Source organism: Amblyraja radiata, chromosome 25 (genome assembly GCF_010909765.2).
Source record: "Amblyraja radiata isolate CabotCenter1 chromosome 25, sAmbRad1.1.pri, whole genome shotgun sequence".
NCBI lineage: Eukaryota > Metazoa > Chordata > Chondrichthyes > Rajiformes > Rajidae > Amblyraja > Amblyraja radiata.
Genome location: NC_045980.1, coordinates 28,432,248 through 28,559,231, shown reverse-complemented (window position 1 = coordinate 28,559,231; position 126,984 = coordinate 28,432,248). Strand labels below are relative to the sequence as shown.

Here is a 126,984-nt window from a genome sequence, read left to right as displayed (position 1 = left end):
GTTGAGATTAGTTTAGTTTAGGTTAGACTCTAAACTTTAGAGATACAACGGGGAAACAGGCCCTTTAACCAACCAAGTCCATGCTGACCAGCGATCACCGCACACTATCCCACACCCAAGGGGCAATTTACGGAAGCCAATTAACCTAAAGTCTAAATTAAGTCTAAACCAGCATCTGCAGTTTCTTCCTTCAATGTACAATGGCAAATTTCTATCCTACACTCATTAGGACAATATTACAGAAACCAATTGACCTAAAGAATCTGCACATCAACTGGAGCACCAGGAGAAGTTCCACACAGTCACAGGGAGAACGTACAAACTCCTTACAGACAGCGCCCATGGTCAGGATCAAACATGGGTCACTGGCAAGATTGATAGACCACTGGAATCTCTTCTGAGGTAGGGGTGACCTGTACGAAAGGGACGGGTTACACCTTAACTGGAGAGGGACCAACGTTCTGGCAGGCAGGTTTGTTAGTGCTACACGTGCGGGTTGAAACTAAATAGTTGGAGGGGGGGGGGGAATTGACAAATTGGGAGTATAAAGATGGAGTTGAAGGGGAAGTGAGTACAGAAACAGTTACAAAAGATTCCAGAATTAATGGGAAGGTAAGTTGGAGAAGGGATAAGAGCAGGGTATCAGTGGGGAAGCGGAAAATCAAAATGTGACAGGAGGATCCAGAATGTGTGAAGATAAAGCTCTAGATGTAAAAGGGGCAAAAACGGAAAGGAAGGGTAGTAAAAATCATCTGAAAGTGCTTTATCTAAATGCACGGAGTATTCGAAATAAGATAAATGAATTAACGGTGCAATTAAGTATATATAGATATGATATCGTGGCCATTACGGAGACATGGCTGCAAGGGGATCAGGACTGGGAGTTAAATATAGAGGGGTACTCGACAATTAGAAAAGATAGACAGGAAAGAAAGGGAGGAGGGGTGGCCCTTTTAATAAGGGAGGGAATAACGGCAATAGAGAGGAAGGATATTGCGTTGAAGGATCAGGATAGTGAAACAGCTTGGGTACAGATAGAGAATAACAAGGGGAAAAAAACACTAGTGGGTGTAATTTATAGACCTCCAAATAGCTGTGACGCTGTTAGTCAGAACATAAATCTGCAAATAGTTGACGCATGTAAAAAGGGAACTGCTGTAATCATGGGGGACTTTAATTTTCATATTAATTGGGCAAACCAAACTGGGCAGGGTAGACTAGAGGAAGAGTTTATAGAATGTATTAGAGACGGGTTCCTAGAACAGTATGTCGCAGAACCGACAAGGGGGGAGGCAATCTTGGATCTGGTCCTGTGTAATGAAGCAGGATTAATTAAAAATGTCATAGTTAGGGACTCGTTGGGAACAAGTGACCACAATATGGTCGAATTCCATATTCAAATGGAAGGGGAGCAGGTTGAAACTCAGGCTAGGGTGCTTAGTCTAAATAAGGGGGATTATGAAGGTATGAGGACTGAGCTGATCAAAGTTGACTGGGATAGCAGACTCAAGAATAAGACGGTACATGAGCAGTGGTGTACGTTTAAGGATCTACTGTATAACCTTCAAGAAAAATTTATTCCTATGAAGAAAAAAAGGGGTAAGGGTAAGAACAGTCAGCCATGGCTCAGTAAAACTATAAAGGATAGTATTCGGCTGAAGGCAAGGGCATATAAGGTAGCCAGAGATAGTGGGAAGGCAGAGGATTGGGAAGCATTTAAAGGTCAGCAAAAAATAACTAAGAGATTAATTAAGACGGGGAAAATAGACTATGAAAGGAATTTAGCGAACAACATAAAAACTAATAGTAAGAGTTTTTATAGCTATATAAAAAGAAAAAGGGTGGCTAAGGTGAACGTTGGTCCATTGGAGGGTGAGACTGGAGAGTTGTTGGTGGGGAACATGGAAATGGCAAAGGCATTAAACGAGTATTTTGTATCAGTCTTCACCATAGAAGACACAAAAAATATTCCAACGCTGGATAAACAGGGGGCGGTAGGAATGGAGGAGCTAAATACTATTAAGATCACCAAGGAGGTGGTATTAGGGAAATTAATGAGACTGAAGGAGGATAAATCCCCTGGGCCTGATGGATTACATCCAAGGGTCTTGAGGGAGATAGCGGTGGGGATTGTGGATGCATTGGTGATAATTTTCCAAAACTCCCTGGAGGCAGGAACGGTCCCAGTGGATTGAAAATGGCCAATGTAACACCTATATTTAAAAAAGGAAGTAAACAGAAGGCGGGTAACTATAGACCGGTTAGTCTAACATCGGTGGTGGGTAAAATGTTAGAGACAATTATTAAAGAAACACTAACGGGGCACTTGGATAAACATGACTTCATCGGACAGAACCAGCATGGTTTTGTGAAGGGGAAGTCCTGTTTAACGAATCTGCTCGAATTCTTTGAGGAAGTAACAACCCGGGTGGATAAAGGGGAACCGGTGGATGTGGTATACTTGGACTTCCAAAAGGCTTTTGACAAGGTGCCACATAAGAGACTATTGCTAAAAAAAATAAATTATGGGATTGGGGGTAATATATTAGCATGGGTAGAGGATTGGCTAACAAATAGGAAGCAGAGAGTGGGGATAAATGGTTCATACTCGGGATGGCAACCGGTAACTAGTGGGGTTCCGCAAGGGTCGGTGCTGGGACCCCAGTTGTTCACAATTTATATAAATGATTTGGAGGAGGGAACCAAGTGTAATATATCAAAATTTGCGGACGATACAAAAATGGGAGGAAAAGTAGGGGATGAGGAGGATAGGAAGAGTCTGCAAAAGGATATAGATAAGCTAGGTGAGTGGGCAACAACTTGGCAGATGAAATTTAATACTAATAAATGTGAAGTCATTCACTTTGGGAAAAAAAATGATAGGGCAAGTTATTTTCTAAATGAGGAGGAGCTGCGTTGTAATGCAACGCAAAGGGATCTAGGGGTATTAGTACATGAATCACTAAAAGTTAGTATGCAGGTGCAGCAAGCAATCAGGAAGGCCAATGGAGTTTTGGCCTTTATTGCTAGGGGGATTGAGTATAAAAACACGGAGGTCTTGCTGCAGCTGTACACAGTATTAGTGAGACCACATTTAGAATACTGTGTACAGTTCTGGGGTCCATACTTAAGAAAGGATGTACTAGCCCTGGAGGCAGTGCAGCGAAGGTTTACAAGATTAATTCCTGCAATGAGGGGATTGACATATGAGGAAAGGTTAAGTAGGCTGGAACTCTACTCTTTGGAGTTTAGAAGAATGAGAGGCGATCTCATTGAAACATATAAGATCGTGAGGGGCCTTGATCGGGTGGATGCACCGAGGATGTTCCCAATGATCGGGGAAACTAGAACTAGGGGACATAGTCGCAGAATAAGGGGGGGCTCTTTTAAAACTGAGATGAGGAAGAACTTCTTCACCCAGAGGGTGGTTAATTTATGGAATTCACTGCCCCAGGGAGCAGTGGAAGCAGAAACGTTAAATATATTTAAGTCTAAAATAGATGGTTTTTTAGCTGCCAAGGGGATAAGGGGCTACGGGGAGAGGGCAGGGATATGGACCTAGGTATGGTTAGTATAGTAAGACCTGAGTGATCTCCTGGACAAGTGTCGATCGCCTGGATTGGGGTCGGAGAGGAATTTCCCGGATTTATTTTCCCGAATTGGACCTGGGTTTTTATCCGTTTTTTTGCCTCCCCCAGGAGATCACGCGGTTCTTGGGGTGGAGAGAGGTGATAGCGGTATAAAGGGGAGGGTAGTGTCTTGTGTTCTGTGTCTTGTGTCTACTGTTTGTGGGTAAGTGTGTCTGTTTAGTGTTCAGCCATGAGCGAATGGCGGTGCGGGCTCGACGGACCTGGTGGTCTACTCTCGCACCTACTTTCTATGTTTCTATGTTTCTAAGAGAGTAAGGTCAGGGCCAATTGCGAGCGGTGTGAGAGGGGAGGTGAATACCGAGGTCAAATTGTTGTATATGAATGCGCGAAGTATAAGAAATAAAGTGGACGAGCTTGAGGCTCAGTTAGAAATTGGAAGTATGATGTTGTGGGAATTACAGAGACATGGCTGCAAAAGGGTCAAGGCTGGGAACTGAATATTCAAGGGTATACCTCCTATCGAAAAGACAGACAGGTGGGCAGAGGGGTTGGGGTAGCTCTGTTGGTGAGGAATGAAATGCAAGGGGTGAGCGTCGGGCGACAACAGCGAAAATCGCTAGCGAAATTTGAAAAATGTCGGCATTTTTGGAGGAGAGCCGGGCGGCAGCAGCCGTTATGGTGGCTGGCCAGCAGAAGGCGACAAAATGAGTGAGTGGGGGGGGGGGGGGGGGGGGGAAGGATTTTATTAAAAATGTGTAGAATAAAACAAAAAAATTTAATGAGGATTGGATTTGCGAATGTAAAAATGAAATGTCTAGTGAAATGGAAAAAATCTCTGAGCTTTTTGCGTGTAGGTTTGGCGGACCAAGGAATCAAAGGCCAAATCTGACACCCACAAACAAATAAAGACACAAACAAATAAAGACACAAACAAATAAAGACAGACACACAGAGTTTTAAAAATATATAGAAGATAGATAGATAGATGATTAATTTGCAGGAGTGGTCACTGGTGGAAGAGCAATATATTTTGCTGCACAGAAATTCAATGTGGGCTTATTTTCACTCAATAGCCACTAAAATGGATGTTAATTTTTAAGAAAGAACTACAGATGCTGGAAAAATAAAAGGTAGACAAAAATGCTGGCGAAACTCAGTGGGTCAGGCAGTATCTTTGGAGTGAAGGAATGTTTCGGGTCGAGGCCCTTCTTCGGATGGATGTTAATGTTCACTCATCAATTCTAATTCACTGGGTGCTTGGGTTTAAACTCTTTATTTGTATTTCAGTACAGATTTGTCGCTTAATCAGCTAGGCATAATTGTAAATTGTCCCTAGTGTGTGTAGGATAGTGTTAGTGTGAGGGGATTGCTGGTCGGCACAGACTCAGTGGGCCGAAGAGCCTGTTTCCCTGCTGTATCTCTCAACCGAACTAAACTAAGTAGTGTAAGAATTTGGTGAGGCCGCATTTAGAATTTTGTGTTCAGTTTTCGGTTTACATGTTAAACGAAAAATGTTGTCAAGCTGGAAAAGGTGCAGAGAAGATCAGGTGCTGTTCCTCCAAATCACTTGTGGCCCCACTCTGCCAATGGAGGAGGCCCAGGACAGAAAGGTCAGGAAGGTCCCTGTAATCTGCCTATCAAACATCCCCTTACATGTATCCACCTATCACTCGCCAGGCTTTGCCCTCCACCTCTCCAGCTTTCTCCCTCCCAACCACAATCAGTCTGAAGAAAGGTCCCAACCAGAATCTTCACCTATCCATGTTTTCCAGAGATGCTGCCTGATCCGCTGAGTTACTCCAGGCACTTTTAGTCTTCTTTTTTTGTAACCAGCACCGGCTGCAGTTTCTTGTTTCTCCCTTTGAACCCACTAGGTTTCTTCATCTGTAAATGTGGCTCCACAATCACTGTCGTTCCCATTCTGTTCTGTAGGTCTTGGGGATGACCAAACACACACTGTTTCCTACTATGCTCCCTGTGTCTCCAGACCCCCCCCCCTTTGTACGTATGTCCGACCCCCACAGGCTGCCAGAGGAGGTCGTTGAGGCTGGGACTGTCCAATCGTTTAAGTGACAGTTAGACAGGTACATGGATAGGACAGGTTTGGAGGGATATGGACCAAGCGCAGGCAAGTGGGACTAGTGCAGCTGGGACATTGTTGGCTGGTTTGGGCAAGTTGGGCCGAAGGGCCTGTTTCCACACTGTATCACTCTATGACTTTATGTGGGTGAGAGGCGAGGTTTCTACTTTGGAGTAAGGGTTAAACAGTCAGCTACGATGTAAGGAAATCTAACAACTCCGCCACATCCGCTGCATTCATCTTCGTTCATCCATTATAATCCAACTTCTGCTGATAAGACAACCAAAAGACTGATTATTGCTATTTACCAAACCCAACAATTCAAATGACACCATGTTTCTGGAAGTGTTCCCATGGCCATTGGCGATACCACTTCTTTACATTCCATGAGTCGAGTGATTCGTAACCAAATGTGTGCGTTTGTATTTCATGAGACAAAGGCTGCTCTTAACTGTAACCACATTAAAATAATTTTTAATATTTTCAAGAGATGTCCCAATCAAGAAGAGCAGTTTGAACAGCAAAGTGGAAGTTTTACATATGGTTCAGCTGTCGGAAGAAGAGGATAAATTCTGTGGTTATGAACGATTGCAGCAGGATCTGGATCGATTGGCCAGCGGGCGGTGGAATGGTTGATGGAATTTAATACAGAGAAGTGTGAGGTGTTGCATTTTGGGACGTTGAACAAGGGCAGGACCTACACAGTAAAGGGTAGGCCTCTGGGTAGTGTTGTAGTTTTAAACTAAGTGCCTTTGTCAGGCCAATTCAAGAAACCATTGCTGCTAAAATCAATTCTTTAATCTGACAGCAATCACACATATTGGTGTGTCAATACATACACACAAAACATATATTTTCACTTTTGGAAAAGAAAGTTATTTCTAAAACTTCAGATTTAAACAAAGTCTAATACTCACAATCCTAATTAAACACAATACACTTCACAAATAATTTCCCTATTTCATAGTTCCAATACAGTTACTTATGGATTAAATATGAGTTTTGCCCCATTCTTACAAAGTGGTAAGAACTTAAGTTATTTCTACAACCCCCAACCACACAAAGGCCACACATTGTCACACTTGATTAATAGTAAGATTAAATGAGAACTTACTAGTTTGAGGTTTGATCTTTATTTTATGAGGAGTTACGATGAGGGATTACGTGAATAGCCCGCTCGTCCGCATGCGCTTCAATCTTCAAAGCAGCGTTGTGAAATCACAGATAACAGTAATTGAAGTGACATATTAAGATTAGAGAAGACTAGAACTACCAGATTACCTTAATGAGGGTTGGGAGCGTAGGGCACGTAATCTCTCATCGTAACTCCTCATAAAATAAAGATCAAGCTTCAAACTGGTAAGCTCTCGTTTATTCTTATTATTTTACTTCGGAGTCACGTGAGCGACTACGTGAAGATTTCAAAGCTTTGTGATTTCATGCCATGAGAAACGAGTCTACACAACCACAACTGCTTCATTGACAGATGAGGGAAACATTCATAATGTATACAGTCGTGGCATAGATTTAAAACATGCTGATGCTGTTAAATGAAGTAATAATAATAGTAACACCTCTCATCCGGGTGGAAACTATAAATAAAACGTAAAATAATGTTGACAAATACCCCTGGTCTGGCAATGGGTTATTATAAAATGTTTGGAATTAGTTCATTTAACCATGCTGCAGCCGCTAGGATGTGGTCCAGCGGAACGTAAATAACCCTTGCTGCTGATGTTATAGCAGTCCTGGTGGAGTGAGATCTGGAAATCAGTATCTACTCCTGCACAAATCAATCCCCGCATTATCACCTGGAAATGGTCTGACCGGATACGTTCTTATAAAGTTTTTTGTAACTAACAAGCAATGCTAGTTCAGAGTCTCAAAGGCTCTTGGTGACCTTGACGTATTGTTGTATATGTAGGTATGTTGCAAAGCCTACCTGAAGCGTCGTTGAAAATCTGCCGGTGCGGGTGTGCGCGATTTTGGCGCCGTTTAGAGGGGTCGGGTTTAAAACGCGATTTTCTCTAGGCTGTTCAAATCGAAGATGTTCAGCCTAGTTAATTATTAACGAAAAATCGCTGGAAGACCCCGTCGCAAAGGCTATTATTAGTTTTAAAGGCCTCGTATAATAGTTATAGTAGTTTAAAAATCAATCTCTAAACCCGCGACCGCCAGCAACCGCAGGGTCTCATAAAGCAGACAGCCGAAGGTATGCTGTATATTTTTACATTAAAAAGGGCTTCTAAAGATCCCTTTATACAAAGTTTAACATTGCGAGTAGCTCATTTTGGACCCATTATATCCCGCAGTATTTTTCTCGGCATTTGGGGGCACAAATCTACCGCAATGTGAACGTTCTAAACCAGCGCGTTCCACAGGGACCCACTGGAAAGCTGATTTAAATGGACATTTATTTACAGCAATTGAACACTGAATTCCTTCCATTTGGCCTATAAATTAATGTAAATGAGATTTAAAAATCATGTTTTATTGTGAATTATTTGTGAATATTATTTGGACATTTAGGCTATATAAAAATGTTAATCATTTATTAAGAAATGGATAGATGTTTAGATCTAGTAATTGAAGTCTGAAATTAGCTACAATTAGGTAACTAACTAATTATTTGCTTTAATTTCAGGTCATCCAAGTAAGATTATTTTATATTTGTTTCAGAATGCTTCAATCTATGATAACTGAAAATTTCATTCAGTTCTCTTAATTTTTAAGAAAGTTATGGGCTTTTGACTGTTCACGATCACAGCTTTTTTGTTATGTCCATAGAAAATCAATAGGGAACAAGATGCTCATTTCCGAGTATGAAAATGGCCATAACTTTTTAAATACTTGAGATATGAAAGTGAATTAGGTGTCAAATTAAACTTATTTTTATGCTTTATCTGATGGGATAAATTACAGACTTGATTTTTAAAATCTCAAAATTTTGTAACATTGCTAGTACAGGTGCACAACCTTTTATCCGGAGTTCCGGAAACCGAAAAACTCCGAAAACCGGCCATTTTTTCCAGGATGTCGTCTGCACACCAAAGCTCGCGTTTGGCGCCAAACTTGACCCGAAACGACCCACGGTCAACCCAGGTCTGTACTACTGTAGCGGCTGCCTCCACCCTGGAGACCAGGGAGACACTTAAACATCTGTAAATCATTGCTTAAATGTTAGTCAGTTAGTTTGGAGGGCTTTTATGTGAAGGGGGAAACTTTAATTCTTAGTCCCCTACCTGGTCGGAGAGGCGGGGAGCGGTCAATGCCTTACCGGGTCGCCGTGCAGTAAGCTCCGCAGTGCTGTGGCCGCCGATTCCCAGCTGGGGCTGCGGGCGTCCGGCCGCGGGCGGCGCCGGTTGTAGCTCCGAGCCCGGCAACTCTACCCCTGGCTGCGCGACGCTCCAAATCCAGCGCGGCCCGCGGCCGGACGCCCGCAGCCCCAGCACCGCTGTGGCCGCCGACATGTTGTGTGTCGGCAGCCACAGCGCTCCGGAGCTTACCGCACGGCGACCTGGTAAGGCATTGCCCGCTCACCGCTGGTATCCCAGCGCTGCGACGCCGCCGACTCCCAACATCGCGGCGCTGGGGCTGCGGGCGTCCGGCCGCGGGCCGCGCTGGATTTGGAGCGCCGCGCAGCCAGGGGTAGAGTTGTCGGGGTCGGAGCTCCAACCGCGGCCGGACGCCTGCAGCCCCCAGCTCCGCGATGTTGGGAGTCGGCGGCCACAGCACTCCGTAGCTTACTGCACGGCGACCCGGTAAGGCATTGCCCACTCCCCGCCTCTCCGACCAGGTAGGGGACTAAGAATTAAATTTTCCCCCTTCACCCCCCCCCCCCCCCACCACATAAAATCCCATCAAACTAACTGACTAACATTTATGCAATGATTCCCCGGTCTCCGGGGAGGAGGCAGCCGCTCCAGACTTTTCAAGCCGCCCGCGCTACCTACCTAATCTACGCTAAAAATCTTCCATTCGGAAATCCGAAAAATTCCGAAATCCGACAAGTGTCTGGTCCCAAGGCTTTCGGATAAAAGGTTGTGCACCTGTATATGTGTGCCTTCACATAACCTAAGGTCCCTGGGTAGGTCTTGAACTATTTTGAGACCTGACACCCCTTCTGCACTGCTTAAGTAATTAAAAGCATAAAATATGATATATATTATTTACAGATATAATCCTCCCGTCCCGTCGCAATTGTGCGGCGACTGAACCTGTTGCGCAAAACCAGCGCCAGGAGGATAACCACCTAATGAGATCTGGCCAAACCTAAGAATGTAGCTGGAGCCCCCTGGTGAAATAGTGTTAACACAATGTCAATATCCCATACTGCATTGTACTTGTCCAGGGAGAACTTGCGCTAAAGATATACTTTACAAACTCGATATCCGGGGTGAAGCTGACAGAGTGGGTCGCGTTTGCTGCAGCAAATATGATGGGAAGGCACGTTGGCACATTTAATGGCCCTATAACTCAATTATTGTCAAAAGACCATTTAAAATGAACTCCAAGACTTCAGTAATCTGTACCATTTTAAATGCAACATGAGCATTAACTAAATGCTTCCCATCTCCTGAAAAAGAAATGTATAGCTCGGTACCGTACCCTTAATCGGTAACCACGGTATGCAGCTTGCAGAGTGACTACAGCCGCCTTTTGCATCAAGAAATGCTTTCTTGTAATGCACATTCTTATGAATGACTTAATACAGCGTGCTGCCTTGGTTTTCTCTACCAATACTCTGGCTTTGATCCCGCGGTATAAGGCCTGAACACACACCACTGCTTCCCTCAAACTCTTATACTGTCTCACTTGGACATCTCTTATCTGGCATGCTCTGTATCATTGCTGTACAGCAATGGCAGACCAGCGTAGTTTCTTAAAATACTGACGCTGTTTATACATCTGATAATAAGTCTGTATGACCTTGACAGATTTATGCATGCCCCGCAGTTGCCTTCGAACAAGCATTCCACGGGAGGCTGTCTGAAGCAGTACAACGCTTCTGCGTACCTTAATGTAAGTTTTGCGATCACTTTCCATTTGAAGGTTTGCCCTATAATGGGTTTGTACTATTATAGCTGCCAATCTCATTGCCTTGTATTGATGGTATACTCTGTGCCTTCTAAATGCTGCTTGTATTACCGTTGTTGCCTTCTGTTTGTTCCGGATTTCTCTCCGTACCTTCATACCCCTGAATGCAGTTTGAATAGCTAGGGTTGCCCTTTGGATGGCAATTTCTCTTTGCCTTTGACTTCTGCCACTTTGCATTTGCCCTTTGTCCCTTAGCACTTGACCCGTGTCATTTTGCACTTGACTTGTGTCCCTTTGCACTTGTCTTGTGTCCCTTTGCACTTGACCTTTGTCCTTTTGCACTTGACCTTTGTCCCTTTGCACTTGACCTTTTGCACTTGACCTTTGTCCTTTTGCATTTGACCTTTGTCCTTTTGCACTTGACCTTTGTCCTTTTGCACTTGACCTTGGTCCTTTGAGAGACTCTCTGCCCTCTTTAGTTCAGGCTCCTTGCCTCTGGACACCCTTGGAGGTTTTGGCGAGTAATGAGCCATTAAAGCCTCCTTACACTCCTCATACATTTTATCTGTGGGCGCTGCTGGCAGCAGTAACATACGTAACGTTTGATAACCCTCTCTTCCTAAGCCTAATATGAACCATGCTCTCTTCTTCTCCTCTGCAGCAATATCATTGGAAATGAAACAAGCCTCCAAGACTTTGGTCCATTTCTCAAAATTACACCCATAATCTAACTGGGGCACGTTTCCTACAATTTGAAAAGCCATGCTACCTGTTGCTATTCAGGTGCACTATCTTCTTTTCTCTCACTGTGTATTCTGCACTAGACTTAATCCTTCTACACACTAAGAAGTGATCCAGCCCACTGACTATTACTAATTCTTATAATAATAGATTTATACTATTAACCAACATTTCATGTTAATAGACATTTAGAACATTTTAACCATATTCCTGCTATGCACACAGATTTACTATTATTAACAGAGACCAATGCATTACATCCAAACAGTCCCGCTTTTACTGTGAAGGAATAGTGAACAACGCATTACATTCAACAGTCCTGCTTTTACTTTGAAGAATTTCACCGGTCCAGCTTGTCGGCCTATGGACTCGACCTCTCGAGCTGTCCCCACTGGTACGTTTGCTGCTGGCCTCGCCAGACCTCCACTTTTGCTGGCTCCTCCTCCGAGTCTCCTCCGGGCTTCACCGTTACTTTTGCTGCCGCTGGCTCGCTGCCAAGTCGACTACTGCTGCTCTGCTGACTTGCCTGCCCGCTGTCTCCACAGCCCTCACGACCGGGCTGACTCTACTCCCGACCGGGCTGAAGTGCTTGAGTGCTGTCCTGCTTCTCTCGTGCGGACCCACTCTTTGCTCGGGGCTGGACTTCCTCTCACGTCCGGGCTTTCCCCCTCGGCCAGACCGCTTCTCTTGCGCGGCCGGACCCTCTCTTCTGCTCACGGACGGGCTGACTCTGCTCCCGACCAGGCTTTCTCTGCTCACGGCCGTCTCTTGCGACCGGGCTTTCTCTCACGACCGGTCCGCTTCTCATGCGTGGCTGGGCTTTTTTTTCTCGCTGCTGGTCCGCTTCTCATGCGGCCGGCTTTCTCCCTTGATTGGGCTGACTTTTCTCCCAGCCGGGCTGACGCCGTTTCGTCGGTGGCTTCACCGGGCCTGTCCATGACCTACCCGGTACTAGGCCCTCACTCGACGTCGTTGACGGCTCCTGGGCCTGGCTGTGGGCTACACAGCCCTGGAAAATGTCCGAAGTCGGTGGCAGCTGCTGGGCCTCTTCTGCCCCTTTGCCTTGGCTACACAGCCCTGGAAAATGTTCCAGGTAAGTTGACACCGTCGCTGTCCTGCTGGTTAGGCTTCCAGCTTTTGACTGCTTTCTTCGGTGACACTTACTTACTGCCCCACTTGTTTTCCTTGCTTCCTGTTCCGACCTTTCTTTTCTTTGGCGCCAATCCAAAACCGTTTGGCGCCAAATCTTTTGGCTTGGTACCGTTCCACTTTGTTTCCAAACACAACCTTTTTTTTCTGACAGTCCTTCTTCTTTCCTTTTCTGTTCTTTTATCCTCTTCGTGCTGTTGTTGTGAGTTTTGATGTAACAATTCACCTAAAACTTATACAAAGACTATTCAGTTTGAGGAATTTGACAAAAGGAAAACTCAGTCTAAAATGAGTAACAATCCGAAGGACGACATCTTGCCACGTAGACACAACATAGAGATAGCCTGACAAAACTCGCCGACTTGTACAGCTGATGTTTTAAATGCAGTCCCCGGCATAGAGGGATCTGCAGGCCTCTCTTGTCCCGCTCGCAAACAACTGCGACACAACTCCGTATCTACAGTTTAAACTGTTAAACAATCCTGTGTGTTGCAAAACAGTCCTGTGGGTGAGTTCACAAACTCTATCCCATCCTCGTCGCCAATTGTAGTGTATTTTGGGTACTTGGAACTGACTCAAAAGAACTCTCAGATACAGGAGAAAACAAGCAAGCTTCTTTATTGCTCGACGCCACCATGAGTCTCCTCTAGCGCATGCGTCCCCTCGCACCAGACATAACATATGGTAATTACATTATATACATTACACTTGCTGCCAGGAATGGTACCTCTGACTCGTACCCTTCATCCCTTGGGTATACTCCACGGCTATACCCTCAGACTCGGCGTCAGATTTACACTGACCCGGCATGCTCTCCTCCTCCAAGAGGGAGACATTAAGCAGCCCTGTCCAAGGTGCTGCTGGCGCGGGCTCTCCCATAGGCCGGCGCTGCCATAGACTAGGCATCCACATTAAGCAGCCCTGTCAAAGGCGCTGCTGGCGCAAGCTCTCCCATAGGCCCACGCTGAAACAACTCCTGCTAGTGTATCTAGATGGAGCATCCTCTCCATAAGGAGCTCCATCCTGGCCAACCTGCAAATTTATTGACATTACCAGAGGGGAACCCTCCCGGCACTAGGGCTGACCGTTCTGGTCAGTTTTACCCCATATCCTGGGGACCACTGCGGTCTGTGTGCCGCATTGCTGCTGGATGTCCCCTCCCCGGGAACCACAGCGTCTGGGAGTCACTGACCGTCTTGTCAGTGACTGGGATCGTGAACCCAACATTCGCCAGCTACCCGCTTCCGCGGTCGGAACCGGGGTCTCCCCACACCTATATAATGTGTTATGTTTGTGTCAAAACAGTAGTTCTTTCGACCTGCCCCAGAGATCTAGCTCTGTGTTGGAAGGTTTCCAGCGCTGTCAGAATAAAGAATTGATTTTAGCAGCAATGGTTTTCTTGAATTGGCCTGACAAAAGCACTTAGTTTAAAACTACAACACTACCCAGAGGCCTACCCTTTATTGTATAGGTCCTGCCCTTGTTCGACGTCCCAAAATGCAACACCTCACACTTCTCTGCATTAAATTCCATCAACCATTCCTCCGCCCACCTGGCCAATCGATCCAGATCCTGCTGCAATCGTTCACAACCACAGAACTTATCCTCTTCTTCCGGCAGCTGAACCATATGTAAAACTTCCACTTTGCTGTTCAAACTGCTCTTCTTGATTGGGACATCGCTTGAAAATATTAAAAATTATTTTAATGTGGTTACAGTTAAGAGCAGCCTTTGTCTCATGAAATACAAACGCACACATTTGGTTACGAATCATTCGACTCATGGAATGTAAAGAAGTGGTATCGCCAATGGCCATGGGAACACTTCCTGAAACATGGTGTCATTTGAATTGCTGGGTTTGGTAAATAGCAATAATCAGTCTTTTGGTTGTCTTATCAGCAGAAGTTGGATTATAATGGATGAACGAAGATGAATGCAGCGGATGTGGCGGAGTTGTTAGATTTCCTTACATCGTAGCTGACTGTTTAACCCTTACTCCAAAGTAGAAACCTCGCCTCTCACCCACATAAAGTCATAGAGTGATACAGTGTGGAAACAGGCCCTTCGGCCCAACTTGCCCAAACCAGCCAACCATGTCCCAGCTGCACTAGTCCCACTTGCCCGCGCTTGGTCCATATCCCTCCAAACCTGTCCTATCCATGTACCTGTCTAACTGTCACTCAAACGATGGGACAGTCCCAGCCTCAACGACCTCCTCTGGAAGCTTGTGGGGATTGGACACACACGTACAAAGGGGGGGGGGTCTGGAGACACAGGGAGCGTAGTAGGGAACTGTGTGAGTTTGGTCATCCCCAAGGCCTACAGAACAGAATGGGAATGACAGTGATTGTGGAGCCACATTTACAGATGAAGAAACCTAGTGGGTTCAAAGGGAGAAACAAGAAACTGCAGCCGGTGCTGGTTACAAAAAGGAAGACAAAAAGTGCCTGGAGTAACTCAGCGGATCAGGCAGCATCTCTGGAAAACATGGATAGGTGAAGATTCTGGTTGGGACCTTTCTTCAGACTGATTGTGCTTGGGAGGGAGAAAGCTGGAGAGGTGGAGGGCAAAGACTGGCGAGTGATAGGTGGATACATGTAAGGGGTTGTTTGATAGGCAGATCACAGGGACCTTCCTGACCTTTCTGTCCTGGGCCTCCTCCATTGGCAGAGTGGGGCCACAAGTGATTTGGAGGAACAGCACCTGATATTTCACTGGGATAGCTTACAACTCAGCAGCATGAACATTGATTGACTAATTTTAAGTTATCTTCTACCTCCACTCCCCATCCCCTCCATTCCCCTCCACTCCCGTCCCCATCCCCACTGGGGTGTAAGCTGCCCGAGTGAATTTGAGGTGCTGTTCCTCCAATTTTCGTTTGGCCCCACTCTGACAATGGAGGAGGCCCAGGACAGAAAGGTCAGTGTGGGAGTGGGAGGGGGGAGTTTGTGCTTCACAGCTGCTGCATGGTTCCATGGATGTTGGATGCGCCGACCAGCAATCCACTTACACTAACACTATCCTACACACACTAGGGCCAATTTACAAATATGCCAAGATGATTAAGCGACAAATTTGTACTGAAATACAAATAAAGACTTTAAACCCAAGCACCCAGTGAATTAGAATTGATGAGTGAACATTAACATCCATCTGAAGAAGGGTCTCGACCCGAAACATCGCTTAGCTCCATAGATACTGCCTCACTTACTGAGTTTCGCCTGCATTTTTGCCTACAATTTTTCCTGCAATGTTCTATTTGCAATGTTCTAATTGTAAAATAACTCCCCACTTTCATAAATGTGTGCATGCATATATCTGTCGTTTGGTTGCTAGTCGACACTCCCGGCACACAAGGGGTAATCCACCTTCAAAAATTGAAGGCCCAATGAAAAGAGACAACTGCGGTATTCTTCTCTCTCTGAGGGTTGTCGACAGATCCACGTCCACCCGCCCAATCCAGTGCCTCCTTCATGGAAGCCCAGACTGACTAATGACCATCTGACTATGGACAGCGTCACGGCCAAGTCAAGTCAAGTCAAGTTCACACCCACACCCCCCCCCCCCCCCCCCCAAGTCAAATTTGACTCCAGCTGTATCAACGGAAGTTTAGCCTTTATCTTATCCACATTAACAGATGCCATGACGTGATCCAGGGGTCTGAACCTGAACGTTGGCCGAGGCTGACTATAAAAAGCATGGGCTGAGCATTCTGAGTATTGATTCCAGGACTAGACACAGCAAACTAAGATGTTGGGGCTACTTCTGGTACTTCTGCTCACAGGTAACGAGTCTCTCCCCCGCCTCAGCCTTGCCTTGGATGTTGCTCGCTTGATGTTCTAACGTGTTTGTTTCTGTCAGGTTGCCTCCCCCCTGGTGTAGCCGGCGGTGACACTGAGTCCCTTCAGCCCAGAAACCTTGTGCAGTTCAGCAATATTATTAAGTGCGCCATACCAGGGATCAACCCACTTTCTGCCTTCTCGGACTACGGCTGTTACTGCGGGCCTGGTGGACACGGGACACCGGTGGATGAGCTGGACAGGTGGGTCGATGCAGAGGGCTCTGGAGCCGGGTCCCACACATTGCAGGCTCTGGCCCAGAGAATTGGTCGCATCCATTTACTGAAGCTGCAGGATTGAACCTTCACTGCAGGCCGTTTATTCTTCACATTCAGAATATCCCAATAGATTTTCCCATGAGCTGTGAAATGTATGTTTTTGGGAATATTCTTGGGTGCCACTGACTTGTATTGTCGACTTGGGGTTGGAGACATTTTAGTTTATAGATACAGCATGGAAACAGGCCATTTGGCCCATCGGGTCCATGCCGACCATCGTTCACACTAGTCGACAGTCCCGGCACACAAGGGGTAATTTACAGAGCACAATTAACCTACAAACCCGCACGTCTTTGGGGTATGGGGGGGAAACTGGAGCACCTGAGTTTAGCACCTGAGGAAACTCATTGGGTCACAGGGAGAACGTGCAAACTCCACACAGATATGACCCGAGGTCTGGATTGAACCCGGGTAACTGGCGCTGTCAGGCAGCAACTCTACCGCTGCGCCACCGTGCCGCCCTCATTGTTCCTGCCTGACTTCAGGCAGCTCCTGGTTGCAAGCATTCCCATCCCACAATGAGTCTCCCACCGCATCGCCCACAGGTCCAATGTGGATCTCAAACCTGCTCAGGCTGGTTCCGCTCTGATCACCTCGGGACTATTTTGCTGCATGTGATGTTTGTGCTGCTGCAAACCATCAGTCAAAGTGTTGTGTTGGTTAAAGTTGCAGTGTTTCCTACCTGACATGACCCATGTTCTTGCAGGTGCTGTCAGACACACGACAAATGTTATAGCGCGGCTAAGAACAAGCGCTGCATATTGCACAGGAACCCCAAAGCTGTGTTCTACACGTACACCTGTTCAAAAAAGACCGTGACTTGCGCCAGTGAGTATGGACCAGGAGAGGCTTGGAAAATAATTTTCTTCACAATCCATGGGCAATATGTTCTAAATAATGCGTTCTGTTTCTTTTCAGGTAAAAATAATAAATGTGCGAAGATTGCCTGTGAATGTGATCGCAATGCGGCCGTTTGCTTCGCCAAAGCACAACCCACGTACAATAAAAAATACAAGGGTATGAAGAAATCCAGCTGTAAATAGGACCTCAACGTGTCCCTGCGTTTACGAGTCTCCTCGACTCTGTGGGGAATACTTGCCTTACAGGTTGCATCCTGCAGTTTGCTTCCAGCAACTCGAGGAACCATTGATCGATCTCCTTATTTGCTACGTTAATGTAATCAGTAATCTCATTTAAATCCAACACTCCTTATCCCGTTCTCACGGTCTTTCACTATCTGTGCCACTCATGATGCTAAAGACTGGATCGCTTCAATCTCCCTGCAGTGGAAGCTAATTCTGGTTTGTGACCCGCTTCCCATAACGTTCATAACCAAAATCTGCAATTATCCGTGTCCAATATCCTCACTCCCTCTCCAAAATATGAATGCAGCAGCATTTGGGAATCCTATTGAAAATCCAGGTTTACATCCTATTGGGATGTTTACACCCTCAGTCCAGGGCTTTCTTCTAATTAATGCTGTCACTACTAAATCCTGCAATGATCGTATCTAATGGTCATTCTTAATGACATTGTCTGTGGCTCAGTTAACGAAGTTGGTGGTCGTGTATTTTCTATAATCTATTAAAATGATTTGAGCATGTTCAAGGTTGCATGGTGTCTCATTTCTTGTGTCTCACTCTTGTGTCAAACCACAAATGTCACAGCAAGAAACAACCGTCAAAGCAAATATGGGCTGGGACTTCTCTTGGATCTTCTCCATTCAACTGGCAAACATAACCTGTACCTGACAGGACACCAAGCGCTGGAGTAACTCATTGAGGAGACTCGTAAACGCAGTGTTCCAATGGCCATTGGCGATACCACTTCTTTACATTCCATGAATCGAGTGATTCGTAACCAAATGTGTGCATTTGTATTTCATGAGACAAACGCTGCTCTTAACTGTAACCACATTAAAATAATTTTTAATCTTTTCAAGAGATGTCCCAATCAAGAAGAGCAGTTTGAGCGGCAAAGTGGAAGTTTTACATATGGTTCAGCTGCCGGAAGGAGGATAAATTCCTTGTGGAAGATGCCATTTGAGATTCCGTGTGGCACGGTGGCGCAGCGGTAGTTGCTGCCTCACAGCGCCAGAGACCCGGGTTCGATCCTGACTACAGGTGCTGTCTGCACAGAGTTTGTACGTTTTCCCTGTGACCTGCGTGGGTTTTCTCCAGTTGCTCCCGTTTCCTCCCACACTCCAAAGGTGTACAGGTTTGTAGGTTAATTGGCTTTGGTCAAATTGCAAATTGTCCCAAGTGTGTGTAGGATAGTGTAAGTGTATGGGGATCACTGGGCACTCTTAAAATGCAGGTTTGCCCGTTAATTGGCCTCTTTAAATTTGTCCCCATGTGTGTAAGGTTGGACAAGTGTGAACAGGTGGTTGGTGCGGACTCGGTGGATGCTGTTTCCACGCTGTATCTCTAAACTAAACTAAATGAACTAATTTCTCTCAGTTGTCCCAAATCATTTGCTAAAATGACCAAAACAGATCTGTTATTTTGGTTGAGCCCTGTATTGGACACCCTTGTGTGTTTTGCCATATTGATCTGAACTGAATCTGTTTGGTTTATGTTGGACTCTCAAGAACCTCTCGTTGACCCCCTTCTCTCTGGCATTCCCATGTGTTCCTGCTGGTGTTTCCATGCAGCTGCGTTGCCATCCTACCCTTTCCCTGCCCCCTCTACCCCCTCCTGACCCCGTGATCACTCTTCTTGTCTTCCAGCCCAGCTCAATGTCCCATCCGCACTTTTCCCTTCCCTGGTCATCATTCGATGACAAATCTCTCGGCATTTGATGACAAATGGCCATGTTGCTTTTCCACGTGTCAATGGGAGTGTGGACCCATCTGTCCCTGTTTCAGTCTCTGTTGATCACTATGGTATCTGCCTCCACCACCTCCCCTGGCAGCGAGTTCCAGGCCCCCCACCCCTCTCTGTACAAAACACTTGCCCCGCACATCTCCAGTAAACTTTTCTCTTCTCACCTTATAGCTATGCCCCCTAGTGTTGGACATTTCCACCCTGGGAATAAGATTCTGACTGTCTACCCTGTCTATGCTTCTCATCATTGTTGGTACTCCTATCAAGGTCTCCGCTCAACCCCTGACATTCCTGAAACATAGAGAGACACAAAAAGCTGGAGTAACTCTGCGGCTCTGGAGAAAAAGGAATAGATGACGTTTCGGGTCGAGACTCTTCTCCAGGCAGAGTCAGGAGAGAGGGAATCGTGGGATATGAAATGGTACATAGAGCAAATATGCAAAAAGACAGATGGAGCCCACAATGGTCCATTGCTGCCTGTGGGGTAGGTGATAACAAGCAATACAGACAGCGAAACTCAGCAAGATGACTGAAACTAGAACAACGTATGGGGTGGGGGAGGGACGGAGAGAGAGGAGATGCAAGGGTTACTTGAAGTTAGAGAAATCAACATTCACACTGTTGAGTTACTTGAGTTCCTTGTGCCCATCATCAGTGTAAACCAGCAACTGCAGTTCCTTCCTTCACTTCTTATCTACAAGGGTCAGTTTCTATCTGACACACACACATAGGGACAATATTACAGGAACCAATTAACCTACAAACCTGCACGGCTTTGGAGTGTGGGAGGCAACCGGAGCACCGGGAGAAAACCCATGCAGGTCACGGGGAGAACGTACAGATGAAGTAATATCTCAAACACAATCAGACTGAAGGTGGGTTGACTTGGGACCCTTTTTCAGTCTGAAACGTCACCTATCCATTTTCTCCAGAGGTGCTGCCTTACCCGCTGAATTACTCCAGCACTTTGTGTCCTCTTTGGTAAACCAGCATCTGCAGTTCCTTGTTTCTGGTATAAATCTATATATCTGGAGCTTGCTACCAGAGGAGGTGGTGGAAGCAGACACCATTACTACTTTTAAGAGGCATTTAGTACGGCGATGCACAGAAAGATATGGACCTTGTGCAGGCATATGGGATCAGTTTGCATTCGCATAAAGGTTGGCATGGCTAGGGTGGACCTAACGGGCCATTTCTGTGCTGCACAACCCAATGGTTCCATGAATGTTGGTTCCTGCAAGGTGCCAGGTCACTGGGAGGCCCTGTACTGCCTGGTTCTTACATATGCACATCAGCAGTTCCCATCACCCGCCTCACCCCTGCTCCTGAGTGCAACTGTGAGCCTCGCCACACGGGGTCAAACATCTAATGCATGGTCAGGAGACGTCAGTCAGTGTGTGTAAAGGGAGCAGTGTGAGGGTTGTAACCCCAGGTTTAGTTTAGTTTAGAGATACAGCAGATGAACAGGCCCTTCGTTCCACCGAGTCCGCAACGACCAGCGATCCCCGGACGCTAAAACTATCCTTCACACACGAGGGATAATTTACAATTATATCGAGCCAAATACCCTACAAACCTGTACGTCTTTGGAGTGTGGGACGAAACCGGAGTACCCGGAGAAGACCCACGCAGGTCATGGGGAGAACGTACAAACTCCGTGCACTAATCAAGAGTCTGTCAATCTCCGCCTAAAAAATATCCATTGACTTGCCCTCTGGGTGAGATGCTAACTGCATTTCGTTGTCTCTGTACTTGTACACTGCACAATGACAATAAAGTTTGAATCTGAATCTGAATCTGAATCCACAGTGTACAGATACAGGATAAGGAGAATAGCGGTGAATGCAAGATAAAGTTCAGTAAAGTTCGGTTAATGATAGTCTGAGGGTCCCCAATGAGGCAGATAGTAGCTCAGGACCGCTCTCTAGTTGGTGCTAGGATCTTTCAGTTGTCTGATACCAGCTGGGAAGAATCTCTCCCTGAATCTGCAGACGTGCGTTTCAGACTTCTGTACCTCTTGATGATGGGAGAGGGAAGAATTCAATTCAATTCAACATTGAGTCAATAGAAGGGAGGTTGGTTTGTGTGATGGTCTGGGCAGCGTCCACAATTCTCAGCAAATTTCAGCAAATTCTCAGCAGATTGCAATGAGACCTGGGTGTGCTTGTACATCAGTCACTGAAAGCAAGCAGGCAGTGAAGAAAGCTAATAGCATGTTGGCCTTCAATGTGAGTGGATTTGAGTTTAGGAGCAAGGGGGTCCTACTGCAGTTGTATGGGGCCCTGGTGAGATTGCACCTTGAATATTGTGTGCAATTTAGGTCTCCTAATTTGAGGAAGGACATTCTTGTTATTGAGGGAGTGCAGCGTTGGTTCACACGGTTAATTCCCCGGATGGCAGGACTGGCATGTGATAAAATAATGGGTTGACTGTGCTTCTATTCACTGGAATTCAGAAGGATGAGAGGTGATCTTGTAGAAACATATAACATTCTTAAAGGATTGGACAGGCTAGATGCAGGAACAATGTTCCCGTTTTTGGGGGAAGTCCTGAACCAGGGGTCGCAGTTTAAGAATAAGGGGTAGGCCATTTAGGGCTGAGAAGAGGAAAACGTTTTTCACCCAGAGAGTTGGGAATCTGTGTAATTCCCTGCCATTCGGCTCATCAAGTCCACTCCACCATTCAATCATTGCTGATCTATCTCTCCCTCCTCACCCAATACCTCTGCCCTCTCCCCGTAACCCCTGACACCTGTACTAGTCAAGAATAAATCTATATCTGCCTTAAAACTATCCACTGACTTGGTCTCCACAGCCTTCTGTGGCAATGAGTTCCACAGATTCACCACCCTCTGACTAAAGAAATTCCTCCTCATCTACTTTCTAAAGGAACGTCCCTTAATTCTGAGGTTATGACCTCTCGTCCTAGACTCTCCCACTAGTGGAAAAATCCTCTCCACATCCACTCTCTCCCGGCCAACGTGATGCCTGACCTCTCCCACGCCGTTTCCAGCGGGAAGAGCCGGAAGCTGCCTGAAGCAGTGTGTTTTCGCCAGCCAGCCAGCCACCCCCCCCCCCCCCCCCCAGTCAAATTTGACTCCAGCTGTATCAACGGATGTTTAGCCTTTATCTTATCCACATTAACAGATGCCATGACGTGATCTAGGGGGTCTGAACCTGGACGTTGATCGAGGCTGACTATAAAAAGCATGGGCTGAGCATTCAGAGTATTGATTCCAGGACTAGACACAGCAAACTAAGATGTTGGGGCTACTTCTGGTACTTCTGCTCCCAGGTAACGAGTCTCTCCCCCGCCTCAGCTTTGCCTTGGATGTTGCTCGCTTAATGTTCTAACGTGTTTGTTTCTGTCAGGTTGCCTCCCCCTGGTGTAGCCGGCGGTGACACTGAGTTCATTCAGCCCAGAAACCTCGTGCAGTTCAGCAAGTTGATTAGGTGCGTCATCCCAGGGAGCCACTCACTTTTCATGTTCAACAACTACGGATGTTACTGCGGGATTGGTGGACAGGGAACACCGGTGGATGAGCAGGACAGGTGGGTCGATGCAGAGGTCTGTCTGGAGCCGGGTCCCACACATTGCAGGCCAGGGCTGGCTCTGGCCCAGACAATTGTTCGCATCCATTTACTGAAACTGCAGGGTTTAACTACTAAATCCTGCAATGATCGTATCTAATGGTCATTCTTAATGACATTGTCTGTGGTTCAGTTAACGAAGGTGGTGGTCGTGTATTTTCTATAATCTATTAAAATGATTTGAGCATGTTCAAGGTTGCATGGTGTCTCATTTCTTGTATCTCACTCTTGTGTCAAACCACAAATGTCACAGCGAGAAAGAACCGTCAAAGCAAGTATGGGCTGGGACTTCTCTTGGATCTTCTCAACTCAACTGGCAAACCTTAGACAGGGTGGCCAACATAACCTGTACCTGACGGGACACAGAGTGCTGGAATAACTCATTGGGTCAAGTCGCATCTCTGTGATAAGTGGCATTTTGGGTCGGGAACCTTAGTTTAGTTAAGTTTAGTTTAATTTAGTTTAGAGATACCGCGTGTAAACAGGTTCTTCAGACACGAGTTCTATCCCACATCCTGGGGACAATTTACGGAAGCCAATTCACCCACACCCACCATCGACACCTTTTGAATGTGGGAGGAAGCCGGAGCACCCAGAATAAACCCACGCCGTCACAGAAGGACATACAGTCTATGTAGTGACAGCACCCGTGGTCAGGATCAACCCCGGGTCTCTGGCGCTGTTAGGGAACAACCGTACCGCTGGCTGCACCACCACGCTTGCCCTTCTTCATAACGTTCACCTGCCTCTCTCTACGCCCTCCCCTCCCCGAGAACGTGGGGTTACCATTCCACTTGCACGGGAATTATGGCCTCACCTGCCCACATTTGGCCCACATCCCACGAAACCTTTCCTATCCGTGTACCCGTCCAAATGTATTGTAACATTTATTTTAAAGTGTTGGTTTTGCGAATGAAACAGTGGGAACTTGAGATAGCGGTGAGGAATTATGGGCGGCACGGTGGCGCAGCGGTAGAGTTGCTGCCTTGCAGCGCCAGCGACCCGGGTTCGATCCTGACCACGGGTGCTTGTCTGTACGGAGTTTGTACATTCTCCCCGTGACCGCTTGTGTTTTCTCCGAGATCTTCGGGTTCATCCCACACTCCAAAGACGCGCAGGGCTGTAGGTTAAATTGGTCCTAGTGTGCGTAGGATAATGTGCGGGGGTCGTTGGTCGATGCGGACCCGGTGAGCCGAAGGGCCTGTTTCCGTTCTGTATCTGTAAACTAGACTAACTTCCATCTCAAACAAAACAAGAAAATGAAAATTGGCAGCTCAGGATTCACTCGATGAGTAACCATATAACCATATAACAATTACAGCACGGAAACAGGCCATCTCGACCCCTCTAGTCCGTGCCGAACACATAATCTCCCCTAGTCCCATATACCTGCGCTCAGACCATAACCCTCCATTCCTTTCCCATCCATATAACTATCCAATTTATTTTTAAATGATAAAAACGAACCTGCCTCCACCACCTTCACTGGAAGCTCATTCCACACAGCTACCACTCTCTGAGTAAAGAAGTTCCCCCTCATGTTACCCCTAAACTTCAGTCCCTTAATTCTCAAGTCATGTCCCCTTTGAGTGTAAGATGTTGTATGGTTGTATGTCCCAAAGCAAATGTGGATACAGGGAGGTTGCCGGGTTAGTTAATGCCAGTGGGTCTGTTATCTGTCCAGTTATAGTCGGCCGGACATCATCGCCATTCAGTATTATGGCACAGACTCCACTCCTGAAGTTGGCACAACATTCCCAAAGTCACCCATTCCTTCTCTCCAGAGAAGCTGCCTGTCCCGCTGAGTCACTCCAGCTTTTTGTGTCTATGTTCAGGTTGAAGATCGCTTGTCAGAGGTGGGAGGGGGGTGAACGATGGTTGTGAAGGGGTGATATATGGGTAAAAGCAGGCTGGCCATGGACATGAGCTTTACACGAGGTTATCTGGTGAGCGGGTGAATGGTGAGTGAGTGAGAGAGACAGACACACACCCACACACACACACACCCTCGTCTCATGAGGTGTCAGCATATCATTTCCACATCCCAATTGCATTTATATTTCGCCGCCCTAGTCACGCCCGCATCCACCCTTCCTGTTTCAACCCGTGGCATCACCTGCGCTGCCCCGTGTCTCCAGTTTCTGGACCTGCCGCTTCGTGCCACACTCCGTGGTAAGTACTTCAGCTGCTGAGGATGTGAATTATGTGCGGGATCCACCAGGTTCGGTTTAGTTTAGAGATACAGCGTTGAAACAGGCCCTTCAGCCCGACGATCAGTGCTTGTGTTGGACTAGTTTCGCATCTACACGGTAGAGCAACTTATATAAGCCAACAGCAAACCTGTGCATAGACACAAAGAGCTGGAGTAACTCAGCGGGACAGGCAGCATCTCCGGAGAGAAAGAGTGGGTACACAAAAATGCTGGAGAAACTCAGCGGGTGCAGCAGCATCTATGGAGCGAAGGAAATAGGTGACGTTTCGGGCCGAAACCCTTCTTCCGAAACGTTACCTATTTCCTTCGCTCCATAGATGCTGCTGCACCCGCTGAGTTTCTCCAGTGTACCTTCGATTTTCCAGCATCTGCAGTTCCTTCTTGAACACGAGAAAGAGTGGGTGACGTTTCCGGTCGAGACCCTTCTTCAGACTGAGAGTCAGGAGAAAGGGAAACGAGAGATATAGATGGTGATATAGAACAAATGAATTATAGATATGTAGGAAAGTAACGATGATAAGGGAAACAGGCCACTGTTAGCTGTTAGTGAAGAAATTGGTCTTTTGAGTAAGAAGTAAGCTGCAGTTTAATCTGGACATGGGGGGATGTTGCACTTGCAAGGTCTCAAGGTCTGTTCATTGTCACGTGTACCAATTAAGGTACAGTGAAACTCGATTACCATACAGCCATACTCAAAAAAGCAACAAGACACACAACTACATAAAAGTTAACTTTGAGAGGTCAAATGTAAGAGAAAAGTATACAGAAAATGGCAGGACCTTTTGGCACATTGGTGTACAGAGGGATCTTGGGTTGCCAGTCTGCAACTCCCTTAGAGTGGCAACATATGCTGACAAGGTTGTAAAAATAAACCTCTTTGCCTTTATCAAGCAGGGCATGAGTAGAAAAGTCGGCAGTTATTTGGCAGCCGCACAAAACTGGTTGGGCCACATTTTGATGGTTTTATAGAGAATAGACAATAGGTGCAGGAGTAGGCCATTTGGCCCTTCGAGCCAGCACCGCCATTCAATGTGATCATGGCTGATCATCCCCAATCTGTACCCCGTTCCTGCCTTCTCCCCTTATCGCCTGATTCCGCTATTTTTAAGAGCCCTATCTAGCTCTCTCTTGAAAGCATCCAGTGAACCTGCCTCCACCGCCCTCTGAGGCAGAGAATTCCACAGACTCACCACTCTCTGTGAGAAAAAGTGTTTCCTCGTCTCCGTTCTAAATGGCTTACTCCTTATTCTTAAACTGTGGCCCCTGGTTCTGGACTCCTCCAACATTGGGAACATGTTTCCTGCCTCTAGTGTGTCCAAGCCCTTAATAATCTTATATGTTTTAATGAGAGACCCTCTCGTCCTTCTAAACTCCAGAGTGTACAAGCCCAGCTGCTCCATCGTCTGAGCATATGACAGTCCCACCATCCCGGGAATTAACCTTGTAAACCTATGCTGCACTCCCTCAATAGCAAGAATGTCCTTCCTCAAATTAGGGGACCAAAACTGCACACAATACTCCAGGTGTGGTCTCACTAGGGCTCTGTACAAGTGCAGAAGGACCTCTTTGCTCCTATATTTGATTCCTCTTGTTATAAAGGCCAACATGCCATTCACTTTCTTCACTGCCTGCTCTACCTGCATGCTTACTTTCATAGACTGATGTACAAGGACCCCCAGATCCCGTTGTACTTCCCCTTTTCCCAACTTGACACCATTTAGATAGTAATCTGCCTTACTGTTTTTGTGCAATCATAGAGGGGGGGGGGGGGGTAAGAAGAAATTGGCGAGAGTGCAGAAGAGATTTGTCAGATGTTCACTGGATTGTAATTAAGTAAGTAAGTTTATTGACCAAATATTCACATACAAGGAATTTGCCTTGTTGCTCCACCCACAAGCTACAACATGAAATACAGTGAAAGTTAGGAATGACTCAGAAAACACTAAATATTAATAATAATAAAACATTAATGATAAAACGCCATTACCCAAGATGGCGCCTGCCTGCGGCGGCTTTTGCGGAGCACCAGAACAGAAAAGGTTCACCTACAATTTCTATCAACTCACCTGGATCAGGGAAACGGCAGTAATCGGTGACGTTTCAGACAAGCTGCTTGGGCAGCTAAAAGCACTGGCAATTTCGCAATCTACCGCAGCTCCGGGAGCCCTGGACTTTAAATTTTCACTTTATCAGTCTATTTATTCATGTGTGTATATATTTATACAATGGTATATGGACACACTAATCTGTTTTGTAGTAAATGCCTACTATGGTCTGTGTGCTGAAGCAAAGCAAGAATTTCATTGTCCTATCAGGGACACATGACAATAAACTCACTTGCACTTGAACTTGAACTTGATCAAGTATGTGAACCAACAACATACCAGATCAAAGGGGGGCTACAGATTTTTGGCTGTTGAGTAGAGCAACTACTCGTGGATAAAAACTGTTTTTATGTCTGGCTGTGGCAGCTTTGACAATCCAGAGTCGTCTTCCAGAGGGAAGTGATTCAAAGAATTTGTGGCCAAGGTGAGAGGGGTCAGAGATGATCTTGCCCGCTCGCTTCCTGGCCCTTGCAGTGTACAGTTCATCAATGGAGGGAAGGTTTCAGCCAATAACCTTCTCTGCTGATCGGACGATTCGCTGCAGCCTCCAGGTGTCGTGCTTGGTGGCTGAGCCAAACCAGACCATGATGGAGAAGACGAGAACAGACTCTATGATGGCCGTGTAGAATTGGGCCATCATTGCCTGTGGCAGATTGTGCTTCCTCAGCTGCTGTAGGAAGTACATCCTCTGTTGTGCTTTTATGACTGTGGAGTCGATGGTCGCCCCCCACTTAAGGTCCTTGGAGATGATGGTTCCCAGGAACTTAAAAGACTCCACAGATGTGACTGTGGTGTTGATGGTGAGCAGGGTGAGGGGAGACTAAATTATAAAGACTAATTGAAGACTAAATTATAAAGAGAGTGGAACAAACATGGACTGCTTGAGATCATCCTAGATAAGGCAAATAGGCAGAGACTTTTTCTTACAGTGACACGGAGTTCCTGCCTTACATCGCCAGACGTCCGGCATCAGTCCAGCCCTCGGGTGTTGTCTGTACGGAGTTTGTACGTTCGCCCTGTGGGCTTCCTCTGGGAGCTCCGATTTACTCCCACATCCCAAAGACCTACAGGTTTGCTCTTCATCCTCTCTCCCCACTCCTCCCCCACCCAAGTCTGAAGAAGGGACTCGACCCAAAACGTTGCCTATTCCTTCGCTCCATAGATGCTGCCTCACCCGCTGAGTTTCTCTAGCATTTTTGTCCACCATTGTTAGCTGTTTATAGGCAATGTGACTGAACAGGATGACTTTGAAGCTGGCACGTCTTGGGTGGGGGAGGGGTGGAGAGAGAGGATGGAGGGTAAACCTGTAGGTCTTTGGGATGTGGGAGTCAATTGGAACTCTCAGAGGAAGCCCACGCAGTCACTGGACGAACGTACAAACTCCGTATAGACAACACCCTGGACTGACCCCGGACGTCTGAGGCAGGAACTCCGTGTCACTGTGAGAAAAAGTCTCTGCCCATTTGCCTTATCTAGGACAATCCCAAACAGTCCATGCTTGTCCCACTCTCTTTATAATTTAGTCTTCAATCCAGAGAACATCTGATGAATCTCTCCCGCACTCTCTCCACTTTCTTCTTACACCCCCACCCCTATGATTGCACAAAACCATCAAAATGGGGCGCAACCAGTTTTGTGCGGCTGCAACATAACTTCTCGACTTTTCTACTGAACGCCCTGCTTGATAAAGGCAAGGAGGTCGCTTTTTACAACCTTATCAGCACTGTAGCACATGTTGCACTCCCAGGGAGTTGTAGACTGCCAACCCAAGATCCCTCTGTACACCAATGTGCCAAAAGGTCCTGCCATTTACTGTATACTTTTCTCTTACATTTGACCTCTCAAAGTTAACTTTTATGTAGTTGTGTGCCTTGTTGCTTTTTTGAGAATGGCTGTATGGTAATCGAGTTTCACTGTGTCTGAAGAAGGGTTTCGGCCCGAAACGTCGCCTATTTCCTTCGCTCCATAGATGCTGCTGCACCCGCTGAGTTTCCCCAGCAATTTTGTGTACCTTCGATATTCCAGCATCTGCAGTTCCCTTTTGAACACTTTGTTCACTGTACCTTAATTGTTACACGTGACAATGAACAGACCCTGAGACCTTGCAAGTGCAACATCCCCCCCATGTCCAGATTAAACTGCAGCTTGCTTCTTACTCAAAAGACCAATTTCTACGCTTCCACACATCTTTAGGATTTAGAGAGACAACGTGGAAACAATGTGTACAACCTAGTCCGCGCCGGCCAGTGATCACCCTGTACACTAGCACTATCCTACACACCAAGGACAGGTTACTATTTTGCCGAAGCCAGTAAACCTGCATGTCTTTGGAGTGTGGGAGGAAACTGGAGCAGCCAGAGAAAACTCACGGGGTCACGGGCAGAACGTACAAACTCCGTACAGACTGCACCCGTTGTCAGGATCGACCCTGGGTCTCTGGCGCTGCAAGGCAGCAACTCTACCGCTGCGCCACCGGGCCGCCCCTACTCCCTAGATGATCTCTTCCAGGGATCGCGCGTCTGGTCGGCGCAGACCCGATGGCCTGAAGGTCTGTTTCTGCGCTGTATCTCTAAACTAAAAAAACATAAAATATACTTTGGGATATGTATCACTGTTTTCCATCAGTACTGGTTCAGCATCCTGGAATTCCTAATGAATGTCCTTGTGGGCACCACAATCATAAGGAGACCTTTCCAGTAGATCTAGCAATGGATAGCTTTTGTTGTGTCAGCTAAAGGTTACAATCAAGCAGTCCAGAGTGTACAGATACAGGATTAAGGGAATAACGTTTAGTGCAAGATAAAGTCCAATTAAATATAGTGCTAGTGTCTCCAATGTGGTAGATGGTAGCTCAGGATCGCTCTCCAGTTGGTGATAGGATGGTTCAGTTGCCTGAAAGCAACTGGGAAGAAACTGTCCCGGATCTGGAATTTTTACGCTTTTGCACGTCTTGCCTGATGGACGCGGGGAGAAGAGGGTGTGGCCGAGGTGAGACTTGTCCTTGATTATGCTGCTGGCCTTGCCTAGTCAATGTGAGGTGCAAATGGAGTTAATGAAAGGGAGATTGATTTGCGTGATGGTCTGGGCTGCGTCCACAATTCTATTATAGTTTTAATGATATTCTGAGAACAAAAGAAAAACTATGCCGGTCCCCAAACAATTGGCTATGAAGGCAAATGATTCATCAAACAACAGCTCATAAATAGTAATGAGATGTATGAATTCATCTATTTTAGACGGATGGATATGTTTATGCAGACACAAAAGATTGCAGATGCTGGAATCTTGAGGAAAAGACAAAGTGGGAGAATTCGATCGGTCAGGCAGCATCTGTGGAGGGAATAAACAAAGGATGTTTTGGCTCGAGACACTTCTTCAGACTGATGGAATAGGGATGGAGGAAGCTGGATAAGTGAGGTGGGGGTGGGGCAGATCACGGCAAGTGATAGGTGGATACTGGATGAGGAGCGTGATTGTCAGATGGGTGGAGAAAGTGACAAAGGCTGGAGGTGAAATGGAGGCAAAATAACTGGGGTAACGGCTTAACAGGAGAAGAGAGGGAGTGAAGGGTGGTTATTACATGATGTTGGAGAATTCAATGTTCATGTCATTGAGTTGTAAGCTGCACTGTTCCTCTAGTTTGCATGTGGCCTCAGTCCAGCAATGAAGGAAGCCAAAGACAGAAATGTCTGAACGGGAATGAGAAGAGTAGTTAAAATGGTTTGCAACCGGGAGATCAAGCAGGCCCTGGAGCACAGAGTGCAAGAGTTTGGCAAAATGGTTGCCAGGTCTACGCTTAGTCTCGCTGTTGTAACGGCGGCTACATTGGGAGCACTAAAGTTATGAAAGATTCATATATAAATAAAGTTTTTTTCTAATTCATCAGTTATAGGAGCACAATTGGGCCAATCGGCCCATCAAGTGCACTACACCATTCTAGAAACATAGAAAATAGGTGCAGGATGAGGCCATTCGGCCCTTCGAGCCAGCACCACCATTCATTGTGATCATGGCTGATCGTTCCCTATCAATAACCCATGCCTGCCTTCTCCCCATATCCCTTGACTCCACTAGCCCCTAAAGTTCTATCTAACTCTCTCTTAAAAATCTCCCCATGCCCAAATTCTGTTCTATCTTTCCCTCTCTACCCCGTACTCCTGCCTTCTCCCCATAACCCCTGACACCCTTATTAATCAAGAATCTGTCAATCTCCAGAATATCCATTGACTTGGCCTCCACAGCCGTCTGTGGCAATGTATTCCACAGATTCACCATCCTCTGCTAAATAAATTCCTTCCCATCTCCTTTCTAAAGATACATCCTTTTATTCTGAGGCTATGGCCTCTTGTCCTAGACTCTTCCACTAATGGAAACATCCTCTCCGCATCCACTCTATCCAGGCCTTTGGGGCTGCAAGGCGTCTGGTCAACATCTCTTTTGAAGGCAATGGCCTCTAATGATGTTGCTTTGATCTGTTGTTTGGTATTCATTATTTACCTCTTGCTTGGGCAAGGATACTCGATTCGCCTCATCTCCCATTCCTCAGCCTTGCTGGCAGATATCCGTGGATCTTCACCGCTTTTACATCAGAGGCGCATAGAAAGAGGTGAGAAGTTACTTACGATAGACACAAAAAGCTGGAGTAACTCAGCGGGACAGGCAGCAACTCTGGAGAGAAGGAATGGGTGACGTTTTGGGTCGAGACCATTCTTCACCAGTTACTGTAAGAGGTTTCCTGTCAATAACTGATAGTGGAGATTCTTTGTTGTTTTTCTGACCAAGATACGATGTTAGTTTTCCATCAATAAATGGCATTAAAATAACAAGATATGCACGTGGAATAAGAAATAGCACACAGAGGGGTCATTTGGAACGTCACCCTGGGAATCATTAAAGATCGGATTCTTCTGCTGATTTCTGTGTGTCCAGGCCACTCGTGTATCCTTCAGAAAGATGAGAGCCATTGACAGAAACCCACCATACAGCTGTGGCATTGATGCCAATCACAAGGAAGTGACTTGGCTGATATTGTGTCCAACCAAGGATTGGATTTTTCATTAGATTTTCCAGATCCGTTTCCCACAAACAACAGGCCCAGGAGTTCACCCCTTGCATTGTTGGGATAGACTCAAAATGTTGGAGTAACTCAGCAGGACAGGCAGCATCTCTGGAGAGGAGGAATGGGTCTCGTTTTGTGTCAAGACCCTTCCTCAGACTGAGAGTCAGGGGAGAGGGGGGGATACAGAGATATGGATGGGTAAGGTGTGAAATGTGAGATCAAAGGCGACGCAGGTCAAGGTATATGTAGAACGGATCATCGTTAGCTGAGGGGAAGGTGACAATGAGGCATTCAAACAGTAAAATTTAATCAGGACAGCGAAACTATTCTGAGAACTGGGATGGGAGAGGGATGGAGAGAGAGGGAAGGCTTCAAGTTAGTGAAGTCAATATTTATACTACTGGGTTGTAAGCTGCCCAAGCAAAATATGAGGTGCTGTTCCTCCCATTTGCGTTGGGCCTCACTGACTGTGGATGATGCCCCAGGACAGAAAAGTTATTATGAGAATGGGAGGAAGAGTTAAAACGTTTACCAATCGGGAGATCACGTTTGCATAGGCGGACTGAGCTGAGGAGTTCAGCTGGGGGTCAGGTTTAGTTTTGGTTATAGATACAGCATGGAAACAGGCCCTTCGGCCTAACGAGTGCACTCCGACCATCGATCTCCCATACACTAGCGCTATATCCTACACACTAGGGGCAATTTACAGGTCAATTAGTCTACAAACCTACACGTCTTTGCACTGTGGGAGGTAACCGGAGCACCCGGAGAAAGTCACGCAGTCACAGGGAGATCGAACCCAGGTCTCTACTGCTGCACCACCGTGTCTCCCCCAGATTCAGGTACTGCCTCAGATTCACCTCATCATTGTCTATCAATGATGGATGATGTTGGTTTTCTAACCACATACAACTTCAAGTTTCAGATTGATAATATACTCCGTCAATGAGTAGGCATCTCTCATGTATAAATTTACCACAAAAATGACAGGAATTATGTTGGACTGCACATTTCCAAGAATCAGTGATTCCAAAATAACCTTCCAGTATTGACTCTAATAGTTGGTTGTAAATAGGTAACTTTCAGTTGTACTTCATTGAATCAGTTGGCAACAAAATGCAAATTTCAATTGTCTGAGAAATGTTTGATAGTTAAGTCATCATTCACTTGTGGGATTTCTGTTGTGCAGGCAGCATTTGGAGATAAGACAGAGATACCACCGGCTGCTGAGGTAACTTGCAGGCTGGAGACTTGGAGACCAGAAATGCCGAGCAAATTGGTAAGATCTGAAATGCCTCTTCCTTCACTTAATATCACATCAAATGTTTAATTGAATATGCAAAATCCCTGCTGGATATGGACACAACGCATTCCCAGTCTGACTCAGCCACTGATCACAGCTTGATGAAGTTTGGGATTTTAGTCATCCACGAATGTGTGGCAATTCAATGAACTTTTAGATTTTTTGATTTTTGTTGTTGATTTTCTTACCTGTTTCTGATGTTTCTCATTTTAGATTACAGATTGTCTAGATAGCTTTGTGACCAAGTGCAATGTATTTGCTGCAGACAATTAGATGGGTAGGATGTTAATCTGTGAGCAAGCATGGTAATTCTTAGTTTGGCTTAGTTTAGTTTAGTTTACAGATATAGCGCGGAAACAGGCCCTTTGGCCCATCGAGTCTGGACCGACCAGCGATCCCCGCACACTAACGCTATCCTACACACACTAGGGACAACTTCCAATTATACCAAGTCAATTTGGAGTGTGGGACGAAAACGGAGACCCCAGAGAAATCCCACACGTCATGTGGAGAACATACAAACTCCGTACAGTCAAGATCGAACCTGGGTCTCTGGCGCTGTAGGCCTGCAACTCTACCTCTGCATCACCGTGCTGATCAAATTCTGCAAAGGCAGAGCCAGTGAGCGGGCAGAAAAAGGGGCAGAGGGAACATAATCTGGGAAAACGAGTTCAGGTGTTGTTGTCGGGAATTCTGAAAATATGAAGGAAGATTAGTTTGCAATGCGTTTATCCCTGGAGCTTATAGACTGGGGAAGCATGAGAGGAAAAATGGTCAACAGAGGGAACCTAAGGATGTTAGCGAGGCAATAAGTAGACATCCCATGAAGTTTAGGTTCTACAGTATAGTTTGGTTAAAATAAACTTTGGGGGATGTAAACAGCTAAAGGATAATAAAACTGCTCAGGAAATGGGTCCTTCGTCCATTCGTAAGATCAGTTTATTTTATTGTCACGTGTGTAAATGAAAAGCTTTTGTTGCATGCTATCCAGTGATTACAATCACGCCATTTACAGTATACAGATACATGATGAGGGATATATGCGAGAGAGATTTTCAAAATAATAGGATAGATAAGGTTAACGATAACTCTGGAGGAAGATAAAGATGAAAGGTTACAATTTCTCTCATTGATCAACGATGACATTTCAAAAATGTAGAATTCACAAGTAACCATTGTGTTGTGACAATATAAAAATATTGTAGGTACTGTGAATCTTTGAAACACTTTGGGTTCTCTCAGAGTGTTCTTCCAGTGTGCATTGTTAAGGCCTTCAATAAACCGACTTGTTCAAGAGACTTATCACGGATCTACGAGATGTTTTATTTTGTGCCCGTGCCTATCTGAGGTGGGCCCTGAGTAAATCCAGATTCAGGTTACAGGTATAACACAAAATTCCCTCCTACAGATACAATCAAATGTTGGTGGTCAGATGGATTTGAATAATTGTGCATGTAAAACATATAAATCAACAACTTGGTACAACAAGCAATTTGAAAGACAAATTATTTGGTGAAAGAGATTTGAGGTACATGTCTTATTGTGACAGCACTTTGTAGGAAGCATACAGCACAAGAACAGGATTGTTGGCATATCTTCGCAGATCATGATGACAAGATAAACTCGTCTCATTTGCCTGCTCATGATCCATATCTCTTCATTCCCCACATATACATGTGCCTCTTAAATGCAATCTCTATCGTATCTGCCTTCACCACCACCCCTGGCAACGTGTTCCAGGCACCCACCAGCCTCTAAAAAACTTGCCCCGCACAGTCTCCTTTAAACTTTTCTCCTCTCATCTTAAACCTGTGTCTTTGACATCTCCATGGGACAAAGTTCTGCCTGTCTATTCCATATATACCTTTCATAATTCTATATATTTTTTATCTGGTCTTCCCCCTAACCTCTGGCTTTTCAGAGAAAACAATCCAAGTTTGTCCAATTTCTCTTTGTACCTAATACCCCCTAATCCAGTATTTTTGTAAACCTTCTGCACCCTCTACAAAGCCCCCACATCCTATCTGTAAAGCGGTGACCACAACTGCACGCAACTCCCAATGTGACCGAAGCAAAGTCTCATAGAGAAGCATCATGACTTCCCGACTCTTATATCCAATGTTCCATTCTTCATTCCCAGGCTACGATTGGACATGCTAGATGCAGGATAAATGTTCCCGATGTTGGGGGAGTCCAGAACCAGGGGTCACAGTTTAAGAATAAGGGGTAGGCCATTTAGGATTGAGATGAGGAAAAACTTCTTCACCCAGAGAGGTGTGAATTTGTGGAAGTCTCTGCAACAGAAGGCAGTGGAGGCCAATTCGCTGGATGTTTTCAAGAGAGAGTTAGATTTAGCTCATAAGGCTAAAGGAATCAAGGGATATGGGGAACAAGCAGGAACAGGGTACTGATTTTACTTCGGAGTCACGTGACTGATTCCGTGAAGAACCCACTCAGCACGCATGCGCGGCGAATATGGAGATGGCCACAACCTTCGTAAACAAATCATAAGACCTGCCATAAAATCCTAAATTTGCGGGGTTGTGCAAAACCCCAGCCACTGAGCCAGACCCACTGCTCTCTGGCAAAAACCTCACAAAGCATATGAAGGATATGGAGAGGCCTTAACAAGCTTTCGGTCTCATGAGGGCAGGCCCCAAGGACTAGCAAAACCAAAAACAATAAGCAGCAGCACCCCATCGCGTCCATCAGTCGACGTCTACATATGGGACTGATGAAAGATCTGGGTCCGCATTCTATCACCGAAAGTCTTCTTTAGACCAGGGCCCAGAGCGGACCCCATGGAAAATGTGCTACCCCCCAACGTCACCGCCACATCAGACGACATGCAACACTCGTTGGACCGGCAGGAAACAGAAGAATACCCATAACCATGGAGGTAGGTGGGTCTGGTTCCTACCAGCATATAGAGTAATACTAACACACGGGAGTCTATCACGAGTGATCAGTATATACTCAATGGCATTAGTGGATACAAATACAATTCATACTAGAAAAATTGCCACCAGGTCACCCCAGAGGGTATTTTCCCCTCTCCGTTAAAGAAACGAGAGGGACAAGCTGAACTGGTGAGACTAATTACAAAGGGTATCATGGGAAAACCTGAACCCTTGCAATATATTCACTAAACCCAAACAAGATGGTGGATGTCGCATCATCATTGACTTAACTTCACTAAATATGTTTGTTAAGTATATACATTTCAAAATGGAAACAGTTGTTACTGCCAAACAACTACATTCCAAAGGATACTTCATGGCAAGCATTGATCTTAAAGATGTTTACTATTTAGTACCATTCACAAGGATCATCGCAGATACCTGAAATTTACCTGGATGGGGCAGCTATAAGCGACGTCTTAAATGGTAGGCAAGACCATGGAATTGACTATGTTAGCTGTGTCAGCTACAAAACAGTTATTCAAAACCCTGGGATTGTCTTACATCCAGATAAATCTAAGTTTAAGCATCCACAATCATGGACTACTTGGGCTTCACAATTAATTCAGTCTACGTGACTGTAACATTGCCAAGAGACAAAATAGTTGAATTGGCACAATCATGCAACAATTTAATGGTCAACAAATTACCAACTACTCAACAAGTAACAGAGTAATTGGAAAAATGGTAGCAGCATTTTCCGGCTACATAATTCGGACCTTTGTACCAAAAACAACATACAGGTCATTATGATCGTGTCATGAAGTTACCCACTGAAGCAATATCAGAACTATAGTGGTGGGCAAAAAACGTTTGGCATAGTTTACAGCCCTATTGTCATCACTAACCCTATGTTAGTTATCCAAACAGATGCCAGTGCTCAAGGCTGGGGAGCAACTAACTCTATATCTAGCACAGGTAATAGATGGACTAACCCGGAGTCATCATTACCACTTACACTGGGCGTTAATTATCTAGAGATGGGTGACTTTTATGGTTTAAAGCATATGCACAAATATGTATCACTTGCATGTACGGTTACAAATAGATAAATACTACGGTGGTGGCCTAAAATAACCATATGGACGGCATAAAATCGGTATCATGCGACAAGTTGGTCAACACAATTTGGCAATGGTGTGTCGAAAGACATATTTGGCTATCAGCAATTTACCTGCCAGGTAAGCTAAATGCAGTGGCAGACACCAGGCCACGTAAATTTAATGACAACATCGAATGGATGTTAAAACCCCACACAAAAAAAAAAAAAAAAAAAACTTTTCGCAAAAGTTATCAAGCAATATGGCACGCCAGATATCGATTTATTTGCATCCAGGCTAAATCACCAGGTACCTATGTATGTCGCTTGGGAACCAGACCTGAGGCAGCAGCGGTAGATGTGTTCGCGCTGGATTGGGGAAATTCTTCTTCTATGCATTTCCTCCCTTCTGCCTCATCAGTCGGGGACTACGCACAATACAAATGGACTCTGCTTCAGGTATTTTGATAGTACCCGACTGGCCTACTCCCAATACTCCATGCCATGGTTGTTGAAACTCCGATGGTATTCCCCAGTGACCCAGAGTTATTAACACCCAGTGTCGGGCACAAGCCACCCGTGCCATAAAAAAATCAAACTCCCGGGTTGCAGATTCTGCACAAACCACTTCTGGGACTGGGATTATCAGAACAAACCGTCGACACAATGTCAGCATCCCTCCGAACATCCACTAAAAAACAGCACTTGTCCAGCATCAAAAAATGGGAGAAGTACTGCTTGGATACAGGGACCACCTACTCAACCGCTACAGTTACCAACGTACTGGAATTCCTGGCGAACCTTCACCATGATGAAGGACTCAGCTACAGAGCCATCAACACAGCTAGAAGTGCCCTGCCTGTCTATTTAAAACCAGCTCCAGGACAACAGGCCATGGGGTCCCACTCGCTGGTGGTCAAACTAATCAAGGGTATTTACAACTCTAACCCTCTAGACCAAGGTACACCCATACATGGGAGTGTGGTCCTGACATACCTCAGGGGATGGCCACCAGCCAGATCCCTCAACCTGGAACAATCTATGCTCAAAACACTCATGTTGATGGCACTTGTATCTGCACAGAGGGTCCAGTCACTACACCTATTGCGACTGGACACCATGCTCACAGCTCCAGACCAGATCTCTGTCGTTATCCAGGGAATGATCAAACAGAGCAGACCAAGAACACCTAATCCAGTCATGGAATTCCGGGCTTACCCGCCAGAAACACGGTTATGTACCATGACCCTACTATCCTACATAGACACAACCAAAATATTCGAGGGCGATGAAAAGCCTTGTGGGTCAGTCATAAAAAACCTTATGGTCGGGTGACGAGCCAAACCATTTCGAGATGGCTCAAGCAGGTGCTAAAAGCTGCTGGGATAAAAACTAACATGTACAAATTTCATTCCACCAGGGCAGCATCCACGTCGACGGCTAAAAGAATGGACGTGCCTATAGACCACATCCTGGCTACAGCAGGATGGTGGGGGGAAAGACCGTTCAGAAAATTTTATAATAAGCCGTTGGCAAAACCTGTTTTAGTTGCAGGAAAGGTTTTACAGACTGCAAATATTTAATTTAAGCCCAGGGGAACAATTTAATTTCTTTGTTGTTATTGTTAAAAAGTACCATTGTGTTTTTCTACAAACAGATTCATTGGTTGATTACGATAACACACTTCCTCCCTCAAAGACTTCAGCAGTGATGTAGTAATAACTGTTACACGGTTTGAAATCACAGAGCTTTGAAATCTTCACGGAATCACTCACGTGACTCCGAAGTAAAATAGTAAGATTAAACGTGAACTTATCAGTTTGAAGTTTGATCTGTATTTTATGAGGAGTTACGATGAGGGATTATGTGACCTCCGCTCCCACCCTCAATAATATGGGTCAAATTCATAAACTGATGTCTCCTTGTCTTTACTATGTTTACTTCAATAACCGTGTCTATCTGTGATTCCACACCGCTGCTTTGAAGTATGCCACGCATGCGTGCTGAGCGGGTTCTTCACGTAATCCCTCATCGTAACTCCTCATAAAATACAGATCAAACTTCAAACTGGTAAGTTCTCGTTTAATCTTACTATTTTAGATGATCAGCCATGATCATATTGAATGGTGGTGCTGGCGCAAAGGGCCGAATGGCCTACTCCTGCACCTATTTTTCTATGTTTCTATGTTCTAATCCTTTCTTCCCCTTTTATAACAGAATGAATATGTTGGGATACCTTCTGAAGAAGTGTTCCGACCTGATACATCACCTATCCCTGTTCTCCAGAGATTCTGCCTGGCCCGCTGAGTTACTCCAGCACTTGTGTCTTGTATAAATAGTCCTTTTAATTTTTCTTTTTCCCCCCACTGTAGCTGCAGATCAGGGGTCTCTTGCTGACCATCGTTGCTGCCTGTATTGGTGGCACCTTCCAGTATGGCTTTAACCTTACAATCATCAACGCACCAACAATTGTGAGTCCACACCTATGCTCAACTGGGAAAAGTTGGTTGCCTCCAGAGTGGTCAAACCAAAATGGAAACTAAAACTAAAAAAACTTTTTTTTTTAAAAAATCAGATTATCCAAAGGTTCATCAACGAGACCTGGATTGAGCGCTTCGACATCCATCTGGAGGACTGGGTCATCACTCTCTTCTGGACCATTATCGTGGCCATGTACTTTGTTGGAGGATTGGTTGGGGCTCTTATTTCTGGACCCATGGCCATAACATTTGGAAGGTATGGGAAGAATGATAAATATAGATGCAGAAGAACGGGAAGTATAGATCAGCCACGATTGAATGGTGGAGTCATCTGGGCGGCATGGTGGCCTAGCGGTAGAGCTGCTGCCTTACAGCGACAGAGACCCGGGTTCGATCCCGTCTACGGCTGCTAGACTGTACAGTTTGTACATTCTCCCCGTGACCTGCGTAGGTTTTCTCCGAGGTCTTCGGTTTCCTCCCACACTCCAAAGACGTACAGGTTTGTGGGTTAATTGGCTTGGTATAAATGTAAATTGTCCCTAGTGGTTGTAGGATAGTGTTAGTGTGCGGGGATTGCTGGTCAGAGTGGACTCGGTGGGCCGAAGGGTCTGTTTCTGCGCTGTATCTCCAAACTAAACTTGATGGGCCGAATGGCCTAATTCTGCTCCTATAACTTAGGAATGTGGAGGTTGAATTCTGATAACCAGATGTGTCGGTTTTCATTTGTCATTATCGGAAATTAAGAGTTATTGAGGTTACTTGTGATTTTGCCGATAAGAGTTTCGTCAAAATTTCATTTTCGACATTGAGCACAAAAGCAAGTTTCATTTACGATTAACTCCCATTCTTATTGAGACTCTTTGTGCTTGAAAAGAGCCTTGTATGTCCAATGTTGGGAGAGGTGCAAGGATGACATTGTCTCCTTGTTGGTTATACTATTCAGTACACCGACTCTTCTACAAAGCCATTGGAACACAGGTTTAAGTTTTAGATCTGGTTAAATCAGATTAGATCTCATGATTACAATAACATAAAGGTGTGATCATCATGTTATACTCACTATTATTATTTTTTCTCCACACAGGAGGAATTCGTTGCTACTCAACAATGCTTTTGTGCTCATTGGCGCTTTGTTCATGGGCCTGAGCAAAACAGCCAAATCTTTTGAGATGATCGTAATCGGAAGATTTTTTTCCGGAATAAACTCAGGTATCAATTTTCTTTCAAAGCTTGGAGCGGAAATTAGCCTTAGAAAGTGACACACAGTAGATCATAAGTGATAGGAGTACAATTAAGCCATTCGGCCCATCAAGTCTACGCCGTTCAATCATGGCTGATCTATCTCTCCCATTCTCCTGCCTTCTCCTCATTACCTTTGACACCTGTACTAATCACAAATCTATCTATCTCGGCCTGAAATATATCCACTGACGGACTCCACAGCCTTCTGTGGCAAAGAATTCCACAGGTTCAGTAGCAGGGATACACAACAGACACTGAAAAATGTTTGAGAAAGGAAGAATCTGCCTCACCTCAGGGAAGGGGCAAAATGGAACAGACAGTGTGGGTGCCGCTTGCAAAGAGGTGATGTGAAGACAATGGACTGAGTGGACTCCTTCTAAGGTGATATGAAGAATGATTCCATATAACTGAAAATGAAGAAACTGTATTCGTGGTTCACCAAACATGAACAAGAATTTGCAATTTGCATATAACCAAATTCAGATTCAGATTCAGATTCAATTTTATTGTCACTTTTCAGTACAACGAAATGGTTTAGCCTGCAGTCATAATACAATACAATACAATACAATACAATTTATTGTCATTTGAGCCTCAGTGAGGCTCAAACGAAATTCTGTTTCCACAGCCATACAAACAAAGACAATTCCTAGACATACACACAATTTAGTTCACACAAACACCCATCGCAGTGAACCCACTGTGATGGAAGGCAAAGTCTTTTCTCTCCCCTGTTCTCCATGTCTCTCCCGATGTCCAAGCCCCAGGCGGGCGATGATAAGTCCCACGGCCATTTTAGGCCGTGCCGGGCGATTTACGGCCCCGCTCCCGGTCTAGAAGTCTCGAAGTTGGAGCCCCCGGCGAGCGCTGGAATGTCCCACGGCCATGAAGCCGTGCCGGGCGATGTACGACCCCGCTCCAGGTCGTTCCAACCCCGCGACACGGGCTGGAGAAGTCGCGTTGCGGGAGCTCCGGGAAGCGGTCTCTCTCTCCCCCCGGACCCGCGAGCTCCCGATGTCCCAGTCCACCGGACCTGCGGCTGCGTTGCTGGAGCCTCCGAGCCCCAGGAGTCGAGTCGCAGCAGCGAGTCACCACCGCTCCCCACGCTCCGAGGCCGGCCAGCCCCACGATGGTGAGTACTCCGCAGCTCCGCAGTCTCCCGAGCCCCCGGGTCGTTCAGGTTGGAGGCCGCTCCACGGTGCTAGGCCCCAACGACAACGGAGACCCGACAGGGAAAAGGTCGGGTCTCCCAGACAGGGAAGAGATTTTAAATAGTTTCCCCCTGCCCCCCCCCCCCGCCCCCCACATATACACATTTAAAACCAGTATTAAAAAACACCAAACACTACATTTAACTAGACAAAAAATAAAAAAAGACAGACAGGCTGTAGGGGCCGCTGCAACGGGTGAGTCGCGCCGCCAAGTCGACTTCTAACATAGAATAAATTACAAAACACACACTCAACACAGTTTAACACCCACCACAGTGAGTCCACCAGGCACCTCCTCACTGTCCTTGTCCCAAAGTCCTTGTCTCTTCCCTCCTTGCTCTCCCTCTGCACTGAGGCGATCCTGGCCTCCGATGTTGTGACCCCCGCCGGGTGATGGTAAGCAAGTCCCGCGGCTGAATCCGAGCTCCGTGAACGGGCCGGTTCAAACTCCGCGGACCGGGGTGGTCGAAGCTGCCGAAGCTGCCGCCCTCCAGTCCAGCGGACGAAGCTGTTGTTGCGGGAGCTCCGGAAAAACAGGTCACCAACCTGTGACCTGCGAGCTCCCGACGATGATGTCGTCCACTGGCCCGCGGCCGAGCCTCCGAGGCTCCGAAGTCGGGTCGCAACGCCACCACAGCCCCGAAGTCGGCCAGCCTCGCGTTGGTAAGTCCTGGCTCTGCCTCCGGAGCCTCGAGGTCGGTCCCGGTTGGAGGCCGCCAGCTCCGCGATAGGCCTCAGCGCAGACGGAGACAGAGACGGGGGATACGGCAGGAAAGGTCGCATCCCCCCCGAAGGAAGAGTGAAAAAACATGTTTCTCCCACCCCCCCCCACACATACACAACTAAAATAAACCGAAATAAACTGTAACAACGGGACAAAAGAAAACAAAAAAAAGAAAAGACAAACGGACTGCAGGCGAGCCGCAGCTGCAAGGCAGCGCCGCCACTTCAGGACACGAGTGAAATGTGATGAATATTCAGTAGGAGTATGAACAAAGGCTAACTTCATTCTCTTTTGCTCCTGAGGTGTGGGATTCAACATCAACCCCATGTATCTCAGTGAAAGTGCGCCAAGTAAGATACGCGGCATGGTGGCCCTGTCTTTTGCTCCATTTACTGCAGCAGGATTAGTGGTGGGACAGACAATAGGACTGAGGTAGGTCCCAGGTTTTTACGTGTCAGGGTGGATGTTTCTAACTGGAATTATGTTGACTGTTTTTTTGACAGAAAAATGTTGGAGAAAAAATGTTCTATGTACGACACTAAGATTTTACTTCGGAGTCATGTGAGTGACTATGTGAAGAACCCCGCCAGGATGCATGCATACCATATCGCTACACGCATTGCGAGTCAGGCGGGGGGGAACGACGTTCCCCCGCAACGGCAAGTTTAAAAGCCGGAACCTGCAGGTAAGAGATACTCTGTGGTCTTTTTTGTTGTTCCCATACTGTTTTACAGGTGGGGAGTCAATGGACAAGTCCAAGAAAACAACGAGGGCTGCGACAAAGCTGGCGGGGGAGGACCGCGGAGTTGCGGGCAGCCAGCAGCGGCCAGCGGCACATGAATCACCCGTAATGGGAACAGCTGTGCCCGACTTCGCCCCCGCACCGGCCAGATCTACACCGCGGCTGGGCGGTAAGGCAAAACAAAAACCAACAAAGTCGTTGACTCAGATGAGTCTGACTTCGAGCAGCCGCGAGCGGCCAGCGACCGTGAGCGCTGGAGCCGGATGGAGCGGCTTGTGGAGCAGATGCTCCAACGTGACAGGCTCCGGGAGATGGAGTCCAGTCACTGTGGGCAATATATCACACCCACAGCAGCACCTCTTGTAGGGCTGCACAGTGCATCTCCCTCGTCAGAGGGGAGTACTGGGGGTCAATTCTGGGCTGATCCTGAAGAGGGGTTTGCAGAACAGAAATCAAGTGTGCAAGGAGTGCAGGAACGTGAAAATCTACTGGACATGGTGTCCAACTTCATACAGCCAGACCAGACTGGCCAAAACCTGGAACAAAAACTAGCTGCCAGTATTGATTATATGTCCTTTAAGCAGCCACAGGAACAGGCTGTGATGGATACCACGGCAAGACACTTGGCACCGGGAAACTGTATATCCCTGAATGTTCCCATTGTAAATAATTGCATATGGAAACATGTCGGAGCAGGAGTTAGAGGCATGGATGTCAAACTCCAAAAAGTACTAAAGCTCCTAACAGCGGGAATAACAGCTTTCGCCCGCACAGTAGATGAAAAGGAGATGTCGCAGGATCAACAGGATGCACTGGCACTGCTTTGCAACACACAATATGAAATAAACAGCATCAGGAAGAGTGCCATCCAACCTGCTCTAAACCCGAAATACGCAGGTCTGTGCAAACCTGGAAACACAAAACCACCAATTTTACTATTTGGAGATAACCTATCCAAGCAAGTCAAGGAGCTCGATGAGGAGGCAAAAACCATGGGGCTCATAAAAGCGACTTCATCAAGAACCTACTACGGCCATAAACAGCACCCTTATGCACCCACCAGCAGAACAAGACAAACTGGTGAAAGCTCAAAGGCCAGGTACACCGAACATCGGTCTTTTTTAGGCCATGGCCCAGACCGGCCTTTTTGGAAGATACACAAACCTCCAACACCAACCCAACCACAAACCCAGACACTGGCGCCTCAACCTCCACGAAGGATTTACAAAAAGAAGTAAACCTGCCACTGGTAACCATGGAGGTAGGTGGGTCTGGTTCCTTACAAATTGCAGGGAGTATGGAGGTTGGGGGGAGATTACACTTCTTTCTGGATGCATGGAGTATGTTAACTACCGACACTTATATTTTAAGCAGTATCCAGGGATATACCATAGAATTTATACACAAATATAGCCCTCCAGTTCAGCATGTACCGAACCGAATGTTCGTACTTTCAGGTAAAGAAAAATCAGAAGCGCATGCTGAACTGGAGCGGCTTTACGCAAAAGGGGTAATTGAAAAATCCCAACACGAATCGCTGGAATTTGTGTCCAATATCTTTACCAAAAACAAAAAAGATGGTGGTTGTCGCATCATCATAGATTTGACCAATTTGAATACATTTGTACAATATATTCATTTCAAAATGGAAACCTTTGTTACTGCAAAACAATTGATTTCCAAAGGTTACTTCATGGTTAGCATCAATTTAAAAGATGCTTACTATTCAGTGCCTATACGAGGTGACCACAGATGTTACTTAAAATTCAACTGGATGGGACAGCTCGGGCAGTATAGAGCGCTGCCAAATGAGTTAACATCAGCCCCCAGGCTGTTCACAAAAATTTTGAAACCAGCCCTAGCGTTTCTGCGGAAACGAAAACACATGGTCATGGCATATCTAGATGACATACTTATTGTGGGCAAAACTTTGGAATTGGCCAAACAAACTGTAACAGCCACAAAACAATTATTTGAAAAACTGGGGGTTATTATCCATCCAGTTAAATCTAAATTAACGCCTTCCACTACAATGGATTATTTGGGGTTCACCATTGACTCAGTTCACATGTCGGTGACTTTGCCAAAGGGAAAGGCTATAGACTTAATAGAGGCTTGCAATAACCTCATTGACATCAGTAAACCGTCCATCAGATTGGTAGCAAGAGTAATTGGCAAAATGGTGGCTGCTTTTCCAGCCACACAATTCGGACCTATACATTACCAAAATTTACAGAGGGCAAAAATACGAGCACTCAAAATTAATGCTGGTCATTTTGACAGACCAATGAAGCTACCAATTGAAGCTATAATGGAACTAAAATGGTGGAAAGATAACATTCGGCATTGTTCCAATCCAATCATTATCAGCAACCCTTCTATGGTGCTACAAACTGATGCCAGTGCACTTGGTTGGGGTGCTACCAATTCCATCTCCAGCTGTGGAGGTAGATGGAATGCACAGGAGGCATCATTATTACAAACACTGGGCATAAACTACCTGGAAATGTTGGGTGCATTCCATGGCCTAAAGTCATATTGTTCTGGGTTATATCACCAGCATGTTAGACTACGGATTGACAATACCACCGTGGTAGCATATATCAACCACATGGGTGGAAACAAATCGACATCATGTGACAATCTGGCTAATACAATTTGGCAATGGTGTATCCAGAGAAATATTTGGATATCAGCTACTTACCTACCAGGTAAACTAAATTTAGTGGCAGTCACCAGGTCACACAAATTTAATGAAAACACCGAATGGATGTTGAATAAAAAAGTATTTGCTGATATTACAGCACGGTATGGAACACCAGATATCGATCTATTCGCATCCAGACTTAATCAACAGTTATCAAACTATGTTTCATGGGAACCAGACCCTGGGGCAGCGGCGACAGATGCATTTTCGCTGCATTGGGGGAAATTGTTTATTTATGCATTCCCTCCTTTCTGCCTCATCAGTCGGGTATTAAGGAAAATACAGCAAGACTCTGCGTCTGGTATTTTGGTAGTACCCAATTGACCTACTCAACCATGGTTCCCTATGATACTCGACATGGTATTAGAACCATGTATCACCATCCCGAATAGACCAGATTTATTGGTTCACCCCGTAACAAGGGATAGCCACCCATGTCATAACTATATGAACTTATTAATTTGTAGAGTCTAAAAATACCTCTACTACAGCTGGGACTGACAGACCGAACAGTGAACATTATTTCGGCGGCCCACAGACAGTCCACCAAAAAACAGTATCTGGTATATATCAGGAAATGGGAGATGTATTGTCACAGAAACAGCATCACCTACAGATCAATGAACATCCCGTCTGTTCTGGAATTCCTGGCAGGCCTCCATTATGATGATGGGCTCAGTTATAGTGCCATCAACTGCGCCAGAAATGCCCTGTCAACATATCTATGGCAAGGAACAGAGCGTCATTCTGTTGGGACTCACTTATATTAAAAATTCCCCTCATAAGTTTTGTTACCAGGGGAATTTTTAATATCAATCCCCCAAGAACCAGGTACTCTCAAATATGGGATGTGAGTATTGTCCTGACTATGCTAAGGAATTGGTCTCCAGCAACAGCTCTGTCCCTACAAAGACTGACACTGAAAACAGTCATGCTGATGGCTTTGGTCACGGCACAAAGGGTACAGTCGTTACATAAATTAAGACTGGACAACATGACTTCTTCATCTGGGAATATAACGTTTCATATTTATGAATTAGTCAAGCAGAACATACAGGGGTCAGCGGGCCTCAATATAGAATTTAGGTCTTACCCGACAGATGATCGTCTCTGTATAGTAAGACATTTGTTGTTATATATGGAGAACACGAAAATCATCAGAAGCAATGAGATGGCACTTCTAATCAGCCACAAGCAACCACACAAAAAAGTGACGGTCCAGACCATCTCAAGATGGCTGAAACAGGTTCTAATACAGGCTGGGGTGGATACTAGTATTTTTAAATCTCATTCCACCAGGGCTGCAGCTACATCGGCAGCTATGCAGTTGGATGTACCAATGGACCAAATCCTCAAGACAGCAGGATGGTCAAGGGAAAAAACATTCCAACTATTTTATCATAAACCAGTAATTAAACCTGGAACGTTTGCAGAAACAATTTTAAGTTCTGTAATATAATTTCACCCCATAAATAGGGGCTATAATTTGGTGTTAATAAATTTATCATGGATTTCAATGTCGGATTCATGTCTAAATTATGTTAACACAATTCCTCCCACAGTCATTAAGGCAGATGTGATGCATGGACTCGTTTCCACGGCATGAAATCACAGAGCTTTGAAATCTTCACGTAGTCACTCACGTGACTCCGAAGTAAAATAGTAAGATTAAACGAGAACTTACCAGTTCGAAGTTTGATCGTTATTTTATGAGGAGTACGTTGAGGGAATACGTGCCCTCCGCTCCCACCCATGATCATATACTCAACTGGTATCTTCTTCTCTAATCTTACTATGTTCAGTCATTACAGTTATCTGTGATTTCACACCGCTGCTTTGAAGAATGACACACATGCGTCCTCTGCGGGGTTCTTCACATGTTCCCTCAACGTACTCCTCATAAAATAACGATCAAACTTCGAACTGGTAAGTTCTCGTTTAATCTCACTATTAAACTTGTTGCAGATATTAAAATTGACGTGTCCTCCTCATCTCACCCACCACTTCCAATACTGTCACCTTGATAACAAAGCAGCAAATGCTAGCATGTTGTTCAAGACTCCAATACCATCCTTAACTTCACCAGTCCCATCACTGTAGGTCCACAATCCCAGGATCCCATCTCCTTAGCCTTGAACTTCTGCCCTGCATTGATGTTGCCTGACGTGTTGGGTTTCTCCAGCACTTTGCATTTTGCACAGAACTCCAAGTGTGGTTTGATAAATGTCTTGTATAGCTGCAATATGACGTCCCAACTCTGTAGTTACAGTAATACCCTTATCAATGAATGTGTAAGAAGAAACTGCAGATGCTGGCTTATACCAAGGTAGACACAAACATATAGACACATCTTTTCTCCAGAGATGCTGCCTGACCCGCTAAGTTACTCCAGCATTTTGTGTCCATCCCTTATCAATGAAGGCAGGCGAGCCAAATGCCTTTGTCATCACCATGTCTACCTGCACCCTGCTACCGAAGGTGCTGGTAGCCATGTACCTCAATGATCCCAGGAATGAGTAGGTTAACCTTTGATAAGCGTTTGTTGGCATTGGGCCTGTACTCGCTGGAGTTCAGAAGAATGAGGGGAGAACTAATTGAAACATACAGAATAGTGAAAGGCTTGGATAGAGTGGATGTGGAGACGATGTTTTCACTAGTGGGAGAGTCTAGGACTAGAGGTCATAACCTCAGAATTAAAGGATGTTCTTTTAGGAAGGAGAGGGGGCGAAATTTATTTCGTCAGAGGGTGGTCAATCTGTGGAATTCTTTGCCACAGAAGGCTGTGGAGGCCAAGGCAGTGGATATTTTTTAAGGCAGAAATAGATAGATAGATTCTTGATTAGTATAGGCTTCAGAGGTTATGGGGAGAAGGCAGGAGAATGGGGTTAGGAGGTCGAGATTGATCAGCCATGATTGAATGGCTGAGTAGACTTGATGAGCCGAATGGCCTAATTCTACTCCTATTCCTTATGACCTGCACCCTAGCCAAACCTGCATCCCTCACTCGACTGATGATCCGCATCCTGGATGATGCTGGCGGTGACTGCAATGCAACACTGTTCTGTCTCAGAAGCCGCACTCTGCCAGTTCTTTATGGTGGTTGTGACTATCCATGGATTGTGTTTGTGGTGCAAGGTGCAAGATAGTGAAACCATTTTGTAATATTAACTGCAGGGAGGTTTTGGGCAACGATGAATTGTGGCCTCTATTGCTGGCAACCTGTGCAGTTCCAGCCTTCATCCAACTCGCCTTGCTCCCCTGGTGCCCAGAGAGCCCCAGGTATCTGCTGATCGACAGGAAGGACAAGGACTCCTGCATAAAAGGTATGTGGAACCTAGAGGATCGAAAACACCACTGTTCCATCTTTTATTGATCTAGCTCCTTCAAGGGAATCAAATAACTGGAATTTATTTTTTTATTTTTTTATTTTTATTTATTAGAAGCAGTGCACAAAAATATAAGCAGCCGCATGACATAATACAGTTATTGTACAGCTTCAATTTTAATTTTTAGCTAAAGATAAGAGAAAAGAAGAGAGAAAAAGCAAGAGAGACTTGTCTTAATGGACAAACAAGAACTTTTTGATAAAATATGGGCTCCATTCATTAATTATCTGACGGGATAAATTGGCCCAGCACGAAAACCCAACTGAAACTTGAACTCAGGATTAGATGAAAAGTCATACTTTATAATCTACGAACCTATCTCCAATGACGTATTAAAAGTAATCCATCCCACCTTTTCTGTTTTTTTTGATATTTGTAACTCTTTATTCTCTCTTTCTCTCTTTTTCTATATAAAAAAAAACACTAGAAGCAGAAGTAATCGACAATTGAAATTTTTTATAATGTATGACTGATGTATATTAAAATTTTATTTACTATAATCTATATTACTAAAAGCCTGTTCTTGACCGGTTTTGGCCATCTGTGCTGCGAGAGAACGCCGCCACCTACGGCCATCATTTTTGGCCACCTTGCTCAGAGCCCCCCTCCACCGCATGTGTGCCGAGGATTTTTCCCGTCGAGTAAAAATGACAGAGATATTAATGTTTTTACAAAATTCCCCATTCTCTCTGCTGCCCCCGCTGACGGCAGGGGGGAGGGACTATAAAACCAGGAAGTGGTGTGCCTCAATCAGTGTCTGCAAGCTGGAGGAAGGCAGAGGGTCACGTTTCTCTGAGCTGTGAATAACACTGAACACATGTTTACTCAAATGTAAGTGTCCTTAGTGGTTCTAAAATGCTTGCAGAATGTGTCTATTGGTTCCAAAATGTTTGCAAAAAGTGTCTATTGGTTCTAAAATGTTTGCAAAAAGTGTCTCTTTTGGTTCTACAATGCTTGCAGAATGTGTCTATTGGTTCTAAACCTTGCAAAAAATGTGTCTATTGGTTCTAAAGCTTGCAAAAAATGTCTATTGGTTCTAAAGCTTGCAAAAAAATGTCTATTGGTTCTAAAGCTTGCAAAAATATGTCTATTGGTTCTAAAGCTGGCAAAAATATGTCTCTATTGGTTCTAAGTTTGCAAAAATATGTCTATTGGTTCTAAAACTTGCAAAAATATGTCTATTGGTTCTAAAGCTGGCAAAAATATGTCTATTGGTTCTTAAGCTTGCAAAAAGTGTCTCTATTGGTTCTAAAGCTTGCAAAAAAATGTCTATTGGTTCTAAAGCATGCAGAAAAAGTGTCTATTGGTTCTAAAGCTTGCAAAAAAATGTCTATTGGTTCCAAAGCTTGCAGAAAAAGTGTCTATTGGTTCTAAAGCTTGCAAAAAAATGTCTATTGGTTCTAAAGCTTGCAAAAAGTGTCTCTATTGGTTCTAAAGCTTGCAAAAAATGACTATTGGTTCTAAAGCTTGGGTGTGGCTTGAAGTTGAAAGGCACTACTTACTGCAGATGGTGGCTTGGGTGCAATGGCTTGAAGTTAAAATGCATTACTTACTGCAAATGGGGGCGTGGATGCATTGGCTTGAAGTTGAAAGGCACTACTTACTGCAAATGGTGGCATGAAGTTGAAAGGCACTACTTACTGCAAATGGTGGCTTGTGAGCTTTGGCTTGAAGTTGAAAGGCACTATTACTGCAAATGGTGGCTTGGGTGCATTGGCTTGAAGTTGAAAGGCACCACTTACTGCAAATGGTGGTTTGGTTGCTTTGACTTGAAGTTGAAAGGCACCTCTTACTGCTAATGGTGGCTTGGGTGTGGTTTGAAGTTGAAAGCCACTACTTACTGCAAATGGTGGCGTGGGTGCATTGGCTTGAAGTTGAAAGGCACTACTTACTGCAAATGGTGGCTTGGGTGGTTTGGCTTGAAGTTAAAAGGCACTACTGTAAATGCACTTACTTCCTGTTTACACTGTATATTGATTTTAGATAAAACGCTACCACTTACGGCTGTGATTTTTGGCCATCTTACTCAGTCCCCCTCCGCTGAGCAGGTGCAGAGAATTCTTCCCATCAATTAAAAATAAAAGTGTTATTAGGTTTTTAAAAAATGTTGAAAATCTCTCTCCTGTCAATCACTCCATGAAAGCCACACCTTTTCCGGTGGGGGCAGGTGGGGGGTGGGGTTATAAAACCCGGAAATGTGGGTGTAGCTCAGTCTCTGCAAGATGGAGGAGGGAGAGGTCACGACTCGCTGTCTTTAGTGGCTTTGTACCCTACTTCAAATGGTATGAAACTGCACTTGAATTTGGTGGCCTTGCACCCTGCTAGAAGTGGTAAGAAACTGCACTTGAATTTGGTGGCCTTATACCCTGCTTGAAATAGAATTTCAAGGATTAGCCGTGAGTCAACTGCCAGCCCACCAGCCGTGAGTGAGTGAGTTGCCAGCACAACAGGCTTGATTGACTGAGACGCCAGCCCAAGAATCCATTTGGCGCACAATTTGCATACTAGCCCTCTGGAAACCAGCCCACAACACCCATATGCTCCAGAAAGCCCCCCCCCCCCCCCAACTGGCCACCAATATTAGAATTGGTGGAGAGGTGGAATATTGCGTTGGATGACCAGCCCTCCTGTGTGATGCTGGGACCCAACGGGTCCCACTTAGTCTACTTTATAATATGTCTACTTCTAATAAAAATATTATTAAAAAAAAAAAAAAAAAGACGTTGAGAAATAAAAAGACAAAAACATAAAGAAAAACAAAAGGTGATGATATACCTGCCTCGTATCCCTCCCCACCCATCACCCAACCCGTAATTTGATTTAGCTCCAAAATTGTGTTGCACCATACTATCCTTGTAATAAATCAATGAATGGTGTCCATGTCTTCGAAAAATGCTCTGATTTTTCTGCTAAGACGAGTCTAATATTTTCAAGATGTAGCGTCTCAGACATGTTTGTGATCCACATTTTAAGAGTAGGGGCAGATGTATGTTTCCAAATAATTGGAACTTCTGAGGAAGGCGAATGGATAACCTGCTCGGTTATAGATCACAGTAAGGCCTAACAGCTATTTGCTAACCAATATCATCACCCTTTCCGTTTTGCACAGCTTTGACGAGGTTGCGTGGCAATGACGATATCACTGCAGAATTGGATGAGATTCTGGAAGAGCAAAGTGTCCTTGAAGGTCAACGGGCAAAGAGAGTGTGGGAACTGTTCCGAGACCGTGGTGTCCGGTGGCAGTTGATCATCACCTTTGTGCTGGGCAGCGCCGTACAGTTATGTGGGAACGACGCTGTAAGTGGGATCCCGATCCACAGGAAGCTTCGCTCTTAATAACTGGACACATCAGTTAGTCCCGCTGCCTTACAGATTTACTTTGGGTTTTAGACTTTAGAGATGCAGCGTGGGAACAGGTGCTTCAGCCCACCGGGTCCACGTTGACCAGCGATCACCCCGTACACTAGCACTATCCTACACACTAGGGACAATCTACAATTTACAGAGCTGTGGATTGTATAAGGCTGTACTACATCCATATACAGTCATGTATTGTCTTACCGCTGGCCGGATAGCACGCAACAAAAAAGCTTTTCACTGTACCTCAGTACACGTGACAATAAACTAAACTAAACCACAGGGAACATGTATCCTATATAAATGCCTGCAGACATTAATCTAGGCTGCTGGATTATCAAACCAGGAATTGAACCACTATATCGAGCACCTCCAAGTCCAATCACATTTATTACTCTGCTTCCTTTTCCAAAGAAACAAGCATGTTAAATCTAAATAATTCTCCATTCAAGAGGGCTACAGAGACTAGGTCACTGAGTGTTTTCAAGACAGAGACTGGATTTGTGTTAGAAAGAGATAAAAGATCAGCCATACTCACCTGGCATGTTGAGCAGACACAGGGGACTGAATGGGCTGCTGCTGATTGTATTTATTCTGCCACTTCATGTTGCTCTCAATAAACCCTTTACACCATTGCTGAAGCCATCCAAAATAAAGCACGGCTGCAAGCGTACCTTAGCATTGCCTCAGCGCTCACCGTATCTCACTGTTAGTGGCACCATAGAGCATCCCACTCGTTTATATCAATAACCAGTACTTTGCAGAAGATAGCATGTTCTGTAAATTCTTGATATCAAATAATGGAATTACTGACTCCAGTTGAACTCTGCATTGTGTATGTATTGTAGTGTCACAGTCACACAGCGTGGAAGCAGGCCCTTCGGCCCAACTTGCCCACACCGACCAACATGTCCCATCTACACTTGTCCCACCTGCCTGCGTTTGGCCCATATCCCTCCAAACCTGTTCTATTCTTAAACGTTGCAATAGTCCCTGCCTCAACTGCCCCCTCAGGCAGCTCATTCCATACACCCGCCACCCTTTGTGTGAAAAACATTTATGCTGTTTTATATATATATGTGGAGGAAGGAACTGCAGATGTTGGTTTAAACCAAAGATAGATGCAATAAGCTGAAGTAATTCAGCGGGTCAGGCAGCATTTCTGGGGAAAAGGAATTGGTGGTAGACAAAAGTGCTGGAGAAACTCAGCGGGTGCAGCAGCATCTATGGAGCGAAGGAAATGGGCAACGTTTCGGGCCGAAACCCTTCTTCAGACTCAAAGGAATTGGTGACGTTTCAGGTCGAGACCTGAATAGAGATCTGAAGAAGAATCTCGACCCGAATTCCTTCTCTCTAGAGATGCTGCCTGATCCACTGAGTTACTCCAGATTTTTGTGCCTATCTTCAGTTATATATGTGTATAGTTACATGTATACATTGCGTGTCCAGTGTGTATTGTTCAGTGTGTACGTTGCTGGAGTCAGGCTTTAAATCCTCTCTCCCCGACAGATATATTACTACGCTGTATATGTGTTTCGTGCAGCAGGAATTCCCAGCGATAAGATCCAGTATGTCACTATCGGAACTGGCTGCTGTGAGTTTACCACATCACTGCTAAGTGTACGTACTGTTTTGATTTTCACTTGTTTCACTGTAAATCTATGTTTTTTCAAGTTAGTCAAGCGTATTTTAATGTCATATGCACAGAAACGGAACAATGAAATTCTTACTTGCACCAGCACAACAGGTCTGTAAACACAGTACTCAATAGAAAACATGATAAAGAAACATTAAAACATTCAATAAATAAAGAACCCGATATAGTACAAAACAAAACAAAGCCCGAAGTCCATAGCCCCAAGGGTGGTGAATGTGTGGAATTCAATGCCACAGAAGGCTGTGGAGGCCAAGTCATTGGGTATTTTTAAAGCGGAGAGTGACATATTCGTGATTAGTACGGGTGTCGGGGGTTATGGGGAGAAGGCAGTAGGACAGGATTGAGCTGGGAAAATAATTCAGCTGTGATTGAATGGCGGCGTAGAATTGAGGGGCCAAATGGCTTTCTTCTGGTCCTATGACTTATGAACCTCTTTGCAACAAAATGTTTGATTTCTTATCTTCCCTTGGTTCAATCTGAAACACTACCTCTCTCCCCACAGACATGCTGAGTATTTCCAGCATTTTCTACTTTTATTTCAGATTTTTGCGCATCGGCATACCTATTAATTTCAGAAGAACTTCTCCATTCTTGCACAAAATAGCTCTGGTTAATAAAGCCCAAAATCTCATACGCTTTGCTACCTACACTCCCAATATGTGCTTACATTTTCAAAGATCTGCACACATGAATGCCCAAGTCAGAACAGTGCGGTTCAGTTTATATTGCTTCTTTCTGTTTCTCCTGCCAAGTGGTTTCCCACTAGATTTGCAGTAGGCCATGCAGGTATGTTTTTTGCTTCCAGGACAATATTGTATAATGGGAGGAGCATCAGTGGGCTGTTCTAACATTGATTTTTCTCCATTAGAACCTGATTATAGACCGGGTTGGGCGCAGACTTCTGCTTATGGGAGGTTACGGTATGATGGCTGTCTTTGCAATAGTGTTCACCATCTCCTTGAGTCTCCAGGTGAGTCACAGCCTCCTCCTCTCCTGCAAAAAGGGACAAGCTGGTTGCAAGTGTTATTTTCTACGCTGTTGTCTGCTGGGGCAACAGCATTAGTGCAAAAAACAACAAGAAGCTGGTCAAACTGGTTAAACGAGCTAGCTCAGTGCTGGAGGGGAGAGTAGACTCTGGGATGGATGTGCTTGAGAGGCGTATGAGGCACAAGGTGCAGGTCATCCTGAAAAACCCCGGGCATCCCCTCCATGTAATTCTGGAGAGTCAAACGAGCACTCGGAACAACAACCGGCTCCTCTCCCTGCCCTGTAGAACGGAGCGGTTCAGGAGATCCTTCACCCCTGCAGCCATTAGATTTTATAATTCAGACCGCTAGGCTGTAGGGGGATGCATTTTGCAATTTTTAATTTTTAATTGTTAATTATTGGTCTTTTTAAGTATTTATTGCTCTCAGGTAGTGTCCACATTGTATTCTATGTATTTTCTGTCTGCGTTCGTTTTGAATCTGTGGGTTTGTTGGTTGGGGGCTTTGGACATCTGAATTTCCCTGAGGGGATCAATAAAGTATTTATTATTATTATTATTATTATTATTATTATTAAGCCAGATTGGACCAAATCTATTTCGAGGTTATTTTATTTGGTTTAGAGGTACAGCATGGAAACAGGTCCTTCAGCCCACCGAGTCCGCTCCGACCAACGATCCCTGCACACTAGCACTATCCTGCGTACTAGGAAATATTTACATCTATACCAACCCAATTAGCCTACAAACCTGCACGTCTTTGGAATGTGGGAGGAAACCGGAGCACCCAGAAAAACCCCATGCGGTCACGGGGAGAACATACAAACATCGTACAGACAACACCCATTGTCAGGATCAAACCCGGGTCTCTGACGCTGTAAGGCAGCAACTCTACCGCTGCGGCATCATGCCACCCTAATGCTGCAGGGCTCTCGCTTCACTTTTTTTCCCTGTTGCCAGCTGGGCAACCTTGGCAGCTTTTTAGGTTGTCAAATGACATTTTTAGGTAGTCATTTAAGATGGCTTGCATGACGCATGCTCGGACGAAGTGCGTAGTTACCAGTCGGAATTATGCTCAATGAAGCATTCACATATTATTTCTGCTTCAAATAAAGTCACAAACTAACATATTCGCCAATCAAGACATGATATATACCACAATGACATGCAGCAAAATTATAATACGGTATCTCAACTCTTTTTACACATTGCAATTAATGCAATTTTTATTATTTCTTTCCACTTCCAAACAAAAATGTGGTTGGATTATTCAGCATATGATCAACCTGTGTCAATAAATCCTGGATCTTGATAACATATATGCTTAACCATGCACACTACAGATTGATGCATATTTTCTGTGAAGGACCGAAAATTATCATGACATGGCCATAGCATGGGGCCGTTATTGCTATTGGTACAGAAACACTCTCGCTTCCCACTTAATTTATCCACCACAAAATATACAGGTTGCAAGGAATTTTCTAGAGTCATTTTATCTGAAAAAACTAACTATACCCATCTGACAGGTTAAACATTACACTAACTAACAAGAGATGGCCAAAGGACATAAATGCAGCAAATGTTTGGTAATATATTTAAAGGTGTCAAGATGCCACATTACCAGACATTCAGATTAGATGTATGTGGCAATGAAGATACCCAGTTTGTAAGCACCATTTAAATTTTTTTTTGTTGATAAATGCTTTTTCCATCATTCCCATTTCAGAATTAACGTTAAAATTTCAATTGAAATATCTCCTGACCAAATTTATGATGTATATGACTGACTGTAGAAGTAAAACCTGGATAAATCCAACGTATAGTTGTGAATGTTGCTCATTAAATAACTACAGTACTGATACTCCATATTAACATCATTGATTTGCCATTAAAATTAATTCTGTAATAACGTGTCAGTAACAATCGAACACTGCGGTTTTAATGTTTCACGTGTTCAAAATTTAATTAATCCATCTTTATGGATTAAAACAAATAATAACATTGGGAATTAAAACATATTTGATTGCATTCTGTTATCAAACATAGTCAATGTTAGCTCTGGAGACATTTACAGCACAATATGGTCGGGAGGGGGGAGGTGTATGAATCAGTGCAGGATGGATAGATGGTGGTGGGGGGGGGGGCTTGAAAGGCAATCGGTGTGGATTGGATGGATTGAGGCAGGGGAATTAGTGAGTGTTGGTTGGAGTAGGTAAAATTGTGAGGGTAGAGCTCAGGGGATGTCAGTGGGGTGATCTGTACAGGATGGATGGGAGGAGCAGTGCAGGATGGGTGGGAGGAGCAGTGCAGGATGAAGGGGTGACAGTACAGAATGAATTGGGGGACCAGTGTAGGATTGATGGGGAGTGGCAGAAGAATCAATGCGAGGTGGCTAGGGAGATCAGTGCAGGATGAATAGATGGGGGGGGGGGGGGGGGAGCACAGGGGATGTCAGTGAGGACTGAATAGAGACAGGAATGGAGATCAGTGCGGGATGGAGAGGAGGGGTCTCAGGATAAGGGGAGTGGAGGGGGCGTATGAGAGAGAGAGAGAGAGAGAGAGTGAGGGGAAGGGGCAGAGGAGGTGGGAAGGAAGGCCAGCACTCCTCGGCCAACACCTGCCAGGCACAGAAATCGCAACCAAAATATGGAGGGGACCGCGGACAGAATATCTTGGCGGCCACTTACACACACGGGCGAGGATTCGGAGGCGTCTGTGAAGGTAATTTCAGCTCAACTGTGCCTGTCTTGCCTACAGCCCCGTCTCAATCCACACAGGGCTGTAGGTTAACCTGGCGGGACAGGCAGAGTGAGCTGGCTGGGGGCACCGCGCCCATCTGACTCTTGACGCACTGGCTACCCCCGTGGGTGAGGGGGCTCTCGGGTGGGGACGGGGATGGTCCAGTGGCGGTTCGGCAGCGATTGCAGCGCCGGAGACCGGGATCGATCCTGGCTGCGGTGCAGGTCTGTCGAGAATGTTTTGGCACGTCTCCCTCCTCGAAGGGTCCTGTTTTGAAAGCGCCGTTGGCGGCAAAAATCCTAGAGGATCTTTGGTTGGCGGAGTGGCAGCAGCTGCCGCTAACAGGCCGGGCCGGGCCGGGTGGGGCGGGAGGAGGAGATGGATCCGTCGCCACCGCCATCGCCGCCGCTGCCGCTGCTGTGCGGGGCCCGACATTCGCTCCGACCCTCCGTCACGCCATCTTACCCACAACCGTCGCCGACACAAAACGTCACGTTCCTTTTCTCCAGAGATGCTGCCGGACCCGCGGAGTTACTCCAGTTTTTTGTGTCTATGTTCAGTATAAACCAAGTTGCCAAGCCGGGCAAAATGACTCGCCGTTTAGGTTGCCCGGCGGCAGTTTGAGTGGTCATTGGTACCCGGGCAACCGTGAATTTCGAGCCCTGTAGCTTCCACTTCCTAGAGCACATTTATCTGGTGTGTATCTGGCACGAAGGAATCAAATACACAGGACAAGATGTTAAGAAGTCCCTTGTGCTAATAGGTGGGGAGCATTTCACGACATTCGTTGATTGTTGAAAGTGGTAGACGCTCACCATTGGTGGGGGGCGGGGGCGGCGGGGGGGGGGGGGGGATATGTATATCTTGGCCTGGGTAACCTTCGGGACAGTTGGGCACAGGACACATCATCAGTAGTGTACCCTTGCATCACTGGGTGTTTCGGCCTTTTAACACTATACACCCTCCACAGGGCTGCCAACATTGGGTGAGAGTTGAGAGCGAGAAATTGCGAGGGAGCGTAGCGACCGAGGGGGAGGGTGTGTCTCCCCTCCCACGGTAGGGAGCTTTTGCATTTTTCAGCTTGAAATTGTGCAATCTGATGCATACTGTAGCGAGTCCTTTAACATAACTCGAATGCAACATTTTTGCTTCAAATTGGATTAGGTATGAATAAGGTTAGGCTAATTTACATTCCTAATAACATTCCACGGTAGAGCCAGGCCCTGATCAACAGGTGCAGCATTTGAATGACATTAGTATATTCATGTATGGAAATCAGATCATAATTCATGCTGGTATGCATATATATAGAGAAACAAAAACATAGAAACAAGGCAGGAGGAGTCAGACTTCCATCACTGTTCTGCACAAATAAATCAATCAACCTTTCCCTTTGACTATAGAAACAAGATGAAAATAATGCCATATATTCAACCGTATGTGGTTCAATGGAATTAAGATGTATATGTACAACATACATAAGTCCACCAAGTCCACACCTACCAGCAATCTACCATACACCAGTTGTATCCTACATGCCAGGGGCAATTTACAGAAGCCAATTAACCTACAAACCTGCACTTCTTTTGGATGTGGGAGAAACCGGAATATCCAGTGAAAACCATGTGGTCGTAAGGAGAATGTAGAAATACTGTACATACAGCACCCGTAGTCAGGATCAAATCTGGGTCTGTGGTGCTGCAAGGCAGCAACTCTACCGCTGCGCCATAGTGCCATCCCATTAAATTATTTTTTCTGTAATATATTTATTATGGTGTCACGTCAATAAAGATGAACACATGATTCTGATTTCTGCCCTTAGTTGGATAACACACATCTCTAGTCACAATGTGTTTCATGGCTGGTTTTCAACCTCTTCAGTCTGAAGGTCTCGAACCGAAACATCACCTATTCTTTCTCTCCAGAGATGCTGCCTGTCCTGCTGAGTTATTCCAGCTTTTAGCCTTCAACTGAAGACTGTCTTGACCCGAAACGTCACCTAATCCTTTTCTCCAGAAATGCTGTCTGACCTGCTGAGTTACTCCAGCATTTTGTGTCTATCTTCCGTGTAAACCAGCACCTGCAGTTCCTCCCTGCACATTTTCTTAACACTGCGGGTTTAGGGAATCGGGCATTTGCCAGAGGAAGTTGAGATAGATACAAGATCAGTATTTAACAGATATTTGGACAGGTACATGGATAGGAAAGTCATACGGGTCAAATGTGGGCAAATGGAACTAGTTTAGTTGGGGAATCTTGATCGGCATGGAGGAATTGGGCCAAAGGGTCTGTTTCCATGCTGTATGTCTCCATGGCTGTGTTGCCAGGTGATGGTCTGGTTTGCTTCCCTGACATGAAATGGTGGATGAAGCACAACTTTCCAAATTGGAGATGGTACCAATTTGGCTTTACTTAAACCAAATATGTTGTAATCCGGAAAAGGTAAGAAAAACATTAGTGCCGTGCACGTATAATTGGTTCTCCCGTTTCTACTGCCCTAGGACAAGATCAGCTGGATGCCATTCCTCAGTATGGCTTGTGTCTTTGCATCCATCTTAAGCTTTGGAATTGGCCCAGGTGAGCTGTCTGTCAATAAATATATTTTCATTGCATGAAAAGAGACAGTTCATCATTGAAGCAAAAGAGAAGATGGCAATTACAATAAATCAGAAATAAAAAATAATAAATGCCCCAAGTACTCACTGGATCTCCAAGATGGCGCCCAACCACAGGCGGCTCTTTGTGTGCTCGCCACATAAGTGGATCTGCAATCATGCGTTACAATTGCTCCGCTCTCTTAAATCTAGTTTCCAACAGCGACATTTCCCTTTCTCGTGTATCTGTACTCTGTGGACGGTTCGATTGCAATCATGTATTGTCTTTTCGCTGACTGGTTAGCACGCAACAAAAGCTGTTCACTGCACCTCGGTACACGTGATAATAAACTCAACTCAAATGGGTCAGGCAGCATCTGTGGATAGAAAGAGACAAAGGAAAAGAATTAATGTTTCACGTTGATGACTTTGAATTGAACAGGAAAAGTTTAGAGATATTAAAAGTTTTAAATGTGTGTATACAAAGGGGAAAGAAAGGAATGAAATAATTTTAAAAAAGTCCATGATAGTGTGAGATACAAATTCAATCACAAACTCTTCAGAGACAAGGTCAAGAAACAAGTTTTCCTTTATTACATTTCTGCGCAGAAAAGGGTGTCTCTCCTCTATCATCCTCTAGAGACACACAAAAATGGAGGTTGTATCTATCTTTTATACCTTTCTTCACTATGGTCACTACCTCATGTCTCCCCATCGAGCTTCGTCCAATCATAACATAAAGCCCACATTCCCACGAGAACATCCAGAAACGTCTCGGAACATCTCCTGACGTCAAAGGCTTCTGCTGGAGTTTTTATCTGTTACTTCTTTATCTAGAAGTTCCCTCTGTCCTGTATATTGTTACTTTCTTCTACCAGCAGTCTGGCTTCTGCTGACACCTTATTTCTTTCTAAGTTATATTTTTCAGAGTTCTAGTATAAATCAACCATCCCTATTAACCCTTCTCTCACAATCCACCATTTTTCTTTTTGCTACGCAACTCTTGATTTATACTATATCTTCCTTTTCTAGTGCTAGCAGCAGATTCTTCGCCTCCCTATCCTCCTCTCGCTAGTCATACTGTGTTCTGAAGGCCATCATGACGGTGCTGTTCTTTGTCAGGGCTGTCTCTATCAATCGCTGAGCCAGACCCCGTGCGCAGGGAATGATACAACATCCGAATAGGCACAAAGTCAATGGTTCCTTCCCTTCACGCACAGTCCATGGGCTGATATTGTCCGGTGGGGCCTCCATAGGACCCTTAAATCAGCTTGCGTGTGTCCACCCTTTTTCTTTTGTTTGTACTGCTGTCTTGGTGATTAATAACACAAGGTAGGATCCAGTCCACCTAGGTTGCAGCTTTTCTTCCTTCCATGATTTTACAAGATCCCAGTTCTCTGCTTTCACAGAATGGATTGGCAAGTCGAGATCGGGACTCTGTGCCAGCAGCCCCTTGGTTTTTAATTCTGTAATAGAACGAGATACTGCCAGTAAATAGTTCCTTAAGAAAACATCACTACCCTCTATGGTGGGTATTCCTTCTCTCTTTCCCCAAATATCTAACTCGTTCAACCTTTCTCTTATAATTATGCCTACCAAAATTATACACCATACTCCACAATTGACCTCACCAATACCTTGTACAATTTAACATTACAACCCAACTTCTATAAACAATGCTCTGATTTCAACTTCATTCCTCAATTCACAATCATTTACCATGTACGTCTAATTTGAATTGTCCTGCCAAGATGTATCACACTTATCAACATTAAATCCATCTGTCATGTTTCAACCCACTCTTCCAAATGACCTAAATCTCTCTGTACACTTTTAAAATTTACTTCATTATTCACAACACCACCTATCTTAGTATCATCTACATACTTCTTAATCTATCTTACCACACCAACATCCATATTATTGATTCACATGACAAACAACAGTGGACCCAGCACACATCCCCGAGGTACCCCTCTAGTCATTGACCTCCAACCTGACAAACATCCATCCACCATTACTCTCCCTCATTTCCCATACAGCCACTTTTTAATCCATCTTGCTATTCCTTACTAACCTCTTCTTAACCAACCTTATTTCCTTATTGAACCTTGTCAAAGGCCTTACTGAAGTTCACCACTTTAACCTCATCAATTTCCCTAATAACCTCTTTTTTAAGGAAAAAAATCAAGATTAGTCAAATATCACAATCACAAATCCATGCTAATTCTTCCTAATCCTACCCTATTTATCCAAATCCCTATAATATTGCCTTTAGTATCCTTTCCATTATTTCCCACCACTGATTTCAAACAACGTTCTTGTTAAAACTCTACTCTTCTTTGTCCTCTTGTTCACTTACCTCAGGGCTATTATCTATTCGTACCAGCAGGACAGCCCTCATGTAATTATTGAAATTGTACTAGGTATCTCAACCTTCTAAACGAACATCGGTCGGTGATTTAGAAAACTCATACATACACCTTGTCTTCAGGTTTAAAGGGTCCTTCCTCCTGGTCCATCTCCGACAGCTTTACCTGTTCATAAATAGACTTGTATATCATTATTAACTGTTTCATATACTTTTTTTTTAAATTCGATCTGTAACTGTTCCAAACTCGGTCCCCTGCAGGGACTTCTCCATTGTGCCACCCATGGCTGGTTAGTTTGCATGCAACATTTATTCAGTGCCAATGGAAGAGCATTACACAAATGTTCCATTTATTCTTTTCATCAAATGAAAACAATCCGTTGTCAAAGCTGATTTACCAAACCTCTTAATTACCTTATTCATCATAAACGACACTCTAGTGTTTATACCTAAATTGATTCAGACTTACCCTGGACATCTCTTCCAGATGCTGTTTCAGCTGCTTTGTCTGCATTTTAATTTAACTTCTTTGACATGTACTTTTTCCGTTTCACCATACAATTTCAACATATTTTCCGACCTAGTCTGAACTATATCCTGCCTTTCCCAAGGTCATCATCTGCTGTCTTATATTCTGAAGTATTTCTCTCTCTCTCTCTCTTTACTTGTGGAACAAACCAACAAATTGTCCACATCAGCAAATACTTTCTAAGGGTATACCATATAACCATATAACCATTACAGCACGTAAACAGGCCATCTCGACCCTTCTAGTCCGTGCCGAACACGTATTCTCCCCTAGTCCCATATACCTGCGCTGAGACCATAACCCTCCATTCCTTTCCCGTCCATATAACTATCCAATTTATTTTTAAATGATAAAATCGAACCTGCCTCCACCACCTTCACTGGAAGCTCATTCCACACAGCTACCACTCTCTGAGTAAAGAAGTTCCCCCTCAACTTTCAACTCTGCCTTTCCCATCTAATTTTAAAAAAACTACCTCATCCTAGCCTTTCTTGACATCCTTCCTTAAATCCCTTCCTCTCTCTTGGGGACCCCAGTCCTGTTAGGGCTTATCATCTCCAGATTAATTTCACTCCTGATAGGACTTTTCGAGGAAATGTTCCCCAAGACATGTATTATTGGCATGTAATTCTCTGGCCCCGCTTGGTTCCGTCATAGGACTCACTTGTGTCAGTTCATCACTTATTTCAGTCTTTTCAACCAGGGGCTTTGTTCATTGACATTGACCGCAGAGACCAACTGTTTACTGATTCTGCTTGACTTTAAGAAGAATGGCTTCCACCACAATAGTTCATAATATAATGTTCATCAACTGGTTGCCTTCTATTTCTTGTTCATTTTCAACTCTCCACCTTTTCATTCCCCTTTGTTCCTTGGGGTTCACCTTAAGTGGGTAACATTTGCTGAGGGGCCTGCATACCCTCGTTCATGACGGCATCCAACCAGAAGATGGCGCTGTGGCCGGTATGTTTGTGAGCGGCGGCCATGTTTGTAGTCTATTGCCGGTCATTGTAACAATTTACATAGTGGTTCCCACCACTTCACCAATGGTGCCTTCAAATCTTCCATGGCCAACAATCGTCCCACGTTCTCCTCCTCCAAAGCCCTAATCCATTTTTTTTCTTTTTTTTTTTTTTTTCATTTTAGCCCTCTCTGTTCATGGGTGCTCCAAGGGATAATCTGTCGTCTCTTACTTCTGTTTCTCTGTCTGTCTCTCTCTCTCTCTCTTGACGCTGAATAGATTCAGGACTGGACATGGCCCCTGCTTGGCCAGCCTTCACAAATGGGGCAGCAGCCCAACCCCACGTGTGCTTGTGGCACTCCCTTACAACACATCATTGAAGCATGCCTTCAACAAAGACTCAAAGGAGGACTTGTCACCCTTCACACAGCAGATCAAGAGGCAACTGCTTGGCTAAAGGACTTTGCATTCGCTAAATAAATAAAATCTCTCTCTCTCTGTCTGGCTGTCTCTGTGTCTGTCTCTCTCTCTCTCTCTCTCTCTGTCTGTGTTTCTCAACTTGTATGTCTACCATAAAACAACATAAAAGCTGGTCATGTTTCATCAATTAACTTATTTCCAGTTAACTTTACTGACAAGAAATCTAAAAGAACATCAAGAAACGATTTTTACAACTTCTCTTTTTCAGGTTACCAGGATACAAAGAGTTAATTTTTGCAGCTTGTTCGCAATCCCCTACGGCCCAAACACAGTGGGAATTCCCACCTCCGCCACGGGGCGTCTGTGTTCAATTTTACAACTTGCTCATTTCAACCATTTGTTCCAAACCGGTTTTCAAACAAATCACTTTGTTTCATTCTTACTTCAAATAGATTATTCAATTTATATTTTCTCCCTGCCTGCACTGTTGTCCCCGGCCTTTGCCGTCTTCTATCACATCCCCCTTTCGCGGCCTCTGCCGTCTTCTTATCTGCTACTTTCGGGAGTAACTCCCTTATCATCCTGTCTCAGGAATTTTCCTGTCTCTCAGGAATTGATCTAACTGTTCTCGTCAGACCTAATGAATCTTCAAGGAGGCAAACTCCCTTCCCTCTCAGGGTCCTCTCCTAGGTACCTCCCTCAGGGGTCTAATTTCTACCGAACTTCTTATCTTCCCCTTCTGCCCTTTGACTCCCCATCCTGTTGGCCGGGTGATGTTCGTCCACCCCGGCCCCTGTCTTCTCTTTCCCTTGGGTATTTTGGCCCCCTCCGGCTCTGCATTTGCCGTGGGTACTTCCTGCTCATATGCAGCTCTGCATTTTCCCCAACTGACTAACTTATCATTGTTGGCTTCTCCAACCCCTGGGTATTTCCTGCCCTCCAGGGTCCAGCATTTGCCCCAACAATTGGGCAGAATGCGGGGATTTGGCCCACAGCCTTTTCCCCTCCCTTCTGGGTTTGCCTTGCAGCCCCCTGAATCCTTCAGGGCGTTAACCACAAGGTCTTTACAATCGCCCAGGAAGTACTTTATTAGTCATTGTTCCTACCTGGGTCTGTGCACAGAAATTGCTCGATTGACTTTTCGCGATTTCCAACCACTCCCACACTATCACTTGTTTCTCGTGTCTCTCTGTGTGGTCCTGGATACTACTGCTCAAACAGCTGGCGGCAAGCAAGGAGTCTGAGACTGCTGAACTCAGCAGGGTGCACCTTCCCTTCGTCCGTCTACTCCCGTCAGCTGGCTGGAGTAATTGATCCCGGAACCGAGCCCCCATTTGTGAGATACAAATTCAATCACAAACTCTTCAGAGACAAGGTCAAGAAACAAGTTTTCCTTTATTACATTTCTGCGCAGAAAAGGGTGTCTCTCCTCTATCATCCTCTAGAGACACACAAAAATGGAGATTGTATCTATCTTTTATACCTTTCTTCACTATGGTCACTACCTCATGTCTCCCCATCGAGCTTCGTCCAATCATAACATAAAGCCCACATTCCCACGAGAATGTCCAGAAACGTCTCGGAACATCTCCTGACGTCAAAGGCTTCTGCTGGAGTTTTTATCTGTTACTTCTTTATCTAGAAGTTCCCTCTGTCCTGTATATTGTTACTTTCTTCTACCAGCAGTCTGGCTTCTGCTGACACCTTATTTCTTTCTAAGTTATATTTTTCAGAGTTCTAGTATAAATCAACCATCCCTATTAACCCTTCTCTCACAATAGTGAGGGAGGCGAGAAGATTTAAATGTCTAAAATGGGACAAGAATGAAAAATGGTTCATGACGTTTGTACATGGGAATAGCCAAATCACAAACTAAACCTAGAATTCTGTTTGCTGCACAGTTGAGAGAAAAGATATGGTCCTTTGGGCTGAGGATGAGCTTTATTAAAACAATGTAGGGGGACAAAGCAAATAGAAGTTAATCACATACATAGATTGCCATTTGTGTTTTGCGTACCTCCTAATGTTTCCCAAGTTCCAACAGGGCCGAGGGTCATCCTGCATCTACCAAGAATCCAGCCAATGTAATTTCTGAACTATAATGCCCCATTTGATAGTCATATACACAGTGGTTCAATGGTTTCTTTATTATCACGTGTACCAAGGTACAGTGAAATAGTTATTTTGGCATGCAGCTCCCCTGGTTCTTCTTACTGGGCCTTTTGTCCAGCGTCCGCTGCTGTCTTCCTCCACCCTCCTCTCCACAGCTTCCCTCTCCGGGAGGGTTCCCGGTTCTGTGGCGGGTGGGCCAGGCCTGCCGTTAGGATATGGCCACGGCTCGCTGGGGGTCCTTGCTGCATGCAGCTCGCTGGGAATGTGTATTCAATGATACATACGGTTCAGGAGTAGAATTAGACCATTCGGCCCATCAAGTCTGCTCCACCATTCTATCATGGCTGATCTATCTCTCCCTTCTAACCCCATTCTCCTGCCTTCTCCCCATAACCTCTGACACCAGTACTAATCAAGAATCTATCAATCTCTGCCTTAAAAATATCCACTGACTTGCCCTTCTGTGACAAAGAATTTCATAGATTCACTACCCTCTGGCTAAAGAAATGGTACCTCATCTCCTTTCTAAAAGATACTTCATTGTCACATGTATCTAGGTACGGTGAAATGCTTTGTTTTGCATACAACCCAGTAGGATCGTACAGCAGGCCTCACCTAGGCAGTACACAAGAGTCGCTGCGTTTCTGGCGCTGACAAAGTTAAAAAAAGTTCACCAGACATTCCAATTCTTCTGCCTGCTGCCGCACGTGACAGCAGGCGCCCCCCCTCTCCCCCCCCCCCCCCTCCACGCTGAGTCCCCATTTGCTCTTGATGGCTTTGCGCCGGGTCCCCCCTTGTTTTCGGTGCCCCCCCCCCATCTTCATTCTTGGCATCCCATGCCAGGTTCCCCTATTATTCTTGATGGTTCACTTAGCTCTCGGGACCCTCCATGCTCTCGGTGGTACCGGTCCCGTCGACACCGGTGGCTCGCGGCTGAGTTCGGTGACAGGGGTGGGCGATCCTCGATCCGCGGGCGAGCAAGTCTCCAGCAGTTACAATCAACATAGTTTGCAACACTGTATTATTCTTCCCAGCTGACTGTTCATGAAGAATGTTCCATTATATCTCAACATCACGTATACCAGTTGAATTCAATTTGTAAACTCATTTTCTCTTCTACGTTTTTAGCCGGAGTCACTGCAGTAATACCGAGCGAGATTTTTGACCAGACTGCTCGACCTGCAGCCTACATGATCAATGGCTCCCTGTTCTGGATAAACCTCATTTTGATAGGGTTGACTTTTCCATTCATTGTTGTAAGTGTTCCAAATTCAAGCAAGATTTAACTGAATTTTGTGATACAGACTATATATGTCGCAAGATACTCTGGGATGTAGCATACATTTTTTGAAACGCCTTTAATATTTATTCACTAGTCTGTATTTTCCTTCCCCCCCACCCACCTTCTCCATAGTCTACACCTCTTCTTGGTCATATGTTCATACGTTCTAGAAGCAGAACTAGGCCATTCGGTCCATCAAGTCTACTCCGCCATTCAGTCATGGCTGATCTATCTTTCCCTCTCAAACCCAATCTCCTGCCTTCTCCCCATAACCCCTGATTCCCGTACTAATCAATGGTCACATCTACAAGCCACTTCCTTCAATCATGCTCTAAGAGGCGTTAATGAAATTATATGTTTTGATGATTTCCCAAGTCTCCTAGATTGATTTTTGTTCAGTTGAGATCTGTACATTACATTTGTGTTCACTCACATCTTGGAACCTCAAAGATTCACACCATCACCATTTCATTGTGACCAAATCAAACAAAATCAATAGAGAGCTTCTTAGAAGGGTCTCGACCCGAAACGTCACCTATTCCTTTTATCCAGAGATGCTGCCTGTCCCGCTGAGTTGCTCCAGCTTTATATATGTCTTTCTTCAATAGAGGGTAGAGTTGTGTCCTAGTCTTGGAACAAATCATTAATGCTGGTCCCACTTTTCTTCATCACCTACAATAATGATTTGAATGAAAATGTAGTCGGCTGGGTTGGTATGGTTGTGGATGATGCCAAAAATAGTGGTTTATTGTGTAGTTTAAAGATACACCATGGAAGGGCAATTTACAGTGGCCAATTAACCTACAACCCTGCACTTCTTTGGGACGTGGGAGGCATACGGAGCACCCGGAAGAAACTCACGCGGCCACAGGGAGAACGTGCAAACTCCTGAGGTCTGGACCAAACCCGGATCTCTGGTGCTGGGAGGCAGGATCTTGATCGGTTGGGCACGTGGGCAGAGGAAGGGTTGATGGAATTGCATACAGAGGTGATGCGTTTTGCAAAGACTAGCAGATGCAGGATCGACACAGTGAATGGCAGGGCTCTGGGGGAAGTGTTGTAGAGCAGAGGGATCTAGGAGCGCAGGTACATAGGTCGGTGAAAGTGGCACCACAGGTTGTTAGGGTGGTCAAAAAAGACCTTTGGAACATTGACCGTCATCAGTCAAAATTTTAATTATAGATGTTGGGAGGTCATGTTTAGAGTATGGTGTTCAGTTTTAGTCACCACGTTACAGGAAAGATGTTCTCAAGTTGGAAACGGTGCAGAGAGGATTTCCGAGGATGTTGCCAAGACTCGAGGACCTAAGTTATAGGGAGATGTTGAGCAGGCTAGGACTTTATTGCTTGGAGCACCGGAAGATGAGGGGTGATTTTATAGAAGTGTGCAAGTCCATAATAATAATAATAATAATAATAATAAATACTTTATTGATCCCCTCGGGGAAATTCAGATGTCCAGAAGCCCCCAACCAACAAACCCGCAGATTCAAAACGAACGCAGACAGAAAATACATAGAATACAATGTGGACACTACCTGAGAGCAATAAATACTTAAAAAGACCAATAATTAACAATTAAATTTTTTTTTTAAATTGCAAAATGCATCCCCCTACAGCCTAGCGGTCCGAATTATAAAATCTAATGGCTGCAGGAGTGAAGGATCTCCTGAACCGTTCCGTTCTACAGGGCAGGGAGAGGAGCTGGTTGTTGTTCCGAGTGCTCTTTTGACTCTCCAGAATTACATGGAGGGGATGCCCGGGGCTTTTCAGGATGACCTGCACCTTGTGCCTCATACGCCTCTCAAGCACATTCATCCCAGAGTCTACTCTCCCCTCCAGCACTGAGCTAGCTCGTTTAACCAGTTTGACCAGCTTCTTGTTGTTTTTTGCACTGCCATGAGAGGAATATCAGGTAGACACATAGAGTCTCTTTCCCAGAGTAGCAGAATAAAAAACCAGAGGATATAGGTTTAAGGTGACAGGGCAAAGATTTAATTGGAACCTGAGGGTAACTTTTTTTACACATTGAGTGGTGGGTGTATGGCACAAGCTACCAGAGGAGGCAGGTACTATCACAACAGTTAGGAAACATTTAGACAGGTACATGGATGGGATAGGTTTAGAGGGATATGGGCCAAATGCAGGCAGGTGGGACTAGTATAGATGGGGCATGTAGGTCAGCATGGGAAAGTTGGGCCAAAGGGCCTGCTTCCACGCTTTAAGAGAATCAGGAACAAGGTCAGATGAGTAACTCTTGTTGATGAGCTGAGGAAAGAGAGCAGGGGGAGGGAAGAACACATGGAAATGTCTGTTATAGAAGCAAGAAAGATTACAAAGAATAGTGGGCGATACAGTGGCACAGCAGTAGAGCTGCCGCCTTACCACGTCAGAGACCTGGGGCTGTCTGTACAGAGTTTATACATTCTCCCCGTGATCATGTTGGTTTTCATCAGTAATAGGAGCAGATTTAGACCATTCGGCCCCTCAAATCCTCTCTGCCATTCAATCATGGCTGATCTATCTTTTCCTCTCAACCTCATTCTCCATCACTTCTCCCCCATAATCCCTGACACCCGTACTCATTTTCTCTGGGTGTTCTGGCTTCCTCCCACACTCCACAGACGTGCAGGTTTGTAGGTTAACTGGCCTCGGTAAAAATTGTCAAATTGTCCCTAGTGTGTAAGATAGGGTTAGTGCATGGGGTGATTGCTGGTCGGCGCCGGCTTGGTGGGTCGAAGGGGCTTGTTTCCGCGCTGTATCGTTAAAATTTAAAATAAAGAATAGATGTTGCAAGGCAATAAGTAAGAGTAAAGGTAATAGCACAATCACTGAAAATCCCGCTGACTCTGTGTTTTGTCTTTCAGGAGGGTCTGCGCAGTTTCTGTTATGTGCCGTTCCTTTCTTTTAGCTTCTTTACAGCTATTTTCATTGGATTTTTCCTACCGGAGACAAAAGGGAAGACCTTACTGGAAATTTCTCGGAAGTTTCAGAGTCTCAACTTTAAGGGTCTGCTGAATCATCCATCAAGTTTGTGAGAGCAAAATATAGAGAAAATAGATAAAGTAATCGGCACGCATCATGTATATCTGTTATCAGAGTCATCGCATAATATCTTTCTGAAGACTGGTCCAGGATCTCTGCTATTCTTCAATCACATGTCCCGGGAAGATTCACTTAGTGTGTTTATTGAGGCAGAAAAATTGGAAGTTACCCTCAAAAATCAATACAATATTTTGTTTCGAAGATAGATACAATGCTGTAGTGGCTCAGTGTGTCAGGCAGCATCCCTAGACAATAGACAATAGGTGCAGGAGTAGGCCATTCGGCCCTTCGAGCCAGCACCGCCATTCAATATAATCATGGCTGATCATCCCCAATCAGTACCTAGTTCCTGCCTAGGCTGCCTTCTCCCCATAACCCCTGACTCCGCTATCTTTAAGAGCCCTATCTAGCTCTCTCTTGAAAGTATCCAGAGAACAGGCCAGAGAAAAGGAACAGGTAATGTTACGGGTTGAGACCCTTTTTCAGACCAATAATTAAAATATTTTGCATTTTGCTGCGGGGTTTCATGTTCATGATGCTTCAGAGTTTGCTGGGGAAGCCTTTGCTCTATTTTCTCTATATTTTGATGTAATAAAAACAATCAACAAAATGTTATTCGTAGTTTGAGCGTTTCAGTTTAAATAATTAAACAATCTCACATTACAAATTTGATTCTGGTCATTTCAGAAGTAGTGACATTTGTTGCTCTTGGTGATAAACCAAGCCTTCATTGGAGGATAGCAGAAGAAGTCTCTACAGATATCTCTTGAGATTTGAAATGGATGTTTAGTTTATTATTGTCATGTGTACCGGGGTACGGTGAAAATCTTTTGTTGAATGTTTACGAGAATGATCCCAGGAATGAGTAGGTTAACATATGATGAGCGTTTGATGGCACTGGACCTATATTCGCTGGAGTTTAGAAGAATGAGAGGGGACCTAATTGAAACTTAGAGTATAGTGAAAGGCTTGGATAGAGTGGATATGGAGAGGATGTTTCCACTAGCGGGAGAGTCTAGGACTAGAGGTCAAAGCCTCAGAATTAAAGGACGTTCTTTTAGGAAGGAGATGAAGAGGAATTTCTTTAGTCAGAGGGTGGTGAATCTGTGGAATTATTTGCCACAGAAGGCAGTGGAGGTGAAGTCATATATATTTAAGGCTGAGATAGATAGATTCTTGATTAGTATGGGTGTCAGAGGTTATGGGGAGAAGGCAGGAGAATGGGGTTAGGAGGGAGAGATAGATCAGCCATGATTGAATGGCAGAGTAGACTTAATTCCTAATTAACAGAATGGCCTAATTCTGCTCCAATCACTAACGATGACTTATGATTTATCTAAATAAGTGTCTATACATGATTACAATCAAGCCATCCAGTGCATAGATAAAGGATACAAAGAGCTCTTAAAGATAGCGGAGTCAGGGGATATGGTGATCGGGGTGCTGAATGTGGACGATCAGCCATGAAAAACAGTGAATGGCGGTGCTGCCTCGAAGGGCCGAATGGCCTACTCCTGCACATATTGTCTATTAACATTCACTGTTTCTGCGCACCCAAGGACCATGAGACTTTGGGTGGTTCTGCTGCACAGTGGAACTATAGTATCAATATACGGGTGACATTCAGGGGCAGACAGGCACTGGTGGAGCCTCAGAAATGAAGACAGGATATTATGTTGCCTCCCCAATGCCAATAAGCAGCCGCAGAACACATTGAGTGGGAGGTTGAATGCCAGACACTGTGTTCAATATTGCTGCCAATGGTCTAGTTTTTTAGTTGAGTTTAGAGATACAGCGCAGAAACAGGCCCTTCGGCCCATCGAGTCATCACTAACCGGAGATCTCCACACATTAACACTATCCTGCACACACCAGGGACAATGTTTTACATTTATACTAAACCAATTAACCAACACACCTGTACCTTATTGGAGTGAGGAAAAACAAAGTTCTCGGAGAAAACCCACAGAGGTCACGGAAAGGATGTATAAGAGACAAGCACCCATAGCCAGGATCGAACTCGGGTCTCTGTTACTGTAAGGGCTGCAAGGCAGCAACTCCACCGCTGCGCCACTGTGCCGCCCACGATAAAGATAGAGGGCATCCTATGGGTAATTTATTTGGAACTAGGAAATAAATGAAAAAAGTGGGGTATCTGGATCCTTTCAGAAATAGGAGAATGGTGCAGTTATGTGTAGAGAAACACGGGCAGGAAAGAGGGCATTAGATTCTTGGGGACATTGGGAATGGTCTACAGTAATTGGGGTTGCAAAAGCTGAATGACATGTACACAATAGGCTGGACAAACACTAGACCTTATACGAGATACGGCGCAGAAACAAGCCCTTCTGTCCACTGAGTCCGCACCAACCAGCGATCACCCCGTACACTACCATTATGGAATGGGTGACTTTCCAGGTCGAGACCCTTCTTCAGACTCCCTGACTCCCAGTCTGAAGAAGGGTCACAACCCAAAATCATTGTCACCCATTCCTTTTCTCCAGAGATGCTGCATGTCCCGCTGAGTTACTCCAGCATTTTGTGTCTGTCTTGGGTATAAACCAGCATCTGCAGTTCCTTCCTACACACAGGAGTGAGGGTGCCGGCCGTTGATGTCAAGGCAGTATTTGACCAAGGGTAGACACAAAATACTTCGGTGTAAACCAGCATCTGCAGTTCCTTCCTACACATTTGACCAAGGTGTGCCATTAGGAAGTCCTGTAAAAATGGACATCAATGAGAGAACATCCCAACTGTTGGAGTCACACCTTGCATATGGGAGATGGGCACCTCCTCCCAGCCCAGCCCATGACAGGACCATGAGGGGGCCACAAGACACATTCAACTCGCCGCTGCTTTCCCAATGGCTCATTCCCAGCCCATGGGGAGGGAATTCGACCCATTTGCCCAGCGGCCAAACTCCGGCCTTCTCTTAACTTGGCGCTGACACCTGGAGGATCACAGCGGCGCCCAAAGATTATAGAGGATATAGAAGATTATAGAGGATATAGAAGATTATAGAGGATATAGAGCTCCTCTATAATCTTTGGCGGCGCCTGCTCGACACCGCCCCCTGCCGCCCGGATGATCACCGCAACACCCGCTCGACACCGCCCCTGCCGCCCGGATGATCACCGCAACACCCGCTCGACACCGCCCCCCGCCGCCCGGATGATCACCGCAACACCCGCTCGACACCGCCCCCCGCCGCCCGGATGATCACCGCAACACCCGCTCGACACCGCCCCCTGCCGCCCGGATGATCACAGCAGCACCTGCTCGACACCGCCCCCTGCCGCCCGGAGGATCAGTTGGAGACCCGAGGGAGAGCAAGACAAGACCAAAGATCCTATAGCGGATCTTTGGACAAGACCGCCCATTCACCAAATAACGAGCAGGAAGGAACTGCAGATGCTGGTTTAAAACGAAATAAAGACACAAAATGCTGGAGTAACTCAGCGGGACAGGCAGCGTCTCTGGAGAGAAGGATGGGCGACGTTTCGGAATAACGCCAAGGGAAGCGCGACTGCACCAAGGTGAGGTGAAGGATGGGTCAGGGATTTGCTGAGCGGTGTGGTTGAGGCCGCAGGTACTGAGGGGATGGATGGGGCCTGTCCTGGACCCTCCTTCTCCACACCCGGGGAAGGCCGGGCACCTCCATCCCCACCCCCATGCATCCCCACCCCGGGCACAGAAACAGGTCCTCTGGCCCACAATGACGGTGCTGAACGTGATGTCAAATTATTTTGAATTTCCAATGGGTGTGGTGAGAAATGAAGCAGGTATATCAACACGTTTTGGTGTGTTTTTTTGTATTATTCTTCGTTTTTAAAAAAATGTTTTTACTTATTCTCTCTTTGACTACACTCTTTAGTAGTTTAGAGGTTTACACATTCACTATTTCTTTCACTATCTCTCTTTCTTGTTCTTTCTCTCTTTCTATTTCATTTTTGTCAAAATTAAAATGGAAGATGTACAACAAATGTATTTTGTCATATGCTGCGGTTTATATTACTGTACACTGCTTCTAATAAAAATATAAATTATAAAAATTAAAAAAAAATTAATTTGAATTTCCAACCTCGTCAGGTCGGGGGGACTCCCCCCCCCCCCCCCCCACCACGGGTACCATGTAATCCCGTGCTACCTGCTCCATGGTCGGGTAATCGGCGTCTAAACTGTCTAACTGAGGGGGCTGTGGACCAAAAATAAGACCTGTCAAAGGGCGGATGAGCTTCCACGAGCCAACTGCCATTCACATTTCAGTAGAAGTTAAGATCACTGTCGTACGTAGCATTGTAAGGAATGATGATAAAGCACACACACCAAAATCCTATACTTCCAGTGGCGGAAGTCCGCAGGAACTGGAGGACAGAGATGTGTGGTGGGTCCGTCACCGTTCCCGTTGGAAACCAGCACCACTGCGTCGCTAATGTTTTCAACGATGATGAATGAATGAATGAACCTCATCTACTGTATCCGTGGTTCAGGATGTGGACTCTTATACATCGGCGAGACCAAACTGGGCGATCGTTTCGCTTAACACCTTCGCTCTGTCCGCCTGAACCTATCTGATCTCCCGGTTGCCGGATACTTTGATTCTCCTCCCATTCCTGCACAGACCTTTCTGACCGAGGGACCTTGTCAGAGTGAGGCTAAATGTAAATTGGAGGAACAGCATCTCATATTTCGCTTGGGCAGCTTACTGCCCAGTGTTATGAATATTGATTCTCTAACTTCAGGTAGCCCCGGCATTCCCTCTCTCTCTCTCTATTCCACCCCCACCCATGGTTCTCGTTTTCACCCAACACACAGTTAACAATGGCCTGTTTCCTTTATCATCGTTACTTTTTTTCATACTTTCATTCATTGTTCTTTATCTCTCTACATCATCGTCTTTTCCTCTCATTTCCCTTATCCCTAACCAGTCTGAAGAAGGTTTTCAACCCGAAACGTCACCCATTCCTTCTCTCCATAGATGCGTCTATCTTAGAGAAGTCAATGTTTATATCGCTGGGGTGTAAGCTGCCCAGCACCGAGCTTTGCGGCACCCCAAATCTGCCTAGTCACTGAGAGCCGTCTTTAGACTTTGGTTTGAAGAAAAGTCCCGACCCAAAACGTCACGTAAAAATGTCCAGCTGCGTTACTCCAGCACTGCGTGTCTATCTCTGCAGGGTTTTGGCCTGAAACATTGACCATACCTTTCCACCTACAGACACTGCTGGGCCCGCTGAGTTCCCCCCCCAACAGATTGTTTGTTTGTCCAGAAAGTTAGCCAGCACCACTAGAGTTTCAAGGGTGCATACGCATACTATTGGAGTCTTACTGTAATTACAATAGACAATAGGTGCAGGAGAAGGCCTTTGGGCCCTTTGAGCCAGCACCGCCATTCAATGTGATCATGGCTGATCATCCCCAATCAGTACCCCGTTCCTGCCTTCTTCCCATATCCCCTGACTCCGCTCTCTTTAAGAGCCCTATCTAGCTCTCTCTTGAAAGTATCCAGAGAACCGGCCTCCACCGCCCTCTGAGGCAGAGAACTTTATTTCTCTGCCTTGTGCTCTAACTACTGAGAAATCCTAGACGTGCCTTTGCCAGGCAACCAACAGGATACAGAGGTTAAAAACATATTGGGAGCTCACTGGCAGCTGCATACATTTCTTGTAATCTGTTCCATGCATTGCCTTTCAGTCTTCTTCCTTTCCTTTCAAAGTTTCAGAAAGTGGGCAAAGCTATTTTTCAAGTCACTGGTTACTGTCACAGCCACTGCTAAGCCTCACTGCAGCAGAGACTGGGATTCCTTGAAGGAAGCTGCAGATGTCTCCCATCACCCGACCTGATCGTTCCCCCTCTGGAAACGCTGTCTTGAGTCTCAGAACAGGTTACCCTTCCTGGAAGGCACAGTGGTGCAGCGGTAGAGTTGCTGCCTTACAGCGCCAGAGATCCGAGTTCGATCCTGTCTATGGATGCTTGTCTGTACGGAGTTTGTACGTTCTCCCAGTGACCTGCCTGGGTTTGCCCCGGGCGCTGGGAAAGTATGTTGGAATTCATCGGAAGCTTTTTCTGAGGTGTATGAAACGGAGCAGTACAATGGAGCAGCGGTAGAGTTGCTGCCTTGCAGCACCAGAGATCCGGGTTCGATCCTGGACCACGTGAGTTTTTCTCACCACATGGTTCTCCCTGTGACCGAGGTGCTCCGGTTTCCACCCACACTTGAAAGTCATACAAGTTTGTAGGCCTATTAGCTTGGTATAATTGCATTTTGTCCATCGGGAGCAATCTTCCTGCATCTAGCCTGTCCAACCCCTTAAGAATTTTGTAAGTTTCTATAAGATCCCCTCTCAATCTCCTAAATTCTAGAGAGTATAAACCAAGTCTATCCAGTCTTTCTTCATAAGACAGTCCTGACATCCCAGGAATCAGTCTGGTGAACCTTCTCTGCACTCCCTCTATGGCAATAATGTCCTTCCTCAGATTTGGAGACCAAAACTGTACGCAATACTCCAGGTGTGGTCTCACCAAGACCCTGTACAACTGCAGTAGAACCTCCCTGCTCCTATACTCAAATCCTTTTGCTATGAAAGCTAACATACCATTCGCTTTCTTCACTGCCTGCTGCACCTGCATGCCCACTTTCAATGACTGGTGTACCATGACACCCAGGTCTCGCTGCATCTCCCCTTTTCCTAGTCGGCCACCATTTAGATAATAGTCTGCTTTCCTGTTTTTGCCACCAAAATGGATAACCTCACATTTATCCACATTATACTGCATCTGCCAAACATTTGCCCACTCACCCAGCCTATCCAAGTCACCTTGCAGTCTCCTAGCATCCTCCTCACAGCTAACACTGCCCCCCAGCTTAGTGTCATCCGCAAACTTGGAGATATTGCCTTCAATTCCCTCATCCAGATCATTAATATATATTGTAAATAGCTGGGGTCCCAGCACTGAGCCTTGCGGTACCCCACTTGTCACTGCCTGCCATTGTGAAAAGGACCCGTTTACTCCTACTCTTTGCTTCCTGTTTGCCAGCCAGTTCTCTATCCACATCAATACTGAACCCCCAATGCCGTGTGCTTTAAGTTTGTAAACTAATCTCTTATGTGGGACCTTGTCGAAAGCCTTTTGGAAGTCCAGATACACCACATCCACTGGTTCTCCCCTATCCACGCTACTAGTTACATCCTCGAAAAATTCTATAAGATTCGTCAGACATGATTTACCTTTTGTAAATCCATGCTGACTTTGTCCAATGATTTCACCACTTTCCAAATGTGCTGCTATCCCATCTTTAATAACTGACTCTAGCAGTTTCCCCACTACCGATGTTAGACTAACTGGTCTGTAATTCCCCGTTTTCTCTCTCCCTCCCTTCTTAAAAAGTGGGGTTACGTTTGCTACCCGCCAATCCTCAGGAACTACTCCAGAATCTAAAGAGTTTTGAAAGATTATTACTAATGCATCCACTATTTCTGGAGCTACTTCCTTAAGTACTCTGGGATGCAGCCTATCTGGCCCAGGGGATTTATCGGCCTTTAATCCATTTAATTTACCCAACACCACTTCCCGGCTAACCTGGATTTCACTCAATTCCTCCAACTCCTTTGACCCGCGGTCCCCTGCTATTTCCGGCAGATTATTTATGTCTTCCTTAGTGAAGACGGAACCAAAGTAGTTATTCAATTGGTCCGCCATATCCTTGTTCCCCATGATCAACTCACCCGTTTCTGACTGCAAGGGACCTACATTTGTTTTAACTAATCTCTTTCTTTTCACATATCTATAAAAACTTTTGCAGTCAGTTTTTATGTTCCCTGCCAGTTTTCTTTCATAATCTATTTTTCCTTTCCTAATTAAGCCCTTTGTCCTCCTCTGCTGGTCTCTGAATTTCTCCCAGTCCTCCGGTATGCTGCTTTTTCTGGCTAATTTGTACGCATCATCCTTCGCTTTGATACTATCCCTGATTTCCCTTGTTACCCACGGATGCACTACCTTCCCTGATTTATTCTTTTGCCAAACTGGGATGAACAATTTTTGTAGTTCATCCATGCAGTCTTTAAATGTCTTCCATTGCATATCCACCGTCAACCCTTTTAGAATTAATTGCCAGTCAATCTTGGCCAATTCATGTCTCATACCCTCAAAGTTACCTTTCTTTAAGTTCAGAACCATTGTTTCTGAATTAACAATGTCACTCTCCATCCTAATGAAGAACTTAACCATATTATGGTCACTCTTGCCCAAGGGGGCACGTACAACAAGACTGCTAACTAACCCTTCCTCATTACTCAATACCCAGTCTAAAATAGCCTGCTCTCTCGTTGGTTCCTCTACATGTTGATTTAGATAACTATCCCGCATACATTCCAAAAAATCCTCTTCCTCAGCACCCCTGCCAATTTGATTCACCCAAACTATATGTAGATTGAAGTCACCCATTATAACGGTTTTGCCTTTGTCGCACGCATTTCTAATTTCCTGTTTGATACCATCTCCAACTTCACTACTACTGTTAGGTGGCCTGTACACAACACCCACCAGCGTTTTCTGCCCCTTAGTGTTTCGCAGCTCTACCCATACCGATTCCACATCCTGCAAACTAATGTCCTTCCTTTCCATTGCGTTAATCTCCTCTCTAATCAGCAACGCTACCCCACCTCCTTTTCCTTTCTCTCTATCCCTCCTGAATATTGAATATCCCTGGATGTTCAGCTCCCAGCCTTGGTCACCCTGGAGCCATGTCTCCGTGATCCCAACTATATCATAGTCATTAATAGCTATCTGCACATGTGTATAACATGTGTAGGATAGTGTTAATGGGCCGAAGGGCCTGTTTTCGTGATGTATCTCGGAACTAAACTAAAGATTATGAGAACAGAAATAAGTCATTTTATTGTTTGACATGCTCTGCCATTCAGTTTCTATCCACTTGGACTCCAGTCCAGCGCTCTAATAGTCTGTTGATTTGTCTTTTAACATCTCTGTATTTAGAGTTTCCAGCAATGCAATACTGTCAACAAATGTTTCCCGATGTTAGAAAAGAAACCGACTGCATATTGGGGGCATCCTGGCAGCTGCATGCATTTCTTGTGACATGCTCCATCCATTGCCTTTCAGTCTTCTTACTTTCCTTTCGAAGTTTCAGAAAGTTCGCAAAGCTCTTTTTAAAGTTATTTTTAAATACCAGTCAAATTCTCGCCAGCAGTGGTTTACAGTAATTACCTTACAGTAATTACTCTTGCTAATCATTGGAGATTCATAGATCAAAGTGCACCTGAATGAAACCTGAAAATCATGTCTGGAGGATATCTTGATCTGCTCATGCTTATATCAATCCTTATAAATGTCATCGGTGAAAATTGGTTACTGCTGGAAAATCTCACTTTTTACATATTATTTGCAATGGTTTAGTCGTTGAGAATGGAACAGCAGCCCAGACCCTTCATGGGAGATCAATGTGAGGAGCTCCTCCGCAAAGATATGAGCCCGTGTTGGCTTGGCTGAGACCTTGTTCACTCCCTAACATTGAAATTGGATATGCCTATTATCTGGATTAGTGTTTATAACTGTAATTTCTACACTAACGTGTAGCAACTTCAAATGGAACAATAAAACTAACTGTTTAATCAGTTGGTGTAAGAATGAAACTGCAGATGCTGTTTTACACCAAAGATAGATAGATACATAATGCTGCAGTAACTCAGCGGGTCAGGCAACATCTTGGGAGAAAAGGAATAGGTGACGTTTCGGGTCGAGACCCTTCATCAGACTCAGTGTTTCTGATGAAGGGTCTCGACCCGAAACGTCACCTATTCTTTTTCTCCAGAGATGCTGCCTGACCCGCTGAGTTACTGCAGCATTTTTAATCAGTTGGTGTCAGGTTGTGTTATTGACACCATGTACTGCATTTAAAACAACTTTAGTTTATAGGGTGTCAACTCAAAATCTATTTGACCACAGACTTAAAAGTTATCTTAATTTAAAGATTCACAGTTGGCTGTTAAATTTTGTTTAGATGCGTCAGTGGAGCCGAACAACTATCACAGTGTTCGAATACTGGAACTCGAGGAATCTGATGAATGGAGACTGAGCAAACATCACGGTCAATGCACATTCCAGCCGCTCCCCTGTTTATCTCACTGAAGGTTTATATCTTCACTGAGATAAACGGGAGCGGCTGGAATGTGCATTGACCGTGATGTTTGCTCAGTCTCCATTCATCAGATTCCTCGAGTTCCAGTATTCGAACACTGTGATAGTTGTTCGGCTCCACCGGCGCATCTAAACAAAATTTAACAGCCAACTGTGAACAACCAGTTTTCAATATGAAATTCTGATTTCATATTGAAATGCAATGAATCTGTGGAATTCATTACCACAGAAGGCTGTGGAGGAGGCCAAGTCAGTGGATATTTTCAAAGCAGAGAAAGATAAATTCTTGATAAGTACGGATGTCAGCGATTGTGGGGAGAAGGCAGGAGAATGGGGTCAAAAGAGGAAAAGATAGATCAGCCATTGATGGGCCGAATATCCTAATTCTGCCCCTTTCACTTATGAACTTATTTCCATGCAGTATGATTTTACTGGTGGTCTTGTTTTTAAATGTTGACATGAATGTTACACTGCCAGTTCACAAGTCCTGACAATGACTTAATGTAATTTTTTTAAATAAACTTGAACGCATTCATTCTAACAATCCTTTGAGTGGATTGCATCTAAATTCATGTTAGGAAAGCTGCAAATGCTAAATAGTTGTGTGTTCTGGAGTTTGCTGTTATGATTTACCACTGATTCTATCACTGTGATGCATATTGAAAAACATATAAGGAACTCCTCGGTTGTTTAGTTTAGTTTGGAGATACAGCAGGGAAACAGGCCCTTTGGCCCACCGCGTCCATGCCGACCAGCGATCCCCACACATTAACACTATCCTACACACACACACACACTAGGGACAATTTACAATTTGCCAAGCCAATGAACCTACAAACCTGTACGTCTTTGGAGTGTGGGAGGAAACCCACGCAAGTCACGGAGAGAATGTACTAGCTCCGTACAGACTTGTAGTCAGGATCGAACCCGGGTTCTCCTGACCAGCCTGCCTTCCATAACCCTGAACTTGTCACAAACCTGCTGCCCCTAAGCCAAACTTGCACTGTTTAAGTCCTAAGCTCATAGATTTAAATTGACTCTTAGTTCAATAACACTTTGACTTTCGCTTAAAATCTAAGTTTTCAAGTTTCTATATGGCTGTTCTGTTGCCTCTATCTGTAAATATTTATGTCTATATCTCCCAGCTCTTTCATCTTTGGATATTTGAACCTTCATAATTTCCGCATTTAATACACGCTGCACTGAGCCCTTGTGTCTGTAAATCATTCTCTAAATCCAACCACCACTGCTCCATTAAAAAGTTACTTGTCCTATTAAATCCTTGTAAATCTGTGTTTTATAAATTTGGTGAAAGGCAAGGAATTGGGCTACTATGAGCAAATAAAGATTGTTATTGTGTATATTTCCATTTTCATATACACAGGAAGTCTGCTGTACTTTCTGTTTGGTTCGTGAGTGTGTGGCTGGAGTGTTAATCCAGGAAACGACTCAGTCTCAGATGAACTACGATGGTATGTACCTATACTCCTAGATCTCTATTGTGTAATGCTCTCCAGGGCTTTGCTCTCACTTAATGTGTATGTCCTGGCCTGGTTTAACTTACCAAAAATGCGACACCTCACACCCGTCCAAATGTCCTAAATGTCGTTATAGTACCTGCCTCAACTTTTCATTTTGTAAAGTATGTGTGGTCATTTATGGTTGCTGGTAAGATATACAAAGACTAGTAAGGTGGACTGAAAAATTTGATCAATTGCAAACTTGGGAATACTAAAAATGGAGCAGCACAAATCACCTGGTATGTTGCGTTTTGCCAGTAATGTTTGTGAAGGTCTTTGAGTATAGCTGTTGCTACAACTGGGTTAAGCCAACTGGAAAGTAATTGTTTCTATGTTCTTGTTGTCCCTACAGCTGCAGATCAGGGGTCTTTTGCTGACCATCTTTGCTGCCTGTATTGGTGGCACCTTCCAGTACGGCTTGAACCTGACAATCATCAACGCACCAACAATTGTGAGTTCGGACCTCTAGTCAACCTGAAGCAGTTGGTTGATGCCGATGTATTTGCAGAAACAACGGTAAATCTGTACTCTGCTTTTTTCCCCTCAAATTTCTAGTTTATTCAAAAGTTCCTCAATGAAACTTGGATTGAGCGTTATGGCAGACCGCTGGAAAATGGTGTCATCACTCTGCTATGGACCATCATCGTCACTGCCTTCTCTGTTGGAGGGTTGCTCGGTGCAGTTATTGCTGGACCCATGGCCATAACCTTTGGAAGGTATGAACCACGGGAGGAATGTTGGCAAGTTAAACTTGAGGCATGCAGCCTCAGTAAAATACTTAAACAACACTACCAGAGATCAGGGTTCGATCCTGACTATGGGTGCTGTCTGTACGGAGTTTGCACGCTCTCCCTGTGACTGCATGGGTTTTCACCAGGTGCTTTGATTTACTCCCACACTCCAAAAAATAAGGTGCACTGGTTTGTAGTTTAATTGGCTTCTGCAAATTGTAAATTGTCCCTAGTGTGTAGGTTGGTGCTAGTGTACGGGGTGATCACTGGTTGACGCAGACTCAGTGGGCCGAAGGGTCTGTTTCCATGCTATATCTCTAAAGTAAAGACTAAAGTAACCCCTTTCCTTGAAGTGGGTTGGTAGCCTGTTTCTCCTTTCTACACCCATTCAAGTTAGATCCAGACAATCCAGGGCAGTAGAAACCAGATGCTGGTTTACATAAAAAAGGACACAAAGTTCAGGGCGGCTGGGCTTGCATTAGAAATCTTATACAGGTTAATGTCTCACCCAGCCCTAAACCATCTGCTTTTGGGAATTAAAATTGGCCTCAGAGGATTTGATTAAAGTGACCTATATTCTCACCCACTGATAGCTGTTCCCAAAGAATAGTTTGTTTCTAATGAATGAACCAGTAAACTAGTAATGAAGAGCATCATGGTGGCACAACGGTAGAGTTGCTGCCTCGCAGCGCCAGAGACCCTATACGGAGTCTGTACATTACCCCCGTGAGCTGCGTGGGATTTCTCCAGTTTCCACCCACACTCCAAAGGCATGAAGGTTTGTAGGCGAATTGGCTTTGGTAAAATTGTAAATTGTCCCTAATGTGAGTAGGATAGTGTTAGTGTGGGGGGATTGCTGGTCGGCACGGACTTGGTGGGCCGAAGGGCCTGTTTCTATGCTGCTATGTTTCTATGTTTCTAATCTAGTCTCCAAATGAAACTAAACTAGTGCTAAGAAACATAGAAACATAGAAAATAGGTGCAGGAGTAGGCCATTCAGCCCTTCGAGCCTGCACCGCCATTCAATATGATCATGGCTGATCATCCAACTCAGTATCCTGTACCTGCCTTCTCTCTATACCCCCTGATCCCTTTTGCCACAAGGGCCACATCTAACTCCCTCTTAAATATAGCCAATGAACTGGCCTCAACTACCTTCTGTGGCAGAGAGTTCCAGATTCCAGAAGCACACAGTGGAACTGGCCTGTTGTTGTAAGTCTGTAACATGGTAGCACTGCTAACACATCTCACTGTCTGACTTCCATTTCTTTTCTCTCAGGAGGAATTCATTGCTGCTGAGCAATGTCTTTGTACTCGTTGGTGCTTTGCTGATGGGCCTGAGCAAAATGGCCAAATCCTTTGAAATGATTTTAATTGGGAGATTCTTTTCTGGCATAAACTCAGGTATCTTTTTGTTTTGGGAAATTAAATTTTCATTCACATCATATAATTAAAGGAAAGGTGCACTGATGTTATAGGTTGATATAGAACTGTGAATGAGACACAATTTGCTCACAGGCCATTGAAAGTTATTCAAATCTTAACTTTGAATAACGTTTGTGGTAATTTAATTAAGTTGTTCATAGAATTTGGGTACACTGCTGTGATTTTAGATCTTAGAGGTACAGTGTGGAAACAGGCACTTTAGCCCACTGAGTCAATGCTGACCATCAATCACCCATTCCCACTAGTTCGATGTTATCCCTTTTTTGCATCCTACACACCAGGAGCAATTTACAAAAGCCAAAAACCTGCACGTCTTTGGTGTGGGAGGAAACCAGAGCACCCGGAGAAAACCCACGCGGTCATAGGGAGAAAGCCCAAACTCCACACAGACAGCACCCGGAGTCGGGATCGAATGCGGGGTCAGTAAGGCAGCATCTCTAGCGCTACGCCACTGTGCCACCTTGTTTTGGCTGATTTGTAGCCTACCTCAGTTAAGGATATTAAACGGGTGGCTAGGCGGCACAGCAGGTAGTGCTGCTGCCTCACGGTTCCAGTGACCCAAGTTGAACCCCAACCTCTAGTGCATTCTGTGTGGAGTTTGCACGTTCTTCCTCTGACTGCATGGGTTCCTCCAGTGTTCTGGTTCCCCTCAAAGACCTGTTGGATAATTGGCTGTGACACGTTATTTCTCACGCAGGTGGGTGACGGGAGGATCGGAGGGAGTTAATAGACACGTGATGGAGATATCAGTGAGGCAATGGAATTGATGGGATTACTCTGAGAGCTAGCATGGACTTGATGGGTTGAATGGCTTCCATCAATTTGAGGAAACATCTGGCTGTGAACTTTGTCAGACTTCTCAGCTGTAGTGACCCTGTGTCTTTCTTGATGAGGTGTAGGACAATGTACCTTTGTTTATATGGCACTTTCAAACTTAAAAGTCATCGAAGGCACTTTAGCTCAGGATGAAGGGGCGAAATTATGTTGGGGGGGGGGGGGGGGTGGTTTGTCCTCAATCAAGTTCACTTCCTTGTGAAACTTGGCGACGGGACCTCCCCAGACATCAGCTGAAAACTAGGTTGGACTGGCCTGAGATCTCTTTCCCCTCATGCAAGTCACTCAACATTCACACTTGCCTTGAGGATCCACATTCTTTTACAGTGGCATCCGTGGAGCACAGGGAAGAAAGGATCAAATGAAGTGCAGTTGTTTTACAAAAGCTGACACAAATGGGACAGGATGCAGCGGTAAAGTTACTGCCGCACAGCGCTGGACACCCGGGTTCGATCCTGACTACGAGCGCTGTCCACGTGGGTTTTCTCGGGGTATTCCAGTTTCCTCTCGCTCCCCAAAGACGTGCAGGCTTGTAGGATAATTGGCTTCTGTAAATTCTCCCTAGTGTGGAGGATAGAACTAATGTACGGGTGATCGTTGGTCGGCATGGGCTCGATGGGCCGAAGAGCCTGTTTCCACACTGTGCCTCTAAACTAAACGAAACAACTTGTAAACCAATGCTTTGTTGAAGAGGTTTATAGATGGACCTAAACAATTCAAAGTCTTACTCGGGGAGAACTAGAAATAAAAGTAAACGGAAATGCCCAGTTCTCTCGGGCTCAGTATCTGCGCCTTGTGTAACATTATTTTCCTTTTATACCTGAGGTGTGGGAATGAACATCAACCCCATGTATCTTGGTGAGAGTGCGCCAAAGAAGATCCGAGGCACAGTGGCTTTGTCGTATGCTCCATTCACTGCAGCAGGCTTTGTTGTGGGACAGACTTTAGGTATTGGGTAAGTTCAATCACGACCTCATTTTCAATATTGTACGTAGTTTGGATACTAAAGATTATTGCTTCAGAGCGTCTAAATACTAATATCAAAATCTAACTATAATGTATTGCTCACCATGCAACTGTGAAGAAAATTTACATTCAGGGACTAAACATTGATATCTTTGCTTATTCCTTTCAACTGCATAAAGCTCCGCTCCAGAATTTATGCAGGAAACCTTTCCCTCTCTTCCTCTCTATTTCTTTAAGATGTTCTTTAAAAGTCTACTACTTTGGCCCTTTTGGTTGCCATCTCCATGTATACTCAGTGTCAAACTGCACTTGGTACCGATTTCAACAAATTTAGTGTAGTTTAGTTTAGTGATACAGCGCGGAAACAGGCCCGTTGGCCCTTCAAGACCGCACTAACTGACGATCCCCGCACGTTAACACCACCCTACACACACTAGGGACAATTTTACATTTACACCAAGCCAATTAACCTGCAAACCTGTGCATCTTTGGAGTGTGAGAGGAAATCGAAGATCTCGGAGAAAACCCACGCAGGTCATGGGGAGAACATACAAACTCCGTACAGACAAGCACCCGTGGTCAGGATCGAACCCGGGTCTCTGGAGTTGTAAGGCAGTAGCTCTACCGCTGCGTCTGTCGTTGTCCCTGAATGTTAGACTACTTTTTAAAATTATTATTTAAAGGCTGCGACGTAAATTAATTGAAAACATGTAGGCACCATGTTAACTTCTGATTGAGAACAGAGAAAGCTGCAGCTTCTTCCCAAGGCGTCATGTCTTTAAAGGAGGTTTAAAATTTGATTGGATTCCAGTCATTAATGTACTCTTGGAAAATTGTTATTCTATATTCTATAAGGGTTATAGAATAAGTTATCTATAAGGGCGACATGGTGGCGCATAGATAGAGTTGCTGCCTCACAGCGCCAGAGACCCGGGTTCGACTCTGACTACGGGAGCTGTCCGTACGGAGTTTGTATGGTCTCCTTGTGACCTGCGTAGGCTTTCTCTGCGATCTCTGGTTTCATCCCACTCTCCAAAGGTGTACAGGTTTGTAGGTTAATTGGCTTGATATAAATGTAAACTTGTCCCTAGTGTGTGTAGGATAGTGTAAGTGTGTGGGGATCGCTGGTCGGTGTGGACTCAGTGGGCTGAAGAGCCTGTTTCCACGATGTATCTTTAAAATAAAATAAACTAAACTAAATATTACCAACATTACAATCTAGTTTACAATATATTCTCTATAAAACTGTAAATAATTTCAAGATACTTATAATTCCCTGTTATTCTAAACTTGCAACAAACCTTGATTTTAATTTTTAATTTTTAAATTTTTAATTTTTCTGTGATGAAGTGGTTCCTTCAGACTTTTGGTGTCAGTTTTGTCAGTGTACGTGATAATTATGTTCCTGACAAGTAACATTAAAATGCTGCAACCTCTAAAATGTGATTCTCATAATGCTTTTGGTCTCACAATTTACTCTGCATGATTTCTGCCACACTTACATGTGTTATAATTTGTCCTGAATAATGGCTGCATCTTGATCTTGACCTCTAACGTTGGTTTGAAGTAATGGCATTTAGCAATTGATTGGAACTTACTTGCGTTTGTGTTTTTTTGAGCATCTGATTGTCTTCAACCTTTCCAGTTTCCCACGGTGGAAATACTCAGCAGAACAGTCAGTATCTGTGCGAAAACCTAGAACCGTGTTCTTGCACTGCTGAAGATGTGCCCTGTGATTTAGAGTTTAGTTTTGAGATGCAGCCAGGGAACAGGACCTTTGGCCCAGCGAGTCCGCATCGACCACTCGTACACTGGATCCATGTTTTCCCACTTTCGCATCCACTCCTTACACACTAGAGACACATTACGGATGACAATTAGCCTGCACACCTTTGGAGTGTGGGAGTACACCAGGGGTGATTGGGTTAACATATGATGAGTGTTTGAAGGCACTGGGCCTGCACTCGCTGGAGTTTAGAAGGATGAGGGGACACTTCATTGAAACTTACCGAGTTGGATAGATTGAGGCAGGGGAATTAGTGCGTGTTGGTTGGAGTAGGTAAAATTGTGAGGGGAGAGCGCGGGGGATGTCAGTGGTCATTGAATGGGGGGGATCAGTGCAAGATGAATGGGGGGGATCAGTGCAGGATGAATGGGGGGGATCAGTACAGGATGGATGGGGGGGAGCAGTGCAGAAATGGATGGGAAGGGGGTTCATTACAGGATGAAATGGGGGACCAGTGTAGGATGGAATGGGGGTGGCATGAGAATCAAAGCGAGGTGGATAGGGAGATCAGTGCAGGATGAATAGATGGGGGGGGGGGGGGGGGTAGATGGAAAGGGGAGCACAGGGGATGTCAGTGAGGACTGCATAGAGGCGTTAAGGGGGATGGAGGGGGTTGTACGAGAGAGAGAGAGAGAGAGGGGAAGGGGCAGAGGAGGTGGGGAGGAAGGAAGGTCAGTGCTCCTCGGACAGCACCGGCATCATCGCCCCACTACCTTGGCCGTCCCTGTCCACCGCCAAGTGTCGCCACCAAAGGGGGAGGCAGTTGGGATCTCCTCGCCACTGCCTCCCCTCCTCTGCCAGCAAACAGGAAGGTGCGGGGCCGAGCGGTGCAGGTGCTTCAGACGGCAGAAGGGGCCCCCCCTTCCTCCCTCCTCCCGGCCTCAGCGTGTGGGAGGGTTTGTTTTGAAAACGGTTATCGCTGTTGGCAGAGTGGCATGCAGAGGCCGCTATGAGGGCGGGCGGGGTGCGAGAGGAGGAGGTGGAGCCGCCGCGGCTGCTGTGCGGGGCCCGTCATTCGCCCCGACCCTCCGTCACCCTGCACTACAGCCGTCGTCGCCACCGACCAGTAACGTCACTTATTCCTTTTCTCCAGAGATGCTGCCTGACCCGCTGAGTTACACCAGTTTTGTGTGTCTATCTTCGGTATAAACTAGAATCTGCAGTATCAAGCCGGGCAAAATGATACGGCTTTTAGGTTGCCTGGCGGGACTTTAGGTGGCCCTTGGCAACTGGGCAACCGTTAATTTCGAGCCCTGGATATACAGTAAACTATTAAGAATAAAACATTATAATTTTAACTATGTGAAGAATGAAATAAAATACCAGAGCAAAAGGAGGCTACAGACTTTTGGTTGTAGAGTAGAGCTACTACTCGTGGAAAAAAGCAGTTTTTATGTTTGGCTGTGGTGGCTTTGACAGTCCGGAGTTGCCTTCCAGAGGGAAGTGCTTCAAAGGGTGTGGCCAGGGTGAGAGAGGTCAGAGATGATCTTACCCACTCACTTCCTGGCCCTTGCAGTGTACAGTTCGTCGATGGGGGGAACGTTGCAGCCAACAACCTTCTCGGCTGATCGAACGATGCGCTGCAGCCTCCGGATTGTCATGCTTGGTGGCTGAGCCAAACCAGACCATGATGGAGAAGGCGAGGACAGACTCTATGATGGCAGTATAGAATTGGACCATCATTGCCTGTGGCAGATTGTGTTTTCTCAGCTGCCACAGGAAGTACATCCTCTGTTGGACCTTTTTGACCTTTGTGTCGATGATGGCCCCCCATTTAAGGTCCCTAGAGATGATGGTTCCAAGGAACATAAATGACTCCACAGATGTGACTATGGGGTTGGTGATGGTGAGTGGGGGGAGGGGAGGGGGAGCTTTCCTAAAATGTATAATAATCAAAAGTACAACAAATTATCAATAATACTAGGTAACCGGACTGTAAGGGCGCAAACGTAAGTACGCAGTGCAACCTAAGCTAAGTCCGTAATGGATCGATGCTGGGATAGCATTGTTGTTAGGGATGTGATGTAAAATGGCACATAAGATGTTAGTAAACAAAATAAGGGCACATGGAATTGGGAGTTACGTACCGGCACGGACCAAGATTTTATTAACAGATAGACAACAGAGTTATAATATAGGAGGGATTCTCATATTGGGAAGCTGCGATTTGTTGGCAGGCTGGGGGATTTGTGCAGGACTCCCAGATTTTTGCAATCAATGCATGTCATTTGAATGAGAGGACCAAGTATAATATATCCAAGTTTGCTGATTATGCAGGGCTAAGTGGCTTTGGGAATTAAGAGAAGGGGCAGAGAAGCCTCGGGCATGATAGAGATATGCTCAGTCTGTGAGAATAATAATGCGGAAAGATGTCATCCATTTTGATAGAGAAAGTGTTGATTTAAATAATGAATGATTGAAGGTTATTGATGTTGAGTAGGGGTGCCTTGTACTTGAATTTCTGAAACTTAATTTGTAAGTACAGCAAGACATATGATATGTATATTGGCCTTTATTGCTTGTATTATGGCGTACAAGAGTAAAGACTTCTTACTGAAATTATAAAGGACCAGAGTGAGACTGAATCTGGAAAACTGAGCTCAACCTTCCTGAGGGAGAACCCATGGAATGCAACTGGCCAGGATGAAGTTCCTGGCCGTGTCCTTAAGAACTACACAGACTAACTAGCGTGAATGTTCACGGACATTTTAATCTCTCCCTACTCCATATTGAGGTACCCAACTGCTTCAAGAAGACCACTATCATCCTGGTGCCAAATAAAAGCAAGATCTCATGCCTTAATGACCACCGTCCAGTGGCCGTGACATCCACCATCATGAAGTGCTTTGAGAGGCTGGTTATGGAACACATTAACTCCAGCCTACCGAGCGGCCTTGATCCAGTGCAGTTCACCTACCGCCATCTCCCTGATCCTGCACTCATCCCTGGAACACCTGGATAAGAAGGATGACCTACTTCAGACTTCTGTTCATAGACTACTGCTCTGCTTTCAATACCATTATCCCATTATTCCCAAGCTCATCTCCAAACTTGGGGAACTTGGAGTCAGCACTCCCTCTGTAACTGGATCCCCGACTTCCTGACCAACAGACCACAATCAGTGAGGATGGTGATAAACCATCCTGTATGAAAGTCCGCAATGCTGGTGCCCCACAAGAAAGCATTCTCAGCCCCCCTCCTTTACTCTTGTACACCCACCACTGTGCAGCCAAATACCAATCCAACTCAATTTACAAAATCGCAGACGACACCACCATCGTGGGGCCAGATATCAAATGATGACGAGACCGAGTGCAGGAAAGAGATTGAGAACTTCGTAACCTGGTGCCAAAACAACAACCTCTCCTTTAATGTCAGCAAGACGAAGGAGATTGTAATCGGCCTCAGGAAGCGAAGGGGTCACATACCCTGGAATGCATTTGGAGCGTTGAAGTAGAGATGGTTGAAAGCTTCAAGTTCTTAGGAATAAATATCGTCAGCCATTTGTCCTGGACCAGCCTTATTGAAGCCGTGGCCAAGAAAGGACACCAAATGCATCAGCTTTCTCAGAATGCTTCAAAACTTCGGCATGTCCCCAACAACCCTTACCAACATCTACAGATGATCTACTGAAAGCATTTTATAAGCATGGTTTAGGAACAGCTCCAGCCAAAACTGCAAGAAATTACAAAATGTTGTGGACATAGCCCAGACATCAAGCAAACCAACTTCCCTTCCATTGACTCCATCTACACTTAACGCTGTCTCAGCAAGGCCACCAACATAATCAAGGACCAGTCTCTCCCCTTAGGCAAGAGTTACAGAAGTTTGAAAATGCACACCTCCAGATTCAGGGACAGTTTCGCCCCAACACTAATAGACAACTGAACCGTCCTCTCACCATCTGGAGAGCAGTCTTGATCTCCCATTTACCTCATTGTAGACCTTTGAACTATCTTTAATCAAATTTTACTGAACTTTATCTTACACTAAATGTTACACTCTTTATCCTGTATCTGTACACTGTGTGCTTGATTGCAATAGATAATAGATGCAGGAGTAGGCCATTCGGCCCTTCGAGCCAGCACCGCCATTCAATGTGATCATGGCTGATCATCCACAATCAGTTCCTGCCTTCTCCCCATATCCCCACAATCTTTCCCAGCTCTATCTAACTCTCTCTTGAAAGCATCCAGAGAATTGGCCTCCACTGCCTTCTGAGGCAGAGAATTCCACAGACTCACAACCCTCTGTGTGAAAAAGTTTTTTCCTCATCTCCGTTCTAAATGGCTTACCCCTTATTCTTAAACTGTGGCCCCTGGTTCTGGATCATGTATAGTCGTGTCTCTGACTGAATAACACGCAACAAAAAGCTTTTCACTACTTCGGTACACATGACAATAATATGAAACTAATAAAACTAATCAACTAACAGTGTGTGTGCGAGAGTGTTGGGCCTGTCCCACTTAGACGATTTTTCAGGTGACTGCCGGCCACTGTCAAGTTGTAGCAGGTCGCTGAAAAACCGGCGACTGGAACGGCGGCTGTCAGAGTGGAACACATAGACACATCGCTTCCTTCACCAGCCAGTTATGCAGGCGGGGGACAAGGCTAGCGGGGGGAGCACTGTCTGAGTGAAATTCACACGGTGCAAAGCCAATGTGATACAGACACACACCGCGATGAACAGGAAGGTTGGTGCTGTAATTAAGACGGTGAAAGCACAGTGTACGGGAAGGGTCACGTAAGTCCTTTAAAAGAGGGGGGGGAGGGAGGGGGGAGAAGGGGTGACGGTGGGAAGAAGGAAACTACTCTTTAGGTTTTTTTTTTTTCCCAATGAGCCAATGAAATTCACAGGTCAGCACCAGCTTCAACCTTCAACCTCCTGGCGACCCACTAACACTGCACCTATGTCACGAGAATTCTTGCTACTCCATGCCGTCAAAATTCAGGTTGCCGCTAATTTTTCAACATGTTGAAAACCTAGCGGCGACCAGAATGAAGCCGCGACTAGTTACGAGAATGCGGGAACTACCCACCACCATGCAGGCGACACCCCGGCAACCTCCGGCGAACATGTGGTGGCCTTGTGGCGACCTCATAGTCTCCTGTAGTCGCCTAAAAAGTCGCGTAAGTGGGACAGGCTCATAAGTGTGTTGGTGGGAATATTGTTTTGGAAGAGTGAAGAGAGCTGAATGCGAAAGTTGTAGATGTTATGAGGAGTGTTATATACTGAGGATACCCTTTCACATATCTAATGAGGTTATGGTATTTTTTTATAGCCCTGATCTACAGTCCTAGAAGTGTTCCTGTTTAAAAACTTCTGCCTTGCTACCTCCTGTTTCTGGTAGTGCCATGTATTTCTAGCAAAGAGAACATGCCTCCTAGAAGGACAGTCCTGCATCAACCTGCCAAGGTCTCTCTCTAAGAATCGGGACGAAGGCCTGTTCCGCTCTCCGTTTCTTTCACCAGCCGTTTGTCAACCCAGTTCAGAAATTGTATCAGTCCTGCTTGCTTTGCATGTGACCCTATAAGGGACAGCTCCCGAGTTAGCAGCTGCAGTTCTAAGTCCTGGCACTTGCGTGATATTGGAAGACATTAACTGATCGGTGTGGAGCAGTGACCTGGGTAAGACTAGAGCACCAAAGGCAATGAGTGTGGAGATGTCAGAGTGGAAGTGAGCTGGGCCGCTGGAAACACGAAGGACCACACGTGCAGACCGAACAGAGGTGTTCTTCAAAGTGATCACCCAGATTGTGTTCGGTGGAGAAGGGACCACATTGTGAGCATGCTGAACTGGAAGGAGTTTTTGAGTCCTTAAGGCTGCTTTGGAAACTCAGTCCCATCAGAATCCTTGAAAACAGTTCCAGTGGATCACTGAAACTGCTCTGTTAACACACTCAACAGGTAAGAAAGGAATTTCTCAGCCAGAGTACTCTGGTGACGTTTCATTAGAACATGCAATATCCTCTGTGATCTCTTGCCATCTTCTCACCTTCTTTTTCGCAGCAGCCCGCTGTCCTAATGGGTTTAACTCAATGGTGGGGGGGGGGGGGGAGTACAGGGAGTATAAAGATGTTGAAGGGGAAGTGAGTACAGGAGAAGTTACAAAAGACTCCCGAATTAATGGGAAAGAAAGTTTGAGAAGGGATAAGAGAGTAAGGTCAGGGCAAATTGTGAGCGGTGTGAGAGGGGAGGTGAATACCGAGGTCAAAGTGTTGAATATGAATGCGGAAAGTATAAGAAATAAAGTGGACGAGTTTGAGGCTCAGTTAGAAATTGGAAGTATGATGTTGTGGGAATTACAGAGACATGGCTGCAAGAGGGCCAGGGCTGGGAACTGAATATTCAAGGGTATACCTCCTATCGAAAAGACAGACAGGTGGGCAGAGGGGGTGGGGTAGCTCTGTTGATGAGGAATGAAATTCAGTCCCTTGCAAGGGGTGACATTGAAACGGGAGATGTGGAGTCAGTATGGATAGAACTAAGGAATTGTAATGGTAAAAAGACCCTAATGGGACTTATCTACAGCTCCTCAAATAGTAGGGTATATAGGGTGCAAGTTTAATCAGGAGTTTAAATTGGCATGTAGTAAAGGTAATGCTATGATTGTTATGGGAGATTTCAGCATGCAGGTTAACGGAAAATCAGGTTGGTATTGGACCCCAAGAAAGGGAGTTTGTAGAGTGCCTCCATGATGGATTTTCAGAGCAGCTTGTATTGGAGCCTACCAAGGAAAAGGCAATTCTGGATTTAGTGTTATGTAATGAACTGGATTTGATAAAGGAACATGAGGTTAAGGAGCCATTAGGAGGTAGTGACCATAATATGTTCAAATTTAATCTACAATTGGAGAGGGAGAAGGGTAAATCGGAGTTGTCAGTGTTACAGTTGAATAAAGGGGACTATGGAGCCATGAGGGAGGAGCTGGCCACAGTTGACTGGAAAGATACCCTAGTAGGGATAACAGTGGAACAACAATGGCAGGTATTTCTAGGAATAATTCAGAAGGTGCAGGATCAGTTCATTCCAAAGAGGAAGTAAGATTCCAAGGGGAGTAAGGGGCGACCGTGGCTGACAAGGGACGTCAGGGATGGTATAAAAATAAAAGAGAAGATGTGCAATGTAGCAAAGATGAGCGGGAAGCAAGAGAATTGGGTAATGTTTAAGGAGCAACAGAAGATAACTAAAAATGCAATATGGGGAGAAAAGATGAGGTACGAAGGTAAGCTAGCCAAGAATATAAAGGAGGATAGTAAAGGTTTCTTTAGGTGTGTGAAGAGGAAAAAATTAGTTAAGACCAAAGTTGGACCCTTGAAGACTGAAAAAGGTGAATTTATTATGTGGAACAAGGAAATGGCAGATGAGTTGAACAGGTACTTTCGATCCGTCTTCACTAAGGAGGACACAAGCAATCTTCCTGATATACTAGTGGCCAGAGGATCTGGGGTGACAGAGGAACTAAAGGAAATGGTGCTGGTAGTCTGATGGGACTGAAGGCTGATAAATCCCCAGGGCCTGATGGTCTGCATCCCAGGGTACTTAAGGTAGTGGCTCTAGAAATCGTGGATGCATTGGTGATAAGTTTCCAATGTTCTATAGATTCAGGATCAGTTCCTGTGGATTGGAGGGTAGCTAATGTTATCCCATTTTTTAAGAAAGGCGGGAGAGGGAAAACTGATTTATAGTCCAGTTAGCCTGACATCGTTGGTGGGGAGACGCTGGAGTCAATTACAAAAGATGAAATAGCGGCACATTTAGATAGCAGTAACAGGATCGGTCCGAGTCAGCATGGATTTACGAAGGGGAAATCATGCGTGACTAATCTTCTGGAATTTTTTGAGATGTGACTAGGATAATGGACAAGGGAGAGCCAGTGGATGTAGTGTACCTGGACTTTCAGAAAGCATTTGATAAGGTCCCACATAGGAGATTAGTGGGCAAAATTAGGGCACTTGGTATTGGGGGTATAGAGCTGACATGGATAGAAAATTGGTTGGCAGACAGGAAACAAAGAGTAGGGATTAACGGGTACTTTTCACAATGGCAGGCAGTGACTAGTGGGGTCAGTGCTGGGATCCCAGCTATTTACGATATATATTAATGATTTGGACGAGGGAATTAATTGAAACATCTCCACGTTTGCGGATAACACGAAGCTGGGGGGCAGTGTTAGCTGTGAGGAGGATGCTAGCAGGCTGCAAGGTGACTTGGATAGGCTGGGTGAGTGGGCAAATGCATGGCAGATGCAGTATAATGTGGATAAATGTGAGGTTATCCACTTTGGTGGCAAAAACAGGAAAGTAGACTATTATCTGAATGGTGGCCGATTAGGAAAAGGGGAGATGCAACGAGACCTGGGTGTCATGGTACACCGGTCATTAAAAGTAGGCATGCAGGTGCAGCAGGCAGTGAAGAAAGCGAATGGTATGTCAGCATTCATAGCAAAAGGATTTGAGTATAGGAGCAGGGAGATTCTACTGCAGTTGTACAGGGTCTTGGTGAGACCACACCTGGAGTATTGCGTACAGTTTTGGTCTCCTAATCTGAGAAAAGACATTCTTGCCATAGAGGGAGTACAGAGAAGGTTCACCAGACTGATTCCTGGGATGTCAGGACTTTGATATGAGGAAAGACTGGATAGACTCGGTTTGTACTCACTAGAATTTAGAAGATTGAGGGGGGATCTTATAGAAACTTACAAAATTCTTAAGGGGTTGGACAGGCTAGATGCAGGAAGATTGTTCCCGATAGTCCAGAACGAGGGGTCACAGTTTAAGGATAAGGGGGAAATCTTTTAGGACCGAGATGTGGAAAACATTTTTCACACAGAGAGTGTTGAATCTGTGGAATTCTCTGCTACAGAAGGTAGTTGAGGTCAGTTCATTGACTATATTTAAGAGGGAGTTAGATGTGGCCCTTGTGGCTAAAGGGATCAGGGGGTATGGAGACAAGGCAGGTACAGGATACTGAGTTGGATGATCAGCCATGATCATATTGAATGGCAGTGCAGGCTCGAAGGGCCGAATGGCCTACTCCTGCACCTATTTTCTATGTTTCTATGTAACATTAGCAAATTTGCAGATGACACAAAGCTGGGTGGCAGTGTGAAATGTGAGGAGGATCCTATGAGAATGCAGGGTGACTTGGACAGGTTGGGTGAGTGGGCAGATGCATGGCAGATGCAGTTAAATGTGGATAAATATGAGGTTATCCACTTTTGTTGCAAAAACAGGAAGGCAGATTACTATCTAAATGGTGTCAAGTTGGGAAAAGGGGAAGTACAACGGGATCTGGGGGTCCTTGTTCATTAGTCAATGAGAGTAAGCATGCATGTACAGCAGGCAGTGAAGAAAGCGAATGGCATGTTGGCCTTTATAACAAGAGGAGTTGAGTATAGGAGCAAAGAGGTCCTTCTTGAAGAGGAGAGTATAGGAGCAAAGAGGTCCTGCAGTTGTGTAGGGCCCTAGTGAGACCACACCTGGAGTATTGTGTGCAGGTTTGGTCCGCTAATTTGAGGAAGGACATTCTTGCTATTGAGGGAGTGCAGCGTAGGTTTACAAGGTTAATTCCTGGGATGGCGGGACTGTCATATGCTGAGAGAATGGAGCGGCTGGGCTTGTATACTCTGGAGTTTAGAAGGATGAGAGGGAATCTTATTGAAACATATAAGATTATTAAGGGTTTGGACACGCTAGAGGCAGGAAACATGTTCCCGATGTTGGGGGAGTCCAGAACCAGGGGCCACAGTTTAAGAATAAGGGGTAAGCCATTTATAATGGAGACGAGGAAACACTTTTTCTCACAGATTTGTGAATCTGTGGAATTCTCTGTCTCAGAGGGCGGTGGAGGCCTGTTCTCTGGATACTTTCAAGAGAGCCAGATAGGGTTCTTAAAGATAGCGGAGTCAGGGGATATGGGGAGTAGGCAGGAACGGGGTATGATTGGGGATGATCAACCATGATCACATTGAATGGCGGTGTGAGCTCGAAGGGCCGATTGGCCTAATCCTGCACCTATTGTCTATTGTCTAACAATGCATCTCTTACACCCATTGTGCCATTTTGGGGACAATGATAGAGATGACTGTCTGCCCCCCACATTCCAGCTCCCAACCTTTCACCAAGTAGCTCCTCGGGATCCAATTGCAGAAACCCTTTTGTCACATCTATAAGCTTAGGAAGTTCGGCATGTCCCTAACAACTCTCACCAACTTCTGCAGATGCACTGTAGTGGAGGGGGGGCATCACTGCATAGTTTGGGAACAACTTCACCCATGACCGCAATAAATTGCAGAGAATTGTGGACGTTAGATAGTCAGACCCTCTGACTATCTAAGGCTAAAAGTCCTGTAGGTGAGCATATAACATATTTAAAAATAAGGACATCTTCATTTTGGGAGTAAACCAGAATTTCATTCAGAATGTATTCAGAACTTCATGACCAAAATAACAGCTTTTTAGCAAGGTAAATATATCTAATTCAAATCACTAAAGTCCTTTCTTTAATTGAACTGTCAGAAATGGTAATTTCCTTCTCACCACTGTGCTTTGTAGGTGATTCTGTGACAATTAACTGGACTCATTTGTCTGACTGTAGGTGGCAGTCTGTTCTATGCATGATCAGTTCGTATTGTGAACTGAGCGGTCCGTTACTCACTGCTTAGCATGCGCTTTTACTGTGTGGGTTGACTGTATTGGTAGCACTATTTGTGTTCGTAAGCAAGTGAAGCCATGTTACAATTCTACTCGCAGTGAGGTACTTGGCAGGGAGGAAATGTGGCCTGTCCTGCTGTCGTCCTGTGCAATACCAGCCTTAATCCAGCTCGCCACTCTTCCATGGTGTCCAGAAAGCCCCAGGTACCTGCTGATCGACAAGGAAGACAAGAACTTGTGCATGAAGGGTAAGAAATGCAAAGAGAAGAGAGAATGCATTGTCATTGAACGACACAAAATGCTGGAGTAACTCAGCAGGGCCGACTGCATCCCTGGAGAACATGGGGAGGTAACGATTTTGGTTGGGGCCCTTTTACAGACTCATTGCGTGGGTGTGAGGAGGGCCTGCGCTATAGGGAGAGGTTGTGCAGGCTGCGTTTCTATCCCTTGGAATGCAGGAGGATAAGGGGTGATCTTATGTACAACATCTCATATGAACATATTCTCACATGTACAAAATCATGAGTGGAATAGGTCGGGTAGATTCACAGAGTCTCTTGGCCAGACTAGAGGAATTGAGAAGCAGTGGACATAGGTTTAAGGTGAGGGGGGAAGGTTTAATAGGAACATGGGGGGTAACACAAAGGGCGGTGGGTGTATGCAAAGAGCTGCCGGAGGAGGTAGTTGAGGCTGGCACAATCGCAATGTTAAAACATGTGGAGGTACATGGATAGGACAGGTTTAGAGGGATATGGGCCAAACGCATGCAGGTGGGACTAGTGTAGATGGGGCATGTTGGTCAGTGTGGGCCAAAGGTACCCGAAACATCACCTATACCTTTTCTCCAGAGATGCTACCTGAGCACTGAGTTTCTGCAGCATTTTGTGTCTATCTTCAGGCTATGCTGACTTATGATGGATTGCCAGTGCCATCACCATCTCTCTTTTCCCAGCGTTGAGGCGACTGCATGGAGACGTTAACCTGTCTGCAGAAATGGATGAAATGTTGGAAGAACAAACGGCGCTCGAAGGCCAACACGCGAAGGGGCTGTGGGAACTGTTGCGAGACCGTTCTCTCCGAAGGCAGATCAGCATCATCATCGTGCTGGGCAGTGCCATACAGTTATGTGGCAATGACGCTGTAAGTACGATTCAGGGGCAAAGCAAGTTTTGCGCTGGAAATGTGAAGTTGCAATAGCAGTAGCGGCTGTGTAAAAACTCATTCAAACGTGTGTGGATTTAGACTTTAGACATACAACGCGGAAGCAGGCCCTTCGACACACCGGGTCCGCGCTGACCAGCCATGGTATGCCAGCACTATCTTACAATTTATAATCTTTACCAAAGCCAATTAACCAACAAACTGTACGTCTTTGGAACATGGTAGGAAACCAGCGCACCTGGAGAAAACCCGCACGTTCACAGGGAGATCGTATAAACTCCGTACAGACAGCAGCCGTGGTCAGGATCGAACCCGGGTCTCTGGCGCTGTAAGGCAGCAGGTCTACCGCTGCGCCACTGCGCTGGATGGCATTAATATACATGCTTCATTTTCCCATACCTATGCTGTATGCAGGACTTTTGTCTTGCGATTGAATTTTCATAAGGCTTTATGGAAGCATAAAAATGGAGAGCCATTGCAACTCAATTGGTACAGGGGTGCATGAACAAACTGACCGGGTTTTCACATACACAGTCTTTGAAGATGCCAGGACAAAAAATAATGGCCCTGTCCCACGGTACAAGTTCATTCCAAGAGCTCTCCCGAGTTTGCCCTGATTCGAACTCGGAGATTTACGGTAATGGCCGCTCGTCGGTACTCGGGGCTCTCGTGGACATTTTTCAACGTTGAAAAATCTTACCTGCCATTGGCGCGTCTACCCGAGTACCTGCCGTTTGCATTACCAGCCGCTAAGAGACGTCCCTGAGCTCCGACGTACCCTCTACGTTCATTCTCCGTGCTTACCACGAGCTTGATTTTTTTTTAAACTCGGGAGAGCTCTTGGAATGAACTCGTACCGTGGGACAGGGCCATAAGGATCTGAATGAGAGGCCTCTTTGCAATACACATGATTCTGACAAAGCTTGAAGGGTGAATAACTAAGAGGGTTATTTTTTTCAGGGTAACATATCTGACTGAGGAATGAACACTTTAAAAGGGATTCCCATTTAGAACTGCAACAAGAGAAATCTTTTTCTCGATTAGTTGTGAATCACTGTAATTACCAACCCCAGGGGTTTTAGAATATATTGGCAATGAGTAAACTAGATGCTGCTGTTTATTTTAATGCTGCTGATGCAAAGTGAATCAAGATTAATGAAGATCAGGCAGAAAAAATGGACTTGAAGTGTTATTGTATGTGAGTGTGCTTCAATTGTTGTTTAGCTCATTAGTGCCTCGTGTGCCAAGGGTTGAAATAAAACATTGAAGTTAATTAGAATCAAATTGGCATAATTTATATTTCAACTTCAATCTCCATAGCTCTCACCTACCTAGGAGTACATGAGAAATGACCTTAAAGAGGCAAACCAATTTGAGAGTCAAAAGTTCTTTAACAATGCAAACTACCTGGCAACAAGGTTGCAGTAAATCACCTGAACTATTAAAGCCAACACATTGAACATCACAGGGTACATTTTTAGTTTAGTTTAGAGAGACAACATGAAAACAGGCCCTTTGGCCCACAAAGTCCACACTGACCAGAAATCACCCGTATACTAGCTCTATCCTACACACTGGGACAATTTACAGAAGCCAATTAACCTACAAACCTGCACGTCTTTAGAATGTGGGAGGAAACCGGAGCACCCGGAGAAAACTCATGCTGTCACAGGGAGAACATACACTCTCTATACAGACAACACCCATAGTCAGAATCGAACCCGGGTTTCCTTCGGTGTAAGGCAGCAACTCTACCGCTGCGACACTGTGCCGCCTGTGGTATAGTGCACAGAATACATACGCTAGATGCAGGAAACATGTTCCCGATGTTGGGGGAGTCCAGAACCAGGGGCCACAGTTTAAGAATAAGGGGTAGGCCATTTAGAACTGAGGAGGAAAAACTTTTTCTCCCAGAGAGTTGTGAATTTTGTGGAATTCTCTGCCTCAGAAGGCAGTGGAGGCAGATTCACTGGATGCATTCAAAAGAGAGTTAGATAGAGCTCTTAGGGTTAATGGAATCAAGGGATATGGGGAGAAGGCATTAACGGGAGTACTGATTGTGGATGATCAACCATGAGAACATTGAATGGCTCGAAGGGCCGAATGGTCTACTCCTGCACCTATTGTCAATGTATCTATGCATTACAATGTATTTCATAGGAATTCATAAACCCTTGTTATAGTATATAATGCATAGTATATTGTGTTGCATAGTAGTATTTTTGTGGAATATTACATAACAATATAAGCACTCAAACTACATTTTATAGCACACTGGCATTCACAGGAAAGAGTAAACCACACTGAATAACAACGCTTAGTAGACTCTTTCATGGGAACGGCAATTGCTTTGTGTAGACACAAGGAACTGCAGACGCTGGAATCTTGTGTTGAACACAAAGTGCTGGAGTAACTCAAGTGGGACAGTCAGAATCTCTGGAGGACATGGATAGGTGACCTGGTCTGGACCTTTCTTCAGACATTGTTTACCCTGTCTAGCTTGCAAATGCAGGTAATATTTTGCGAGATTCAGAGTTTAATTCTCTTTTCCCAACAGACATATTACTACGCTGTCTATGTATTTCGTGCTGCAGGAATTCCCAGTGAAAAAATCCAGTACGTCACTATTGGAACAGGATGCTGTGAGCTCATAACTGCAATAACAAGTGTAAGTAATGTTTAATTTTCTACTGTCTATTAGTTTTATTAGTTTAGTTTATTGTCATGTGTACCGACGTACAGTGAAAAGCTTTTTGTTGCGTGCTAACCAGTCAACATGATTATAATCAAGCTGTCCACAGTGTCCTGATACAGGATAAAGGCAATAACATTTGGTGCAAGGTTAAGTCCGATTAAAGATAGTCTGAGGGTTTCCAATGAAGTAGATAGTGGCTCAGGACCGCTCTGCAGTTGGTATGGTTCAGTTGCCTGATAACAGCTGGGAAGAAACTGTCCCTGAATCTGGAGGTGTGCGTTTTCACACTTCTGCACCTGTTGCCTGAATGGAGAGGGGAGAAGAGGGAGTGACCGGGGGTGAGACTCGTCCTTTATTATGCTGCTGGCCTTACCGAGGCAGCATGAAGTGTAGATGGAGCCAGTGCAAGGGAGGTTTGTTGGCGTGATCGTCTGGGCTGTGTCTGCAATTCTTCGCGTTTTCCTGCGGTCTCTGCTTCCAAACCAGGCTGTGATGCATCCCAATAAAATTATTTCTACAGCGCAACTGCGCAGAGTGCAGAAGTTGGTGAAAGTTGTTGGGGACATGCCGTACTTCCTAAGCCTTTCAAGGAAGTAGATGCGTTGGTGCGGTTTCTCGGTCAATGCTTCGATGTGGCTAGTCCAGGATAAGTTGCGGTGATATTTACTTCTAGGAACTTGAAGCTTTTGACCATCTCTACTATGAAGGCTTTGATGTATACCGAGTCATGTGTACCGCTTTGCTTCCTGAAGTTAATCATTATCTCCTTTGCCTTTAACTTTGCCATTGAAAGAAAGGTTGACACCAGGTTACGAGGTTCTCAATCTCCTTCCTGTACTTCGTCTCGTCCTTATTTATTATTCGGCCCTCTATGGCGGTGTCATCCGTGAATTTGTAAATTGATCGACACAAAATGCTGGAGTAACTCAGCGGGACAGACAGCATCTCTGGAGAGAAGGAATGGGTGACGTTTTGGGTTGAGGTCCTTCTTCAGACTAAAAGTCAGGGGAGATGGAAACTAGAGACGTGGAAGGGTAAGGTGTGAAAAGGACAGATAAAAGCAGACGACGATCAAGGAAATGTACAGTGGTTTATTGTTGGCTGAGGGGAAGGTTATGAATATTGATTTCTCTAACTTCAAGTAACCTTTGCTTTCCTCCTCTCTCCGTCCCTCCCCCCACCCTAGACCTCCTACTAGTATCATTTTCCTCCTGATTAATGTTACAGTTTGTATGCCTCGTTGTCACCTTCCCCTCAGCCAACCATGAACCGTTCATAGTACATTTCCTCGATGGTCGATTGTGGCAGATTTGTCGAGCCAGACCCAGGAATGCTTCTGGTGGCAGGAAATGTATTATGGACCTGTTCTAAAATGTGACTTTCCTCTGTTAGAACCTGTTCATCGATCGGGTTGGACGTCGGCCGCTGCTTATAGGAGGCTACGGTATGATGGCTGCCTGTGGAACATTGTTCACCATCTCACTGACTCTCCAAGTGAGTCTCGGTCTCTTTCTACTGAGTTAAATGAACAGTCAGGTTGGAATTGACGAATTTCCAGAATGTGTTTTCCTCTTCAGGGGCACTGCTACGTTTTGTGCTCTTCCTCCATAGACGCGGACACTGGCGAAGAATGTTGTGAATAGTGTTGATACCAAGACTCCCGTGACAAGAATCCCACAGACTCGAGTTTGCTCATTCTCCCTGTGGATTTCCTCCGGGTGCTCTGATTTCCTCTCGCACTCCAAAGACGTGCAGGTTTCTTGGTTAATTGGCTTCTGTAAATTGTCCCTAGTCTGTCGGATAGAACTAGTGTCTGGGTGATTGGTGGTGAGCCTAAGGGCCTATCTCCACACAGTATATCTAAAACTAAAGGGCCTGTCCCACTTGCATGCGATTGCATGCGTCTGGCGCGACCAAACGTGGTCGCTTGAGGCGTACAGGCCGCGCGGGGCCGGTCTCACTTCCAAGCGCGGAGGCGTATGGAGTTGTGCGGGGCTGGTCCCGACATCGCGCGGGGCTCCGAAAATCCCGCACTGTCCGAAAATTCCACTTGCCAATGGCCTGTCGGCTCGCAGGCGCATTGAGGGCGTCTTGACGGCGTACGCAGCGTCTTGACGTCGTAAGCACCGCCTTGAAGGCGTACGCCTAGCGCGTGGCGTTACGCGATGACGTCACCGCCCAACGTGCCATTGCGTGAGGACTTCACCGCCCGACGCAGTGCGACGCGCAAATTCAGTCGGCCCACCTCCTGCCCAGCTAATTGGTGAGTATGACATAAATTACGTCACACGCGAACTAAGCGTGTACTCACCGCGGACACCGCTTCCGTCTGGTCACGCCAAATGCATGCAGTCGCATGCAAGTGGGACAGGCCCTTAAAGCTGCATGGAGCTTTTTCAGTTCAGCACAATGTCCAGCAACACTTAGTTGACTTTGAGAGCCAGTGTTCAATCAATGTAATTGCTTGCATTCAATGACAGTGAAGCTTTGACTACAAATACTTGATATATATTTAACTGAAAAGGCAGTCAAGGAACTTGTGAGTGAGGACCAAGTTATTTAATTTACATATTAGGATTTATATCTTCTTTGAAGTGGTTCCTAATTCACCCCTTCCACTAAAGTCAAGCTTATCGCGGGCAGAGGCTTTAGCACCACCTGATGGATGGAGCTCTGTACAATTCAGGACCTTCTGAGTTGTAAATCTCGCCAACATCTGGAAAAACCCAAAATCTTTGAACATGTTGTAGCCTCAAATCCATGGCCATCGTTCCCATTTCTCCATGATTGTGTCTTTCCATTCACCAACCTTAACCTCGGCACCTCCACTCTTAACCCTCCTCTCCCATTTTTCACTCCCGCTTTCTTTCCAGCCTGCTTGTCTCACAGTCAAGCTCGGAGGAAAGTTCATTTTCGTTCAGTTTAGCTTAGTTTCGAGATACAGCATAGAAACTGGCCCGTCGGCCCACCGAGTCCACGCCGACCATCGATCACCCGTTCACTCTAGTTCTATGTTATCCCACTATCCGGCTCACTGCAAACTAGGGACAATTTACAGAGACCAATTAACCTACAAAGTCTTTGGGATGTGGGAAGAAACAGGGTAACCCACGCGGTCACAGGGAGAACGTGCAAACTCCACACAGACAGCACCTGAGGTCGGGATCGAAGGCGAGTCTCTAGTGCTGTGAGGCAGGAGGTCTACCAGCTGTGCCACTGTGCTGCCCAATCACTAGAAAGATCAAAGTCATTGTCTTTCATCAGGTATCATTTCAAATAGTCAGAGAATGATACAGCGTGGAAACAGGCCCTTTGACACAACTTGCCCACACCGGCCCACCTGCCCGCGTTTGGCCCATATCCCTCCAAACCTATTTTCCTGTCTAACTGTTATTTAAATGTTGGGATAGTTCCTGCCTCAACTACCTCCTCCAGCGGTAGAGTTGCTGCCTTTCAGTGGATGCAGCACCGGAGACCCGGGTTCAATCCTGACTACAGGTGCTATCTGTACGTAGTTTGTACGTTCTCCCCGTGACCTGCGTGGGTTTTCTCCGAGATCTTCGGGTTACTCTCACACTCCAAAGACGTACAGGTATGTAGGTTAATTGGCTTGGTAGATGTAAAAATTGTCCCTAGAGGGTGTAGGATAGTGTTAATGTGCGGAGATCGCTGGTCGGCGCGGACCCGGTGGGCCGAAGGACCTGTTTCCGCGCTGTATCTCTAAACTAAACTAAACTAAATCCTCATTATTACAGATCTCTTTACAACAGATTTTAGTTACACTGGCTGCACCTTCACCGCCAAGCCAGGCTCCCGATGCCACCCCCAACCCGCACCGCCCCTCCCCATCTGCCGCTTCCAGGCAGCGCCAGTCGCTGCCACCACGCCACCACCGACCCTTACCCGCTCATCGGCCGCCATTGGGCCGCGACCAATGACTCCGCCAATCCTCGCCTCAACTCACCTGGATTCCAGGCCCAGTTACCATTTAGTCTCAGATCGACACAAAAAGCTGGAGTAACTCAGCGGGAGTCACTCAGCAGGACAGGCAGCATCTCTGGTGAGAAGGAATGGGTGACGTTTCGAAGGGTCGAGACCCTTCGAAACGTCACCCATTCCTTCTCCCCAGAGATGCTGCCTGTCCCGCTGAGTTACTCCAGCTTTTTGTGTGTCTATCTTCGGTTTAAACCAGAATCTGAAGTTCCTTCCTACACACTACTGTTTACTCTCAAAGACTACAGGGAGGAACAGGCTTCCTGAGCAACCATGTGGGAGTTCCAATCTTCCAGTCCAGACTGGGAGCATGAAGAAGGGCTGTTCATGAGCAAAGGTTATAGATTGGGCTCTGGAGAGTGAGGCGTATTATTGATCTACGAGAGATACTGAGCAAGCTTGGCAGGGTTGAATCTGAGATTTCCTCATTGGGGTGTAATCTAGAACTAAAGGTTATACTTTCGGAATGAGATTGCTGATACAAAATGAAGATCAGGATGTATTTCTTCATTCAGAGGGTTATTTCTTAGGCATGCTGCACCTCAGAGGGCCGTGCAGAATGAGTTATTAAATATATTCACAGCAGCGGTGGATAGTGTAGGATAGTCAGAAGTTTCAGAAACGCAAGATAGTTCAATGGTACTTTATTTATCATTAGTACAGTGAAATCCATCTTAGTGTACAGTTCAGTACAAGTATCACAATGCATAAGCACTTAGATGCATCTTATACAAGCATCTCGTATACAGTCCAGGTATGCAGTAGTAGTACACTGGGTCAGTATACAGAGTGGCCAATTTGGGTTCCATTTTGAAGTCCCAGTTGTTATAGATGTAGAGTTCTTAACCTAAACATGAAGACCCTTTGTCCTGGTGGCATTGCAGGGTCGGCCTGGCCAAGCGTGTCCTCCACTGCTCCGTGCCGCTGCAGGCCGCATCTGGTCCACGTGCTCGGTCTCTTGGAGCGGTTCCCGGTCCAGCTGAGCCCCAGGCTGCTGCAGGGGCCTCCAGCGGCCCACTCCACCATCGAGGCCGTGCATTGCCTCCCACAGCCGGTCTGCTCACCGACCCTCCGTCCCACTCCGACTCCCTCCTCGCTGGTCCACGGAGCGAGCAGGGGTCGGGCTCGGCAGCTTCCCTCTCCGGCAGGTTCCCGGTTTCACGGCGGGCGAGCCAGGCCTGAAGACGGCTGTGGCCGCGATTCGCCTGGAGTGGAATTAAGGTCAAGGTCAGATTAGCTGCCTTCTTAGTGAAGAGCAGATCAGGCTCAAGGTTTGTTGCTACTCCTCTTTCTTATATCCACCCGATGGCAACAAATGACAGCTGCACCACCGATTACCGTTTTGGTATCTAAAGTGATAATGATAATGATAATGATAACCCTTATCAATGAATGAATGAGGCTAAAATGATTGCAATTTTGCCAGTATCCACACTCGAACCAAATCAAACCGGAATTGAAACTGGATCTGACTTGGGTGGGATAGCTGTCGCAAAAAAAAGAAATTCATATTTAATTAAAAGCTGTGAATCTCATCTCTCAGTATGTTTTCATTTATACGGTTAGAATTAACTTGTCCAATGATTAGATACAAAGCTAAGCTCTGCAAGTCTAACAAATGCAATCTGTCTTGAATTAGGACAAGACTAGTTGGATGCCGTACGTGAGTGTGATTTGCATCTTTGCATCCATCTTAAGCTTTGGAATTGGACCAGGTAAGTCACTCTATTGCAGTATGTAAAGAAAATTTTAAATGTTGCAAAAATACATATGTTATTTATTCAAATATTAAAATAATATATACAGTGCATAAAAAACAAAACAGAACCCACCACCATAATACACGACAGATGATAAACTATTATACAACTATCTTACAATCCTTGTCAAGGATGCATTCAACCCCTCGTGGTGCCCAGCGGTCCCGGAAATCCCCCAGGGTGCCCATGGACCGCGCGTAGTCCCTCTCTGGTACCACCCGGGCACGGACGTAACCCCAGAAAAGGGGCAGGCAGCCGGCTCGGGCAGAGCCCTCTTCCGCCTGGCCTCGTGACTCGCGGATGGCCAGCTTGCCCAGGCCCAACCATGACTCACTGTGGCGCAGCGGGTAGAGTTGCTGTCCCACAGCGCCAGAGACCCGGGTTCGACCCTGACCTCGGGTGCTGTCTGTGTGGAGTTTGCACGTTTTCCCTGTGACCACATTGCTTTCCTCCGGGTGCTCCGGTTTCCCCCCACATCTCCAAGACGTGCAGGTTTGTGGGTTAATTGGCCCTTAGTGTGTAGGGGGTGGATGAGAAAGTGGGATAACTTAGAACGAGTGTGAACGGGTGATCGATGATCGGCAGGAACCCGGTGGGCCGAAAGGTCTGTTTCCATGCTGTATCTTGAAAAGAAATGAGCCCTTCAAAACTGCAATGTAAGCAAGCTGTTCTTGTAGAGTTCAGACGAAGACGAAAGTTAAATCGGGCAAAATGGAGATGACTGGATCTCAGTGACCACAGACCAATAATTAGTTTTATGTGCATGATTTATACACAGCCATCCTTTACTCACTGTTTTTCTGGTGAAATGACTCAATTGTTTAGGGAGAATTAGCTATGGGCTGAAAGGAGTCTGTAGAAGAGTCTCGACCTGAAATGTCACCTATTTCTTTACTCCAGAGATGTTGCCTGAACCACTGAGTTACTCCAGCATTTTGTGTCTTATATTAGCTATAGTTTCTGTTTCCTATGCGCTTTAAATAGACTTTGTTTTCTGAGTAAAAAGACTTGCTCTGAGAATATTCCCTGCTTACCTCCAACTAATTTGTCGTATTTTTAATAAATAAATACAGGCACTCCCTGACTCGTGTAAGGGTTACGTCCCGTGAACCCTGACGTGAGTCCGATTTTACATAAGTTGGAATCGCCATCTCCATCCCCTGCCCGAAATAACCCACTGAGAGTATTAACTGTAGGTAGACAAAAATGCTGGAGAAACCCAGCGGGTGAGGCAGCATCTATGGAGCGAAGGAAATAGGTGAAATTTCGGGTCGAGACCCTTCTTCTCAGTGGCATCTGGCTGCATCCAGGGCACACAGCCTTGTGGGTAAGTATGGCTCCATTGCTGGCTTGAGTTTCATGTTGTTGTTGGGGGCACTTACTGTGGTGAGCGGCCTTCTGGGTAAGCACCTCGGACATTGCCAGCTTGAGTTCCGTCTCACAGATGGGGCACTTTCAGAAGCACGAGGCCTTCTGGATAGGCAGCTTCGCCATTGCTGCCTTGTTCCCGATGTAAACTTGACTGATCGTGCAATGTTGTGGAAATTGCAAACTGCCTTGATTGCACTCGGGACTGAGTACAGAATTCCTTATGCATGTGCGAGTTTATGTAAATCGCCTATTGAATAAGTCGGGGAGTGTCTGTATAATCTATTTCCTCATGTTGAAATTTCTCAGTTTTGTGATGTAGAAGTGTCACAACTTGCGCCTAAAAGGCTGTAGATTAACACAACAGTTGTTGTGGCTAATGATGCAACAGTCTTGTGATAGGTTTCGTCACCTCCAACAATCAACCATTGTACAACCTGACCATCATCTGTTCTTTTCACACTTTAGATGTTCTTTGCACCCTTCCACATCTCGTTTCCCTCTCCCCTAACTCTGTCTGAAGAAGGGCCTCAACCCGAAACGTCACCCATTCCTTCTCTCCAGAGATGCTGCCTGTCCCGCTGAGTAACTCCAGCATTTAATGTCCATCTTCCTGTGATATGGTGTTCATCTTTACCCGCACGTGGTAAACAGTAGTCTGAATAATTGCAGGGAGTTACTGATGCCTTGGTTCAGTGTTACTCTATTGTGATTTCTCTATCCTTAGCTGGAGTGACTGGGATCATTCCAATGGAGATCTTTGACCAAACTGCAAGACCTGCAGCTTACATGATCAACGGCTGCCTTTTCTGGATAAATTTCATTATAGTTGGGTTAACTTTCCCATTCCTCATTGTAAGTATCATGAATGTAGCCGATCTTTCATTTTAATATTGTGGCAAATCTTATTTGTAGTTTAGCTTCGAGATACAGTGCGGAAACAGGCCCTTTGACTCACCGATTAAGCCAATTAATCTACAAACCTGTACAAATTTCGAGTGTGGGAGGAAACTGAAGATCTTGGAGTAAACCCACGTGGTTACGGGGAGAACGTACAAATTCCATACAGACAGCACCCGTGGTCGGGATCGAACCCGGGTCTCTGGCGCTGTAAGCGGTGCAAGGCAGCAACTCTGACACTGTGCCGCCCCTCAGTAAAATTGTTCCACGTTGTATGAACACGAAATGCTAGAAGTACCCAGGTGCGGCGGTGTCTGTTATTGCCGATTGTCCACTATAACCGAGTGAGGGAGAGAAGAAACGTGGCTTTGGGGTTAAACAGTTGGGAATTCCCAGGCCGTGGAGCCACAGAGCCCCAGCCCCCAGCCCACACACTCGCTGCGCCAGAGACGGCCCCGGGACTCGCACAGCCTTCGTGCTCTCTGCTCCCGCGACCGGAAGCTCCCGCCAGGTGGTGCCAGCTTGTGAGTAACGGGCGGAAGTGGGGCATGGCAGTACAACGGAAGCCTCTGTCCGCCATAACCAAAATCGGCGACATAGAGGTCCTTTATTGCAAGGTGTTACTGTAGTAGATTCTTGATTAGTAAGGGTGCCAGGGATTATGGGGCAAAGGCAGGAGAATGGGGTTGAAAGGGAAAGATAGATCAACCATTATTGAATGGCGGAGTAGACCTGATGAGCCGAATCGCCTAATTCTGCTTCTCTCACTTTATGAAAACCCACGTAGTCACAGGGAGAAGGTGCAAACCAAGGATCTTTTCTATTTGTTGTATCTATCAGTGGGTAAGTAACAGAAGTGCAGAAGTAGGAGTAGTTGATATTCGGGTTTACATGCTATATCCGTATAGATAGCATCCATCTATACCCAGAGTCAGGATGGAACCCGGGCCTCTGCCGCTGTAAGGCAGCAACTCTACCTCTGCGCCACTGTACCTTTGAGAAAATGAACTAAAGTCCATGCAGGAAACTGGATAAAAAGAAGTGTCGGGAATGGTGGAGTTGTAGATGAACCATGTTCTGTTGAGGGAAGGTCAAATATCAGTTGCTTTCAGCAGGGAATAGAAGCCCACCCAAAAGGCCAGATGCAGAGATAGTTTTGAATGTCCCCAAAATCCACAAGAAAGCGTTCCCTATATCAAAAGAAAAATCAGACGCGTCTAATTAGACACAAAGAGAATAGAAGAAAGTAAATGAACATGTACTGTAGCTTTACTGCTATTACGAAGGTCTGCTCTGCTGCAGTCACCCTGTCTTCTTGTCTTTCAGGAAGGACTGGGCAGTTTCTGTTACGTGCTGTTCCTATCTCTTTGTTGCCTCTTCGCTTTATTCATTGGACTCTTCCTTCCAGAGACAATGGGAAAGACCTTTCTCGAGATTTCCGAGGAGTTTCACAAGCAAAATTTCAAAGTGCCGAGCAGAACAAGTGAAGATATATCAATGGAAAGATCTCAGCCAGTTGCAACATAAGTAAGGATCACGGCCTCAAAAATAAGGGTTGGACCATTCAGGACTGATGAGATAAGGAATTTCTTCACATAGAGAGGGTTAATCTTTGGAATTCTCTATCAAAGAAGTTCTGCGGGGATTCATTTGCTGTACATGCTCATGTCAGATATTGATTAATTTTTGACTATTCAAAAAATGTTGGCAGGACTTGAGGGCCTGAGCTGAATGGAGGACTTTATTCCTTGGAGTGTAGGATGGCGAGGGATGATCTTATAGAGGTGTATAAGATCATGAGGGTATAAGATCATACGTGAGGTGGTCGACGGGCAAATTGGGCCAAAGGGCCTTCTCCGTGCTGTATAACGCAATGTTTATTTTAGTTTAGTTTAGAGATACAGCGTGGAAACAGGCCCTTCGGCCCACCGAGTCCATGCCGACCAGCAATCACCCCGTACACTAACACTATCCTGCACATGAGGAACAATTTACAATTTTCACCAAAGCCAATCAACCTACAAACCTGTGTGTCTTTGGTGTGTGGGAGGAACCCGCACCCGGAGAAAATGCACGCGGTCACGGGGAGAACGTGCAAACTCTGTGCGGTCAGCACCAGTAGTCAGGATTGAACCTGGGTCTCTGGCGCTGTAAGGCAGCAACTCTGCCACTGCGTCACTCTGCCGCCCTAATGACTCTACAAGTGTAGGGGCACAGGGTTAGTACAAGAAAATGATGCTGAGCTGAAAGATCAAATGTTGTCTTATTGAATGCTGGAGCTAGTTTGAGGGGAAAATGGCCACTGTAGCAGGGACTCGCAGGAGTCCAGCCAAAAACTAAGCGGACACAAGTTGTGTGCACGAGACGTGTTTATTCTGTCTGATACAGCTCCCTACTCCTCGAAGGTCACGGATGTTGCCCGGCCCTAAATACCAACTCAGGTACCAACCCCATGACTAGCGCCTCCCACACCCAGACGCTGCCTCTCCAGAGCCGAGGGTTCATTGTGCCCATGGCTTGCCACCAGGTGCCACCACACTACTTCTGTTTCTGACATTCATTTAATAAACTGATGCATAATATTTTTTTGATTAAGCATTCCCGATGTTGGGGGAGTCCAGAACCAGGGTCCGCAGTTTAAGAATAACGGGTAGGCCATTTAGAACTGAGATGAGGAAAAACTTTTTCACCCAGACAGTTGTGAATTTGTGGAATTCTCTGCCTCTGCAGGCAGTGGAGGCTGATTCACTGGATGCATTCAAAAGAGAGTTTGATGGAGTCAAGGGATATGGATATAGCGGAGTCAAGGGATATGGGGAGAAGGCAGGAACGGGGTACTGATTGTGGGATGATCAGCCATGATCACATTGAATGGCGATGCTGGCTCAAAGGGCCGAATGGTCTACTCCTGCACCTATATTTCTAAAAAGCTGGAGTAACTCGGTGGGACAGGCAGTATCTCTGGAGGGAAGGAATGGGTGACATTTCAGGTCGAGACTTCTTCAGACTGACAAAGTCTGGAGTAAGAAAAGAGTGAGAGAGGCAGCAGGTGTTGATAACGCTGGTTGTGGGACAGATTGTGCTCAATGCAACTCGTGGCCGGGACATGATCCCATCCTCTTACTAACCTGGTGCAGACCTGTGTGTCCAATCGCACAGGGCTGACTGAGCACTGAATCAGATGGTGAGGCCACACTGCCATCTACATCCTAACCCTGGAACTTTCATAGTCAAGACAATCAAAATCAAAGATACTAGAGGAGCCTCTAGGATCTTTGGTCAAAATGTCTCCTGTCAATAGTATAATTTATGTTTCTAAATATCTCTGGTGTACAAAAATATTAAATTGGTTCAAATAATTAAATTCACCTCTCAGGAACAGCTTCTCAGGAACAGCTTCTTCCCCTCTATTATCAGGCTCCTGAATGGTCTTTCCACAAGCCAGGGTACTGTCCGATTAACTCCACCCCATTGCAGACATTGGACTTTGTCTGTGGAATTGCTGCGCTACGATGCTGGGAACTATATCCCGCACTCGGTATCTTCCCATTTGCTCTTCCTATTGTACTTGAGTTTGACTTGATTGTATTTATGAATATTATTATCTGATACAATTGGATAGCATGCAAGACAAAGCTTTTTGCTGTACCTCATTCAGCACGTGTGACTATAATAAACGTAAACGTTACAGTAAAGTTAAATAAGTCCAGGAAAATAGGTAATTGAACTTGCCTTTGATTTCCAGGGCAAGAGTCATAAGTAGAGAAGGATTTGAACCAGTAAGAGTTTGGGTGATTTGAAACAAGCGATGACTAGGTTCATACTAAACATTATTTACCTGAGGGTGATCCCATCAAATATTCCTGCAGACTTTATGAATTGTGGGCGCAGCCCAGAATATCACGCAAACCAACCTCCCTGCCATTGACTCCATCTAGACCTCACGCTGCCTTGGCAAGGCCAGCAGCATAATCAAGGACGAGTCACTCTCTCTTTCCTCTCCCAGCAGGCAAGAGGTACAGAAGTGTGAAAACGCACACCTCCGGATTCAGGGACAGTTTCTTGTCAGCTGTCATCAGGCAACTGAACCATCCTATCACCAACTCGAGAACGGTTCTCATCTACCTCATTGGAGACCCTCGGACGATCTTTAATCAGACTTTACTGGACTTTATCTTGCATCCCTTCACCCTGCATCTGTACACTGTGGACAGCCATAATCATGTATAGTCTTTCCACTGACTAGTTAGCACGCAACAAAAAAGCTTTTCACTGTACCTCAGTACGCGTGACAATAAACTAAACTAAACTATATTTAAATATTTACTATTTCCCAAAGAAATGAGAACCAAGTGTAAACTTATTTTTCAGTTTGTATTAGTTGTCGAAGACAGAAAAGTATCTATATTAATGAATATTAGTCAAAGGCTAAGGGAATGTTTGAGTCAGATCAATGAGATCAATGTATTTTATGAGATGGACACCACAGTATAATACTCGGGGAACTAGCGCAACTGACAGATCAGTTACTAAGTGTTTAAGAAAGAACTGCAGATGCTGGAAAATCGAAGGTAGACAAAAGTGCTGGAGAAACTCAGTGGGTGCAGCAGCATCTATGGAGCGAAGGAAATAGGCAACGTTTCGGGCCGAAACCTTTCTTAGTCACTAAGCTTGTTCTGAACTTAAGATGGAACAATGCAAATCCAGGGAATACAATCTGGGAGCAGCTTTATTCCAGTAGTTTCAAACTACCAGACATAGCTGATTCAATTGGAGCCTTTGACATTAATCTCAGGTTGTGCTACTTTTCGAGTGCACATAAGGGCAGGAAAAAAGTTTGTGACAATCAACATTTGTAGTGAAAGGTGAGTACTTGATTCTCTGGAAAGGTAGCAATACAGGGATATTAATATGGTGAAGAGTATGGAGACAATGCTAAACAAAAATAAAACTAAACAAAAAAAGTACAGAGCAGGAACAGGCTTCTATGGCCGAAAATGTCTGTGTCGAACATGATGCCAAATTAAACTAACCTCGTCTCCCTGAATGTGATCCATATCCCTCCATTCCCTCCATATTCACGTGTCTATCTAAAAGTCTCTTAAACGCCAATATCGTATCTGCTTCCACCACCACCGCTTGCAATGTGTTCCTGGTACCTATTGCTTTCTGTGTTTTTTAAAAAACCCAGCCAATTTAAACTTTAAACATTGCCCCTCTCATCTCTGGTATTTGATATTTCTACCCTGGGGGAAAGGTTCTGACCTTCCCCCACCCATTCTATGCTTCTCATGACTTTATCAACTTCTATCATACCACTCCAGTGACTACCATAACTGCCCCCAATAATGCACTCTTTAAGATATACCCGCCTGAAACACTATGTTGTTCCTGTTCACCCTCTTCATCAAAGCCTTTCATTGACCAAAGACCGCATTTTGACTCACTAGCAACCATAGAATCATGGGCACTCCAAATTGGCTGCTCTGCTGGAGCCTGGGTCCCTTTCACCTGCTGCTGATGCTGTAGGCCTGAAAAAGTTAGATTTTACTTGTACTTTTCAACTTGCACCAATCCAGTTGATCTCTCTTGAACCTACCTCAGGTTAAACATAAAGAAACTTCTGCAAAGTCACTGAATCATAGATTAGAAAACAAGTGTATGGGCAATTGTGATGTTTCTCTCTTGCATTTAATTGTTGAATGAAATACTGTATCACAGAATATAACTGGTCTGCAGTAAAGCATGTTTGAATTTGTGAAACCCAAGATGTACTTTTTTGAATGTAGCTACCTTGACTGAAACTAGTTTTCAGAATAGATTTTATAGACCTCGTGGACACAAGGAACTGCAGATGTTCGTCTACGGAAAAAAAAGACACAACATGTTGGAATAACTCAGCTGGCCAGGCAACATCTATGGAGAGCATACAGTAAATAGGTGATGTCTATATCTATGTAAAGACCCTCTACATGTATCAGTATTCTTAATGTGTGTATCAAAAATAATTGAAATGCTCAATGAACTAATTTTAATGGGTCAATTAAATTATAATAATTGAATGGTTATGATTGAAGCCAACATTGCTCAAGGGAACTGTGAAATTGAGGAACATCTGTTCTGAAAATAACTTGTCCATATAAGTATGCTAATGCATCAATATTATAACACATCAATAAAGGTTTTCTTTCCAAATGAAAAAGTAAATTAGTGATTTTTTTCCCTTCAATGGAAACGTTTTTTTCGAACAGCACCAGAGACTCTGGTTCGATCCTGACTACGGGAGCTTGTATGTACGGAGTTTGTACGTTCTCCCCGTGACCGCGTGGGTTTTCTCCAGGTGCTCTGGTTTCCTCCCGCACTCCAAAGACGTACAGGTTTGTAGGTTGTGTCGGAAGTAACTGCAGATGCTGGTTTAAACTGATGAAAGACACAAAAAGCTGGACTAACTCAGCGAGAGAGGCAGCATCTCTGGAGAGAAAGAATGGGTGACGTTGCAGGTCGAGACCCTTCTTCAGATTGAAGAAGGGTCTTGACCCAAAACGTCACCCATTCCTTCTCTCCAGAGATGCTGCCTGTCCCGCTGAGTTACTCCAGCTTTTTGTGGCTCTCTCAGGTTTGTACGTTAATTGGCTTAAATAAAAATGGTAAATTGTCCCTGGTGTGTCGGGACGTGCTGGTGGACGGCGATCGCTGGTCGGTACGGACTCGGTGGGTTGAATGGCCTGTTTCGGTGCTGAATCTCTAAACTAAACCAAGCTGAACTAAACTACTTGTACTGAATTACATCAGTTGCTGCACAAAAACAAGTCATTCACCTCAACCGGTTTCAGGCAGAGTTTATGTTCCGTACAGGTCTCCTCCCACGTTGCCTCATCTCACTACACCACACAAGCAGACATTTGACCCATTGAACCCGAGCTGCCCCTTTTCAGCGCAATGTCCCATCCCGTGTTCTTTCCTCACTATCCAGCAATTATTTTTTTAACCTTATACAATTCTCTGAACCTGCATCTATTACATTGGAAGGCAGTGAATACCAGATCATAACCGCTCAACTGTGTCAAAATATTTTCTCACATATCACTGAGTCATGGAGAAGCAGATCTTTCGGCACGTCGAGTCCACGCCAAATATTATGCACCCATTATTGCACTAATCCTGCACTCGCCCATTTTATTTCGGGTGTCGGGTTATAAGGAGAAGGCGTGAGAATGGGGTTGTGTGGGAGATATAGATCAGCCATGATTGAATGGTGGAGTAGACTTGATGGGCAAATGGCCTACTTCTATCACGTATGACCTTCCCCACATTCCCATCAACAACTCATTTCTCCCGATTCCACCATTTATCTGCATTTTCTAGTAGCAATTTTCAGTAGCCAATTAACCAACCATGCGTAGGAAGGAACTGCAGATGCTGGCTTACACCGAAGATAGGCACAAAAAGCTGGAGTAACTCCGTGGGTCAGACAGCATCTCTGGAGAGAAGGAATAGGTGACGTTTAGAGTCGAAACCCTTTGTTTGTTTGAGATACAGCGCGGAAACAGGCCCTTCGGCCCACCGAGCCCGCACCGACCAGCAATCCCCACACGTTAACGCTATCCTACACACACACACAAGGGACAATTTTTACATTTATACCTAGCCAATTAACCTACAAACTTGTACGTCTTTGGAGTGTGGGAAGAAATCGAGAACGGAGAAAACCCACGTAGGTCACGGGGGAGAACGTACAAACTCCGTACCGACAAACACCCATGGTCAGGATCGAACCCGGGTCTCTGGCGCTGTTAGGCAGCATCTCTGCCGCTGCGCCACGGTGCCGCCCTATGCTTGTCCTATTTGTGGTGTGATTTTACTGGATCGTATGTCAAACAAAGCATATCACTACCTAGGTACCTGTGACAATAAAGGAACTATTGACTATGGAATCCTGGAATAACTCTCCCAGTACCAGTTTACTGCAATTGTATGCATGCAAATTTAATATACAATAGAACCATTCACAACTTTCCCTCATATTCTTCCTATTCTTCATTCTTCACCACCCACTACCACCACGCTACCATCTTATTGCTTTCTGAAAGGTACCCTTCAGGTTCCTATTAAACCTTTCCACCCTCACCTTAAACCTATGCCCTCTGGTTCTCGATTCCCCGACTCTGTGCAAGAGGCTGTGCATCACTCTACCCGACCTTGCTTATTTATTAAGATTGGTTCTATCTCAATAAGGCTTCGCAAGGGGATACATAGAATGAATGCCCACTTATCAATTACATTCCAACCTTTTGCCCATTCCACCTGAAAATATTGCCTTTCTTTGGTGCTGAGAAAGACACAGTTTGAAACATGGAGATTAGTTTGAATGGTAACGTTTAAGATGTGCAGGCCATTGGAAATGTCTTGAGTTCCCACCAGGTGCCTTGCCTTGGTGTCATTCTCCTCCATGCACCAGCTGTGTATTGCAGGCACACACACTGCCGTTTGCTCAGGTTCAATGGGTCCCTGCTATTCCTTAAGGCAGCACAGGGGAGGCGGCTTGCAGTGGAATGCCACCCAGGCTTTTACGCAGGGCGTTCTCCTGTCTGCAGCTGATAGCGATTCGTGCCGCGGCGTCCTGCAAAACACGATAGCAACCATCTTAAATCAGAAACGGTCGAGTGGTCTGCAGTTACTGAGACGAGCTGTACAAAGGCATCGATCAGAATTGCTGCAAGCAGTTAGAGATGAAGAGTGCAGGATGTGATCACGGCAGGTACACAGTGTCCGGCCTTCCTAGTTGCCAGGTGTCCAGGTATTTGAATGTGCCCTTGGCAAAGGGAGAGATTCAATTCTAAGTTAAATCGTTTTCCAGTGAGCCGACCATCTTAAAAAAACTACAGCATACTTTTGTGTTTATATAAATGCTGTATTATGGATTAAATGTTCATGACACAGGTCTGAACAACTAAATAGCCCTGTAGTATGTACGATTGGCTCAATGTAGCCATGCTGTCTTAAAGCCAAAGACTAAATTCTGCCACAATGGAGCGGCAGGGTGGCGCAGCGGTAGAGTTGCTGCCTCACAGGGCCAGAGACCCGGGTTCGATCCTGACCACGGGCGCTGCCTGCATGTTCTCCCCGTGACCGCGTGGGTTTCTCCGGGAGTTCTGGTCTTCCCCCCGCATTCCAAAGATGGACAGGTTTGCATTTTGATTGGCTTCTGTAAAATTGTAAATTGTCCCTGGTGTGTCGGATAGGGCTAGTGCGCGGGGATCGCTGGTCGGCACGAACTCGTTGGGCCGAAGGACCTTTTCCACGCTCTATCTCTAAACTAAACTAAACTAAACTGATATAATGCGTAGACATAATATCAGCTAAATAACTATTTCTTGGTAATTATATCCATCATCACTAGAAGACAGAAATAAAGCAGAAAATTATGGAAAAGCTTAACAGGTTAGGCACATCTATGTGGAGAGAGACATAATCTTATATGTATAATCTTACATAATCTCTGGTATGTAAAAAGCTGCTTGTTCTCACGAGTCACAATAACTGAACAATGAAATGATTGCTTGCAGCAGCATAACAGGTCTGGAAATGCAGTACACGGCAGATAATTTCTAATAAACAAAAGAAAACATTAAAACATTAATAACCACAAGATGAGTGCAAAAACCTGTAGATTGGGCAAAGAACTGCAGATGCTGATTAATACATAAAAGGACACAAATGCTGGAGTAACTCAGCAGGTGAGGCAGCATCCCTGCAGAACATGGATTGGGGATGTTTCGGGTGGAGACCCGTCTTCAGTCTTAGGAAGAGTCCCAACATGAAACGTCACCTATCCGTGTTCTCCAGAGATGTTGCTTGACCTGCTGAGTTACTCCAGCACTTTGTGTCCGGTAGCAATGGGCTAAGTGTTCGGCTGGCAACCGGAAGGTAGCCGGTTCGAATCCCGCTTGGAGTGCATACTGTCGTTGTGTCCTTGGGCAAGACACTTCACCCACCTTTGCCTGTGTGTGAATGTGTGTGAGTGACTGGTGGTGGTCGGAGGGGCCGTAGGCGCAGATTGGCAGCCACGCTTCCGTCAGTCTGCCCCAGGGCAGCTGTGGCTACAAAAGTAGCTTACCACCACCGAGTGTGACTGAGGAGTGAATGAATAATGCGATGTAAAGCGCCTTGAGTATTAGAAAGGCGCTATATAAATCCCATCCATTATTATTATTATTAAGGTAACCCATGGAAGTTCACAGTTGAGGTCATTGTTGTGTAGTGTTCATGAGCCTGGTGGTGGCTGCGAATAAGCTATTTTTGAACCAGGTGGCCACAGTTTGAATACTCCTGCACCTTCTTTCCTTCTGTTGCCCGCACAAGTCCCAGCGGCAGTCACCTCAACAAAAGAAAGGCTAAAACCAGTCCCGGTATGAATTACAAACCATTATCCCATGAGGTATCTGTTATTGGCTTGCCACACTTTAATGGCTCCAGGCACACACCATGTTCATGAGAATTAGGGGAGAGTGGGAAGGAACTGCAGATGCCGATTTACACCGAAGATAAATACAAATGCTGGAGTAACCCGGCGGGTCAGGCAGCATGGGTGGCGTTTCGGGTCGGAACGAATCTGACCCGAAACGTTTACGATTCCTTCTCCCCAGAGTTGCTGCCTGGCCCGCTGAGTTCCTCCAGCAATTTGTGTCTATCTTCGAATTAGAAGAGAGAGTGGATCACAAAATAAACTCATTCACGGCTTTGATGAAAGTTGTCTTCATGCTGCTGGCTGTTTGAGTGGAGGGACTTAACAGTACTCTGAAAAAAGGCTATGGGGGTAACACATTTGTATACTCCAGAGCAGAGAGGTAAGTTGGAAATGGATGGAGCGAGAGTTGAAGAGGACAGCTGGACCGAGATTGAATTATTAGAGAAAGCGGCGGTGATACTGCTTATAAAGTGAGCAGAAACATTTCCAAAGGAAAGAAAATAGCATAAGAAACAGGAGCAGAAGTGGGCCATTCAGCCCTTCAATGTCATTCGTCAAGATTATGCCTGATCTACTTCAGCTCCATTTTCCTGCACTATCCTTATATCCATTGATTCCTTCAATAGCTTTGGGGAGGCATAGTGGCACAGCTGTAGGGTTGCTGCTTCACAGCACTGGAGACCCGGGTCCGATCCTGACTGTGGGTGCTGCCTGTATGGAGTTTGCACATTCTCCTTGTAACCAAATGTGTTTTCTCCTGGATATCCGGTTTCCTCCCACACTCCAAAGCCACGCAGTTTTATAGATTAATTGGCTTCGGTAAAATTGAAAATTGCCCCCCAGTGTGTAGGATAGTGATTAGTGTACTGGTCGGCGTGGACTTGATGGGCCGAAGGGCCTGTTTCCGCGTTGTATCTCTAAATCTAGAAATCATCGATCTCTGTTTTCAGTAAGTTCAATGACAGCCTCCACAGTGGGAGAGAATTCAAAAGATTCATCAACCTCTGAGTAGAGAAATTCCACCTCATTACAGTACTAAATAGTCCACCCTTTATTCTATAATGCCTAGTATCAGACTCTTTAGCCAGGAAAACCAGCTTCCCTGGTTCCAGTATTGTAGTTTGTACGTTTCAGTAGTCCCTTCTTCTAATAGCTGGAGAATACAGACCTATCTTCTTCATCTCTCCTCATACTGCAAACTATCCATCTGTGGAACTGGTCTTGTGAATCATTGTTGGAGTTCCCACAAGAAAAGTACACCCGATCTGGCATCCCGTACACAATACTCCAGCTGTGGTCTCACCAAGGCCCTGTGCAATCATAGGAAGCCTTCCTTATAGGAAATCCTCATATAGGAAGTGGATGAGAAAATGGGATAACACAGAACTAATGTGGACGGGGTGATTGAGGGTTTGCATGGATATGGTGGGCCGCAGGGCCTGTTTCCTTGCTGCATCTTGATATAAGGCTACACATGCCATTTGCCTTCCAAATCATGTGTTGCATTTGTATGTGGGTTCTCCATGACTTGTGTTACAGGGGGACAAATTTATTGAGTGTATAAAGAGATGTTTTTGTCGATTGGTATATTGAACATTCCACAAGGGAATGGTCTGTATTCAGTTCAGTTCAGTTTAGTTTATTGTCACGTGTACCGAGGTACAGTAAAAGGCTTTTTGTTGCGTGCCAACCAGTCAGCAGAAAGACAATACATGATTACAATTGATTCATTTACAGTGATAAGGGAATAACGTTTAGCGCATGGTAAACCAGCAAAGTCCGATCAAGGATAGCCCGAGGGCCATCAAAGAGGTAGATAGTAGTTCAGCACTGCTCTGTGGTTGTGGCAGGATGATTCAGGTAGGATGGTATAAGGTCTAGAATGGGCGAGAAAGGGTTAAATGATAATCTTTTTGTTCCTTTCCTTTAGACACCAGTGATATTTAAATGATGCAATGCTTTGTGAAGATTGAAAGTGATTGAGTTTAATCTGGAACCTAAGTAAAGCTATCTAGGAGATATGAGTTGCACTGGATTGTACTCAAAGCCATGATAGTAAGTCAACAATGCTAACTCACTGAGAATTAATACAATGTTTACAACAAATGCTGTATGTATAGGAAGGAACTGCAGATGCTGGTTTACACCGAAGATAGACATAAAATGCTGGAGTAACAATAGACAATTGACAATAGGTGCAGGAGTAGGCCATTCGGCCCTTCGAGCCAGCACCGTCAATCAATGTGATCATCATCCACAATCAGTACCCCGTTCCTGCCTTCTCCCCATATCCCCTGACTCTGCTACCTTTAAGAGCCCTATCAAGCTCTCTCTTGAAAGTATCCAGAGAACCGGCCTCCACCACCCTCTGAGGCAGAGAATTCCACAGACTTACAACTCTCTGTGTGCAGAATAGATAATAAGAACGAGTGAATATCGTTTATTTACATTATCAAAAGATGTTTGATAATGTGCCATCTGAGATTAATAAATAAAATTAAAGCGGATGAGGTTGGGAGATGTATAGTTGTAAATGGTTAGTGGTTGGAAAACAGAGACATAGAGTTGTACAGCACGGAAACAGGCCCTTCGGCCCAACTCATCCATGCTGACCAAGATGTCCATCTAAACTCTTCCCATTTGCACGCTTTTGGCCAATATCCCTCGAAACCTTTCTAATCCATTTGCCATGTGCAACGTAAATTGGAGGAGCAGCACCTCATATTTAGCTTTGGCAGCTTACAACTCAGTCTTACGAATATTGATTTCTCTAACCTCAAGTGACGCTTGCTTTTTTCCCTCTCTCCCTGTCCCTCTCCCACCCGAGTTCTCCGACTCTTTTACCGTCCTCCTGATTAAGTTTACAGATTATATGCCTCTTTGTTCCCTTCCCCTCAGCTAACAATGAACCAATATATATGTCCATGGACATCGTCTGCTTTGATCTGTCGTTTTCACACCTTACCTTTCCATATCTCTAGACTCCCTCTCCCCTGACTCTCAGTCTGAAGAATGGTTTTGACCCAAAACGTCACCCATTCCTTCTCTCGCTGCCTGTCCCGCTGAATTACTCCAGCATTTTGTGTCTATTTTGTCCATGTACCTGTCCAAGAGTTTTTTAAATGACGTTATAGTACCTGCCTCAACTACCTCCCCTGGCAGCCCGTTCCACATACCCACCACCATTTGAGTGAAAAAGTTGCCCTTCGGCTTTCTATTAAGTCTTTCCCCTCTTACCCTGGGACGACAGATGGCACAATGGGCTAAGTGTTCGGCTGGCAACCGGAAGGTAGCCGGTTCGAATCCCGCTTGGAGTGCATATTGTCGTTGTGTCCTTGGGCAAGACACTTCACCCACCTTTGCCTGTGTGTGAATGTGTGTGAATGTGTGTGAGTGATTGGTGGTGGTCGGAGGGGCCGTAGGCGCAGATTGGCAGCCACGCTTCCGTCAGTCTGCCCCAGGGCAGCTGTGGCTACAGAAGTAGCTTACCACCACCGAGTGTGACTGAGGAGTGAATGAATAATGCGATGTAAAGCGCCTTGAGTATTAGAAAGGCGCTATATAAATCCCATCCATTATTATTATTATTATTACCTGAAACTTGTGTCCATTGGTTCTTGATTCCCCGACTCTGGGTAAAAGACTCTGTGCATTCACCTTATCTAGCGGAAACAATCTGGTTATTTTTGGGTTGGGAGCCTGTGACAAGTGATATTCTGCATGAGCCCTGACGCGGGGGCTTTGACCGCCGGTTGCGGGAGCTTCGATCGTCCCGACGGATGGTTCGACTGCCCCGATCGCGGGAGAAGAATGAGGGAAGAAGATTAGGCTTTATTGCCTTCCATCCAGTGGGGAATATGGGGAATCCGCTGTGGTGGATGTTTATGTTAACTTTTATGTAGTTGTGTGTCTTGGTGCTTGTTTTGGTATGGCTGTATGGTAATTCGCATATCACTCTGTACCTTAATTGGCACACGTGACAATAAAAGACCTTTGAAACCTGTGAATTGGAGATGGAGCCACAAATCTTCCTAATCTATCAATGATCTGGCACAAGGGAACCATGTATATTATATCCAGGTTTGCCTTGACACAAAGCAGGGAGGCAGCATAGGAGGTGAGGAGGATTCAGAAAGACTTCAAGGGGATACAAAGAAGTTAGGTGAGCAGGTAAGAAGATGGCAGATGGAATA

General features: G+C 45.4%; 3 protein-coding genes and 1 long non-coding RNA gene across 9 annotated transcripts; 3 read left to right on the top strand and 1 right to left on the bottom strand.

Moving 5' to 3' along the window:
- Positions 1-16,347: 16,347 nt before the first annotated feature.
- LOC116987173 (basic phospholipase A2 pseudexin B chain-like) lies at positions 16,348-18,149 on the top strand. The gene is made up of 4 exons (XM_033043049.1): positions 16,348-16,381; positions 16,459-16,639; positions 17,421-17,542; positions 17,633-18,149. Exons 1-4 carry the CDS (start codon positions 16,348-16,350, stop codon positions 17,755-17,757), a joined length of 462 nt encoding a protein of 153 aa, XP_032898940.1. The 3' UTR covers positions 17,758-18,149.
- A 6,381-nt stretch (positions 18,150-24,530) lies between these two features.
- LOC116987535 lies at positions 24,531-35,658 on the bottom strand. The gene is made up of 3 exons (XR_004415734.1): positions 35,477-35,658; positions 32,651-32,655; positions 24,531-24,545 (listed from the first exon to the last, which is right to left on the bottom strand). It is a non-coding gene; the product is annotated as an uncharacterized LOC116987535 (long non-coding RNA).
- Positions 25,204-72,643, top strand: LOC116987533 (solute carrier family 2, facilitated glucose transporter member 11-like). 3 transcript variants are annotated; one of them, XM_033043642.1, is made up of 13 exons: positions 25,204-25,301; positions 33,695-33,784; positions 40,180-40,278; positions 40,383-40,543; positions 41,372-41,496; positions 43,767-43,896; positions 50,088-50,236; positions 53,409-53,596; positions 55,166-55,276; positions 56,182-56,283; positions 61,542-61,617; positions 69,156-69,283; positions 72,176-72,643. In XM_033043642.1, the coding sequence occupies exons 2-13, from the start codon at positions 33,770-33,772 to the stop codon at positions 72,344-72,346; spliced, it is 1,455 nt and encodes a 484-aa protein (XP_032899533.1). In that variant the 5' UTR covers positions 25,204-25,301; positions 33,695-33,769; the 3' UTR covers positions 72,347-72,643. The 3 variants fall into 3 exon arrangements, with proteins under 3 accessions (XP_032899533.1, XP_032899534.1, XP_032899532.1); XM_033043643.1 differs by having other exon boundaries at positions 25,212-25,301; positions 33,699-33,784; XM_033043641.1 differs by lacking the exon at positions 25,204-25,301 and adding an exon at positions 31,859-32,052 and having other exon boundaries at positions 33,699-33,784.
- Positions 72,644-75,747: 3,104 nt separating this feature from the next.
- LOC116987534 (solute carrier family 2, facilitated glucose transporter member 11-like) lies at positions 75,748-114,272 on the top strand. Of its 4 annotated transcripts, none has more exons than XR_004415733.1 (13): positions 75,748-75,889; positions 83,893-83,980; positions 84,381-84,479; positions 84,584-84,744; positions 86,039-86,163; positions 87,865-87,994; positions 100,546-100,694; positions 101,399-101,586; positions 104,165-104,275; positions 105,695-105,796; positions 109,935-110,010; positions 111,129-111,382; positions 112,151-112,229. XR_004415733.1 is itself a non-coding variant. In XM_033043647.1 (13 exons), exons 2-13 carry the CDS (start codon positions 83,978-83,980, stop codon positions 113,852-113,854), a joined length of 1,395 nt encoding a protein of 464 aa, XP_032899538.1. In that variant the 5' UTR covers positions 75,748-75,889; positions 83,893-83,977; the 3' UTR covers positions 113,855-114,272. The 4 variants fall into 4 exon arrangements, 3 of the variants coding, with proteins under 3 accessions (XP_032899538.1, XP_032899535.1, XP_032899536.1); XM_033043647.1 differs by lacking the exon at positions 111,129-111,382 and adding an exon at positions 113,732-114,272 and having other exon boundaries at positions 112,151-112,278; XM_033043644.1 differs by lacking the exon at positions 111,129-111,382 and adding an exon at positions 113,650-114,272 and having other exon boundaries at positions 112,151-112,278.
- The last annotated feature ends 12,712 nt before the right edge of the window (positions 114,273-126,984 follow it).

Coding starts and splice junctions, on each gene's coding strand:
- LOC116987533 (XM_033043641.1), top strand. CDS start 31,893: ATGGCCTCTAATGATGTTGCTTTGATCTGTTGTTTGGTATTCATTATT. Junction 33,785..40,179: donor CAGAAATGCCGAGCAAATTG/GTAAGATCTGAA, acceptor CCCCCACTGTAG/CTGCAGATCAGGGGTCTCTT. Junction 50,237..53,408: donor CAAGGACTCCTGCATAAAAG/GTATGTGGAACC, acceptor CGTTTTGCACAG/CTTTGACGAGGTTGCGTGGC.
- LOC116987534 (XM_033043644.1), top strand. Junction 86,164..87,864: donor CTTTTCTGGCATAAACTCAG/GTATCTTTTTGT, acceptor TTTATACCTGAG/GTGTGGGAATGAACATCAAC. Junction 112,279..113,649: donor TAACTTTCCCATTCCTCATT/GTAAGTATCATG, acceptor CTTGTCTTTCAG/GAAGGACTGGGCAGTTTCTG.
- LOC116987173 (XM_033043049.1), top strand. CDS start 16,348: ATGTTGGGGCTACTTCTGGTACTTCTGCTCACAG. Junction 16,382..16,458: donor TCTGGTACTTCTGCTCACAG/GTAACGAGTCTC, acceptor TGTTTCTGTCAG/GTTGCCTCCCCCCTGGTGTA. Junction 16,640..17,420: donor CCGGTGGATGAGCTGGACAG/GTGGGTCGATGC, acceptor ATGTTCTTGCAG/GTGCTGTCAGACACACGACA.